The sequence below is a fragment of the Trachypithecus francoisi genome, unplaced genomic scaffold, assembly GCF_009764315.1.
Source record: "Trachypithecus francoisi isolate TF-2019V2 unplaced genomic scaffold, Tfra_2.0 Lachesis_group4, whole genome shotgun sequence".
Taxonomy (NCBI): Eukaryota; Metazoa; Chordata; class Mammalia; order Primates; family Cercopithecidae; genus Trachypithecus; species Trachypithecus francoisi.
The window spans coordinates 78,147,426-78,284,120 of record NW_022681469.1 but is presented as its reverse complement, the minus strand read 5'-3'; the positions used below and the strand labels follow the sequence as shown (position 1 = coordinate 78,284,120).

Here is a 136,695-nt window from a genome sequence, read left to right as displayed (position 1 = left end):
AAATGGCATAGAGATTGCATATAACCCATGTACATCCTCCTGTACATTTTAAATAATCTCTATATTACTTATAATACCTAATGCAATGTAAATGCTATGTAAATAATCATAATACTATATTTACGTTATTCTTATTGTACTGCTATTTTGTACTTTTTCCTTAATATTTTAAAACATGGTTGGTTGAATTCATGGATGTGGAACCCACAGATACAGAAGATATTAAGAAATTCTTAATGGCATTTGTACTACTCATTGGAATCTCAGTTTTCACCAGGGATGATCCAAATGCCCAAGGGGACTAAAAAATAATACTGAGTATGATTAAAGGAGAGGAGATAAACTCCTTGCGATGATAACAGGAGTTTGTGAAGAATCTCCGTGCAGGCTTGATGGAGAATCCAGTAGGTTCTGTGAGCCCCATGTGAACCAGAATTGAGGGTGTGAACTGCTGCCTGGGATAGTAATTATCCATGACATAGAAGCCATGAGGAGCAGTTGTCAGAATACTCACTGCCATAGCCAATCTCCAGGTCCAAAGAAGAGGGAAGCAGTGGTCTATGATATATGTGGACAACCCAACCTCTTCCTACTCAAAAGAACCAGCATGATGTACTTCAAAAAGGCCTTTCCAACTGATTCCCACTGATTCCAAGAATATGATTCTTTGTAAATTTGACTGTAAGGTTGAGGAAGATGCTCACAATTGGTTATTAGCATGTACTTAAATGTGTGGTTAGCCTTTCAGTTGTTTTTAGAAAAGCATTTGTAAACTTGTAAACTAGCTACAGGCCAGACCAATGTGGAAAGTCATTGAGGTACCCTACTTGCATCAGTAGGAGAACAGTTGTAATTTTATTAAGGTGATTTGGGCTTATGTTGTCAAGCTACAAGACATTTTTAATCAAAGGAAATTTTTAAGCAAACAGCCTTCTTTTGGATAATGGTAATATGTCCTGGGTTCAGAGTCACTGACTGCTTTAATAGATGTAGCTGAAACATTTCCTGTAAGAGTTGATAACATAATTGGATACAGAAGAAAAATGAAAGACTTTTGATAAAGAAAGATAAAAATGTGTATGATTTGTCATTGTTGTCATTGAGCCTACCATCTGGGCAGGTAAAGCAGCTCAGAGAGGCAGCATCTTTAATGGCCCACAATGCAAACTGCAAAACCTTCTCAGCAGAAAACAATTAGCTCATGTCAAAATAAAAAGGTACAATCAATTTAGTTAAAGATCTTAACTGAGATATTTATTGGCTTAACTTGCTTTATTTGCAATTCTAGAATAGGATGACACTTCATTCCATAAAATAAGTATTCCATTGAGATGTGCAGAAGGGTTTGGTTTTACAGACAGAAAAGGATGAAGAAAACAGAAAGAACAAAATGCAGTCATTTTAAAGTCAGTTTTCTTATAAGGCAGGAATAGGGAGACAGAAAAATAGAAATATAACTGACTGACATCAGATTACTGCAAGTGAATTTTTTTTTTTTTGAGACAGTCTCGCTTTGTCACCCAGGCTGGAGTACAGTGGCGCAATCTTGGCTCACTGCAAGCTCTGCCTCCTGGGTTCATGCCATTTGCTGCCTCAGTGTCCTGAGTAGCTGGGACTACAGGTGCCTGCCAGCACGCCCAGCTAATTTTTTTTGTATTTTTAGTAGAGATGGTGTTTCACTGTGTTAGCCAGGATGGTCTTGATCTCCTGACCTTGTGATCCACCTGCCTCAGCCTCCTAAAGTGCTGGGATTACAGGCATGAGCCACTGCACCTGGCTGCAGGTGACTTTTTGTTGTGAAGATCAAAACAGAGGGAACGTTGGGAAAACATTGAAGATGGCCAAATAGGAACAGCCCCAGTCTGCAGTTCCCAGCGTGATCGTCACAGAAGATGGGTAATTTCTGCATTTCCAACTGAGGTACATGGTTCATCTCATTGGGACTGGTTGGACAGTGGGTGCAACCCACGGAGGGTGAGCCAAAGCAGGGCGGAGCATCACCTCACCTGGGAAGCTCAAGGGGTTGGGGGATTTCCCTTTCCTACCAACGGAAGACACGACAGACTCTACCACGAAAATCGGATACTGCCACCCAAATACTGCACTTTTCCAATGGTCTTAGCAAACGAAATGGCACACCGGGAGATTATATCCTATGCCTGGCTCAGTGGGTTCCACACCCACAGAGCCTTGCTCACTGCTAGCGCAGCAGTCTGAGATCAAACTGCGAGGCAGCAGCTTGACTGGGGGAGGGGCAGCCACCATTGCTGAGGCTTGAATAGGTGAACAAAATGGCTGGGAAGCTCGAACTGGGTGGGCCCCCCCGGCAGCTCAACGAGGCCTGCCTGCCTCTGTAGACTCCACCTCTGGAACAGGGCATAGCTGAGAAAAAAACAGCAGAAACTTCTGCAGATTTAAACATCCCTGTCTGACAGCTCTGAAGAGAACAGTGGTTCTCCCAGCACAGAGCTCTCTTGAGCTCTGAGAATGGACAGACTGCGTCCTCAAGTGGGTCCCTGACCCCCATGTAGCCTAACTTGGAGACACCTCCCAGTAGGGGCTGACTGACACCTCATACAGCTGGGTGCCCCTCTGAGATGAAGCTTCCAGAGGAAGGATCAGGCAGCAATATTTGCTGTTCTGCAATATTTGCTGTTCTGCGACCTCTGCTGGTGATACCCAGGCAAACAGGGTCTGGAGTGGACCTCCAGCATACTCCAACAGACCTGCAGCTGAGGGACCTGACTGTCAGAAGGAAAACTAACAAACAGAAAGGAATAGCATCAACATCAACAAAAAGGACATCCGCAACAAAACCCCATCTGTAGGACACCATCATCAAAGACCGAAGGTAGATAAAACCACAAAGATAGAGAGAAACCAGAGCAGAAAAGCTGAAAATTCTAAAAACCAGAGCACCTCTTCTTCTCCAAAGGATTGTAGCTCCTCACCAGCAACAGAACAAAGCTTGATGGAGAATGACTTTGATGAGTTGACAGAAGTAGGTTTCAGAAGGTCGGTAATAACAAACTTCTCCAAGCTAAAGGAGGATGCTCGAACCCATCGCAAGGAAGCTAAAAAACTTGAAAAAAGATTAGAAGAATGGCTAACTAGAATAAACAGTGTAGAGAAGACCTTAAACGACCTGATGGAGCTGAAAACGATGACATGAGAACTACGCGATGCATGCACAAGCTTCAGTAGTCAATTCGATCAAGTGGAAGAAAGGGTATCAGTGATTGCAGATCAAATTAATGAAATGAAGTGAGAAGAGAAGTTTAGAGAAAAAAGAGTAAAAAGAAATGAACAAAGTCTCCAAGAAATATGGGACTATGTGAAAAGACCAAATCGACATTTGACTGATGTACCTGAAAGTAATGGGGAGAATGGAACCAAGCTGGAAAACACTCTTCAGGGTAGTATCAAGAACTTCCCCAACCTAGCAAGGCAGGCCAATATTCAAATACAGGAAATACAAAGAACACCAGAAAGATACTTCTCTAGAAGAGCAACCCCAAGACACATAATTGTCAGATTCACCAAGGTTGAAATGAAGGAAAAAATGTTAAAGACAGCCAGAGAAAGGTCGGGTTACCCACAAAGGGAAGCCCATCAAACTAACAGTAGATCTCTCAGCAAAAACTCTACAAGCCAGAAAAGAGTAGGGGACAATATTCAACATACTTAAAGCAAACAATTGTCAACCCAGAATTTCATATCCAGCCAAACGAAGCTTCATAAGTGAAGGAGAAATAAAATCCTTTACATACAAGCAAATGCTGAAGATTTTGTCACCACCAGGCCTGTCTTACAAGAACTCCTGAAGGAAGCACTAAATATGGAAAGGAACAACCAGTACCAACCACTGCAAAAACATGCCAAATTGTAAAGACGATCAATGCTAGGAAGAAACTGCGCTAACTAATGGGCAAAATAACCAGCTAACATTATAATGACAGGATGAAATTGGCACATAACAATATTAACCTTAAATGTAAATGGGCTAAATGCCCCAATTAAAAGACACAGGCTGGCAAATTGGATAAAGAGTCAAGACCCATCAGTGTGCTGTATTCAGGAGACCCATTCCACGTGCAGAGACACACATAGGCTGAAAATAAAGGGATAGAGAAAGATCTACCAAGCAAATGGAAAGCAAAAAAAGGCAGGGGTTGCCATCCTAGTCTCTGATGAAACAGATTTTGAACCTTCAAAGATCAAAAGAGACAAAGAAGGCCATTACATAATGGTAAAGGGATCAATTCAACAAAAAGAACTAACTATCCTAAATATATATGCACTCAATACAGGAGCAGCCAGATTCATAAAGCAAGTCCTTAGAGACCTACAAAGAGACTTAGACTCCCACACAATAATAATGGGAGACTTTAACACCCCACTGTCGATATTAGGCAGATCAATGAGACAGAAAGTTAACAAGGATATCCAGGAATTGAACTCAGCTCTGCACCAAGCGGACCTAACTACAGAACTCTCCACCCTAAATCAACAAAATATACATTCTTCTCAGCACCACATCGCACTTATTCCAAAATTGACCACATAGTTGGAAGTAAACCACTCCTCAGCAAATGTAAAAGAACAGAAATCACAACAAACTGTCTCTCAGACCACAATGCAATCAAATTAGAACTCAGGATTAAGAAACTCACTCAAAACCACACAACTACATGGAAACTGAACAACCTGCTCCTGAATGACTACTGGGTACATAACGAAATGAAGGCAGAAATAAAGATGTTCTTTGAAACCAACGGGAAAAAAGACACAACATACCAGAATCTCTGGGACACATTTAAAGCAGTGTGTACAGGGAAATTTACAGCATTAAATGCCCACAAGAGAAAGCAGGAAAGATCTAAAATCAACACCCAAACATCACAATTAAAAGAACTAGAGAAGCAAGAGCAAACAAATTCAAAAGCTAGCAGAAGTCAAAAATTAGGTAAGATCGGAGCAGAACTGAAGGAGACAGAGACAAAAAAAAACCTTCAAAAAATCAATGAATCCAGGAGCTGGTTTTTTGAAAAGATCAACAAAATTGATAGACCACTAGCAAGAATAATAAAGAAGAAAAGAGAGAAGAATCAAATAGGTGCAATAAAAAGTGATGAAGGGGATATCACCACCGATATCACAGAAATACAAACAACCGTCAGAGAATATGATAAACACGTCTACACAAATAAACTAGAAAATCTAGAAGAAATGGATAAATTCCTGGACACATACACCCACCCAAGACTAAACCAGGAAGATGTTGAATCCCTGAATAGACCAATAACAGACTCTGAAATTGAGGCAATAATTAGTAGCCTAACAACCAAAAAAAGTCCAGGACCAGATGGATTCACAGCCAAATTCTACCAGAGGTACAAAGAGGAGCTGGTACCATTCCTTCTGAAACTATTCCAATCAATAGAAAAAGAGGGAATCCTCCCTTATTTTATGAGGCCAGCATCATCCTGATACCAAAGCCTGGCAGAGACACAACAAAGAAAGAGAATTTTAGACCAATATCCCTGATGAACATTGATGTGAAAATCCTCAATAAAATACTGGCAGACTGAATTCAGCAGTACATCAAAAAGCTTATCCACCAAGATCAAGTTGGCTTCATTCCTGGGATGCAAGGCTGGTTCAGCATATGCAAATCAATAAAAATAATCCATCACATAAACAGAACCAAAGATGAAAACCACATGATTATCTCAATAGATGCAGAAAAGGCCTTCCACAAAATTCAACAACTCTTCATACTAAAAACTCTCAATAAACTAGGTATTCATGGAACATATTTCAAAATAATAAGAGCTATTTATGACAAACCCATAGGCAATATAATAGTGAATGGGCAAAATCTAGAAGCATTCCCTTTGAAAACTGGCACAAGACAGGGATGCCCTCTCTCACCACTCCTATTCAACATAATGTTGGAAGTTCTGCCAGGGCAATCAGGCAAGAGAAAGGAATAAAGGGTATTCACTTAGAAAAAGAGGAAATCAAATTGTCCCTGTTTGCAAATGACATTGATTGTATATTTAGAAAACCTCATTGTCTCAGCCCAAATCTGCTTAAGCTGATAAGCAACTTCAGCAAAGTCTCAGGATACAAAATCAGTGTGCAAAAATCACAAGCATTCCTATACACCAATAACAGACAAACAGAGAGCCAAATCATGAGTGAACTCCCATTCACAGTTGCTAGAAAGAGAATAAAATACCTAGGAATCCAACTTGCAAGGGATGGGAAGGACCTCTTCAAGGAGAACTAGAAACCTCTGCTCAACGAAATAAAAGAGGACAAAAAAAAAATGGAAGAGCATTCCATGCTCATGGATATGAAAAATCAATATTGTGAAAATGGCTATGCTGTCCAAGGTAATTTATAGATTCAATGGCATCCCCATCAAGCTACCAATGACTTTCTTCACAGAATTGGAAAAAAACTTCTTTAAAGTTCATATGGAATAAAAAAAGAGCCTGTATTGCCAAGACAATCCTAAGTCAAAAGAACAAAACTGGAGACATCATGCTACCTGACTTCAAACTATACTACGAGGCTACAGTAACCAAAACAGCATGGTACTGGTACCAAAACAGAGATACAGACCAAGGGAACGGAACAGAGGCCTCAGAAGTAACAGCACACATCTACAACTATCTGATCTTTGACAAACCTGACAAAAACAAGAAATGGGGAGCAGATTCCCTATTTAATAAATGGTGCTGGGAAAACTGGCTAGCCATATGTAGAAAGCTGAAATTGGATCCCTTCCTTACACCTTATACAAAAATTAATTCAGGATGGATTAAAGACTTAAATGTTAGACCTAAAACCATAAAAACCCTGAAAACCTAGGCAATACCATTCAGGACATAGGCATGGGCAACGACTTCATGACTAAAACACCAAAAGCAATGGCAACAAAAGTCAAAATAGACAAATGGGATCTAATTAAACTAAAGAGCTTCTGCACAGCAAAAGAAACTACCATCAGAGTGAACAAGCAACCTACAGAATGGGAGAAAATTTTTGCAATCTACCCATCTGACAAAGGGCTATTATCCAGAATCTACAAAGAACATAAACAAATTTACAAGAAAAAATCAACCCCATCAAAAAGTGAGCAAAGGATATTAACAGACACTTTTCAAAAGAAGACACTTATGCAGCCAACAGACACATGAAAAAATGCTCATCATCACTGGTCATCAGAGAAATGCAAATCCAAACCACAATGAGATACCATCTCACAGCAGTTAGAATGGTGATCATTAAAAAGTCGGGAAACAACAGGTGCTGGAGAGGATGTGGAGAAATAGGAACTCTTTTACACTGTTGGTGGGACTGTAAACTAGTCCAACCATTGTGAACTAGTGGAAGACTAGTTGTGGCGATTGTGGAAGACAGTGTGGGGATTGCTCAAGGATCTAGAACTGGAAATACCATTTGACCCAGTGATTCCATTACTGGGTATATACCCAAAGGATTATAAATCATGCTACTATAAAGACACATGCACACGTATGTTTATTGCGGCACTATTCACAATAGCAAAGACTTGGAACCAATGCAAATGTCCATCAATGATAGACTGTATTAAGAAAATGCAGCACATATACACCATGGAATACTATGCAGCCATAAAAAAGGATGAGTTCATGTCCTTTGTAGGTACATGGATGAAGATGGAAACCACCATTCTGAGCAAACTATCACAAGGACAGAAAACCAAACACTGCATGTTCTCACTCATAGATGGGAATTGAACAATGAAAACACTTGGACACAGGCAGGGAACATCACACACCAGGGCCTGTTGTGGGGTGGAGGCAGGGGGAGGGACAGCATTAGGAGAAATACCTAATGTAAATGACGAGTTAATGGGTGTAGCAAACCAACATGGCACATTTATACATATGTTGTGCACATGTACCCTAGAACTTAAAGTACAATAGTAAAACAAACAAACAAAAACAGAGGGAATGTCACTATCATGCCTGTTAAGATTAAAACTGACCTGTTTGGACAGATGGCTGTCATCTCTCTATCCTGATTTCTCTCAAAGTCACGTAACAATCTAGTTTTGTTTTGGTAGTGTGGAACTTTAGCACAGTTGACTCCATTTTGATTTTTGGTCTGGTCTATTAGACCCTAGTGCAGGGGCTGAGTCCAAAACAATGACCTGCTATGATTTTTATTTAATACCTGTGAAGAGTAGTAAAAGAGAGAGTCAGACACTAGGCGTCGGCATCCAGGAAATCCTTTGTTCACTACTGCTATTTAGCAGTTTCTCTAGTAATAGCTACCAAATTAGTTGTTTCCTAGAAATGAAGGGCTTGGGCTTCATTCAATTATTTGATCCTGAATACAGCCATGCATTACTTAATGATGGGGATCCATTCTGAGAAATGCATCGTTAGGTGATTTCATCATTGTGTAAACATCATTGAGTGTACTTTCGCGAATCTAGATGACATAGCCTAGTACACACTTAGGTTGAATGGTATAGCCTATTGCTCCTAGGCTACACTGTATAGCATGTTACTATACTAAATGCTGTATGCCAATGTAGCACAATGTTAAGTATTTGTGTATGTAAACACAGAAAATGTAATGTGTTGCAGTATAACATTATGATGGCTGCAACATCAACAATGTGACTAGGTGATACGAATACTGCAGCTCAATTATGACTTTCTGGGACCACCCAAGTGTATGCGGTCCATCCTTGAGGGAAACATTGTTATGCAGCACAGGACTATACAGTGTTGTACCAATAGTACTGCAATTTATAATGAGCAACAAGGAATTTGTGGATCTGAAATCAGTGATCTATTTATCAGGCAACATATCTTATGAGTATCTTATCAAGCACCATCATGACCATCTGAGTTTGTGACAGCTCATTAATTACCAGTATCATTGCAGTATCCTATTTGCACCCTCTTTTTCTACCTCTCTCATTGCATCACCTATGTTCCTACTCCTCACCTGATCAGTCATCTCCATCCCTGCTCCTTCTGTGCTATTCTTCAAACATGCTAAGACCACTCCCATCTCATGACATGACTGGCTACATAATATTTGGGACCCAGTGCAAAATGACCTGGGGCTTCTTGCTCAAAAATTACTAGGAATTTTAAGACAGTGACTGCTGAGCATTGAAGAAAGCACAGAGTCCTTCTGAGAGTGGGGACCCATGTGAGTGTACAGATCACAAACCCTGCCTCATGACCTTTCTACTTGGCATGTCCTCTACCTTGGATCCTGGATGTTCTCTCCCCAGACACCTGCAAGACTCTCTCACTGTATTCGGGTCTCTGCTCCCCAGGAAGCCTTCCCTGAACACCTTACCTAAGAGATTCATAACCTCTTCCCTCCTTTCTTTACCCTGAATTATCTTTCTTCATAGGGCCCAAAAACTTCTCATAAGTCTTTCTGCTTAATGCCTGTTTCCCTCCACTAGAATGCAAGGCTCAAGAGAGTGGGAACTTTGTCATGTTTATTGCTATCTCCCCAGTGTCTAGAATAGTGCCTGGCACATAGGGTATGTTTCACAAATATTTGCTGAATGCATGATTAAATGAATCCCATCATTTTAGTCAATGAAAGTCAAGTAGCCTTGTATATTATCTTCCCTTTAAAAACATGCTCTTACACTTCCTATACCTAAAATAAATATTGCCTCTTATGCCTCTTTTCCACAAAATGCTTATAGTGCTGCATCATTTAGAGTCTACAGAACTGCATAAGGAACATGCAAAATGAAAAAGGAACACCATAAACACCTGATAGAGTCTTCTTTAGTCTTATAGAGCCTTATAAAGCCAGTTCTTTGAGAAAAGTCCTCTTTTGAAAAACCTACATAGTTTTATAATCTTCTACTTCAATTTGTATTTATAATTTAAAGCCGAAACAAAGTGTCCAATATCTACATGGAAAACAAGCCTTTTTTGGTTGTTGTTATATGTGATAGAAACAAGAAAGCAGTAGCCTCAGAAGCTTGCACCCATCTCCTCCTCATCACCACTGCTGCCACTCAAATTCTTCTCCTTCCCACTTCCTTTACTATCCTGAGGGAGGGACAAAGGGAAAGGCATAGGAGAAGGGGAAGCCACAGTAGCTTGAGGGATGATGACTGAAATGTAATTTAAGATGCATCTTTTTTTATTTCTCTAGAAGTTATTTGCTAATTTTCTAATAAAGGTTTCACATATGTGCCAAAAAACGTTATTTGACAACCCTAGTGATCATGTCTGTGACTTTTCTCTCATCAGATATCAATCATAGCCTTATTCAACTTATCTAGCATGGTTTCCTTTTAGTAAAACTTGTGTCAATAGGTTTCATGCCTTTCATCACTTGGTGTTTACATATTGATTTCTTTATAGTGTTCTTGAACCTTAATTTGAAAACTGGTATTAGCTTTTTAGCATGCTGGAATTTTCTTTCTTTTCCTTTCTTGCAAAGTTCAATCATTTTCTGTGTTTTGCTCATTGGATAGTCTTCTTGACTCTTGAGATCTATAATGCTTAACGATCTTATTATAGCTAGCCTTTATTTTCTTCCTGCAGTAGCCCTTAAAACGTTTTTGATGTAATCTTCCTCTTCAAAAGGTTAGCAAAACATTGTTGATAAAGAGAAAGTTGCTCAATGTTCAAAGTTCTTTTGACTTTCTAATGAAGAGTTTCAATTGTTTTTCTTTTTCCAATTTAGGTTTCTTTGTATTAAAAAATAAACATTTCTGAAGGGAATTTTATCATGCACCATGTAAATGACTTACATCTGATTTCAATTTTTACTTTTAAGCACTGTTTTGCCATTTCATTTTTTAATTTCTTGTCTGTGTGATTAATGGTAAACATTCACTGAGCATTCATTATGTTTGAAGAACTAAGATAAACACTTTACTTGCCCTATCTCAGTTGAGCCTCACCACAGCCCTATGAGATAAGCTCTATTCTTAGACTTATTTTGCAGATGAGAAAACAGACTCAGAGAGCATTCCACCCAAGATAGTATTTGGCAGCGCTGAAATTCAAACTAAAAGAGACTACACTCTTAACCAGTATACTAAAATGCTTCTAAGTGATTCATGCCTTGGACAATTGTCCTTTTACAAGTCCATTATTTCTGCAATTTTCAATCCTGTCTTCACTACAGTTGTTTACTCTTTTGCTAAGGCAGCAAAGCCTTCAGGGCACAGGCTCTGGAGACAGATAAAGTAGATCTATATGCAGGACCACTGCACACAAGGTATATAATCTTAGGCAAATTATAGCCAGAGTTGTACTACTTAAATAAATCAAAACATCTGATATGGTTTGGCTGTGTCCCTACCCAAATCTCATCTTGAACTGTAGTTTCCATAATCCCCATGTGTCATGGGAGGGACCCGGTGGGAGGTAATTGAACTATGAAGGTTGTTACCTCCATGCTGTTCTCACGATAGTGAGTGAGTTGTCACAAGATCTGATGGTTTTATAAGGGACTTTTCCGCTTTTGCTGCACTTATCTCTCCTGCTGCCATGTGAAGAATGACGTGTTTGCTTCCCTTTCTGCCATGATTGTAAGTTTCCTGAGGTCTCCCCAGCCATGTGAAACTGTGAGTCAATTAAAGTTCTCTTCTTTATAAATTACCTAGTCTTGGGTATGTCTTTATTAGCATCATGAGAACAGCCAAATACAATATCTAAAGTATTTAGAATAGTCTCTGGTATATGAGAATGCCCAATAAATACCTAATTGTATTATTTATTAATTCAACAAATGTAATTACCAAATACTTTATGTTGTTACTAAGTGCCAAGTATCACATTCAATCCTGATGATTAAGATAGAGTCTTACCCTTCGGGTGTTAAAGTCTAGTGGTGGGCCATAAGGGTATGAGTATTATAAGGAAGATACCTGTACTTAGAATGGCAGTCCAGATATTGGGTTATCAATCTTAGTTCACTACAGTTAGAAAGCAAGTCTTTAATGAGTGGTTAAGTGAGAGTCTGTAACTGAGTTGTAGATATCTCAAATTAGTGCTTTCCCACTAAGGTAGTTCATTTCTCAAGATAGCCTCCATAATCATTGTCATACTGTTTGCCCTTTAGCAATGTGACTTTTCTAATCTTCTCATCAACAGGTAGTATCTGTTTCCTGTACACTGAATTTGGACTAGCCCCATGACTTGCTTTCACCAATAGAATGTGGTGAAAATGATGCAATGTGACTTGCTGGCCTAGACCTTAAGAGGGCTTGCAGATTTCTTTAGACTCTTGGGATCCAGCCTCCATGTACTGAAGCTAGGGCTAGATTATGGGATGATGAGAGATTTGGTGAAAAGAGAGAAACTCAGCCAATCTCTGGCTATTTTCATCACCCTGGCTAGAGTGTGAATTCACATATGGCCCAACATGTGAATGAAGCCCTGGAACACACAATTGTCTACTTTGCACTTGAGTCCCTACTAAAACTGTACACTTTACTAGTAGAGCACGTGTAACATCTTGTTTTTAAATCAGCTTCTATCAATCAGACTGGGTGCTTTTTAATCTTGCATTCATCCTGTGTCCCCAACACTTAGCCTGGACTGGTCCTTAATGAGAAAAGTGCTGCAGGAAAGAAGTGAGGGTCAGTAGGGATCAGATCAAATTGTCAAGGGCCTTGGAGGCCATGCTAATATAATCTAAGTGTCTGCCACCTGGATGTCCTCAAGTTGCACCATCCTTCTAGGGCCACCCTTTCTTCTAATATTTGAAGTTACAAAGTCTCCAGCTCCTATTCCATATCCTGTGGAAAGCCCAACATCCTCTTCCTCATCCTAAACCTCTCCCCCTAAGTATTTCTGGAACTTCAAGGAAGGGGGAGTTGAGTCAGGGACTCCTAATTCCCTTGATTCCCTCATGTTCACATTTCCTGCTTATCCTGACATTGTCATTCTTTCCTTGACTACTGTCCTCTATGTTGCTTCCCTCTTGATGGATTCTATCCTACTCTTTTGTTCTCCCAAAACAGCTTGAACACAAGGCTGTGATGGCTGGAAGACGTTTTTCTTTTTCAATTGCTTTCAACGTTTTGAATATATAATATATTCTCATAGTTCAAAAATCAAATAATATAAAAGTATGCATAGTAAAAATTCTTACTCCCACCTCTGCCCTCACCTGCCTTATCCCCCAAAGTACTTACTTGATTAGCTTCTTTGATATCCCTCTAGGGTTTACTTATGCAAATGTAATACAATAAAAATATAGATTTTTTTTTCTTTCTGTTGAACACTGTTGGCAAAAGCTATGCTGCCTGGTTCCACTTTCAAATCTGTGCTGTCATCTGCTCTCTATGGGGCCTTCCCTGCAGCACAGAAAAATCTTTCTTTCCAATTTTTCCACAGGGATGATTTCACAATGACAGTATTTTTTGAAGACAAAATTGGGACACAAGGTCTAGGAAGTGGACATTTTGTAGAATGTGGGACCAGATGATAGCCTTACCCCAGAGAACGTAGGACTAAAGTCTCTGCAGCTATTCTAAACTTCCCTGACCCTGAAGGTCAGACTTTTACTCAGGGATAGCAGACTTTTTGTATTGTTTAGACTAACAGACACTACGAAAGCTCATGAAAGAACTGACAATGATTTAAACTTGAACATTAGACATGACTGTCTTGACATGGGGGATGTATCACTGTCCACCCTTCTCTCAAGGGCTCCTCCCTGGTGCCATCTGACTGGGCCTCCTGCCCTCTGTTGAGACCCTCTCCTCCATCTTTTTACTTCCCTTCCAAGTCCTGGCATTCTCTTACTGCAGTCTCCTTGCTTCCAGACTGCCTTGGAAACTCTTGAGTTCCTTTTTGTTTTATATGTGGAACAATTTAGCTTTTTGGGGGGATGTCACATATGAGCCACTACTTTGGGAATTTCCAGAAGAAATAGGGATCTCTTGAGCAGCATTTAATTTTAGTAATTGAGCCATACTATAATTTTCACACGGATAGAAAGGCACCAGAATGCCCCCTTGTTAATTACGATTAATACGATCAGATTCTCACTGAACTTACTATCATCTAGCAAACATCTTATTATTTGAGTTAATGTGTTTTACACATTTATTCCCTGTATTGTTTTTATGGAAAAGACAATTAGTATTTCCAAAATTTTCCAGCTGTTTTTCTATATTACTCAGTTGCAGTTAGGTTGGGGGCCATGTGACTTGTTCTGGCCGGTGAACTATGAACAGAAGTAGTGGTATGTCTCTTCTGGACTGAGGCAATTGAGAGCCTCAGTGCCTTATTCTATCCCTTTCTTCCCCTGCAGCGGAGTCCAAATGTTCTAGATAGCATAGTTACAAACTACAGAAGGGCCATCTGACCCACCCTGGACTGTGATGTGAGCAAAAAATAAATATTTATTGTGATAAGTAATTGAGATGTTTTGGGTATTTGCATTAATATTTAATTGCATATCTGTGTTACTTGAGCCAATATTTTTGGAAATTGAATCTAAAATCTCTAAAACAATAACGTGTGTGTGCATATTTTGATCAGAACATGCATATGTGTCTTCACTTCTGCATGAATTACAGTTTGAAAATCTTTATGATTATTTATGCATTTGGACATCCCATGGATGTATAAGAGAATCCCATTATACTTATTCTAGTATCTTAGCACTCCTATTCTCAAAGCCAGCAAGACATTAAATATTAAATATAAGCTTGTACTGTATTGTCCTTTCATTTACCCCTAGTTCTGTACATTCAGATACAGGTATAATATCCTGTTTTGAGTCACTTTCAAATTTCTGTAGGCCTTCTCAGAAACAATTATGCAAAATTCTAGTTTGAGATTTATTTTCTTAAAGTTTTTCAAGGCAAACTTTCTCAAGTTTTTCCAAGTAATCTTTCTCTGTTATAAGGAAAGTAGAATTAATTTAGAAGCTTTCTACTTCACAGCCTGTCCAAAGTTTTTAGTGACCAACCCAATGTTGTCATTGAACAGGGACAATAGCAGGCCCTACTTTGGCTGCTCCAGTACCTTTTCTTCCCTCAGAGCTCAGGTGCTCCCTCACACAAGCCGATTTCAACCGTGAAGTCTCCATCATATTTCTATGGCTGTCACAGAGTAGTTTATTAGTTTTCTAGGACTGCCTTAACAAAGTACCAACACAAAGTGGCTTATAAAGCAGTACCAACAAAGTACCAACACAAAGTGGCTTGTATGACTATAAGAGCCACTTCAAGCTGGAGGCTTGAAGTCTGAGATCAAGGTGTCTGCAGGGCCATCCTCCCTCAGAAGGCACAAACAAAGGATCTGCCCTGAGCCTCTCTCCTAGCTTCTGGTCGTTCCTTGGTTTGTTGCAGCATAACTCAGTCTTCACGTGGCTTTCTCCCTGTGTGTCTGATATTTTCCTTTTTGTAAGGACACTGGTCACATTGGATTGGGGTCCACCCTACTCCATTACAACTTCATTGTAACTTAGCAAATTACATCTGCAATAACCCTATTTCCAAGTAAGGTCACATTCTGAAGTATTAGAGGTCAGGACTTCAATGTATAAATTTTGGGGTACATAATTCAACCCGTAACAATAATCAGTATTTGTGATATCAATCATATAAACATGATGGTTAGCAGCAAAGGACTTAGTGGCCGACTCATTTGTATTGGAATCCCATTTGCTGCCATTTGTACCTCTGTTTCCAAAATGGAGTCATTGATTTTTATTTTATACGGTTGTGGAGATCATTACATAATATATGAGTAACATGATATTAGAGTAGAGCTCCTTCTATCTCAATTTTGGCCGTAGCCTCAAAGACCAAAAACAAAATAATTAATTGCAAAGTATTCACATTCTAAAGTGAGTTGCTAGACTACCTATGCAAGACGTGCTTAGAGAATATCAAACTATTGGGGCTGGTATATGCAACCACTCAGCTCTGTTGAAAAAGGAATCAAGGCTGATAAGGCCAGTAGGGGGAAATTGTTTCTTAGAGAGAATTGTTCTTCCTGCTCCCAACACTTCCCCCTCACCTCAGGTCAGGTGACAGCGGGCTTGAGGCCAAATGACATCCAGACCAGTTTAGAGGCTCTTCCCCTTTCCCAGTTTTACCTCTTCCCAATGGTATTTCCACATGAGAGGATCCCAAGTGGGAGAGAAAGATATGAGAAAGAGAAGGGGAAGAGAAAGGAGAAGGGAAATGGAGAGGCATCTTACAGAAAAATTGAGCAAAAGCCAACCATGTCCTCCTCCAGCCCCAAGGAATCTCAAGATGGGGGTGTATGTAAGTGGACAAGAAGCTCATTGGGTTATGTAATATTAACCCCAGATCGGACATTTTACTAACTAAAATGAGATCATTTTGGGGACTGACATGAATTGGAGAACTTTTGATGATCTGAGAGTGACTGATTTTATGATCTGAGACCTGCCTCATTTCATTCATGCAGTAGGGGACAATCTACCCATACAGTTTAAGTAGCATAGGAAAAATAATAAAGGGGCTCTGTTTGCATCTTACTGCATTTATCCTAGCAGAAAGTCAGTACCCTGAAACTGTTGCTGTTAATCTGATGATGCTGGTAATCATTTTAGTTATAGTTTTGACTGAAGAAAAACATACCAATTTTCATGGTGATGTCAATGTATAGTTCCAGAGAAACAGAAATCACTCCAGCAATTTCATGTAGAAAGAGATGTAATAAGGGTAACTATGTGCTTGTCAAATCACTGGAGAACTGGAGGAGCAGTCTCTAAACTGAACCTCCAGAAATAACTCCCAGGAGATAACCATCAAGCTGATTTGCTAGGGGAGCTATATCCTCTGTCCCAGTCCTAAATGTGTGAAATCAGGAGTATGCCATGGAAACGTTCGGATTCTTGAACACATTGCTATAGTTGCAATCTGAGGATGGTGAAGCCACTGTCATCCTTGCAGCTACTAACTCATAACACTCATAGAGCTGGGCATTGGATATTGGAATGCTATTGCAGAAAAACCCATCGCCTACATGGTCCTTCTTACCAAGCAACAACAAACATCATAGCAGGCAGGTGGCCCTAGTCTCACTCAAAGCTATTTAATCAGAAGTATGTCACTTACAATCAGAAAGCTAGCTACTAAGGAGTCAGAGAAATCTAATTTTGAGCTTTTCAGCCTCTGCAATACAGGAAAGTAGTATAGAAGGTGTTTGGAATGGTTGCTAAAAGCTAGTGTTTTCTATCCATCACTATGGTCCCAAGCATATAAAAAGACACATTATGCCATTGGCCCCAGCCTCTGTCAAAGACCAAATACTAGATTCAGCTGGGCTTCTCAAAAATCAACTATATTGAGGTATAATATGCATATGATAAAATGCACCTATCTTAAGTGTACAATTCAGTGAGTTTGACAGACATGATGTAAAAGTAATCACCACTATAATCAGGATGTGAAATCTTTCCATCATTTCAAAAAGTTCCTTTGTGTTCCTCTGCAGGCAATCTCCTCATTTCTCCCACTCCAAGAAACCAGAGATCTGATTTATGTCACTATTGACTAGTTTTTTCTGTTCCAGAATTTCATATAAATGAAAGCCTACAGTAATATACAGCTGTTTTTAATATTTGAAAATAGTTTCTTCTCTCTAGCCAAGAATCCAGCATGGCATAGTGGATTAAGGAGGGTCTTTGAAATAAGGCAAACTCAGAGCTGAATCCCAGTTTTCTACCTACAAACTTTGTCCTTGTACAAGTTGCATGTGCTGAGCCCAGATTTCTTATGTGTAAAATGGTCATTTAAAACAAAAACATCTGTGAAGATTAGAACTAATGTATGAAAAGCACACAATTGGCACTACATAAACAGTAACTATCATTATTCTTCTTGATGACAACCTATCATTTTCTGTTTATGCTAGTTTTCCAGTCACATTCACAAAAACTACAGTGCTTCTAAGAGCATTTTATTTCTGACTTACATGCATTACTGCCACAGCAGTAATTAGAAGTTATTCTCTGGAATATCAGATTACCTAGGTTCACATGTGGATTCTACCACTTGCTATTTGATCTCATGCAAATTCTGAATCTTTCTGTGCCTGTTTTCTCTTCTGTAAAATGGGAATAATAATAATAATAGCTAGTATTGGTGTGGGAATTAAATGAGATAACACATATTTCCTTAGTGAGTGCTCCATAAAGGTTAACTATTATTAATATCATTATTATTGCACATTGACATTTCACTAAGATCCCACAGAGTGCATTGTGCTTCTTTACCTTCACTCAAGCTCCTTTCCCTAGGAGAAGTATCTCTCTCTATTTGACCAACTAAAGTCTCTCATTTCAGCCTCTGGGGACTTCTCTCTCCTATTAAATACACGTGTATCCTCTCACTTGGCGCTTATCCCACACTTTCTATTATCATTGAACCACAGAATGTTTGAGATGGAAAAAAATGATTCACTCAAAGCCGTCATTTTACAGCTGGTGTAACAGAGGTCCCATTAGGATCAATTATTTCTCAAAGCCATATCTTTAAAACATAGACCAGGTCAGAACTTGGTCTCCTAACTCTCAGTCCCTATGTCTACAACATGGCTTAAAGTACTTAACAGAATTCCTGCACATAATTCTCAGTCGTTTACTGGCTTCTTGCATGAATTCTTAAAATATGCTGTGCTCAGTTAGTAATTTTTAGAGCAAAATCCAAGAACTTTGCTTGTCATAGTGCCTAAGCTCTTGTCATTCTCCAAAATTAAAGAAATGATACTCAGACCTGTCAAAATACAATCACGAAGCTTATCAGGAAAATCATCTGAAAATAAGTCATGCATATTGTACGATGTGAGAAGGATATACTATATGGCAGGAGATGCTGCATAGATTTCATGTGGTAGACATAAATGCCTGCTACAGTGTCAGTTCTTTTAGAGATTAGTCATAAATATCAGAAGGCTGCTATGTAATTGCAAGGAAAATACTTGTTACCATTAGTTTAGTCTTTGGGTAAACACTTTAAAAATAAATTTCAATATCTGTAGCCCAATAAGATAAAAGTCTTTATACTATACCCATACAAAGTAAACACAACTAGATAAAAAGTAAAATACAGGCAAAAACAATCTTGTATTTGTATGCAAGATAGCAGTTATATAGCTTTTCCAGGGCTGAGGAACTGAAGGTGTTGTCTCTGAGAGTTATGTTTATGTCCACAAGCCACTGTGGACTTTGGTAGGGAATAAATAAGAAAGCCCAGCATGCATATTCTGGGAAAGAAGAAGAAAAGAGGAAGAACAAGGGAAAGGTATGAGAGAAACCTCCTTTTGTAAGAAGAAAGTAGAAGAGCAATCTCATTTCTCCCAACTTTTCTCTCACAATTTTTAAAATGCTGTGTGTCATGGGTTCCCAAGACCACCCCTCATTTCCAACGATTTGGTAAAAGGACTCAAATAATTTAGCATATATTTGTACTGTGGCTGATATTATTACCATGAAAAGATAGAAAGCCAAATAAAAAAAGGGAAAAGGCACATAAGACAAAGTCAGGAGAAAACCAGGCACAAGCTTCCAAGAGTCCTTTCATAGTGGCGATGAGTTGCGACAACACATGCAAAGTTCTTTCTACTGGGCCAGCTCAGGAGAGACTTGGTGTCCAAGGATTCCTTTATTGAAGGCTTGTCAAATAGGAACCCTCTTCCTACCATATATCAAAATTCCAGGCTCCCCTCCCACGCAGGTGTTCACCATAAACAGATTGTTTACACAAACAATATAGCCATAGTGAGTCACCTTTGTTATTTAGGCAAATTTTAAAATGTGTGCAGGAAACTTTTTACCAGCCAAATTCCCAGATGCCAGCTAAGGGCTGATCTTATAAATGGGCCTTTCTAAGGATAGCAGGCTCAGGCCTGCTGTGTTAACTATTCTGCTCACACTATTTTCTTCATTCCAGCATTCATAGAGACATAAGAATGACAACTGACGTAATCTCATTTGAGATAATTCATCTGTAGCACAGGCAGACTGACTAGCTTGTTTAAAGTCATATCTAGTTAGTTGGCTAGGATAGTTCACCTGGGACCATAGGTCTGAACCCTTCATTCTGGCTGGCTGTTGGATTCCTTGGTTCTTCTCTACTTCATGTTCACTGAGGTAGGCAAGATGCTGCCAGACAACTTCTTCTCACATGTCTGATGCCTTGGTTGGGATGGCTGGAATAGCTAGGCCTAGTGCCATGTCTATGCAGATTTACCAGGGGGATATCTTGGGCTTCCTTATACATGGTGGTTACAGAGACCTGGAGTTCTTACATAATGGTTAGCTTCCCCTAGAGCAAGCATTCTAAGATCCCAGAGGATCACTTGTCACATTCTATTAGTAAAGCAAAGTACTAAGACTTGCTCCAGATTCAAAGTGAGGAGAATTAAACTCAATAGCAGGAATAGCAAATAATTTGCAAATCTTTAATATATTGCAATAAATAATTTATCAAATAGCTTCACATATATCCATTTCTATTATTCTAGTTATGCACTTTGCATGTTTTATTTCTCTTACTGGGTCGTACATTCCTTAAGACTAGGAAGCCAGTCTGCCTCAGTGTCCATTTCCCAACAATGTTTAGCAGTACTTTGCTCAAAGCACACATTGAATAATTATTTGGTGAATAACTGAATATTATTAAATGTTACTTCATGCCAAGCACTATACTAAGCTCTTTAATATCTTCTTTAATCCTTACAACCTTGAGAGGTAGGTATTGTTATTATTCCCATTTTCATGTGAGAAACTGAGGCATAAAGTGGTTATTTGCCCAAGGGCACACAGGTAGTGTCAGGATTTGAATTCAGACTGCCTCTAGAGCATATGCTAAATCATCAGACTCTCCTGCTGTCATCACGGCTGAACTTTGCACAAAGAGAAATCTTGAAGAATTCAAATAATGGTATTGATCTATGCAAAAATTGGAGAGGTCTTAGGTCCTTTATTTAGTTTACTTAGTTCCGTTTTCTATTTACTTTTTGGAGAAGTGGAGTGTAAGTATGAAGAGAATGACAAAGAATGGTAATAGGCCTAAAAGGCATTCTAATGGGTAAAGCCATGTTACATAATCTTAAATATTATGTAATTTTGAGGCATTTGTAATCTTGAAAAGCTGTTTTTTTTTTAAAAAAAAAGTTGTGAAATGAACACAAAAGATGACATTTTTAAAAAGTACCTGAAAAAATAAGGAAATACTATATCATGTTATATGGGCTTTGGATTATGTTTGATCCTGAACAACTGATCATTTTTATTTTTAAAATTATATGTGGTAAGATATAGAGTCTAAGGGTTACATGTCTGACTTCTGATATATCTGTCATTGGAAAAATAATTAGGATTATAAACTTTTTTCTTTGATGGCTGGGCATGGTGGCTCATGTGTGTAATCCCAGCACTTTGGCAGGCTGAGGCAGGTGGATCACTTGAGGGCAGGAGTTTGAGACCAACCCGACCAACATGGTGAAACACTGTCTCTACTAAAAATACAAAAATTAGCTGGCATGGTGGCAGGCACCTGTAATCCCAGCTACTCGGGAGGCTGAAGCAGAAGAATCGCTTGAACCTGGGAGGCAGAGGTTGCAGTGAGCCGAGATGGTGCCACTGCATTCCAGCCTGGGTTACAAAGCTAGGTGCTATCTCAAAAAGACAAACAACAACAACAAAACTCTTTCCTTTGAAATAGTAATGGTAAGTGATTAAGTCCCCACCAAGGCAGCAATGTTACAGAAGACCCTTCCCTGGGAGAGTAGATATTTCTGATTGGAAGCATTGAATGGGGAATGCAGAGTATCTGAAAGTAGAGGAGGAAGGGGCAAGAGAAAATCCTAAACTAAAGAGGAGGACAAGTATGAGGAGTGGGGAGGTTAAATCATAAAAGTTTTCCATGGGAAGTTTTCCCTGCTATAGTGACTGGGGCCAACAGGACTATCGGATAGGTTCTGCTGTGAATAACAGAAAACATAGGATGATAAAGGCTGGCACACATTGGAAATTTATTTTTCAATTTGGACACAACAACCTGTCTGGAGGAGAGCAGTCCAGAGCTTCATGGTGGCTCCATGGCTTTTAGGAGACCTATCTTTTTCTATCCCACGCTCTATACTATGGACTGACACAAGCCCGTTTGGTCCCATACAACTCTTAGGGTGTTTTTGGTAGAAAATACTAGATTTGAGATGAAAGTATCAGTTGCTTCTTCAACCTTGCTATCAGGTTGTATGGAAAGCAAGTCGCAGAACAAATTCTGCCACAAAAGCAATCATTTATTTAAAAAAAATTAATTATAAGCAAGCATAAGAATAGTTTATCTTGTCTTTTCTTTCAATTGAAGGTAGTCTTGGCTCTCCTTCCTCCAATCTCTAATCTCACCTGACATGAAAAATTGAGCCAAGGCAGGTATGACAACATTCCAGAAGCAGGAATCTGTTATCTGTGTAGTCAGCATCAGGTAGCTAAAAAGCCCTTAAAACCAAATACTGAACCTAGGATCATTTAGAGATTAAGCCACGGGCATTATTCCTAAAGGTACAGACCACAGGTCACAGGTCACACTGGATTCTTTTTTTTTTTCTGAGACGGAGCCTCAGTTTGCTACCCAGGCTGGAGTGCAGTGGTACACTCTCTACTCACTGCAAGCTCTGCCTCCCGGGTTCACGCCATTCTCCTGCCTCAGCCTCCTGAGTAGCAGGGACTACAGGCGCCCGCTACCACGCCTGGCTAATTTTTTTCTATTTTTAGTGGAGACGGGTTTTCACCGTGTTAGCCAGGATGGTCACAATCTCCTGACCTCGTGATCTGCCCACCTCGGCCTCCTAAAGTGCTGGGATTACAGGCGTGAGCCACCGCGCCTTGACCACACTGGATTCTTTTATTCTACTCGTTCAAAGGTGGGGAGTGTCTCTAAAATATTTTAGCTAACCTTATACCTTAAATATCATTAATTTAGCCAATGACAATTCCTTTCTAGCATTCACTAGTAGGCTGTCAATTTTATTCACCCTTAAAAGCCCATTTCTGAAATTCACTGAGAATATTAACAAACACCCAGATATGAATGACAGAAACAGTCACTTCTATGATACAGGCTTTTTAATTAGAACATTAATGCCACCTCCGGAGTGCAAATTTTCAACTGAAATTTTGACTGACTGCCTTTGGGTTGTAACTTAACCTGCATTGGACAAACAAAATATATTAATTAAATATAATTGGCCGGGCGCGGTGGCTCAAGCCTGTAATCCCAGCACTTTGGGAGGCCGAGACAGGTGGATCATGAGGTCAGGAGATCGAGACCATCCTGGCGAACACGGTGAAACCCCGTCTCTACTAAAAAATACAAAAAACTAGCCGGGCGAGGTGGCTGGCGCCTGTAGTCCCGGCTACTCGGGAGGCTGAGGCAGGAGAATGGCGTGAACCCGGGAGGCGGAGCTTGCAGTGAGTGGAGATCCAGCCACTGCACTCCAGCCTGGGTGACAGAGCCAGACTCCGACTCAAAAAAAAAAAAAAAATATATATATATATATAATTGCCATCCTCAAAACATGGCTTGTACACATGCTTCTGCTTAGATCCCATTGGCAGGAACTTGGTAACGGCCACATCCAGCTTCAAAGGAGGCTGGGAAATGCAACCTTTATTCTAGGAAGCCATGTGCCCAGATATGATAGGTATTATTGCCAACAGAGAAGAAATGAACAGATATTTTGTGAACCTTGGAAGGTTTCCTCTGCAGAGGGACTCACCATAGTTGCTCAACGCTTTCACTTGCATTGCAAAAATTAAATCCTACTCCACCCTCAGACTATGGGAAACTTTCCAGGTATGAAAAATACTCTTATGTCTTCCCAGAAATGGGTTAGAGCTGGCGTAATTGCTTAATGGTAGAGATAGATGTATTAAGGCAAAAATTTCCATTAATTATTATCCTATATTCTAGGTTAAAATGCCAACTCTGCATTTTAACAAGATTGCCAGATGATTACTAAGTGCAGAAAAATTTGAGAAGCACTGTTTTTGAATGCTTCCCTCTCTTTTCTCAACATATATATACTTGAACATCCTGTGGTTGAGGCCAAATCGTTTCCCCCAGCAGGGCAACTTTAATCTAGAACACAAAAGTAAGTCTGGGAGAATCCATGAACAAGTGGTACATTGTAATTTAGATAATCAATTACTCAACATTTCATGCAGATTAGATTATCTTATGAAAAAAGCAATTAGTGTATTTTTGGGACTGTAATAAGGAAATAATAAAAAGAATATATTAAAAGCAGATCTAGCTGGAGAACAAAACTCTAGATAATTTCTTTTTCTAAATTTGTCACACTTTTCAAAAATTTTCTTTTATGAACAAACTATTTTAAAGTGGAAAAAATTGTTGTTTGAAAATGTTATGAAAACATATTTGTTTTAGCTTTAACAATCAGTTAGACAGTTGAATAAGAAATAAATCTCTCACTGGTTTGGAAGTTAACAGCTATGGAGTGGGATATTATGAATCCACCCAAGACAAGCTTCTGCCATTGCCAAAGTAAACTGCTTATTCACAGGAGATGAGACATGCTTATTTTGGAGTACTTTTCTTAATTGCCGACTTTTGCAACTCAAAAATTTTAATGTCATTTCCAAACATTGTTTTAAAAGTATTTTCAAATTGAAACTTGGGACAGGAGTTTAATAAAATTTTCTTCTGGTAATTGAAATGATTCAATTCAACCACATTTATTGGACAGCTGAAAGTTGCGTAACTCTGAATCTTTTTTTATTTTTTCACTTTGGAGGGAACATACAAAGGAATTAAAAGACCTGGTTCCTACATTTGGGAACTCACTTTGGAGGACTTTTGTAAAATTATTTTGTAACCCTCTTTCAAAATTAAGATTTAAGTGTGTTTAAATAATTTTCTCCTAGTTGGATATTTTTATAATTCTATATATTCTTTTAAAAACCTATAATAGGCCGGGCGCGGTGGCTCAAGCCTGTAATCCCAGCACTTTGGGAGGCCGAGACGGGTGGATCACGAGGTCAGGAGATCGAGACCATCCTGGTCTACACGGTGAAACCCCGTCTCTACTAAAAAATACAAAAAAACTAGCCGGGCGAGGTGGCGGGCGCCTGTAGTCCCAGCTACTCGGGAGGCTGAGGCAGGAGAATGGCGTGAACCCGGGAGGCGGAGCTTGCAGTGAGCCGAGATCGCGCCACTGCACTCCAGCCCGGGCGACAGAGCGAGACTCCGTCTCAAAAAAAAAAAAAAAAAACCTATAATATATCTGACTGATCTGATGTAAAAACAAGAAGAAATTCTAGCTTCAAAGGTCAAAATGATTATAAAGGTCATAATTTCACAATAGCAACTATAGAAACACATTGAAGGCATTGGGTCTTTCTCCTGTTGCTTCTGGAGAAAGATGAGGAAGGACAAATGAAGGGAACAGATGGAGCATGGCATTTCCCTAATCCATTTTTGGTAGCAACTCTGACAGGTGAACTTGCAATGGAAAATTTGTGCCTGATCCTTGATTCTTGAAACAAATTTCCCCAAAAGAAATTTTTACTGTAGTGATGGGATTAAACTCAGTAAAAACAGTCAAGGATTAGTGAGGAAGATTCCATATTCTATTGGAGGATTTGTAAAAAATTCTAATTCTTTGACACTTTAATTTGTGGAATGGGCCAGGTGCGGTGGCTCATGCCTGGAATCCTAACACTTTGGGAGGCAGAGGCTGAGGTTAGGAATTTGAGACCAGCCTGGCCAACATGGTGAAACCCCGTCTCTACTAAAAATACAAAAATTAGCTGGGTATGGTGGCATGCATCTGTAATCCCAGCTACTCAGGGAGGCTGAGGCAGGAAAAGCACTTGAACCTGGGAAGTGGAGGTTGCAGTGAGCCAAGATTGTGCCACTGCACTCCAGCCTGGGCAAGAGGGCAAGACTCTGTCTCAAAAAAAAAAAAAAAATTGTGGAATGATTAGTATAGATGTTAATTTTTATGCACAGTTTTGTTAATAAAGAATTCTTTCTCTTTTGAAAAACGAAAACCAGGAAATTATAAAATTAAAAGTTGAAAGGTTTTTTTTGGTTGGAAAGAATTAGAAGCTCACTCAAACTAGCTTAGAAAAGAAGATTAATTTCAGTTTTACAGATACATCACAGAACTGTGTGAAACTGGGCCTCATACAAACTAGAAAGCTGTTTAGAACCAATATTAATTCTCTCCCAGTTAATCTCAGTTTCTTTTTCCACAACTATACCACTTTCATCTCTCTAAAAATCAGTTTCGTTTGCTTACTTAGCATCTTGCAAATGGCTTCCTCCACCACTAAGCTGACATGACTTTGCCACTCCAATGTCCACCCCCAACTCGTAAGAGTCTCTATATTTTATAGTTTAAAATAATGATGGAGGGAATCTGATTGGTGCAGATCATCTGTTCTAGTCAAGCCATACCCATCAGAGGTCTCTGATAAGCCAACAGATTGGCTGCCCATTTGGAGCAGATACCTAACCTAATCATCCATGGCTGGGGGAAGAAGAGGTAGCATGTAATGTGTTGGACTGCTTATTCTTCTGGGCATATATTTACTTCAGGTAAAAGAAAGGAATAAATAATGTACTTGACGTTGGGCTTAGCAAACCTAATATCTATGAGGTGAAGCTATAGAAGACAATGCACATGAAAGAATTATGTAAGTTGACTAAATGGTCCAATTAATAATAATATGACAAAAAGTACCAAAGGGTGAGAATCCAATATGATCCATAGTGATACCATATTATGACAATATGGAATATTGAAAAGCTGAAGGATTATCAGATATGCCAAAAAAGAAAAAAAAAGCATGAGTTCATAAATAGTGATTAACCAGTTACAGATAAAAGTTAACATTAAATTATCTAAAGAATTCTGATTCAAGATGGCTGATGAAGCACATGCTTAGGAATAAAATTATATAAAGAATAAGAACAAAATTAAAATATATAAAGAATAAAAACAAAAATAAGATTATAAATAATAATAAAAGTAAAGTATATAGAGAATAAAAACAAAAATAGCACAATAAGAAGAATGAGGGAATAATTGGTAGACAAGATATTGCAATACATTTCTGGAAGTTTTCTCAAGATTGATGAAGCTGAGTAGAGACAGCCATAGCGGAGGGAGCACTATGAAGCTGACTGTCCTGGCAGACACCCAGAAAGGCTGTAGTGGATAGAGTGGGAAATGGGTTTGAGAAATTGAACTAGAAGGATTTGTAGGCAGCCATTTACCCCAAACCAAAAATTAGAGGGTTTAAATAATCTTAAGAAATTGCCCCGAAAAAAATATGGCAGATGGCAAGGGAAAGCACTCTCAGAGTAAATACCTCTTAAGTCTGGCATTTAAGGTTTCACAGAGTTACAGCTGGCTTCATGCCTGCACATACACACACTATTGAAGCCTGTCATTAACCAGTCCTGACTATGCCAACAAAGCTCCCAGAAAATCTTTATATGGGCCATATTATTTTTAAAAGGCTTCATTTTGGCATAATTTTAGATTTATAGAAAAGCTGGAAGAAAAGTACAAAGAATTCCCATATACAGTATATCTAAGTTTCTGAAATATTGACATTTTAACACATGTACTTTATCCTTTTCTCTCTCTCCACAGATATATAGCTAGATAGATGGATGAATAGATGGATATGAAATTTATTTTTGTGGAACCATTTCAGAGTTGTAGACATGATGCCCCTTTATGCTTAGATATTCCAGTGCTTATTTCTTAAAAACATTCTCTTGCATAATTAGAGGAAGAATATAAAATGCAGGAAATTAACATTGATAGAATACTATTAGCTAATTATAGACCTTATTCAGATTTTGCTGATCATTTAAAAAGTCCTTTTTAGGAAAAGAAATTTCTAGATCATGTTGCATTCAGTTGTCTTATGTCTTTAATCGCCTTTAATGGGGACCAATCTCCTAGTCTTTGTGCTTCATGGTATTGATATTTGAGATGACAAGTCAATTATTTTGTAGAATGTTCCTTAGTTTGAGTTTGTCTAATGTTTCCTCATGATTAAATTCAGGTCATACACTTTTGGCAGGAATACCACCAAAGTCAGTGTTTTCCTCAGTGCATATCTTGTGATAAGGCATGTGATGTAAATTTACCCCATTATTGTCTCATTCTTAGTGTGAGCAGTAACCAAAGATTAATAAACATCAGATGAAAGTCTCTAACATGAAAAGGAAAATCCAAGATAAATCAACGAGAAAAAAGTGACATCAAAGGAAAGAGTTCAGAGAACAGAAGTATACTTTAAAATAGGACAGACTTTCCAACTAGTGACTTCTGAGATTTGAAAAGCTATTACATACACAAAACAAGAAAAATACATGCTATGAAAAAGAAATAACTCTTAGAAAATGAAATTATAATTGCAGAATTTTTTTTAAAAAAGGAAAGTTTTAAAGATGAAATCAAGGCACTCACCTGGAAAATACAAAGAGAGAGGGATCAAAAGGTAACAGATAAAATACACAACAGATCACTGTGAGAATTCTGTATTAGGAATGGATTTGACTGCATACAATAGAAAAATCACAAAATGATAGAAGATTGAAAAAACATAAGTTTTTTCACTCACATAAAAGAAATTTTGAGGTGGATTGGTGACTTCAGTGAGTCATTAGGATCAGCAGGCTCTTACCTATTCTATCATCTACCAAATGGTTTGTTTCATTCTTGTTTGTAAGACAGGGTTTTGTTTTGTTGCCCAGGCTGGAATGCAGTAGTGTGACTATAGCTCACTGTAGTTTTGATCTCCTTGGCTCAAGCAATCCTCCCACCTCAGCCTCCTGAGTAGCCGGAACTACAGGCACAAGTCACCACATCCAGGTAACATTTTTATTTTTTGTAGAGACAGGGTCTCACTATGTTACCCAGGCTGGTCTCAAACTCCTGGGCTCAAGTGATACTCCCACCTCGGCCTCTCAGAGTGCTGGGAATACAGGCTGAGCTACCACTCCCCACCCTAAGTGGTTTCCATGTGCATGGCAACCTCATGGTTCAAGATGGCTGCTGGAACTGCATCCTTTAAGTCTAAATCCAGACGAGAAAAAGAAGTGAAGTTGGGGTGGTGTGGGGAAAGACCCTTCTAAGCTGTGGGAACTAACTTAAAGCAGCTTTTCAATAATTCCGTTTATATCTCACTGGCCAAACCTAGCTTCAAGGCAAGTTGGGAAATGTAGTTCTTTATTCTGGGCAGCAATATGATATTAAAAAGATCAAGATGTGCTTATTAAGGAGGGAAGTGTTGATATTCAGCTAGACAGCCAGCAGATTCTGCCACAGGGTTTACTATGCAAAATAATTTTCAGAGCAGGAGATACAAACCATTAAATTAAAAGTGTTTAACAAATACCGAACAGGACATATTTTTTATATGTATAGTCATAGTATAACTATTAATAGTTTGAAATTTTAGAAATATAAGGACCTTTACAAAATGGTGTAATTCCAAACAAAACAGAATATGTTTAATAAATATATAAAGGATGCTCAACCTTGTTAAAAAAGCAGAGGCCTGGCCTGCAAATGAAATCAAAAGTGAAATATTTTTCAGGATCAGCTTGGAAAAATTAAGATATTGAAAATATCCCTTGTCAGTGAAGGTTTTGAGGAAGAGTTTTCTCATCACCTGTTGGTATAAGTATAAATAAATTTAGCTTTGGGGGATGACATTTTGGCAGCATTTATTTTAAAAAAATGGTTTTCTATTGCTACTGTAGCAAATTACCACAAATGTGGTGGCTTAAAACAACACATATTTAAAGACACACACAAATTTATGAATTTAAGATCGGTAAGTCAGAAGTCTGGTATGAGTCTCACTGGATTAAAATCAAAGGGTCATCAGGGCTGTGTTCTTTTCTGGAAACTCTATGATCTGTACCTAGGATCTAGGGTTTCTAGGCTCTAGAATCCATTTCCAGTTTATTCTGGTTGCTAGCAGAATTCAGTTCCTTGCAGATAATATGTAAATTCAAATTGCCTGTTGTCCTGCTGGCAATCAGCTGAGGGCAGCTCTGTCATTTAGAAACTGCCTGTACTTTTGGCTCATGGTTATCGTGCTTTCTCTTCAAAGCCAGCAATGGCAGCTCCAGTCCCTCTCATGATTCAAATCTCCTCCTCCTTCTGTTTCAACTTTGATCCAGACAGTAAAGTTGTCCACTTTGAAGGACTTGTGTGATTACATTGAGTGCACTCAGGCAATCCAGTCTAATCTCCCCATCTCAAGGTTGGTAACCTTAATTATGCCTGTCAAATCTCTTTTGCTGTGTAAGATAGCAAACTCACAGGTTCTGGGAATTAGGACATGGACATCTTTGAGGGGGATGAGGAGGAGGAACATTATTCTGCCCACGACAGTGAAATATACACATTCCCTTTTATCTAGCAATTATACACATAAACACAACTCATATACTCTAAAACCTGAGATGAGAGAGAGGAGAACAGAAGACTTAATTACCAGCATCCAACTTCTTATCAGCATCATGAAACGCTAAGAAAAATATGGAGCAAGGCTTTCAAAGTTCTGGGGAAAATTTAAAATACAGGTTACAAAGCTATTGTTTTACATAGTAATTATATAGTAATTTAAAATACAGGTTGTTATGCTATGCTATTGTTTGGCTAACCAAACAAGAGGAGGAAAAAGGCATTTCAAATATTTAAGCATTAGAAATTTTATCTCCAATATACCCTTTAAAAAAATGTTCCTTGAGGATGGATTTCAGCAATGACAGAATAATTTAAGAAAGAGAAAGGTGGGGGATGCCGAAGTAGTCGCTCCAACCCAGGGGAGCAGGGCATTGAGGCCTCAGGACATTTGCTGGCAGCAGCATGAAGAGCAATAGCTTACATTGGAGTAGAAGGATTGAGGACTCCAGATGGGAGCTGTTTGGGCAAAGACTGAGGTGGATTGGCCTGGTTTATCATCAAGAGCTTGAAAAACTTTAGGATATAAGAAAGGTACAGAATATGTGGTACAAAATGAAAAGTCATGTCCTGTTTAAAACAATTGGTGAGGGGTAAAAGAAAGAAACGAAAAGCCCCCCAATTTTTGAGCTGGAACAAGGAATAGTCTCTTCTGAGCAATACTGCAGTCATGGCACTGACCCTGTAAAGAACAATTCATCCACATAAGCCTGGTCCCAACCTGGACATGTCTGTACGTAATGACTTAATGTGACGAAAGATCTTGAAGGGTGTGTACTGTGATGTTAACAGATGGGATTCTGAGTGATTTTATTCTTTCTGTTTATCTGTATTTTCTAAGTTTTTGAAAGTAATCCTATAATTTATTATTTTGCTATTAGATTGTATCATTGTCTTTTAAAACAATGTAAAGAAAATAGTAATATTATTATGGGGGGGAACCATGGGCTTTAGAGATAAAAGATGCCTTCAAGTCCTGACTGTAGTACTTATGAGCAGATCACACTATATTCTTTTAAGACCTTGCAGGACCAGCTAAGAGGCCAAAAGCATTAAAAGGAACCTCAGGCATACATTCATATTTGCTGGGCCCTAATGTGTGAAGAACTTGCTAGGCATGGGAGACTGAGACAGGAACAAGATATAGTCCCTATCCTGAAGATACTTCAAGTCAGAATGGGAGCTAACCAGGAAATCTTTAGTCACTTCACAGTAGCAATGGCTGTGCTTAGTGTAAACTTGGAGTGCCCTGGTACTGCAGCAAAGCCCTCCTCAAACTAGGCAGGGTCCAGTGTGGTTTCTCATAAGAGATGACCTACAACAAATGTTTTCTGAAAGACAACTAGTAATAAGCCGGATGGAGGACCTGGGAACAGGCATACCCACAGGGCAAAAGGCATTAGCTGGCTTCCATTATTCCTCTTTATCAGGGCTGGTTCTGGCATTGAAACCTCACTACAAATATTTGTTCTTCTCCTTTGCCACTGCCGTGTATGTGTGTTACTTGGGCCAGTATTTGCTTTGGTTAATGGTGTGTATTGTGTAGATGGCCCGAAAGATTATGGATTACTTGAGTTTTCCTGTTTCCTTTTGAACCTTGGAAAACATTGAGATAATTCTCTTCTGCTCTTATACATTTTCTTCATGTACTGAACAACTTGAGTCTGTAAAAATAACTCAAATGATGCAATATCTCATTTCTAATTTCTTGGCAATAACCAAGGAGAATCTTTCTGATTATTAGTGTGGGAAGGGGGAAGCACAGCATGTTGTGTACCAAAATAAAATTGGGTCTGGGGCTATATTTTGAGGTGACCTCTGGTGTTTTTTAATTATAGAAACAGCTACTGTTTCTGTGGTTACAGAGATCCTGGTTAGACTACTCAAAGTGATGAGGGTCTCACGAGTAACTACAAAATGAAAGTTTATTGTTTGTGAATTAATATGTTAAAAATTAGTAACAGATTTGTTTTCCTTCACAGTTTTCACACAATTTGAGAATAAAAGCTAATTGTAGCTTATGTTTCCTTATTTGGTTTATATACTCACTCTTTGGTCCTAAGAATCCTGAAGACAAGTTTTGCACTTGCAGGCTTTGCTTTATGTTATGGCAAAACTCTCTGGAGTGCTGGAGGGAAGGAAGTTGTCTCTCTTCCGGCTTAAGCCCAGTGAAGGGGCAGAGGAAGGATCTTCCGCAGGGATGAGCCCCACGTGCAAAACCAGCAGGGCTTGGTTTGTTCAAGGAACGGCAAGTGATTGGATGACTGGCTTGCAACTGGATGGAGTTGGGTGAGGGTTGAGGCTGAAGAGATGGGTTGGTAGTCATGCAACCGAAGTGCAGGTTCAATCATTTGCCACTTGCAGAGTCCAATTAATAAGAACAAGGTCTGGTATAAAGAAAGTGACTTTTTATTCCAAAGCTAGCTTAGGGGAAGAAGTACAGGCTTCCATCCTTAAGTGTGCTGCTTCACCTTTGGAGCAGAAAGTGGGCACTTTTAAAAGGCAAAGGAGGACACAAGCAGGTGAGGGGTTTGTGTGCTAACTTGGTGCCTTGTCTGTCAGGCAGTCAAGTTGGTGTCTTCATGGGCGGAAATGAGTTGTAATGGTGGCCAAAAACTCTAGCGGGCATACTTTGGGTTGTAAATTGACTGTTATCTCTCGGGGCAACCTCCTGGTGGGTAAGAGTTCCATTCTGGAGCTTCTAAGGACACCGTTAGACGAACTTGCCCTGTAAGGAGTATCTGCTGAAGAGGAGATAAAGGCTATAATTGCATTTCCAAAGAGCTAAGTAGGAAGTGGGAAAAAGGAAAAAGAGAAGAGACAGAAAAAATAATTAAACTATCTCTTAGAAAAATGGGAGTAGTCGGCGGAGCAAGATGGCCGAATAGGAACAGCTCCAGTCTCCAACTCCCAGCGCGAGTAACACAGAAGACGGGTGATTTCTGCATTTTCAACTGAGGTACTGGGGTCATCTCTCTAGGGAGTGCCGGACAATCGGTGCTGGTCAGATACTGCAGCCTGACCAGCGTGAGCTGAAGCAGGGCGAGGCATCGCCTCACCTGGAAGCGCAAGGGGGAAGGAAATCCGTTTTCCTAGCCAGGGGAACTGAGACACATAACACCTGGAAAATCGCGTAACTCCCACCCCAATACTGCGCTTTAAGGAAACAGGCACACCAGGAGAATATATCCCACACCTGGCCGGGAGGGTCCCACGCCCACGGAGCCTCCCTCACTGCTAACACAGCCGTCTGCGGTGATCTATCCGCAAGGCAGCAGCGAGGCTGGGGGAGGGGCGCCAGCCATTGCTGAGGCTTAAGTAGGTAAACAAAGCCGCTGGGAAGCTCGAACTGGGTGGAGCTCACAGCAGCTCAAGGAAACCTGCCTGTCTCTGTAGACTCCACCTCTGGGGACAGCCCACAGCTGAGGTCCAATAGGGAAAGCAGCGGGGGCGGTGCAGAGGCGAACGACTCTGTCTGACAGCATTGGGGAGAGCCGTGGATCTCCCAACGCGGAGGTTGAGATCCGAGAACGGACAGACTGCCTGCTCAGGTGGGTCCCTGACCCCTGAGTAGCCTAGCTGGGAGACATCCCCCACTAGGGGCAGTCTGACACCCCACACCTCACAGGGTGGAGTCATCCCTGAGAGGAAACTTCCAAAGGAAGAATCAGACAGGTACACTCGCTGCTCAGCAATATTCTATCTTTGGCAAACTCTGCTGCTGATACCCAGGCAAACAGGGTCTGGAGTGGACCTCAAGCAATCTCCAACAGACCAACAGACAGTCCTTCTGACTGTCAGACGGAAAACTATCAAACAGGAAGGACACCTATACCAAAACCCCATCAGTACGTCACCATCATCAAAGACCAGAGACAGATAAAACCACAAAGATGGGGAAAAAGCAGGGCAGAAAAGCTGGAAATTCAAAAAATAAGAGCGCATCTCCCCCTGCAAAGGAGCGCAGCCCATCGCCAGCAACGGATCAAAGCTGGTCAGAGAATGACTTTGACGAGATGAGAGAAGAAGGCTTCAGTCCATCAAACTTCTCAGAGCTAAAGGAGGAATTACGTACCCAGCGCAAAGAAACTAAAAATCTTGAAAAAAAAGTGGAAGAATTGACAGCTAGACTAATTAATGCAGAGAAGATCATAAACGAAATGACAGAGATGAAAACCATGACACGAGAAATACGTGACAAATGCACAAGCTTCAGTAACCGACTCGATCAACTGGAAGAAAGAGTATCAGCGATTGAGGATCAAATGAATGAAATGAAGCGAGAAGAGAAACCAAAAGAAAAAAGAAGAAAAAGAAATGAACAAAGCCTGCAAGAAGTATGGGATTATGTAAAAAGACCAAATCTACGTCTGATTGGGGTGCCTGAAAGTGAGGGGGAAAATGGAACCAAGTTGGAAAACACTCTTCAGGATATCATCCAGGAGAACTTCCCCAACCTAGTAGGGCAGGCCAACATTCAAATTCAGGAAATACAGAGAACGCCACAAAGATACTCCTCCAGAAGAGCAACTCCAAGACACATAATTGCCAGATTCACCAAAGTTGAAATGAAGGAAAAAATCTTAAGGGCAGCCAGAGAGAAAGGTCGGGTTACCCACAAAGGGAAGCCCATCAGACTAACAGCAGATCTCTCGGCAGAAACTCTACAAGCCAGAAGAGAGTGGGGGCCAATATTCAACGTTCTTAAAGAAAAGAATTTTCAACCCAGAATTTCATATCCAGCCAAACTAAGTTTCATCAGTGAAGGAGAAATAAAATCCTTTACAGATAAGCAAATGCTTAGAGATTTTGTCACCACCAGGCCTGCCTTACAAGAGACCCTGAAGGAAGCCCTAAACATGGAAAGGAACAACCGGTACCAGCCATTGCAAAAACATGCCAAAATGTAAAGACCATCGAGGCTAGGAAGAAACTGCATCAACTAATGAGCAAAATAACCAGTTAATATCATAATGACAGGATCAAGTTCACACATAACAATATTAACCTTAAATGTAAATGGACTAAATGCTCCAATTAAAAGACACAGACTGGCAAACTGGATAAAGAGTCAAGACCCATCAGTCTGCTGTATTCAGGAGACCCATCTCACATGCAGAGACATACATAGGCTCAAAATAAAGGGATGGAGAAGATCTACCAAGCAAATGGAGAACAAAAAAAAGCAGGGGTTGCAATCCTAGTCTCTGATAAAACAGACTTTAAACCATCAAAGATCAAAAGAGACAAAGAAGGCCATTACATAATGGTAAAGGGATCAATTCAACAGGAAGAGCTAACTCTCCTAAATATATATGCACCCAATACAGGAGCACCCAGATTCATAAAGCAAGTCCTTAGAGACCTACAAAGAGACTTAGACTCCCATACAATAATAATGGGAGATTTCAACACTCCACTGTCAACATTAGACAGATCAACGAGACAGAAAGTTAACAAGGATATCCAGGAATTGAACTCATCTCTGCACCAAGCGGACCTAATAGACATCTATAGAACTCTCCACCCCAAATCAACAGAATATACATTCTTCTCAGCACCACATCGCACTTATTCCAAAATTGACCACATAATTGGAAGTAAAGCACTCCTCAGCAAATGTACAAGAACAGAAATTATAACAAACTGTCTCTCAGACCACAGTGCAATCAAACTAGAACTCAGGACTAAGAAACTCAATCCAAACCGCTCAACTACATGGAAACTGAATAACCTGCTCCTGAATGACTACTGGGTACATAACGAAATGAAAGCAGAAATAAAGATGTTCTTTGAAACCAATGAGAACAAAGATACAACATACCAGAATCTCTGGGACACATTTAAAGCAGTGTGTAGAGGGAAATTTATAGCACTAAATGCCCACAAGAGAAAGCAGGAAAGATCTAAAATTGACACTTTAACATCACAATTAAAAGAACTAGAGAGGCAAGAGCAAACACATTCAAAAGCTAGCAGAAGGCAAGAAATAACTAAGATCAGAGCAGAACTGAAGGAGATAGAGTCACAAAAAACCCTCCAAAAAATCAATGAATCCAGGAGTTGGTTTTTTGAAAAGATCAACAAAATTGACAGACCACTAGCTAGACTAATAAAGAAGAAAAGAGAGAGGAATCAAATAGACGCAATAAAAAATGATAAAGGGGATATCACCACCGACCCCACAGAAATACAAACAACCATCAGAGAATACTATAAATGCCTCTACGCAAATCGACTAGAAAATCTAGAAGAAATGGATAATTTCCTGGACACTTACACTCTCCCAAGACTGAACCAGAAGAAGTTGAATCCCTGAATAGACCAATAACAGGCTCTGAAATTGAGGCAACAATTAATAGCCTACCCACCAAAAAAAGTCCAGGACCAGATGGATTCACAGCTGAATTCTACCAGAGGTACAAGGAGGAGCTGGTACCATTCCTTCTGAAACTATTCCAATCAATAGAAAAAGAGGGAATCCTCCCTAACTCATTTTATGAGGCCAACATCATCCTGATACCAAAGCCTGGCAGAGACACAACAAAAAAAGAGAATTTTAGACCAATATCCCTGATGAACATCGATGCAAAAATTCTCAATAAAATACTGGCAAACCGGATTCAGCAGCACATCAAAAAGCTTATCCACCATGATCAAGTGGGCTTCATCCCTGGGATGCAAGGCTGGTTCAACATTCGCAAATCAATAAACGTAATCCAGCATATAAACAGAACCAAAGACAAGAACCACATGATTATCTCAATAGATGCAGAAAAGGCTTTTGACAAAATTCAACAGCCCTTTATGCTAAAAACGCTCAATAAATTCGGTATTGATGGAACGTACCTCAAAATAATAAGAGCTATTTACGACAAACCCACAGCTAATATCATACTGAATGGGCAAAAACTGGAAAAATTCCCTTTGAAAACTGGCACAAGACAGGGATGCCCTCTCTCACCACTCCTATTCAACATAGTGTTGGAAGTTCTGGCTAGGGCAATCAGGCAAGAGAAAGAAATCAAGGGTATCCAGTTAGGAAAAGAAGAAGTCAAATTGTCCCTGTTTGCAGATGACATGATTGTATATTTAGAAAACCCCATCGTCTCAGCCCAAAATCTCCTTAAGCTGATAAGCAACTTCAGCAAAGTCTCAGGATACAAAATTAATGTGCAAAAATCACAAGCATTCTTATACACCAGTAACAGACAAGCAGAGAGCCAAGTCAGGAATGAACTTCCATTCACAATTGCTTCAAAGAGAATAAAATACCTAGGAATCCAGCTTACAAGGGATGTAAAGGACCTCTTCAAGGAGAACTACAAACCACTGCTCAGTGAAATCAAAGAGGACACAAACAAATGGAAGAACATACCATGCTCATGGATAGGAAGAATCAATATCGTGAAAATGGCCATACTGCCCAAGGTGATTTATAGATTCAATGCCATCCCCATCAAGCTACCAATGAGTTTCTTCACAGAATTGGAAAAAACTGCTTTAAAGTTCATATGGAACCAAAAAGAGCCCGCATTGCCAAGACAATCCTAGGTCAAAAGGACAAAGCTGGAGGCGTCACGCTACCTGACTTCAAACTATACTACAAGGCTACAGTAACCAAAACAGCATGGTACTGGTACCACAACAGAGAAATAGACCAGTGGAACAGAACAGAGTCCTCAGAAATAATACCACACATCTACAGCCATCTGATCTTTGACAAACCTGACAAAAACAAGAAATGGGGAAAGGATTCCCTATTTAATAAATGGTGCTGGGAAAATTGGCTAGCCACAAGTAGAAAGCTGAAACTGGATCCTTTCCTTACCCCTTATACGAAAATTAATTCAAGATGGATTAGAGACTTCAATGTTAGACCTAATACCATAAAAACCCTAGAAGAAAATCTAGGTAGTACCATTCAGGACATAGGCATGGGCAAGGACTTCATGTCTAAAACACCAAAAGCAACGGCAGCAAAAGCCAAAATTGACAAATGGGATCTCATTAAACTAAAGAGCTTTTGCACAGCAAAAGAAACTACCATCAGAGTGAACAGGCAACCTACAGAATGGGAGAAAATTTTTGCAACCTACTCATCTGACAAAGGCTAATATCCAGAATCTACAAAGAACTCAAACAAATATACAAGAAAAAAACAAACAACCCCATCAAAAAGTGGGCAAAGGATATGAACAGACATTTCTCAAAAGAAGACATCCATACAGCCAACAGACACATGAAAAAATGCTCATCATCACTCGCCATCAGAGAAATGCAAATCAAAACCACAATGAGATACCATCTCACACCAGTTAGAATGGCAATCATTAAGAAGTCAGGGAACAATAGATGTTGGAGAGGATGTGGAGAAATAGGAACACTTTTACACTGTTGGTGGGATTGTAAACTAGTTCAACCATTATGGAAAACAGTATGGCGATTCCTCAAGGATCTAGAACTAGATGTACCATATGACCCAGCCATCCCACTACTGGGTATATACCCAAAGGATTATAAATTACTCTACTACAAAGACACATGCACACGTATGTTTATTGCGGCACTATTCACAATAGCAAAGACTTGGAATCAACCCAAATGTCCATCTGTGACAGACTGGATTAAGAAAATGTGGCACATATACACCATGGAATATTATGCAGCCATCAAAAAGGATGAGTTTGCGTCCTTTGTAGGGACATGGATGCAGCTGGAAACCATCATTCTTAGCAAACTATCACAAGAAGAGAAAACCAAACACCGCATGTTCTCACTCATAGGTGGGAACTGAACAATGAGATCACTTGGACTCGGGAAGGGGAACATCACACACTGGGGCCTATCATGGGGAGGGGGGAGGAGGGAGGGATTGCATTGGGGAGTTATACATGATATAAACGTTATGCACATGTACCCTAGAACTTAAAGTATAATAAAAAATAAAAAAAGAAAAAAAAAAAAAAAAGACTTCTACAGTGGAAATTATAAAACATTGATGAAGGAAATTAAAGACACAGATATATGAAAACAAAAAAAAAACAAAAAAAAAAAAAAAAAAAAAGAAAAATGGGAGTATTCAGTGACAGTCTGGGGCAGTTCACAAAGGGTCCGATATTCTCCTTGTAGGCTACCCTACCCAACCCCTAGGCTCTTCTTCCTCCACTGTCTCCTGTATATTGATCTTCCCAGAGGGTAGATCTGATCATTTTGTTTTCCACTTCAAACAAAATAGAACAAAACACTTCACTAGCTCCTTGTTGCCCAATGAATAAGGACCAAATTCTTTAGACAAGTTTTGAAACTTTTCTCCTACTTTCTTCTACCAACCTTATTCTTTGCCTAATTTAGTCATTTTCCAAATGCTCCTTATTTTTTCAAACCTCTATGCTTTTGCTTTTGTGCCATTCCACCATTCCTTTTTTTCTAGAATGCTCATTCCCTGTCTCTACCGAGGAAGACTTGCCCATCTTTGAGGGCCTAATGCAAATGTGATTTCTTACTGGGTGAACTCTGAGGGTGAGGTGGCTCCTGCCTTTAATCCCTGTGCTTTGGGGAGGATCACTGGAGCCCAGGAGTTCGATGTTCCAGTGAGCTATGAATATACCACTGCATTCCAGCCTGGGCAACAGAGCCAGACCCTGTCTCAAAGAAAAAAAGAAAAAAAGAAAAAAAAAGAAAAGAAATGTGATTTCCTTCATCCAGTTATACTGTCATTCCAGGTAGAAGTGACTTTTATCTATACTTGACTAAGCTTAATTTAAAAAAATTTTAAGTTACATGTACTTCCTTACATACTTACCTAAATGTAAGTATACAGGTTGAAGAAGTTTCACAAACTGAACACACTGGAATAATCAAGAATCAGAACACTACTAGCACCCCAGAAACCCTTTCTCCAGTCACTACTCCTACCTAAGGGTAACTACAATTCACACTTCGGGATATAGATTAATTCTGAACTTTATAAAAGTGGAATTATAACATGTGCACTCTCTTGCATCTAGCTTCTTTCTCCTAACATTATGTTTATGAAATTCATATTGTTATAGTTATTTGTGAATGATTCATTCTTGTGATGGTATAGTATTCCATTGTATGAATACTATCACAATCTAATTATGCATCTTTTGATGGGCTTTTTGCTACATTTAACATTCTGATGTATGTCTTTTGGTGAAAGTATGTATGCACTTTTGTTGTGTATAGAGGTAAGAATAGAGTTGTTGGACCATAAGGTATGCATATGTAGATACTGCCACACAGTTTTCCCAAGTGATAACATCAATTTACATGCCCACCATTAATGTACAAGAATTGCTGTTGCTCAACATCCTCACTATTACTTGAAATCTCTAAACTGGCTGGATGTAGTGGCTTACACCTATAATTCTAGCACTTTGGGAGGCTGTGGTGGGAGAATTGCTTGAGGCCACGAGTTTGAGACTATCCTGGGCAACACTGTGAGACCCTGTTTCTACATTAAAATGTTTAAAAATAAAAAGAATTTAAAAATTAGAAAAATATTTAATCTATTTTATTTTTCTGATTCTGTTGGCATTGCATTGTGGTTTTAATTTGCATTTCTTTGGTTATGACCTAGAGTCCTAGTTTTTAAAAAACATTCATGTACCCTTTATTACTCTATAATGTCTTCTATTATGTATATGTACATGTCTGAGAGCAGAGATTAAATCTTGAATATATTTGTACACTTCAGGTCATCTAACTTTTGTATGGTTAGTAATTGATAAGTATTTATTGAGTAAATATGTAATCATTATTACCACCCATTGAGTATTTATTTTGTGCCAGGTACTATAATTAGTATTTTGTATACATCATTATATTTGACACCCAAATGCTTTTAGATAGCTAAAAGTATTCCCCTTTTCCAGATAAGGAAATTAAAGCTCAGTTAGTTTAAGTGATTCAGTTTTTCTACTAGATTTTCAACTAGTGAATGAAGGAGCTGAAGTTTTATCTCTTTTACTCCACATTCTATGCTCTTAATTACCATGCAAAAAGGGAGCATGAAAAAAAAATTTCATTTTTTTTTAAAGTGTCTGGTTGCAAGAAACAGAAACCAATCTGAAATGGCCTAAACGAAGAAGGGAGAATTTATTACAAGAATGTAAGGACCATATGAAGAGGCCAGTAGTTGGGAAACAAGGAAGGAAGAGGATCAGTTTTGGAAAGCCATTAGGAATCTGGGATATATTCTCTTTCCATCTTTGATCTCTCCATTTCTGCCTTATGTCCATGTTAGTATTTTCCTCTTGCTTTAGCTTTCTCTGCTGATCTGCCCTTATGACAGAATACAGCATCTTCACAACTCCCAAGCATGCAAATTGTACCTACAGCCATGAAAACAGACTGGCTGGCTTTCTTTTGGTCTGGATTCCACATTCCTGAGAAGAAAAATGATTAGCTCAAACTGGGTCAAATTTTCCAGTTAACTATATCCAGATGAGTAGGGAGTTACAGACTACCAATATGATTCCTAGAAGTCCAAGCTATTAATTGGGGAGCCATTCCCTTTTCTGGGAAATGGGTTCAGTAGACCCTTCTAAAAGCATCTATCCCAGAGTTCCCATCCAGGCAATGCACAGGCCCAAATCAATGTATAAAGGAGGGTTGTCTTTCTTCCTGTGAACCCCCAAAATTTGAGACAAGTGTCAGTTAATTTAAAAGTTTATTTTGTCAAGGTTGAGGATGTCCCCATGACACAGCCTCAGGAGGTCCTGACAACATGTGCCCAAGGTGGTTGGGGTACAGCTTAGTTTTATACACTTTAGGGAGACATGAGACATCAATCAATCAATATATGTAAGAAGTACAGTCAATATATGTAAAAAGATAGGTGAGACAGGAAGGGTTGCATTATTCTGAGTTTCTGCTTAGTCTTTCCAAAGGAGGCAATCAGATATGCATCTCAGTGAGCAGAGGGGTGCCTTTGAATAGAATGGGAGGCAGGTTTGCCCTAAGCAGTTCCCTACTTGACTTTTTCCCTTTAACTTAGTGATTTGGGGGCCTCAAGATTTGTTTTCCTTTCACATTAAGCATTTAACTAGAAAATAAGTCTCTGGTCTCAAGTTTCACCTGATCTTTCACGGCTAGGATGGTTTATTCCTAGACAGGTAGGTCCTGAAGGCTCATTTTTAGCAGGTTGTGAAATCTCATGTCCTGTGAAGAGCAAATAGTGGAAGAGGAAGTGAGAAAGAACAACAAACAAAAGAACACTCCTGGAAAATCAATATAGGCCCCACTACTCTGAAGTCTATACATCAGTAGCAGGTATGAAAGTGGCTTCTGTATGTAAATAGGTGGCTGTTATTTTCTTCCGAACTTTAAGTTGTCTAGTTTCAGTTTGCAGGGCTTTAAGAAAGCACAGCTTGGTTTTCAGTGACTCCCAATAAGGAAAAAATAGAAGAAAAAAAAGAAGGAAAAAAAAGAAAAAAAATTGAAAACATTATTTTGAAGACTTGTAGTCAAGAGAAAATGGGAATTTAGCCCAAACTGTAGAAATAATAAAAATTGAAAAACATTAGGCAAGATTAGAATCTAACAACAGGTATACAATTGTTTTTGAAACATAATTTTTCTCTCTCCAGTTTGCCATTTTTGCTATGGACAAATCATGGTAGGACTGATTTGCTTTAATTTACTTGGCCTAATTACTTATATACAGTGCAGAAAAAAATTATTATTTTTTACATAGGCTTTATATTGGCTTTGATGGAACGTTGTTCCATAGAAGGAATCCCAGATAAGATTTTTTTAAAGCAGAGCCCAGCCATGGATTTGTGCCATCAAATATCTATGAGTTGGGTAAATTTTCTCTTCTCTTGAGGTTCTAAGATAAACCAGGGGCTTCTGTGCCTGTTAGAAGTGACATTCTTTACTTACCACAGGTCAGAAACCATGTACAGGGACTGTGTACACAAAATATGAGGTCAATTTTTTCAAGGGCTCCATAAGTCAAGTTTGATTCCTTAAATGAAAGCACACCATTCCAGTCAAAGCCTTGGTAAAATAATCAGTTTCTCCAATTGTGGTCTGTTATTAATGAAAACAGATTCTTATTGCACTTATGCAAATAACTGTATTGCCATAAGTTAAGAAGACTTACAAATAGTTTCCAAATTCTGGAGAAATCAATACAGAGAAACAAATATGCTCCCAATTTTGTTTATGGGAGTATACTAAATTGTTAAAAGCTGCCGATAGCTCAAAAGAAAAGTTAAAAGAAAAGTTTTAAGACTGCAAAACAAAACAAAGGATCAGCAACATTTTAAGCAAAAAGTCAAAAAGATCATTTCAGTCCATGCAGTTAATTCCTGTTCTGCTTGATACTCATGAATATTTTATAGCTCTCCATGAGTCCTGGAAGTTTTTCCTCTATTCTGATGTCACAATCTCCAAAATTATCAGAAACCTGCATTCAAGAGCACCTGCTAGTTTTATAGCCGAGTATAAAACCACCTTCTAAAGAGGACCAAAACAAGACAACTATTGTCCACGGATGACAAAAAGTTTTAGGACAGCCATAGTCAAAAACACAATTGAAAAGGACATTTGTTACCTCTGTGGCACACAATAATTTTAATATAACAATTATGATTATTACTGATAATGTACACTGAGTTATATAGAGTTATAGTAATTTCCCATAATTTTGGAACACATACTAATAACATATTTTACAAATACAGTCCTCCAAAAAACCAACACCATTTCATATTTAACAATGCTTCCTGTATAATTTTTGTACCAAATAAGCCAAATTATGTTATTTTCTGGACTTTACAGAACCTAATATGTTAAAGCTTTAATTAGGTCAGAAAAAAACATAATTTATAATTTGATTTTGGAAAGTTTGTCAAATATCAAAGGTTTTTGTCAAATATCAAAGGTTTTTGTCAAATATCAAAGGTTTTAAACACTTGATATCACGAAATTGGATCACAGATTATTGTAAAATAAGTCATTCATTTAACCAAAGTGATAACTTCCGGACTTTAAAAAAAGGCAAGAACCTTTATTCTTTGAGAGGAGACTTAATTTTCCAAACAATAAACCCTAATAAAACCAGCATGAAGCCAATTAAATTTGTTTTTCAAAATTTTATAAACAGTCTATAACATTTTTAATCTTGACTATAAGATACAGCTTCCATAGCACTTTATAATCTTTATGACCTTTACTAAGGAGTTGGTTAATGCTTCAAGAAAACCTTGTTAATCTGACATAGGGACCCATATGCTGGTCTTGCATCAGTGTGCCTTTGACATTAATGATTGATTTATAAAGAAACTCAACTTATTTTATCTTTCAAAATTGGCCCTTACAATATTGCGTGCCCATCTCTTCTGTGATAGTCCCTGGGCCTTGAGGAGTTGAAATACCTTTAATTTCTTGCCCTGTGTCACAGAAATGTAGTTTATTTTGACTGGCATCTTCTACAGGGCCTGAAGATGAGGCTTTAATTGCTGTCGGTGTTTAAGATTTAACAGGACTTTGTGTCCTTTTTAGATGCAGGAGTCAAAGCCCTGTAACTCAATGTCACAAGGACTTTAAAAGTACATACAGAACAATACATGGATGTAATAACCTTAATTAAAACAAATTTTTTTAATCTCAGTTTTTTCCCCTAAGCAAACCAAAACTTAATAATAATACTGGGACTTTTTGATTTGTCCTGAACATCCCTCCTTTTTAAACAACCAGTCATTTTATTTTGGGACTAAAGTTTACCATATAAGATTCTTTCTCATATAAAATTATTTCTCTTTAAGCTTTCTTTCCACACACACACAAAAATACCTCTTTATTTTTATGACCTTACATCTCTTTTTATTTCAAGGTTCCTTTTACCTTGTTTTATATATAACCTTTAAATCAGCTTTGAATTAGATAAAAATTTTTAACCTTTTTTTTGCAAGAATATTTTCCTACAATATGTATTTATTGAAAAATACCCAAATAATGAAATATATATTATTTAATTTGATATAACTTTATATTCTAAATTATGAAATTATGACCAGTTGGTCTACAAGTATTTATCCCATTACATTTATCTATTTTATTTTAATTGTCTACCTAGATTATTTATGAAAACCGTGATCATCATGAATTTAAAGTTATGAAACTGCCATTGCAAAATTATATATAACTGAGACAGTGAATAAGGTTTGGCCGAATTGACTACAACCTGCTCTTAACCTCCAAACTGTCCTTGTTCATTCCTAGGCGTAGGCCAAACTAACTTTGGGAGCAACTTAGTTTATAGCTTTGAAACAAAAGTGGTAACAGCCCTTTCCGAAAACAAACTTCCTTATTGCCTGTGGTCTAGACTGCCTAAAGCCACAGGATTAGAAGTTATGGTAATCTTACTAAATTCAAGATGCAGCTATTTTCATTAAACCCATATCAACGTCTTATTAAAAATTACACAACCAAAAATCATTCTGTTGTGGACTGAGTTTATAGTTTCATAATCCCATGCCAAATTTTGACACGTTATAGCATTTGGCAGGGGTAAGTATGGAAACGCTTGATTAATAAATGCAAAACAAAAACTATGTGCTGGCAATTCTTAAGACATTTCTAATATTACTTTACCAATAATTTAAAAGCTAGCTTATATGTTAAAGATTTTATTTAAGTTACATAAACTTGAAAAAGCGTTTGACTAGTCTTTTTTTTTTTAGTATCTGATTTAAGAGCTTTTATTTTCCTGTAAGCCAATTAATTAGAGTTCTTTTATATATTTTGAGTAGTGAAACATTTTGTACACAACACATAAATACATACAAAGATGTATTAGGCATGCCGATGGAAATACATTTTACAGATTTATAGAGACCCTGCTCTTTTTTTTTTCCTGTCTTAGACTTTCAGATTCTTGACAGCCTGTTTCACAACCCTAGGCAGTTGTCAGCTAAAGAGCCTTAAATTTGCACACTAAAGGAAACAACTCAGGTGAAAATCCAATAGCAAAATTTACATCATAACGTACAGAGAGAAAGAGAAAGTGTGGTGGTGCTGGAGGGAGATGTTTTTTATTGTATTTTGAGCCAAATGAAACCTAAATTAAACTACACTCTTTCTTAAAAACCCAAGAGTAGCCTCTGTTGCAATAACTATTTTAGTTTAAAAAAAAAGAAAGAAAGAAAAAAAATCAGGTGAAAACAGAATTCAGTCAACTGAGAAGAAAAAGAAAAAAAAAGACAAGGTCTTAGGAGAGAAAAACAAAAAGCAAAAACTTGAAGGCCTTTCAAATACAAAGATGCATATCTGCACACATACACACACACATCTTGGATGGCCTTTTAATTAAGTTGATTTTTAACGTTGAGCTCCTTTAAAAAATTTTTTTAAATCTTATTATCATATTTCAACTAGGACAAAATGCTGCTAAACTAACAATGATCACACAAAAATATACTATTTCTGAGTGCTCTAAGTGTTAAGAAGAAATTAACACCAGCTGGTTGTTAAATGCTAACTTTAGTCATTTAAAAGGAGTTTGCAAGATAGAATCCCAAACCAGTTTTCTACCTAGTGATGGGTCTCAGGCTGTAGACTGCTCTCTACCATCCTAGAAACAGGAAAAAACAACAACAACAACAACAAAAACCAAGCTCATCTTCTCTGTTTTAAGCGAGCTCAAACTCCATAAAGGAATTACCTGCCTTCCAACATCATGGAAGCAGGAAAACTTGCCTTCCTTGTGTTGAGAGCAAGTAAAACTCAAAATAAAAAGAGGAGTTGTACAGCAAAATAAAGTTGGATCATGACCAATTTTTGGGAAGTCAGGGATTCTCTGGAGGGGGTGCTCTCAGACCTTAGCAAATTGTTCTTTTGGTTCGAGCCATAAAGTTAGCTCCTGCTGGTATCAAGCACCAACTCCTGTTGTCAAAGGTCAGGGCCATCTCCACTCAGAATCCCTCCATGGTTATCAAAATGTGAACCCTGAAAATTTGAGTAGAAAGTTTATTTTGCCAAGGTTGAGGATGTGCCTGTGACATAGCTTCAGGAAGTCCTGACCATGTGCCTAAGGTGATGCAGTACAGCTTAGTTTTACACATTTTAGGAGACATGAGGCTTCAGTCAATATATTTAAGAAGTACATTGGTTCAGTCTGGAAAGGCAGGACAACTTGAAGCGAAGGCAGGAAGACTTGAAGCAGGGAGGGGGCTCCCAGGTCGCAGATAGGTGAAAAAGTGAGGGTTACACTCTTTTGAGTTTCTTTTGAGTCTTTCCAAAGGAGGCACTCAGATGTGCATCTATCTCAGTGAGCAGAGGAGTGACTTTGAACAGAATGGAAGGCAAATTTGCCCTAAGCAGTTCCCAGTTTGACTTTTCTCTTTAGCTTAGTGATGTGGGGACCCCAACTTTTATTTTGCTTTCACATCCCCAGCCCTTCTACTTCGTGGTTTCTATTTGTTTGTTTTTGTTTTAAACACACAAATTGAGAAATATATTTTTTTCTGATTTTAAAAATTGAGAGAGCATAGGAAACCTTCTTAGGTACTAGAAATAGTCTATATTTTAATCAGTGTGATGGTTACATGAGTGCATGTACATGCAAAAATTTTTAAAAATTAAGGGAGCATCAACAAATTAGGATCAAATTGTGATCCCTGATTCCAGTCCTATCCCAACAATCAGTGTGAAAAAGAAACTTACTTGAAGATATTTTCACAGTAAATTTTTGCCAGGCTGGAGACTAGATTAGTGAATTGAATGTATCCCAATCTGGAGGTTCTCAGAGAAGTAAACTTATTATTTGCAACACGGGGCCTATTTTTCTGCATTAATCATCACTCTAGGTTTACTTGATAGGAAAGAGGCCTTCCTGAGGGAAGATAAATGAGTGTGTGTTTCTTTCAAAGGCAAGACTCTGAATGAAGGGGTGATATTGGTGAGTCCTTTTTAATTTCCTTCAAATACCATGTTCGTGCTTTATTTAATCCACTTTTGTTTTGTTTTGTTTTGCTTTTTGAGACAGGTTCTGGCTCTGTCGCCCAGTGGCACAATCAGCTGACAGGAGTCTGGACCTCCTGGAGCTCAAGCGATCTTCTCACCTCAGTCCCCCAAGTAGCTGGGACTACAGGCTCACACCACTGCATCTGGCTATTCAATTGTCATTTTGGGGGGCATGTTGAAGCCTAGAAGCTGGGCATGGTGGCGTGTGCCTGTGGTCCCAGCTCGGGAGGCTGAGGTGGGAGGATCACTTGAGCCCAGGAGGTCGAAGCCGCAGTGAGCTGTGATCGCACCACTGCACTCCAACCTGGGAGACAAAGCCACCAGATGGTGGGGAAAAAAAAAAGGCCAGGCGCGGTGGCTCACGCTGTAATCCTAGCACTTTGGGAGGCTGAGGCGGACAGATTGCCTGAGCTCAGGACTTCTAGACAGCCTGGGCAATACGGTGAAACCCCATCTCTACTAAAATACAAAAAATTAACCGAGTGTGGTGGTGCATGCCTGTAATCCCAGCTACTCGGGGGGCTGAGGTAGGAGAATTGCTTGAACCCAGGGGGCGAAGGTTGCAGTGAGCAGAGATGGCGCCACTGCACTCCAGCTTGGGGGACAGAGCGAGACTCCGTCTCCGAAAAAAATAAATACACAAATAAAAATAAAATAAAATAAATAAAAGGCAAAGTCTAATAAAAGTGTAAGATTTTAGAAATGCAATGGATCTACAAGTTTCTTAAAATGTACGTTGTCGTTGCTATCATTTGTTTCAAAGCAATACTGCCACCTATTGGTATAAAAAGACAGCTTTATCTCAGTGTTTTTTCTGAAAGTCCTGTTGCCGGAATGAGGCCCAGGTAACCACGGGCGAAAATTAAACTGATGTTAATTCAACATTGACACCCTGCCTGTCCCTCGCAAACTTCCCCTAAAGACATAGCTCACAGGAGTCTTAAAATTATGCCATAAAATAAAACAGACGAAAGAGTATTACCAGTACCTTAGAAAGCTGGAATGGTTGACTTCTGTATTTGCTTGAGAGAAACTTCCACTTTCATTGTCTCATTGTTCACTTTCATTCCACCTAAGATTTTAAGATCAAAAAATACTTTTTCAGCTGGGCGAGACGGCTCACTCCCGTAATCCAGCACTTTGGGAGGCAGTCGGATGGCTTGAGCCCAGGACTTCTAGACCAGCCAGGGCAACATGGTGAAACCCCATCTCTACAAACAATACAAAAGAAAAATTAGCAGGGCATGGTGGTGCCTGACTGTGATCCCAGCTACTCAGGAGGCAGAGGCGGGAGGATCGCTTGAACCGGGGGCCTGCAGTGAGCCATGATTGTGCCACTGCATTCCAGCCTAAGCTACAAAGCAAGATCTTGTCTCAAAAATAATAATAACAATAACAAATATAAAGAAATAATTTCAAAAACAAAAAACCCTAATTTTTTCATTTTCATGGTAGAAAATTGTCCTAGTCAATCTTTCACTTAATAAAAGAAATGTGTATCATTATGTTTTGTATATTTATTTGGCAAATCCTGCCTTATTCATTGACTTCCATCATTCAGCTTTATATTTTTTATTGCTGAATGTAATAAAGTTTTATTTTACCATGCAAATAAATGCTTTACAAAATAACAATTAAGGCTGGTCTGAAGGTATGAGTTATCTCCATTGATTGTTCATAGTTACAGATTGAACTTGTTGTTTCACTCTTCCCTGCCTTCTCGCTACTGCACTTGACTAGTCTAAGTTTTTTCTTAATTTAAAAAATAACAAGAGAAAATACTTTTTTTCTGATAAAATACCAAAATTCTATGTTAACTATAACACTAATTATGTAACAGAGACTATAAGTAAAAATAACACTAGGAAATGTGTTCTGTGGACATATGACAATTTTGTTTTTTAGTGCATTTTTCTCTTATTTGTTTGCTTATTAATTTGCCCAGCATTTAATAGGAACCTACTATATGCCAGCACTATGCTAGAAGCTGGGATTACAAAGATTAATGAGACACAGTCCATGCTCATTGACATGTCACATTGTAGGTGGGTAAGACAGATACCAAGACAGATCATTATAATACTTTGTAGAAAGCATAGTTATAAAAATATTCTGAAGACATGGGAGAGGTATCCCAATCCTGAGAGGAGGGAAGCTTGGTTTCAGGGAAGCTGAGTCTTAAATTATGTGTAGGTGTTCGCTTAGCGAAGGGTAGAGGTTGGGGGTGATGGGAGGGCTGGTGTGGACTTTGAAGTGTTTGTAAGATTTCCAGCTATAGCGGGAATTGCAAATGGAAGTCAGAAACAAAAGCATAGGTAACAGTGTGAGATATAGACTTAGGACGTCACTCAGAAAGACTGTGTAGTAAGAGAAGACTCATGGGCTGGGGATGAACACCTGAGTAGGCAGAGGGAGGTTGGCTTACAAAGAACCACCAGCAGCAAAAACCAAATATTCCCAAAGAAAACCAAGAAAATTCAGTCATGGAATCCAGGGGGGACTCATCCACAGCCTTTAGACAAAGTTGGCCCAAAGTTTCATTTTGTTTTCCTCACCAGTGTTTACGATATTAAAAAAAAAAAAAAAATAGTTGCCAACAGTTAAGAATTGAGAGGTATCTCAAAAAATCTGCATTTCTAGCTTCATTGGAAACACTGGAAATTTTGTTTTTAAGGCTGGAAGGCAGTCCCTCATAGGGGCCAAGGGGCTGCCCTATTGCTATGGGGTACATGCTCTCCAGTTCCCTGCAGGCTTTAGTATGTTAAGCCAATGTTCTTGTCTTAATGTGACTTTCTTCATTAATTGGCACAGCTTTCCTGGTTTCTCTTGGAGTTTGAATTTGAGTTCTTTCCCTAGAGTTTCAAGAAGGGTGTGATTTGTAAAACTTTATTTACAAAGATAGGCTTCTTGTGGGCCATAGTTTGCCAAACCCCAGATGAGGTATATTTGTACAAGGGATAAAATGTTAGGTTGAGAGGAACATGAGCAGGTCTGTAGATACTAGAGGAGGACTCAGTGGAAAAGGTGAAGTTGAAGTTAAAGGAAAACAAGAAAAAGATTGATGAAGCCAATTCCAGAGGGAGCAGGAGAGAGTAGGTCCCCAGTGCTGGTGAGGGCAGGAAGAACTTGCCCTCTGAGACTTGGGCAGAGGAGGTAGGCAACTTTGTAGTGTGTATGAAGAGGATGATGTAGGACGTTGTGCTGACACTGCCAATTTTGTGAATAAAGTATGAGATGGGGTGGTCAACTGAGAGCCATTGAGAAGTGGGATGAAAAACCTGGTCAAAGACAAATAGGAAGGTTAACAAATTGCTCAGGGCTAGGCTGAGATTGAAAAGAACAAATGAATTGTATAGCAACTTTGTGCCAGTGTGCACTTGCAGCAGGAACACCAGAGTTTAGAATCAGAGAAGATAGGTTGTAACATTGATCACAGGTTTTGATCTTTCTGGTGAGGTAGTAATTTGGAATGAAGGGGTCTGGGCAGTGTAATGGAAGAAGAGAGGCTAGGAAGATCCTGTTAGACCTTAATGAAAGAACAAGTCAAGGAATTAGGAGTCTCTGTGAATAGACGGTTTGAAGGTAGAGACAGCAGAAAGGACAGGGGATGATCTGACACTAGACAATTGGAGTTAGGATTTCTGAATTGGGGCATTTGGAGGATATTAAGATCCAAGATCAGCTCCTTGGATTAGGAGGCTGAAATGCAATGCAGCAAAGGAGATTCAGGAATTACAAAGCAATATTGCTCACTGGCTATCTAAATAGAGGTTGAAATCTCTCAGGATTTGTGGTGGAGATTTCTACGCAATGATGGACAGTAATCTGAAGGCAATAGATGACTGCAATGAAGAGGAGTAAAAGGGCAGTATACTTAGATGACATGAGCATTAACAAGAAGAGGGCAGGGACACCAACACTCACTGCAGGCTTGCAGATGCCTGCCTGGTAGTCCTGCTGAGCATGCATGCCTCCGTTGCCAAGGAGACCCATTCATCACTATCTCCACATACAAGGCAAGCTGGGGCCTGCTGTTCAAGATACTGAGGAGTCTGCTGTTTATCTCTAACCCTCCTCTTAATCCACACAAGCCCTGCTGTGAGCTCTCCTGTGACATAGTCCTGTTCATAGAGAATGTCAGCTTTCGCTGCCTGCCCATGGGCTACCTGCTTCTTTTGCCTGTCTCTGACTCTGTTCAAATTGCAGCTCTAGCCACTAATGGACTGTCCTATCTCCTCTTTCTTCTGCCAGCAAAGTGATTGCAATGCCTGTTCAAATGTGTCTCTGGACAAGAGCCAGGTGTCTTAAATGACACTGCCACAGTCTGAAGGGTCTGTAAGAACTGGGCTGTGGCAAAATCCATTTGGAATCTCATGTTAGGGATGGTGCAAGCTGTGACCAGTTAGTGACCACTCTCCTCCCAGCTCTGCCCTGAGACAGGCCTCAAACCAAGACTGTCCAAAGGGAGGATCACTATCAACGGAGTGATCGAAGACAACCGTAATAATGAGGTCTAATGAAAGAAGCCAAATACACTATGTGTAGTTTATTTAAATTGTATATGGTATGCAATTTTCACAGTATTGTTTGCCATTTTTGTTAAATGCAATAAACCCTCCTTTCTCCTCAAAATTGAAGCTTTACTTTTGGCACAACATATAAGCAGGCACTTACGGTCTAAGGAGAGGGACAAATGGCAAACAGGAGTTAAAATTGAAGATACCAGCACCCCAGGGCTGTGCTATGCCCTTATCGCTTGAGCCTTGGAAACAGAAGTGAGTCAGCACTATTTCTCCGTTGCCTGTAGCAAGGGAGCTTTCCCATCAGCTGTTTAAAGACAAATAGCTGAGAAAGGAAGCCTGCATTCCCTTGGGCTCCCTCTGCATATTTTAGGCATGAGTCAGCTCCCAGGGCTGGCATTTGTCCCTCCATTAACAGCTAAGTTCCCTGTGTCTTCAGACAGACAGCTCTCAAAATAGCCAATGCCTGGGCAAATGACCTGCAAGTGGGAAGGGACAGTCAGAGAATGCCAGTTCTTCTTGATCCTATGGGGTGGGAGTGGGGACAGACAGCTTTCAGCCTTCAGTTGAGACAGGAAGTGGAGGAGAACATTCTCCCCTGGTTCTCACTTTAGAGGGAAGAATCAATCCTCACGGCATTAACATTTTCGATTTTTTGGTTTTTAACATGTCTCAAAGCTTTCCACCCAATATATCTCATTTTACTCCAGGGAAATTTTTAACATGTCATCTCAGCCAACCTACATTCACCTAGCAATATTTAGATAAATCTTATGGTATACACAGACAAGAATATAGAACACAAAGCTAAGATGTTTCGTTTTCATTTAGTAACATCTATTCCCTGCAATATGGAAAAAATTGCACCAGTTAGCTTTTCAGCCTTAAGCAGTGATTTGAAAACTTTGGGTAAGAATCAGCTGGAAATTTTTTAAAAGTTCTAATGCCAGGCCTCCCCAAGCCAATCATGTTAAAATCTATGGGGGTAGGCATCAATATTTTTAGATTTCCCCAGGTATTTCCCATGAACAGCCAAGGCAGAGAAACACTAATGAGTATCGTTTACCCAAGTAATGACAGGTGTCTTCATTGAATTCATGCTGTATTCATTGCCATTATCAGTTAGCCCTCTGTGAGGGTTGATTTGATTATCATGATGGTATTTATGGAGCCTAATACAATCACAATCGTTGTGAAGCAAGCTGGGACAAGAGTCAGATGGGAGGCAGAGGTTTCATGAAACAGAGGAGAACGTCTATCAGTCGCCAAACCTGAAGGAGCCCAAAGCATTGATCAAAGTCAGAGGTACTCCGCCCTGCATTCAGAGAAATGGAGGATGGAAGCAAAAGTAGTGGATCTGGTATAAGTGGGGAGTATGCCAGGGAAATTTTCTAGAATCATTTATCTCTGCAACTAGATCTTGTGGGTCAGATGCAATAGGATACTTGGGAGGGCCTGCTGTGTTTAAACACAGAGGAACAACAGTAAATCGACCTCCAAAATCTTTTAGTCCCCGAGGCGATGATTTTTAGAATGACTTTTTGTAGTCAAGAGATTATTACCATTTTGTCAACAGAATAATGACATTCATTCATCAAATGTGTTGAGTGCTTTTTCTGTGTTAGGTATATCACTAGTTGCTAAGGATAGAGAGACTGAACAAGAGACAGTCTTATACCTGTCAGAATCCATAACCTAGATGTGGAAAGGGATGCATGAATTAAAATCTTTTAAATGAAATGTGGCAAAAAACTTTGCCAGATCAAAGTTCCATGCATATAGTATTAACTTTAATGACATTCACCTTCATTGATTTCATTTTTCTTCTTCCATTTTCTACACTCTGGACTTTGTGTTTTTTGCATATGATGTAAACTAATACTCTGTGGGTTTGCCTTGTTTTTGTCATTTGGGAGATGCACAGAGTGAGCCATAGGAAAGCGATGAAGGGGCTTGAAACTCACACCGTTATGATCAATCGGTGCAGTTTCAAAAAGCCCTGTCTTGAACACGCTTAGCTGGCTTGTCTTCTTAGCTCTTATATAATCTTTAAGTCACTTAACTTCCTGAAGAGGAATTGAGTGTTCGTGTCGACCTATAAATATAGCAAAATTTATGACTTCATTGCAGAAAACTCCAGACTCTATCTGACATTTGAAAGACTTATTTTTCCTACACTTATAAATCAAGATTACCTGCTCTGAATTTTGTAGCCTTAGTATTCTAACAGGGTTCTTGTACAATTTTTGCTAAATAAAGCTTTCGGACTCCATGACTGTTCAAAGCCATCTTTGATGGTATATGTACAGCTTTGCCAAATATTAACCCATAAATATCGTCTCATTTTGTTTAACAAGAGAGAATAACCCATCTTCCTAAGTTTTGAACTCATTAATTCCCCAGGCACTCTATCTAAAAAGGACACTTATTTTATTCTTTGATAAGTCACATGCTTGTGTCTGTCAGTTCAATAATTTATACACAGGGAGTTTTATGCATGGTTATTTCACTGTTGATGATCATCAATAAATTCATCACATTGTGGGAGGATTTTCATAAAATTGCTTACATCTTGTCTTATTTCTTACTTTGTGACTCAGTGATTGGGAACCAGCTGTGAAAGCTGATCACACAAATTGGGTCGTTCTTGTTATACTCAACTAAATCAGAGTTGAGGAGCCAGGGGTAAAATGCACTCAGGGCATATCATATTGCTCCAAGAATGTAATTCTCTGCAAACCTGGCTGCTGAAACTGCCTGTTTTAACGTGAACCAGTTTTAGTCTAATAGCTACAGAAACAGCCTGCTGTAACTCTACAACTAGTTTTAGGCACCACCATCATTCACCAGTCAGAGCTTGCCAGCTATTCAAAACCTTACTAGTGCCAATGAAATTACTTTCAAAATAATATGTAACATTTGTCCTTTTTATAAAAGTCTCCAACCTTCTCTTTGTGCTTCAGACATACTAAAGGCCACCCAGTCTGTGGGTGTGTGCTCAATCCAATCTTTGCTTCCCAAATAAAATGTTTTAAATTTAGAGACTAGTCTCTATATTTTATTTGACTTCAACACAACTATGGGCTGATCTGTAGAACTCGATATAGAAATCTACTGTCCTGGTCAGGGTTGGTAGAAATACTCTCTTTACAAATCATATCTGTGTTAATTTTGAATCTGCAAGTGAGTAAAATAGGAATTTGCTCTCTCATCTCTTGGAAAATTGATCCAAATCTATAGACATTGTGGTCAGAGAACAGTGAATGCATGAAAAGAATGGTCCCATAAAGTCGAGATCGAGGAGCCATTTTTTGCCCCGAGCTTTAGAGTGAGAAAAACTTGTCTTTAAAGAGAGGCTGAAGAGTACAACAGACAATACAGAGGTGAGGAGAGGAGAGGCTGTGTGACTCCGGAGAAATGAAGGGGAAAGACCTCCTTGAACCTCACTCTAGTTTTCCGTCTTGTGAAGCCAGGGTGGGCTTTTGGCTCTGTGCAATTCCTCTGTATCTTCTCAATAAACCCTTTGTATTCATGTTTACTCATTGGGGATTCTGTTCCATTCACTTAATATAATAAACTTAAAAGCTGAAATTAAACCTGTTGTTGCATTGCATCTGCTTCATTCATATCTCATATTCTTTGCAGTTTTTCGTTTTTTGTTTTTCCAGACACCGTTCTCCTATGGCCTTTTCCTATGGTTTCTCTCTCCTTTCCTTGGACAAAGTAGTTTCAGTTGCAGTTTTGACATAATAGAAGGACAGAAGGCCTTCCAGTCTATTCTGGAGGCATCTGGCACTGCTAGCTCACCTGGGGCCAGGCAGGGCTGCTGCCAGCCCATGATGTGCCTTTGTGTGTACTTTTAAAAGGTACCCCTTCCTCTAGGTGGACTAAGGCCCACACAGAGCATAGGGCTTTCAGGCAAAGCACAGGCTGAATTCAGTCACTCTTCTTCCTTGACTGGGCACCCTTGACAGGTGTAATCTTCACAATCTTATGTGGTAGCCCAGAATCATGGACCCATACATATCCTCCAGGCCGTTGAGAAAGAAAAAAATCATCCGCAAATTAGAGAAAGTGACCACAGCAGAGTCAATATAGTTGCAAATGTCAGGCTAACAGGAAACAGCAAAAGCAACATACATCCTCCTTCTTTTCTAAGTGCTCTGGCTGGTGGCCTTAAAAATATAGATTTTCTTTCTTTTCCAATAAAGAAAAATTAAGGCCGGGAACAGTGGCTCACGCCTGTAATCCCAGCACTTTGGGAGGTTGAGGTGGGCAGATCACAAGGTCAGGAGTTCGAGACCAGCCTGGCCAAAATGGTGAAACCCTGTCTCTACTAAAAATACAAAAATTAGCTAGGCATGGTGGTGTGCACCTGTAATCTCAACTATTCAGGAGACTGAGGCAGGAGAATTGCTTGAACCTGGGAGGTGGAGTCTGCAATGAGCTGAGATCACACCACTGCACTCCAGCCTGAACAACAGAGTGAGACCGTCTCAAAAAAAAAAAAAAAAAAAAAGAAAAAGAAAAAGAAAAAGAAAAAATAAAATACAAAAAGAAGAAAATAATTACCTGCAGCTCCATCACCTATGAACAATTTAAATACAGCTGTTATATGTGACTCTTTATTGCCTATCAAAAAAGCTCCGAATTCCTTAGTGTGGGAAAGATACTCATTATAATCTGATCCCCACTCCGCTCTCCCACATCAGTCTCTCTCCAGTCACTCTCTCTTTGGAGACTCTTCAGTGCTGTTTTGTTTCATAGTGAGGCTTTCATTTTTCAGCTCCTTTTTCTCACTCAAATTTACCTTTTGTGCCCGTGTACATTTTTTGCTGTCTGCCTGTTTATAGGCAGAAGTTTTATAACACCTGTTGTAGTTTTAGGAGATTGTAATGAATAATTTCCTGTTTCCTCATTTGAGTTAAAAATCACTGTAAGATATATGTAGAGATCAGGCGTACAGAAAGCAGAATATTACCTGAATTGGAAGAGATCTCCAACTTCAGGCCGTGTAGGCTAGGCAGGACTTGCTCTCTGGGTCTAAGGGAAGTCCACTCCAGAAGGAGTTGAGTTACAGGACTGATACATTTATGCAGATTCACTACTTTACATCCACTGAGAAAGAGAGGGGAATCTTCTTACTGTTTACAGGCTTAAAAAAAATGAGCATCATGTGTTAGTCTACTTTGCATTGCTATAAAGGAATGCCCGAGGCTGGGTAATTTACAAAGAAAAGATGTTTATTTGGCTCATAGTTCTGTATAAGAAGCATGATACCAGCATCTGATTCAGTAGCACCTCAGGAAGCTTCCATTCATAGTGGAAGGCAGAGCGGAAGTGGACTTATCATATGGCAGGAGAGAGGGAGCAAGAGAGGGAGGAGGAGGTCCCAGTCTCCTTTAAACAACCAGCTCTCATGTGAACTGCCAGAATGAGAGCTCACTCATTATCACTGGGATGGCACCAAGCCATTGATGAAAGATCTGCCCCCATGACCCAAACCCCTCTCACTAGGCTCATCTCCAACATTGGAGGTCACATTTAAACATGAGATCTGGAGGAGACACACACCCAAATTATATCACATCAGTAGGTGGCAATGAGATCTGACTCAAGGACATGTATAAACAAAGCTGGGGCTTTCCTGGATATTTGTGGAGAGAAAAGCTAGGATGTGGGGGCATACTGCTAGTTTTTGAGGTAGAATCTCAGAGTCATTGTAATTAGGGTGTTAAAGGAAATGTGGTAAGCAGAAGAGAGATGGTCTATGAGATAAACTTACTATTATATAAACATTCATATCTTAAACATATGTTAAAATTATGGCAAGATATAAAACATAAACCAGCACATAGACAAACTATATAAACAGACTGTTTCATAAAAACATCTCCAGGAATGTTTTTGATTATTTTACTGTATATTTTTAAGGCATTTTTGTTTTGATATATTACAAACAAATAAATTATAGAGAATAATATAAAGGACTCCCATATACTTATTACACAGCTTGATTGAAGCTCCTGTGTAAAATTTTAAAACTATAGTTTAAATATAAAATGCAACTTTAAAAAAAATTCCCAAATACATCAACAATTCATGTTCCTCCAAATACCCTTTGGGGATTATGAGCATTGGGCTATGTGGCCAGCAGCCTCTACGAGGGCTCCCTGTGATCCCTGCTGCCTGGCATTTACACCTTTGCATAACCTCCCCACCTTCAGTGTGGGCTGAGGCTTTTGAAAGTGAAGTCTTATTGGAACACAGCTACATGCATTTGTTTACATGTTGCCACTGCTACAATGGCAAAGTTGAGTTGTTTCGACAGAGACATACATGACCAGCAGAGTCTAATATATTTATTCTCTGGCCCTTTGCAGAAAAGGTTTTGTTGACCCTTTTAACTCACTATTCCTAATGGCTAGCCATGGCTTCTCAGGAGCCCATTAAGCTATTAAAACGCCATTGCATCTGTATATTCTACAAGCTTAACTGTCGTGTGAATGAATATGGCTCAACTATAAATTTTCAAATATACGTTGTCATAAACAAAATACAAATTAATTTCAAAGCATTAGAGGATTTATGGTAGCGTTTAATCTTTATGTGTTTTTTTCAGCTAGGGGATAAATCAAAATACAATTTATATAATTTACATCGCATGGAGTCCTGTGAAATGTTTTTGCGTTATGGGCTTCATTTTTTTTTTTTCCTTTAATGATTGTAAACCATTGATCTAGTTAGACTCTATGAGCCAAGATTACCTTAATGAAACATAGAAATTTAAATATTCGAGATTAGTTATACCATGTATGTGGTCATTGATTGCCAGGGCCAAATTCTATTTTACAATAAATATGTTGGGTGAAAGATAATAGCTTGACACCATTAAGATGCAATAATAATAATAATTTCCTGAACACTTAGCTTGTGCCAGACACTGTCCTAAGTGTTTTTCATGAATTTACTCCTTTAATCATCATAACATCATGTGGAGTTGTCAGGACATAAAGCCACATGTTAGATTCAGGTTTAGAAACTGTTATTAATGCTTTAATTTTGCAATTTAAAATATTATAGACTGGGCACAGCGGTTCACACCTGTAATCCTAGCACTTTGGGAGGCTGAGGTGGGTGGATCACTTGAGCCCAGGAGTTCCAGACCAGCCTGGACAACATGGTGAGACCCTGTCTCTACAAAAAATAAAAAATTAGCCAGGTGTGCTGATGTGCACCTATAGTCCCAGCTACTCAGGAGGCTGAGGCAGGAGGATCCCTTGAGCCTGGGAAGTCAAGGCTGCAGTGAGCAGTAATACTGTCATTGCACTCCAGCCTGGGTGATAGAGTGAGACCCTGTCTCTAAAAAATAATTTTGTTTAAAAATTAAAAATAATTTGTCTTATTAGCTTATATAAAAGGGACCATATTAATCTTAGTCGTTATCTCAAAAAAACAAAATTGTTTTCTCTTGTGATGGCATTTTGGAGAACAAAGAAAGAAGAGAAAAAAAAATCATGCCTTAACTGACATACATTTCATTAATATGATTTAGCAAAGTTCAACAACAGAAGAGTCCTCATTTTTTTTTATAGTGAAAAGAAGGAAATCACAGAAGAGGAAAACTGCCATGATTTATACAGAGGAGTTACATAGTTAAATGTATTCGTACCATATTAGGTTTGTTTATTGTTGTTTTTGTTTTTGAGACAGGGTCTCACTCTGTCACCCATGCCGGAGTACAGTGGTGCAATCTCAGCTCACTGCAGCCTCGACTTCTCAGCTCACACAATCTTCCCACTGCAGCCTCCCAAGCAGCTGGGACCACAGGTGCACACCACCACACCTGGCTAATTTTTGTATTTTTTGTATAAATAGGGTTTTGCCATGTAGCCCAGGCTGGTCTGGAACTCCTGGGCTCAGATGATCTACCCACCTCGGCCTCTCAAAGGGCTTAGATTACAGGCATGAGCCACCATGCCCGGCCAGTTTTGCCTTTACTTAATCAAGTTTTAGTACCACTTCCATTTCGTCACCTGCTCAAAATAAGACATTTACATCAACTGTTTATCAATAAAGTATCTGTAGTTTCTACTTCACTCTTTTGCCTTCAAGTTTCCTTAGCTGATTCCTTTTTAACCAAGAATGGACAAAATCAAACAAACAAAAAACAAACAAAAAAACCCCAGAAATATAATTTTTTAGCTCCTCTTTTTTTTTTTTCTGTAAGAAAAGGAAGGTGTGTTTTAAAATTCCATAATAGTTACTGATATTTTCTTAATTTTTCCAGCAGTGAGAAGCTGAGGCAAGAGGAGGCCAAGTAACTTGTACAAAGTTCTATGATCACCAAGAAGCAGAAATCAGAGTAGGCTCTTAACCTTTACTGCCTCTTATCGTGTAGAGGAAGATTTTATCCCGAACCCTTAAAGATATAGCCAAGAGATTTTTTAATGTTACCATTGAGACTTCACTGTCAGGGTTGGGGATGAAGTCAAGAAGAGATATTTCATAATAAATGGTACAATTGAAATCAAATTGCAGTTGCATCCTGCAGTAAAATTAGGGTACATGAATTATTTTCCATTCTGTTTTTAGCCGCTTATCCTTTTGTCATTCTTTCCAGGGCCGTTCTGTGTAGGTTAGGCTTCCTCAGTGAAAGTAGAGGGTCATGGTGGGGAAAACAGGCTCCATATTCAGATCGACTTGGGGTAGGTGGGAGTCCTGGATCCACACTTAATACTTCTGTATCATTTACAAGTGATTCATTTGGCATCTGTTTCTTTCATTTGTTATGCAGAGAGATACCTATTTCTGAAAGTTGTTTGAAATTTAAATGGGATTGTGGTCCTGACTGTTAATAAATACTTATTTCCCTTCCTTTAGTGCTGTGCTTCAGAGTCACCCATGCTTATTAAGTACATTGATGCTTGGGTGTACATTATGTTGTATGAGTCTGTCATGAGGAGTATTTTTTCTTCCTCGACTACAGGAGTCTTTTGAGAACTACTTGCTTAGGGCATAGAAATTGAGGGCTGGAAGTATCAGCTTGAATCATATGAAATAGCTGATTTGTGACCATTTTTGAACCAAACAAATCCCATTTTCATTTGGGCCAGTATTATACCTTAGGAAAACACAAAAGAGGGTAAAATGTCATACTACTAGCTAATTATAAAACTGCACATAAAACTTGGTAGTCTTGGCTTCTGGCTAATATACATATAGATTTTATTTAAGACTGGTCTTATTGCCAGTCAAGTACCAATAAGGTGTTGCATTGAATATTTGCAAACCTGCTTAGTGCTTGGCTCTTGTGCTGGGTGTCAGTTATAAAAAGGTGAAGAAGAGCTTGTAGCTGTTTGTGAGCCACAGATCTGAGCACAGCCACAATATTCCAAGGCCAAGATGTCAGCTCTATTGGATGTTCTAAGTGCTAATCACCAGGAAGGAGTGATTAGTTTCCCTAGGAACAAACGGGAAGGACTGGTTCATTCTATTAATACTTTACATGTGATGAGTCTTGCTCTAGCTAAGTCCTCTTGTCATTCAGCAGATATTCATGGAGCACCATCTATATGACAAACATTTTGAAATGTTGGTAGTGGGATAATAAAAATGAACATTTATAAAATATTTAGACTATGCCAGGTACCATTCTATGGACTTCACAGGTATTAATTAATTTAGTTTCCACAATAACCCTAAGGAAGTAGTACCATATTGTCATCATATCATTTTTATAGATGAGGAACTGTTAAGTAACATGGCCAAAATTATACAGCTGGTAAATAGGGAAGGCAGCATGTGAACCAGGAAGCCTGCCTCTATAGCATATACTTATAACTGTGCTATGTGACCTACTTACTTAAAAAGGTAAATAATGTCATTCTCAAAGTATATAGAGCTAAGGAGAGAGGTATGATGAAAGGGAGATAATAATCATTATGATGAATCTTTTCATTAAAAAGTCAAAGTGAAGACACCTCTCTTTTCATAAAACATTAAAGTAACTTCTCAAAAACCTGACCTGGAGTGTGGCCCTTTCAAGAGACAGCCTGGGGAGTCAGAGAGCCAGGGAGCTTTAAAAGTCCTTCCGGGGAGCTTTAAAGTGTGTAGATGCTTAAACTCCTCAAAAAGTTAAATGTAGAGTTCCCACATGACCCAGAAATTATTTTCCTAGGTATGTAGCCAAGAAAAACAAAATATGCATTCACACAAAACTTACACATAAATGTTCATAGTAGTATTATTCATAATCATCAAAAAGTAGCATATGCCTGTCAATAGATAAATGGATAAGCAAAATTAGCATCTACATACAATGAAATATCATTTAGTCTAAAAAAGGAATGAGGGGGCTGGCAAGATAGCCAAATAGGAACAGCTCTGGTCTGCAGCTCCACATGCGATCAATGCAGATGACAGGTGATTTCTGCATTTCCAACTGAGGTACCCAGCTCACCTCATTGGGACTAGTTAGACAGTGGGTGCAGCCCATGGAGGGTAAGCAGAAGCAGGGTGGGCCATCACCTCACCTGGGAAGTACAAGGGGTCCAGGAACTCCCTCCCCTATCCAAGGGCAGCCATGAGGGACTATGCCATGTGGAACGGTGCATTCAGGCCCAGATACTATGCTTTTTACACTGTCTTCACAACCCGCAGACCAGGAGATTCCCTCAGGTGCCTGCCTATGCCACAAGGACCCTGGGTTTCAAGCACAAAACTGGGCGGTCCTTTGGGCAGACACCGAGCTAGCTGCAGGAGTTTCTTTCATACCCCAGTGGGGCCTGGAACACCAGTGAGACAGAACCATTCACTTCCCTGGAAAAAGGGTAGAAGCCAGGGAGCCAAGTGGTTTAGCTCAGCAGATCCCACCCGCATGGAGCCCAGCAAGCTAAGATCCACTGGCTTGAAATTCTCGCTGGCAGCACAGCAGTCTGCAGTTGACCTGGGATGCTCCAGCTTGGTGCAGGAAGGGGTGTCTGTCATTACTGAGGCTTGAGTAGGTGGTTTTCCTCTCACAGTGTAAACAAAACTGCTGGGAAGTTCAAACTGGGTGGAGCCTACTGCGGCTTGGCAAAGCGGCTGTAGTCAGAATACCTCTCCAGATTCCTCCTTTCTGGGCATGGCATCACTGAAAGAAAGGCAGCAGCCCCAGTCAAAGGCTTATAGATAAAACTCCCATCTCCCTGGGACAGAGCACCTGAGGGAAGGGACTGCTGTGGGTGCAGCTGCAGCAGACTTAAACATTCCTGCCCACTGGCTCTGAAGAGAGCAGTGCATCTCCCAGTGCAGTGCTCAAATTCTGCTGAGGGACAGATGGCCTCCTCAAATGGGTCCCTGACCCTCATGCCTCCTGAATGGGAGACATCTCCCTACAGGAGTCGACAGACACCTCATACAGGAGAGCTCTGGCTGGCATCTGGCAGGTGCCCTCTGGGACGAAGCTTCCAGAGGAAGGAACAGACAGCAATATTTGCTGTTCTGCAGCCTCTGCTGGTGATACCCAGGCAAAGAGTGTGTGGAGGGGACCTCCAGCAAACTCTAGCAGACCTGCAGCAGAGGGGCCTGACTGTTAGAAGGAAAACTAAGAGAAAGGAATAGCATCAACATCAACAAGAACTTGGACACAAAAACCCCATCCAAAGGTCACTAGCATCAAAGACCAATGGTAGATAAATCCATGAGATGAGGAAAAATCAGTGTAAAACGCTGAATATTCCCAAAACCAGAATGCCTCTTCTCCTCCAAAGGATCACAACTCCTTGCCAGCAAGGGAAGTAAACTGGATGGAGAATGAGTTTGATGAATTGACAGAAGTATGCTTCAGAAGCTGGGTAATAACAAACTCCTCTGAGCTAAAGGGGCATGTTCTAACCTATGCAAGGAAGCTAAAATCTTGAAAAAAGGATGGAAGAATTGCTAACTAGAATAACCAGTTTGGAGAAGAACATAAATGACCTGATGGAGCTGAAAAACACAGCATGAGAACTTCATGAAGCATAAACAAGTATCAATAGCTGAATCAATCAAGTAAAAGAAAGGATACCAGACATTGAAGATCAACTTAATGAAATAAAGCATGAAGACAAGATTAGAAAGAAAAAAAATGAAAAGGAATGAACAAAGCGTCCAAGAAATATGGGACTGTATGAAAAGACCAAACCTACATTTGATTGGTGTACCTGAAAGTGATTGGGAGAACAGAACCAAGTTGGAAAACACTCTTCAGGATATTATCCAGAACTTCCCCAACCCAGCAAGACAGGCCAACATTCAAGTTCAGGAAATACAGAGGACACCACCAAGTATCTCAAGGATACTTCTTGAGAAGAGCAACCCCAAGCCACATAATCCTCAGATTCATCAAGGTTGAAATGAAGGAAAAAATGTTAAGGGCAGCCAGACAGAAAGGTCGTGTTACCCACAAAGGGAAGCCCATCAGACTAACAGCAGATCTCTCTGCAGAAACCCTACAAGCCAGAAGAGAGTGGGGACCAATATTCAACATTCTTAAAGAAAATAATTTTCAACCAAGAATTTCATATCCAGCCAAACTAAGCTTCATAAGTGAAGCAGAAATAAAATCCTTTACAAACAAGCAAATGCTGAGAGATGTTGTCACCACCAGGCCTGCCTCACAAGAGCTCCTGAAGGAAACAGTAAACATGGAAAGGAAAAACCAGTACCAGCCGCTGCAAAAACATACCAAATTGTAAGGACCATTGACACTATGAAGAAGCTGCATCAACTAACAGGCAAAATAACCAGCTAGCATCATAATGAAAAGATCAAATTCACACATAACAATATTAACCTTAAATGTAAATGGGCTAAATGCCCCAATTAAAAGGCACAGACCGGAAAATTGGATAACAAGTCAAGACCCATCAGTGTGCTATATTCAGGAGACCCATCTCATGTGCAAGGACACACATGGCCTGAAAATAAAGGGTTGGAGGAATATTTACAAAGCAAATGGAAGGGGAAAAAGGCAGGGATTGCGATCCTAGTCTCTGATAAAACAGACTTTAAAACAACAAAGATCAAAAAAGATAAAGAAGGGCATTACATAGTAGTAAAGGGATCAATGCAACAAGAAGAGCTAACTATACTAAATATATATGCACTCAATACAGGAGCACCCAGATTCACAAAGCAAGTTCTCTACAAAACTCTCCACCCCAAATCAACAGAATATACATTCTTCTCAGTACCACATTGCACTTATGCTAAAATTGACCACATAGTTGGAAGTAAAAGATGCCTCAGCAAACACAAAAGAATGGAAATCATAACAGTCTCTCAGACCACAGTGCAATCAAATTAGAACTCAGGATTAAGAAACTCACTCAAAACCACACAACTACATGGAAACTGAACAACCTGCTCCTGAATGACTACTGGATAAATAATGAAATTAAGGTGGAAATAAATAAGTTCTTTGACACCAATGAGAACAAAGACACAACATACCAGAATATCTGGGACACAGATAAAGCAGTGTTTAGAGGAAAATTTATAGCACTAAATGCCCACAGGAGAAAGTGGGAAAGATCTAAAATCAACACCCTAGCATAACAATTAAAACAACAAATTTTGTTCTTTTGCAAAGAGCAAGCAAATTCAAAAGCTAGCAGAAGACCAAAAATAACTAAGATCAGAGCAGCACTGAAGAAGATAGAGACATGAAAAATCCTTAAAAAATCAGTGAATCCAGGAGCTGGTTGTTTGAAAAGATCAACAAAATTGATAGACCGCTAGCAAAGCTAATGAAGAAGAAAAGAGAGAAGAATCAAATAGACACAATAAAAAATAATAAAAGGGATCTCACCACTGATCCCACAGAAATACAAACTACCATCAGAGAATACTATAAACACCTTTACACAAATAAAGTAGAAAATCTAGAGGAAATGGACATATACATATAACAGACATATACATATAAATCTAGAGGAAACTGCACATATACACCCTCTCAAGACTAAACAAGGAAGAAGTCAAATCTCTGAATAGACCAATAACAAGTTCTGATATTGAGGCAGTGATTAATAGCCCACCAACAAAAAAAGCTCAGGACCAGACAGATTCACAGACAGATTCTACCAGAGATACAGAGAGGAGCTAGTACCATTCCTTCTGAAACTATTCCAAACAACAGAAAAAGAGGGACTGCTTCCTAACTCATTCTATGAGGCCAGCATCATCCTGATACCCAAACCTGGCAGAGACACAACAAAAAAAAAAGAATTTCAGGCCAATATCCCTGATGAACATTGATGTGAAAATCCTCAATAAAATACTGGCAAACTGAATCCAGCAGCACATCAGAAAGCTTACCCACCATGATCAAGTTGGCTTCATCCCTAGGATGCAAGGCTAGTTCAACATACACAAATAAATAAATGTAATCCATCACATAAGCAGAACCAATGACAAAAGCCACATGATTATCTCAATAGATACAGAAAAGGTTTTTGATAAAATTCAACACACTTCATGCTAAAAACTCTCAATACGCTAGGTATTGATGGAATGTATCTCAAAATAATGTTACTTATGACAAAACCACAGCCAATATCATACTGAATGGGCAAAAGCTGGAAGCATTCCTATTGAAAACCGGCACAAGACAAGGATGTCTCACTACTCCTATTGAACATACTATTGGAAGTGCTGGCCAGGGCAATCAGGCAAGAGAAAGAAATAAAGCGTATTCAAATAGGAAGACAGGAAGTCAAATTGTCTCTGTTTGCAGACAACATGATAGTATATTTAGAAAATCCAATCATCTCAGCCCCAAACCTCCTTAAGCTGATAAGCAATTTCAGCAAACTCTCAAGATATAAAAATTAAAGTGCAAAAATCACAAGCATTCCTATACACCGCTAATAGACAAACAGAGGGGCAAATCATGAGTGAACTCCCCTTCACAATTGCTACAAAGAGAATAAAATACTGAGAAATCCAACTTACAAGGGATGTGAAGGACTTCTTCAAGGAGAACTACAAACCACTGCTCAGCGAAATAAGAGGGGACACAAACAAATGGAAAAACATTACATGCTCATGGATAGGAAGAATCATTATCGTGAAAATGGTCATACTGTCCAAAGTAATTTATAGATTCAGTGCTATCCCCATCAAGCTATCATTGACTTTCTTCACAGAATTGGAAAAAACTGCTTTAAAGTTCATATGCAACCAAAACAGAGCCTGTATAGCCAAGACAATCCTAAGGAAAAAGAACAAAGCTGGAGACATCATGCTACCTGACTTCAAACTATGCTATAAGACTACAGTAACCAAAACAGCATGGTACTGGTACCGAAACAGATATATAGACCAATGGAACAGAACTGAGGCCTCAGAAATAATGCCACATATCTACAACCATCAGATCTTTGACAAACCTGACAAAAACAAGCAATGGGGAAAGGATATCCTATTTAATAAATGCTGCTGGGAAAACTGGCTAGCCATATGCAGAAAACTGAAACTGGACTCCTTCTTTACACCTTACACAAAAATTAACTCAAGATGGATTAAAGACTTAAACATAAGACCTAAAACCATAAAGACCCTAGAAGAATACCTAGACAGTACCATTCAGGACATAGGCATGGGCAAAGTCTTCATGTCTGAAACACCAAAAGCAATGGCAACAAAAGCCAGAATTGACAAATAGGATCTAATCAAACTAAAGAGCTTCTGCACAGCAAAAGAAACTATTATCAGAGTGAATAGGCAACCTACACAATGGGAGAAAAATTTTGCAACCTATCCATCTGACAAAGGGCTAATATCCAGAATCTACAGGAACTTAAACAAATTTACAAGAAAAAAACAACCCTATCCAAAAGTGGGTGAATGATATGAACAGACACTTCTCAAAAGAAGACATTTATGTGGCCAAAAAAACATATGAAGAAAAGCTCATCATCACTGGTCATTAGAGAAATGCAAATTAAAACCACAATGAGATACCATCACATACCAGTTAGGATCATGACCATTAAAAAGTCAGGAAACAACAGATGCTGGAGAGGATATGGAGAAATAGGAATGCTTTTACAGTGTTGGTGGAGTGTAAATTAGTTCAACCATCATGGAAGAGTGTGGCGATTTCTCAAGGATCTAGAACCAGAAATACCATTTGACCCAGCAATTCCATTACTGGGTATATACCCAAAGGATTATAAATCATTCTAGTATAAAGACACATGCACATGTATGTTTACTGCAGCACTGTTCACAATAGCAAAGATTTGGAACCAACCCAAATGGCCATCAGTGATGGACTGGATAAAGAAAATGTGGCACATATACACCATGGAATACTATGCAGCCATAAAAAAGGATGAGTTCATGTCCTTTGCAGGGACATGGATGAAACTGGAAACCATTCTCAGCAAACTAACACAGGAACAGAAAACCAAATACCACGTGTTCTCACTCATAAGTGGGAGTTAAACAACGAGAACACATGGACACAGGGAGGGGAACATCACACACCAGGGCCTGTCTGGCAGTGGGGGTCTAGGGGTGGGACAGCATTAGGAGAAATACCTAATGTAGATGAAAGGTTGATGGGTGCAGCACACCACCATGGTATGTGTATACCTATGTAACAAATCTGCACATTCTGCACATGTATCCCAGAACTTAAAGTATATTTTTTAAAAAGGAATGAAAGACTGACACATGCTACAACATGGTTGAAACTTCAAAATATTATGTCAAATGAAAAAACCAGTCACAAAAGGTTACATATTGTATTGTTCTATCTATATGAAGTGTCCAGAATAGGCCAATTCAAAGATACAGAAAGTAGGTTAAAATGTCCAGAAAGTGAGTCACTCTAAAGAGACATAAAGTAGGTTGCCTGGGACTGTGGTTCAGGTGTGAGACTGGAGAATGAGGAGTGACTCTTAAAGTGTATTGGTTTCTTTTTCAGAGTACTGAAAATGTGTTAAAATTTAATCGTGGTGATGGTTGCAAAGTTCTGTGAATATACTAAAAACTGTCAATTTGTACACTTTGAATGAATAAATTGTACAGTATGTAAATTATATGTCAATAAAGCTGTTAAAAAAGCAATGGCAGCCAGGCATGGTGGCTCATGCCTGTAATCTCAGCACTTTGGGAGGCTGAGGCAGGAGGATCACTTGAGACCAGGAGTTTCAGATCAGCCTGGGCCACATGTCAACATTCAGTTTCCACAAAAAGTTTAAGAATTAGCTGGGTGTGGTAGCATGTGCCTATAGTCATAGCTACTCAAGAGGCTGAGGTGAGAAGATCTCTGGAGTCCAGGAGATTTAGGCTGCAGTGAGCCATGAACATGCCACTGCAGTCCAGTCTGGGTAACAGAACAAGAGTCTTCTCCAAAAGAAAAAAAGAAAAAAGAAGGAAAAGAAAGAAAGAAAGAAAGAAAGAAGAGAGAGAGAGAGAGAGAGGGAGGGAGGGAGGGAGGGAGGGAAAGAGAGAGAGAGGGAGAGAGAGAGGAAGGAAGGAAGGAAGGAAGGAAGGAGGGAGGGAGGGAGGGAGGGAGGGAGGGAGGGAAGGGAAGGGAAAGGAAAGGAAAGGAAAAGAAAATAAAGAAAAGGAAAGGAAAGGAAAGAAAAGAGAAAGAAAGAAAGAGAGAGGAAGGAAACACGGAAGGAAACAACAACAAACAAACAAAACAACAATGGCAAGCTGGGCATGATGGTGCATACCTGTGGTCCCAGCTACTTCAGAGACAGAGGCAAGAGGATCACTTGAGTTCAGGAGTTTGAGACTATCCTGAGCAACATAGTGAGACCCTATTCTTAAAAAATTCAATCAATTAAGTTTTTAAAAAATCAATGACAGAAATAAACACACACACACACACATACACACACACACACTTGTACATAGACCCACTATCAGATGCCTGGGCCACACTGCAGAGCTGCAGATTCCTAATATATAGAGATATTTTTAACAATCATTGCAAAGGATGAGAACCAAGATAGCATTTAAAATTTTTATTCATGGAGTTTTGATGGGAAGGTCCATTTCCTTGCACTAGCCCCACCTAAAAATGATTAAGTATTCATATTTTTGTGTGATAAATAAAGCAACAGAAAGAAATAATTTAAAATATTTATAAGTATTTTCATATAAATTTAAATCTCATCCCACCTCAAGCCCTGTGAAGTTAGAATGGTGGGAGACCTCTGTGGGGGAGGAGGGAGACATCTGACTCTGCTCTTCACCTCTGGAGACATGGGCCCAGGTGCTAAGACCTCAGGTGCTGAGTGCCAAATAATTATATTTTTCAGTCCATGGCACATTATCATTATATGTCCATGCGATGTGGGGAGGCCTCTCTTGTTTTGTCCATTCCTGTTTATTTACAAAGCTCCATATATAACCATTCTCAAATGTTTAACATCTTTTTGTTTGTATTCTTGCATGATGTGTACCATTTTGTGTGCTAAATTTCTAATACGTAGAAATTTATGTAAACATTTCTAAGTTATGTATCTCATCGTATCATTTATGCCTGGTTTACTACTTTGGAAGGAATGAGACGCTATCAGAGCCCTGCAATGAACATTCATTTATTACATTTTTAATGAAATGGCTACTATGTGCACCTCTATAATAAGGAGGAAGGCAGTATGACAATGTGGCAAGGAGCTGTGGCTCTGGGTTCTGAATGCCAGGGTTCAAATGATCGCTTCTCCATTTACTAGCTGCTTGGGCTTGGACAGGTTACTTGGACCTCTTTGCTTTTCAGTTTAATCACCAGTAAAGTGTGGATACTTTCTTTCTTTTTTCCTTTTTTTTTTTTTTCTGAGACGAAGTCTCACTCTGTCACCAGGCTGGAGTGCAGTGGCGCGATCTTGACTCACTGCAACCTCTACCTCCAGGTTCAAGCAATTCTCCTGCCTCAGCCTCCCGAGTAGCTGGCACTACAGGCACGCACCACCACGCCCAGTTAATTTTTGTATTTTAGTAGAGATGGGGTTTCACCACGTTGGCCAGGCTGGTCTCAAAGTCCTGACCTCAGGTGATCTGCCCACCTTGGCCTCTCAAAGTACTGGGATTACAGGCATAAGCCACTGCGCCCAGCTAAGTGTAAATTCTTTAGCACACATCTCAGAGGTGGTTATAAGGATTAAATATCCAGGGGGGAGAGGATGATATTAATCCCAGTATCGTAGGGGGTTTAAAATACCTTTCTTCTGTGTGTTCTGATCTCCTTGCTCGTAGGCTCTCACGTGGAATCTTTGGGGGAGCTGTTCTTCATATTTTCCAGCCCCAGTGCCCTTTTAACAAAATTGGGTAGCTGTAAATACATTGATACTTGGGCACAGAGTTGGCACTCAATAAGTAGGTGTTAAGTAAATGAATCAAAATAAGTGCAAGATACAAGATACATGGTCCCTTCTGTCAAAGAGTTTATAAATCGAGTATGAATGATATACCTGAAATCACTTAAAAAATCTATGTAAAGGGCCGGGCATGGTGGCTCATGCCTGTAATCCCAGCACGTTGGGAGGTCCAGGCAGGTGGATAATCTGAGGTCAGGAATTCAGGACCAGCCTGGCCAACATGGTGAAACCCCATCTCTACTAAAAATACAAAAATTAGCTGGGCGTGGTGGTGCACACCTGTAAAAACAGCTACTCAGGAAGCTGAGGCAGGGTAATCACTTGCACCCAGAAGGCGAAAGTTACAGTGAGCTGAGATCGTGCCACGGCACTCCAGCCTGGACGACAGAATGAAGAAACTCTGTCACAAAAAACAAAACACAAAGCAAAAAACCTATGTAAACACCATTATATGTGACATGTCAGGATAAGAGGAACAACTAACAAATTTTGTAGACATTCAGTAAATGGAGAGAAAGGTTTTTGGAGATGAGGGGCTTGAGCTAGACCTTGTATGTGTGCTATTAGAAGCTTCCTTGGTTGGACACATATAAAAACTTTGGTTTTTGATGCTAATAGTATTAAAATTCTGTCTCCTTGGAAGCAGACTGCCTATTGCTTTAGCTTTAAAAGAGATTTAGATCCAAGCATTCCATTATGCAAGCCATAGAAAGACCATTTTATGTGAAGATGCACTTTGATTTCATTTTCCTCTATCCACGTTTTATTGTAGTTAGTTGTTTAGAGCTGTTCTGTGTAGAGTGTGAGGTCCTTGAGGTCCTTAAGGGAAGGGACCTTGCTTGCCCTCTTTATCCCCTGCATACTTTGCATAAAGGAGGCACTCCATAAATGTTTATTGAATAAATGCTACAGTCCTAATGGGTAAGAATGTGTCATATTATTCTTTGTTTTCTTATGTGCACTGAAACAAATTGTTTCTTGAGTTTGGTTGTTAGAATATTTATTAAGTTTTCACTGATTCTTTTGCTACAGGTTAGCTAATCATGCAGCAGCTGCTTGAGTTTCACCTTTCTCTAGTCCAGCAGAATTATATTTTGATGACCTCCATTTTGATGCTTGTATACCAGCTCTAATCCAAAGATTGATCTTTAGGAAACAGATGGAGACTGATAAGGATAACTTCCGTGAAGACAAACCCATGCACGCATTCTGTTGTCTGAATAATGTTTAAATTAATCCTTCTGCTCCCAAGCCATCAACTTGCCCCTTAACATACATCTTTCTAGAGCCCAAATCTGAGCTCCTTGTAGAAGATCTTTGCCCTCTTCACTCTCCAGGCCTTCCTAATTAATGTCTTCTCAGAGTTTACCTTCTCTCTCTCGACATTAGTTAAAAGAAAACGTGGCTGCTGTAGCATGTGGGGATACATTACCACATCCCATTTCCTTCTCTATGACCAGGATTTCCAATTTCCAAGCCCGATGGGCTCTCCCAGCTGGAACAGGATCTGTAGGTCTTTGACCTGGAAACTAAGACTAGAGAAGTCTTAAAGAGATGACTGCTCAGGTGAGGAAGGCAGAATCAATCAGATGGAATTAGCAGTGAAGTAAAGTTCAACTGTTGAGCCAAGTTGTAGCTGCTTTGGCACTCAGAATGAAGAGTTCTGTGTGTGTGTCCCAGCATGGAGAGTTATTTCCTTTTTCCTTCAGTTAGGTTGACCCTTTCCTTTTGTTTAGGACCTGTGCACATGTTGTACTGGGCCCCCAGCCAAGTTGGTTATCTAAAATTCTTTCAAACTATTTCCCTATTATCTCCTTAACTGTTGTCTTCTTACTCTGCTGAATGTGTCTGCTCTTTTACCTCACTGCTCCTGTTCATGCCCCTACTTCTGCTGTTGAGATTTTGTGCCTGTTTTTCAGAGTAAATAAACTTTTCTTGTCCTTGTAGATATTACATTGTTTAGTTTTCTCATCTGAGTTTTCTTTTCCTAAGCACAGGGTACAGATTACATTTGTATTTTATATTTATATATTGTATCAGATGGAGAGACCAGAGAAGAGAACAAGCTGTCGATTCCTAAGGAGAAAATTTCAGAAGAAGTACATTCATACAAAGTGATAGTAGGAAGACTCAAACACAGTATTACCTAAGTTAGAGACTAGAGAAGTGTATAAGTCTGAGGACAGATCAGAAGGGCTTCAGGAAATTCTAAGGAAATTTCTTTACCTGGAAAGTTTAGGCAAATAGCAATCAGCAAAGAAACCTTCACCAGTGAGAAGAACAATGAATGTAATAAACCGGAAAAAAGCTTCAGTCTGGACTCTACTAATGATGCAGATCAGAAAGTTCTTAGAATACAGAATACTGATGATAATGATAAGAATGACATGAGCTCCAACCAGAATTCAGCCTCTGGTAAACATGAACACATAAATCGAACACAGGATTTTCAGAGCAGTAAATGTAAGGAAAGCTTAATGGATCTCTCCCTCCTCAATAAATGGGACAGCATCCTTAACACTGAGAAATCCTGTAAATGTGATGTATGTGAGAAAGTTTTCCATCAGAGCTCAGCCCTTACTAGACATCAGAGAATCCCTACTAGAGAGAAGCTCTACAAATGTAAAGAATGTGAAAAGTCTTCCAGTTAGAGCTCAAGTCTTAGTCAACATAAAAGAATACACACTAGAGAAAAACCTTACAAATGTGAAGCACCTGGTAAATCCTGTGACGCATCTGACAAATCCTGTAGTCCAAGCTCAGGCATAATTCAACACAAGAAAATTCACACCAGAGCCAAAGCTTACAAATGTAGCCGTTGTGAAAGAGTCTTCAGTCATAGTGTCCGCCTTACTCAACATCAGAAAATTCACAAAGAGATGCCCTGTAAGTGTACTATATGTGGCAGTGACTTCTGCCATACTTCATACCTGTTTGAACATCAGAGGGTCCACCACGAAGGGAAATCCTATAAGTATGATGAATATGGGTTGGCCTACATTAAACAAGGAATTCATTTCAGAGAAAAACCCTGTACATATAATGAATGTGGAAAAAACTTCAGATTGAATTCACATTTAATTCAGCATCAAAGAATTCACACAGGAATGAAACTGCATGAATGTTATGAATATGGAAAAGCTTTCAGTCAAACCTCATGCCTTATTCACCATCAAATAATGCATAGGAAAGAGAAATCATATGAATGCAATGAGTATGAGGGCAGTTTCAGTCATCGCTCAGAACTTATCCTGCAACAAGAAGTCGTCACCAGACAGAAAGTCTTTGATTGTGATGTACGGGAAAAGAACTCCAGTCAGAGAGCACACTTCGTTCAATATCAGAGCGTTCATACCAAAGAGGACTCATGAATATAATGAGGGTGAAAAGACATTTAGTCTAGTCAAATTCAGGCTTCATTCAACATCCGAGGTTCACACCAGGGAGAAATCATGTACATACTGCATGTGGTAAAGCCTTCAGTCACAGCTCAACCGTTACTCAGCATCAGATAATTCAATTTTCATGCTATTAATATTTTCATGCCTTAGTCACATTTGGAGAATTCATGTGGGAATAAAGTTCCATTACTGCAATGAATGTAAAAAAGCCATCAGTCAAAGAAACTACCTTGTTTAGTATCAAATTCATGCCATGCAAAAAGATGATAAATGTAATAAAAGTGCACGTGCATGAGGAGATTCAGTCATAACCCAACGCTCATTCAACATCAAAGAATCTATATCTAAGAGAAGTTATTTGATTGTAGTAAATGGCAAATCTTTCAATGGGAGTTTAACTAGTCTTTGCCATATCAGAATATCCATATTAGACCAGAATTTGATGTAATGCAAATGGAAAACTTGACACCATGTTTCAGGCTTTACCCAGCCTCAAAATAATGGAAAGAAAATTATTGATTATTTAGTTGCAAAATTGTTAATACATAGTCCCAATCTTTATCATTGCACAAGAATCTAGGGGTGGCTTGGTAAATGCAGTGCCATTTTCTCATGGCATTCCTTTATTTAATGTGTGTTCTAAGTAGATATGTTCATTTTTACTTTTTTATTATAATCATTTTGATACTAAAAAGAACAGAGATGGGGTCTCACTTTGTTGCCCAGGCTGGTCTTGAACTCCTGGCCTCAAGCTGTCTTCTCACCTTGTCCTCCCAAAGTGCTGGGGTTACAGGTGTGAGTCACTGTGCCAGGCCTATTTTATTTATAGAACTCATTTAAGCTGTTTTTATTTTAATATGCCCTATAAATATTTTTATTTTTCTTGAAATTGGTTCTTAGTGTTCACAATTTCCCTAAGATACTGCTAATGCACCAGTATTAAAACACCTCAGTGTAATAGCTCATTTAGCTTTTTCTGATGTTCTTGGCCCAAGTTCTCTCCAAATCCAACTCTTACGCTTATTCTTTTCTAGGGACGCTATGTTATTGCTTTACAGCCACAACACTTGGATGCCTGTTTATTGATTTCTCCATTCCCTTAAGCACCTTTAGAAGATTTAGAAGATTCCTAGTTTTAAGCGTTTCACCAGCAAGTATTCCACATCTAGTTGATGTTGCTGCTCGAATGTCTTATTTCCTAAAGTGAAGCATCTTTTTAAAAAAAGAATTGGATTTAAAATATATCCAGTCCAATATAAGTGTGAATATAAGTAAGCGTTTTCTATCCTGAGTTTGTAGCAGGCAGCCAAACATTTTCAAATGATGCCCAAGATTTTGGTTGCCTTGTATGCATCCACAGCCTGCAAAGAGAGATGATAAGACATCAGGGAGCCAACAAGACTCCTGGTAACCTCCCTACATACATTCAGTGCCTTTTCTGCATGCCTAAGCTTAGAGTTCTTTTACATACCTCTAAGGCCAGCAAAATGCTCAGGTCTCCTTTGGTAGGGTAAACATAAGAACATACACAGGCTGGATGCGGTGGCTCACATCTGTAATCCCAGCACTTTGGCAGGCCGAGACGGTTGGATCACGAGGTCAGGAGATGGAGACCATTCTGGCCAACATGGTGAAACCTCATCTCTACTAAAAATACAAAAATTAGCCGGGTGTGGTGGCACGTGCCTGTAGTCTCAGCTACTCAGGAGGCTGAGGCAGGAGAATCGCTTGATTCCTGCAGGTGGAGGTTGCAGTGAGCAGAGATCGCCACTGCACTCCAGCCTGGCCAAGGCTCCATCTCAAAACAAAACAACACAACACAACGCAACACAAAAACATACAAAAAACCCCCAGCGTCGTAAGGGAATGTAGCCTTTCAACAGAGATGATGCTGTTCTTACGTTAATCTCAGAGACAATATTTCAAGAGAGTGGCAGGTCTGTTCCTGGTAAAATTTTAACCTTTAGAATTGCAGATAAATGTTTGAATTCTCCCCCACCCCCCAACACCAACCAGTCTTCCCTCATCAATCCAGGACAGTATTTGAAGTATGAAGGTTTTGTGTTAGTGGTTTATCCATTATCACATTTTCGTATTTTAATAGTCTACAGGCCATATAAAAGAACACGGCTTTTTGATTGATAAAAGGGATTATAGATGTTGACTCAAGTTCAGGGCCACCATCATATACCTAACAGGAGCTCATGCTTCTTTAGGTAATATCAAAGCATTTTGTATTTTTCCATCTTAAGATTTATAACATTTTGTGAATAAGACAAGTGTTATTTAAAATTCTAGTTGTCAATCCAGGCTTTCGTAGTTCAGATGTTATAATATTCGCTAGGGACCATCAACAAATATATAAAAATACATTGTTCACTCTATAATCGTCCTTTACAAAAGGTGTCACAGAGGGTGTCCACCCACGGTGATATTAGGGGCAATATCATCATCTCCTTTGTATGTTACAAATAATGTCACAGAGGTGGCATACTGTCACATAATGTCCACCCATGGGGATATTTGTGGCGATATAATTATCTCTCATGAATATTATGAATAATGTCACAAAGGGTGACCACCCACGCTGATATTAGGGGCAATGTCATCATCCGCCATGGATATTACGAATAATGTCACTAAGGGTGTACACCCCCTGTGATATTAGGAATAATTTCATCTTCTTTTTTGGATATTACGAATAATGGTAGCACTGAAAATGCACACCTTGTGTGACATTAGAAGGAATATAATCTCTTTCCTTGGATGTTATGAACAATAGTATCACCGAGGGTGTACATTCCATGGGATATTACAAGTAACATCATCTACTCCCTTGGATATTATGAACAATAGCATCACAGAGGGTGTACCCATACAATATTAGGAGTAACATTATCTCCTCCCTTGGATATTGCAAATAATAGCATCACAGAGGGTGTACACCCCATGTGATATTAGAAGTAACATGATTTCCTCCTATGGATATTACAAATAATAGCATCACAAAGGGTGTACGTACCATGCGATATTAGGAATAACATTATATCTTTCCTTGTATATTACAAATAATAGTATCACAGAGAATGTACACCCTGTTCAATATTAGGAGCAACATCATTTTTTCTAAATATTTTTCTAAATATTTTCTAAATATATGAATATTTTATAAACATTATGAATAATAGTAACAATATTCTTTTTACTTTTCTAAATATTATGAATAATAGTATCACAAAGGGTGTACACCCTCTGCGATATTAGCAGTAACATCATCTCCTTTCTGAGATATTACAAATAATAGTATCACGAAGGGTGTACACCCTGTGCTATATTAGGAGTAACATCATCTCCTCCCTTAAATATTAGGAATAATAGTATTACAGAGGGTGTACACCCCATGTGATATTAGAAATAACATAATCTCTTCCCTTAAATATTACAAATAATAGTATCACAGAGGGTGTACCCATACAATATTAGGAGTAACATTATCTCCTCCCTTGGATATTGCAAATAATAGCATCACAGAGGGTGTACACCCCATGTGATATTAGAAGTAACATGATTTCCTCCTATGGATATTACAAATAATAGCATCACAAAGGTGTACGTACCATGCGATATTAGGAATAACATTATATCTTTCCTTGTATATTACAAATAATAGTATCACAGAGAATGTACACCCTGTTCAATATTAGGAGCAACATCATTTTTTCTAAATATTTTCTAAATATTTTCTAAATATATGAATATTTTATAAACATTATGAATAATAGTAACAATATTCTTTTTACTTTTCTAAATATTATGAATAATAGTATCACAAAGGGTGTACACCCTCTGCGATATTAGCAGTAACATCATCTCCTTTCTGAGATATTACAAATAATAGTATCACGAAGGGTGTACACCCTGTGCTATATTAGGAGTAACATCATCTCCTCCCTTAAATATTAGGAATAATAGTATTACAGAGGGTGTACACCCCATGTGATATTAGAAATAACATAATCTCTTCCCTTAAATATTACAAATAATAGTATCACAGAGGGTGTACACCCTGTGCGACATTAGAAGTAACATCATCACCTCCCTTGGATATTATGAAGAATAGTATCACCGAGAGTGTAAACCCCTTGTGATATTAGAGGTAATATCATCTCCTCCGTTGCATATTACAAATAGTATCACAGAGGGTGTACACTCCCTGTGTTATTAGGAGTAATTCCTCTCCTCCATTGGATGTTATGAATATTATCACAGAGGGTGTACACCCACTATGATATAAGGAGTGTATTATCTCCTCTTTTGGATATTACAAAGAGTATCACAGAAAGTGTACACCCCCTGCAATATTGGGAGCATTATCATTTCCTCCCTTGGATATTATGAATAATATTACAGAGGCTGTACATACAAAGTGTGTATGATATTAGCAGTAATATCATCTCCCTTGGATATTATGAATAATATCACAAAAAGTGTACACCCACTACTGTATTAGGAGTAATGTCTCCTTCCTTGAATATTATGAATAATATCACAAAGGGTGTACAGCCACTGAGACATTAGGAGTAATATCATCTCCTCCCTTGGATATTACAAATATGATCACAGAGGGTGTACACACAGGGTGTGTAGGATATTAGGAGTAATATCACCTCCTTCCTTGCATATTACAAATAATATCACAGAGGGTGTACATCCACTGTGATATTAGAAGTAATATCATCTCCTTTTTTGGATATTATGAATAATGTCACAGAGGGTGTACACCCACTGTGACGTCAGGAGTAATGTCATCTCCTTCCTTGGACATCATTACAAATAATATCATAGACGTTTTACACTCACTGCAGTATTAGGAGTAATGTCATCTCCTCCCTTAGACTTTATTACGAATAATATCACAGAGGGTGTACTCCCATTGCGATATTAGGAGTAATGTCATCTCCTCCCTTGGACATTACTACCAATAATATTGCAGAGGGTGTACGCCCATTAGGGGTAATGTCCTCTCCTCTCTTGGACTTTATTACGAATAATATCACAGAAGGTGTATGCCTATTGCGATATTAGGAGTAAGGTCATCTCCTCCCTTGGACATTTTTACGAATAATATCACAGAGGGTGTACGTCCACTGCGATACTAGGAGTAATGTCATCTCCTCCCTTAGACATCATTACTAATAATATCAGAGAGGGTTTAAGCCTACTGTGATATTAAGAGAAATGTCATCTACTTTTTGAACATCATTGCGAATAATATCACGGAGGGTGTATGCCCACTGCGATATTATAAGCCTACTGAGATATTGGGAGTAATGTAATCTCCTGCCTTGGACATGATTATGAATTATATCACGAAGGGTATATGCACACTGAGGCATTAGGAGTAATGTCTTCTCCTCCCTTGGACATCATTACGAATAATATCGCAAGGGGTGTACATTCACTGCAATGTTAGAAGTAATGTCATCTCCTTTCTTGAAAATCATTACGAAAAATATCACTGAGGATGTATGCCCACTGTGATATTAGAAGAAATATCATCTTTTTTGTTGGACATCATTGCGAATTATATCACGGAGGGTCTACACCCACTGTGATAGCAGTAATAATATCATCTTTCCCCTTGGATGTTATGAATTATATCACAGAGGGTGTACACACAGGGTGTTTACGATATTAGTAGTAATATCATTTCCCCCGTTGGATATTACGAATAATATCACAGAGGATGTACACCCCTTGCGATATTAGGAGTAACATCATCTCCCTCCTTAATTGTTATGAATAATATCACAGAGGGTGTACACCCCTGAGATATTAGAAGTAATATAATCACCTGCCTTGGATATTATGAAGAATATCACAGAGGGTGTACACAGGGTGTTTACATTATTATAAGTAATACCATCTCCCCCTGAGATATTGCAAATAATATCACAGAGGGTGTACACTACCTGCGACATTATTAGGAGTAGTATCATGTCCCTTCTGGGATATTACGAAGAATCTCACAGAGGGGGTACACACCCGGCGATATTAGTAGGAGTAATATCGTCTCCTCCCCGCTGGGATATTATGAAGAATCTTGCAGAGGGGGTACACCCCTGTGTTATTATTATGAGCAATGTCATCTCTCCCCTGGGATACTGCGAAGAATCTCACAGAGAGAGTACACCCCTGTGATATTGTTAAGAGTAATATTATCTCCCCCGTTGGAAATTACAAAGAAACTCATAAAGGGGGTAAACCCCCTGCAACATTATTAGGAATAATATCATTTCCTCCCACCTGGGATATTACAAAGACTCTCACAGAGGGGGTACACTCCCTGAGATATTGTTAGGAGTAATATCATTTCCTCCCTGGGATATTACAAAGAATATCACAGAAGGTGTACACCCCCTGAGATATTAGAAGTAATATCATCTCCCCCTGGGATGTTACAAAGAATATCACAGAGGTGTACATCTCTAGCGATATTAGGAGTAACATTATCTCCCCTATATAAATATCACACAGAGTGTACACTGTGCGATATAAGGAGTAACATAATTTCTTCCCTGGGATATTATGAAGAATATCACGGAAGGTGTATATCCCCTGCGATATTAGGAGTAACATCATCTCCCCCCTTGGATATTATGAAGAATATCACACAGGGAGTACATTTCCTGTGATATTAGGAGTAACATAATCTCCCCCCTTGAATATGATGAAAAATGTCACAGAGGGTGTACACCCCTGTAAAATTCGGAGTAACATCATCTCTCCCCTTGGATATTTCGAAGAATATCACAGAAGGTGTACACTCCCTGCGATATTAGGAGTAACATCATTTCCCTCTGCCCCAGATATTACGAAGAATATCACAGAGGGTGTAAATTCCCTGCGATATTAGGAGTATCATCATCTCCAATTTTGGATATTATGAAGAATAACACAGAGGGTGTACACCCCGTGCGATATTAAGAGTAACATCATCTCCCCCTTTGGATATTTTGAAGAATATCACAGAGGGGGTGTCCATTTCCTGCGATATTAGAAGTAGCTTCATCCCCCACCTTGGATATTACGAAGAATATCACAGAGGGTGTACACACAAGGTGTTTACAATATTATAAGTAATATCTGCGAAGTAATGTCATCTTCCCCCTTGGTTATTACGAATAATATCACGGAGCATGTACACACCCTGCGAAGTAATATTCTCTCCCCCATTGAATATTACGAATAATCTCACAAAAGGTGTACACCCTCTGTGAATATATTACTTATATAAGTAAATATTATATTATAAGTAACATATATCACTTACATATGTTATATTGTAAACACCCTGTGTATAAGTAATATATTATTATAATCCAATATAAGTAATTGGATTTTAAGAATAATATCACAGTGGGTGTACATTCCCTGCGATGTTATTAGAAGTAATATCATCTCCCTTCTGGGATATTACGAAGAATCTCACAGAGAAGGTACATCCCCAGCAATATTATAAGAAGTAATGTCATCTCCCCATCGGGATACTACGAAGAATCTCGCAGAGAGGGTACAGCCCCTGCTGATTTATTAGGAGTAATATCACCTTCTCCCTGGGATATTACAAAGAATCTCACAGAGGGTACCCCTCTGTGATATTATTAGTAGTTATATCATCTTTCTCCTGGCATATGACGAAGAATATCACAGAGGGTGTACACTCCCTGAGATATTAGAAGTAATATAATCTCCCCACTGGGATGTTACAAAGAATATCACAGAGGGTGTACACTGCCAGCGATATTAGAAGTAATGTCATCTCCCCACTGGGATATTAGCAAGAATATTACAGAGGGTGTACACTCCCTGCGATATTAGGAGCAACATGATCTCTTCCTGGGATATTAGGAAGAATATCACAGAGATGGTACAGCACTTGCGATATTATTAATAGTAATATCATCTCCTCCCCCCTGGGATATTACGAAAAATCTCGCAGAGGGATACACCCCCTGCGATATTATTAGGAGTAATGTCATCTTCCCCGTGGGATATTATGAAGAATATCGCAGAGGGAGTACATATCCCGCAATATTATTATGAGTAACATCATTTTTCTCCTGGGATATTATGAAGAATCTCGCAGAGGTGTACACTCCCTGAGATATTAGAAGTAAAATTATCTCCCCGCTGGGAAGTTACAAAGAATATCACAGAGGATGTACACCCCCAGTGATATTAGAAGTAATATCATCTCCCCCCTGGGATATTACCAAGAATATTACAGAGGGTGTACACCCCCTGTGATATTAGGAGTAACGTCATCTCTTCCTGGGATATTAGGAAGAATATCACAGAGGGTGCACACACTCTACGATATTAGGAGTAACATTCTCTCCCCCCTTGGATATTACAAAGAATATCACAGAAGGTGTACACCCCCTGCAATATTAAAAGTAACATCATTGCCCCCTGGGGTATTGCGAAAAGTATCACGGAGAGTGTACATCTTATGCAATATAAGGAGTAACATCATTTCTTCCCTGGGATATTGCAAAGAATATCACAGAGGGTGTACACCCCCTGCGATATTAGGAGTAACATCGTCTACCCTCTTGGATATTTATGAAAAATATCACAGGGAATGTACACTTCCTGCGAAATTAATCATTTTTCCCCTTGGATATTACTAAGAATATCACAGAGGGTGTACACTTTCTGCTATATTAGTAGTAACATCATCTTCTCCCTTGGATATTACAAAGAATGTCACAGAGGGTGTACACTCCCTGCGATATTAGGAGTAACATGATCTCGCCGCTCGGATCATACGAAGAATTTCACAGAGGGTGTACACCCCTGCTATAGTAGGATTAACATCATCTCCCGCCTTGGATATTAGGAAGAATATCACCGAAGTTTTAACCCCCTGCGATATTAGGAGTAACATTATCTCCACTTTTGGATATCACGAAGAATATCACGGAGGGTGTACACCCCCTGCGTTATTAAGAGTAACATCATCTCCCTTCTTGGATATTTTGAAGAATATCACAGAGGGTGTACACACAGGGTGTTTACAAATGTTATAAGTAATATCATCTCCCCACTGGGATATTAAGAATAATATCATCTTCCTTCTGGGATATTATGAAGAATCTCACAGTGAAGGTAAACCCCCCTGGGATATTATAAGGAGTAATGTCATCTCCCCCCATGATATTATGAAAAATCTCACAGTGGGGGTACACGCCCTACGATATTATTAAGAGTAATATCATCCCCTCCCTCTGGGATATTACAAACAATCTCGAAGAGGGGGTATGCCCCGCGATACTTTTAGGAGTAATATAATCTCCTCCCCATTGGGATATTACAAAGAATCTCATAGAGGGGGTACACCCCTTGCGATATTATTACAAGTAATGTCATCTCTTCCCCCCAGCGATATTATGAAGAATCTCACAGAGGCGCTGCACACCTGCGATATTATTAGGATTAATATTATCTCTTCCCCGCTTTGATACTATGTAGAATCTCACAGAGGGTTTACATCCCTAGCGATATTAGAAGTAATATCATCTCCCCTCGAGATATTACAAAGAATATCACAGAGGGTGTACACCCACTGCAATATTAGGAGTAACATTATCTCTCCTGGGATATTAAAAAGAATATCCCAGAGGGTGCACACACCCTGCAATGTTAAGTGTAAAATTATCTCCCCGCTGGGATATTACAAAGAATATCACAGAAGGGTACACCCCCTGCGATATTAGGAGTAACATCATCTCCCCCCTAGGATATTAGGAAAAATATCACAGAGAGGGTTACACTTTGTGCGATTTTAGGAATAACACCATTTCTTTCCTGTGATATTACGAAAACTATCACAGAGGGTGTACACCCCCTGCGATATTAGAAGTAACATTATCTACCCCCTTGGATATTACGAAAAGTATCACAGAGGGTGTACACCCCCTGGGAAATTAAGAGCCACATCACATACTCCCTTTGATATTATGAAGAATATCACAGCGGGTGTACAGTTCCTGTGATATTAGGAGTAACATCATCTTCCCTCTTGGATACTGCGAAGAATTTCACAAAGGGCGTACATGCCTTGCGATATTAGGAGTAACATAATCTCCCCACTTGGATATTGCAAATAATTTCACAGAAGGTGTACACCTTCTGTGATACTAGGAATAACATCATCTCTTCCCTTGGATATTTCAAAGAATCTCACAGGGGGTGTACCCCCTGTAATATTAGGTGTAACATCATCTCCCACCTTGGATATTATGAAGAATATTACAGAAGGTGTACACGCTGGGTGTTTACGATATTAGAATTAACAACATCTCTCCCCTTGGATGTTACGAAGACTATCACAGAGTGTGTGCACACAGTGTGTTTACGATATTAGGAGTAATACCATCTACCGCCTTGGATATTATGAAGAATATAAAAGGGGTGTACACACAGGGTATTTATGATATTAGGAGTGATATAATCTCTCCCCTTGGATATTAAGAATAATATCACGGAAGGTGTACACTCACTGCGACATTAGGAGTAATATCTTCCCTCCCTTTTTCTATTACGTAAATATCACTGAGGGTGTTCACCCACTGCTACATTAGGAGTAATATCGTCTTTTCCCTTGGATATTGCAAATAATATTATGGAAGGCATACACCCACTGCGATATTAGGAGTAACATCATCTCCCCCCTTGGATTTTATGAATAATATCACAGAGCCTTTGCAAAATAATATCATTTTCAATCTTGGATATTGCGAATAATATCACAGAGGGTGTATACCCCCTGTGATATTAGGAGTATTATTATCTCCCCCTGGATATTACAAAATATATCACAGAGGGTGTACACCCCCTGCAAAGTAATATCATCTCCCATGTTGGATATTATGAATAATATCACAGAGGGTGTACACCCCCTCCGATATTAGGAGTAATATCATCTTCTTCCTTAGATATTAGGAATAATAACACAGAGGGTGTACACCCCCTGCGAAGTAATACCTCCCCACTTGGATATTACAAATAATATCACAGAAGTCGTACACCTCCTGCGATATTAGGAGTAATAAAATCTTTCTCCTTGGATGTTACAAATAATATCACAGAGAGTGTAAATACGCTGCAAAGTAATATCATCTCCCCACTTGGATAATACAAATAATATGACTGAGGGTGTACACATTCTAAAAAGTAATATCATCTCTTCCCGTGGATATTACAAATAATATCACAGAGGGTGTACACCCACTGCAACATTAGGAGTGATATCATCTCCCCCTTTGGATATTACGAATAATATTGCAAAGGGTATATACCTTCTGCGAAGTAATGTCATCTTCCCCCTTGGTTATTACGAATAATATCACGGAGCTGGTACACACCCTGCGAAGTAATATTCTCTCCCTCCTTGAATATTACGAATAATCTCACAAAAGTTGTACACCTTCTGCGAAGTAACATTATGTCTCCTCTTGGATATTACACGTAATATCACGGAAGGTGTACACCCCTTGCAAAGTAATATAATGTTTCTCCTTAAATATTACGAACAATACCACAAAGGGTGTACACCTCCTACGATATCAGAAGCAATATTGCGTCCCGTTTTGCATATTACGAATAATACCACGGAGGGTAAACACGCCCTGCAATATTATAAGTAATATCATGCCCCCCTTGGATATTTCAAATAACACCATGGAGGGTGTACACCTTCTGCAACATTAGGAGTAATATCATGTCCCCCCTTAGATATTACGAATAATACCATGAAGGATGCACACTCCCTGCGCTATTGGAAGTAATATCATGTCCTCCCTTGAATATTACAAATGTCATGGAGAATGTGCACACCATGTGAAGTAATATTACCTCTCCCCTTAGATATTACAAATAATATCATGGAGAGTGGACACCCTCCACAAAGGAATATTATGTTTCCTCTTGGATATTACAAATAATACCACGAAGGGTGTACAACCCCTGCGATATCAGGTGTAATATCATGTTCCCCCTTGGATATTATGAATAATACCACAGAGAATGTACCCCCTGCGATATTAGGAGTAATATAACCTTGGATATTACGAATAATATCACAGAGAGTGTAAACCCCCTGCGAGATCAGAAGTAATATCATGTCCCCCCACTGGATATTAGAAATAATACCAAAAAGCGTGTACACCCCTTGCGATATAAGGAATAATATTATCTCTCCCCTTGGTTATTATGAATAACAATACAGAGGGTGTACATTCCCTGCGATATTCAGAGTAATAGTATATTCCCTTTTTGTTACTATGAATAAAATTACAGAGGGTGTACACCGCCTGTAATATTAAAGGTAATATCATCCTCTCCAACCCCGGATATTACAAACAATAACACAGGGTGGTGTATATTCCCTATAATATTGGGTGTAATATCATCTTCTATTTTCCTGTATATTATGAACTATAACACAGGGGGTGTACACAATCTGTGATATTGAAGGTAATATCATTGTCTCCCCCCTCCCTGAATATTATGAACAATATCACAGAGGATTGCACACCTCCTGCGATATTGAGGGTAATATCATCCTCTCTTTTCCAAAATATCATGAGCAACATCACAGGGGATTGTACGCCCCACGGGATATTGGAGGTAATATAATCCCCTACCCCCCTGGATATTGCAAACAATATCACAGGGGATTGTACATCCCCTTCGATATTGGGGGTAATATCATCCTCTCCCCCCCGAATATTACAAACAGTATCCCAGGGGGGTGTACACCCCCTGCAATATTGAGGATAATATCATCCTCTCTACCCCTGGATATTATGAACAATATAAAAGAAGAGTGTACACCCCATGCGATATAGTGAGTAATGTCATCCTCTCCTCCACTAAATATTACAAACAATATCACAGGGGCCTGTACACCCCTGCAGCATTGTGGGTAATATAATCCTCTCCACCCTGTATATTAGGAACAATATCACAGGGGGTGTACACTCTCTGCCATATTGGGGGTAATATCATCCTCTCTCCCCCAGATATTATGAACAATATCACAACGGGCTGTACACTTCCTGCCATATTGGGAGTAATATTATCCTCTCCCTCCCCGGATATTATGAAAAATATCCCAGAGGGTGTGTACAATGCCTGCGATATTGGGGGTAATATCATCCTCTTTTTTTGGATCTTATGAATGATATTGCAGTGTATACCCCCTGTGATATTGGGGGTAATATCATCCTCTCCCTTTCTGGATTTTACAAACAACATCACAGGAAGGTGAACATCCACGGTGATATTGGGGGTAACATTATACTCCCCCCCAGATATTATGAGCATTATCACAGGAAGTGTATGCTTTCTGCGATATTGGGGGTAATATCATCCCTTTCCCCCCTGGATATTACAAATAATATCACAGGGGGTGTGCACCTCCTGCGATAGTGGGGGTAATATCTTCCTCTTCCCCCTAGGAAATTATGAACAATATCACACGGGATGTATACCTCTTGTGATATTAAGAGTAATATCATCCTCTCCCCACTTGGATATTACAAAATAATGTAACAGAGGGTGTACACACAGGATGTTTACAATACTGGAAGTAATATCATCTCCCCCCTTGGATATTATGAAAAATGTCACAGAGGGAGTACACCCTTTCCGATATTGGGAGTAATATCATCTCCTACTTTAGATATCATAAACAGTATCATAGAGGGGGTACACTTCCTGTGATATTCGAAGTAACTTTATCTCCCCCCTTAAATATTATGAACAATATCACAGAGTGGGTGCACCCCCTGCGATATTGAGAGTAACATAGTCTCCCTCCTGAATATTACAAACGATATCACAGAGGGGGTACATATTGGGAGTAACATCATCTTCCCCCTTAGATATTACGAAAAATATAACAGAGGGGCTACCCCCACCCCTGCAATATGGAGAGTAACATCATCAGCTGCATTGGATCTTACCAATAATATCCAATTATTGTAGTACACCCTCACTGTTATATTGGGGGAAACACTATCTCCACCCTTGAATTTTATGAACAATATTACAGAGGGGGTATACTGCCTGCGATATTGGGAGTAACATCATCTCCTTATTTGGATATTATGAACATTTTCACAGAGTGGGTACACCCTCTGTGATACTGGGCATAACCTCATCTCCCTCCTTAGATATTACAAACAATATAACAGAGGGTGTACACCCCTCTGCGATATTGGTAGTAACATCATATCTTCTTTTGAATATTATGAACAATATCACAGAGGATTCTAACCCCTGCAATATTGGGGGTAATATCATTTCCCGCTTGGATATTATGAACAATATTACAGAGAGGATACACCCTCTACAATATTAGGAGTAACAAAATTTCCTCCCTTGGATATTACGAACAATAACACAGAGAGGGTACACCTTTGCTATATTGGGAGCAACATCATGTCTTCTTTTGGATTTTACTAACAATATCACAGAGGGTGTACACCCCCTGTGATATTGGTAGTAACACCATCTCCCCCTTGGATATTATGAACAAAATCATAGATGGGGTACACCCCCTTTGATATTGGGTGTAACATCATCTCCCTTCTTGAATATTATGAACAATATGACAGAGGAAGTCCACCCCCTGAAATGTTGGGAGAAACATCATCTTCCCCCCTGCATATTATGAACAATATCACAGAAGGGGTCCACCTTGTGCAATATTGGGTGAACGTCATTTCCCCCCTTGGATATTACGAACCATATCACAGAATGTGTACACTTCCTTAGATATTGGGAGTAACGTCATCTCCTCTATTGGATATTACGAACCATATCACAGAGGGGATACATAACCTGCAATATTTGGAGTAACGTTATTCCCCTTCTTGGATATTATTAACCATATCACAGAGGGTGTACACCTTCTGCAATATTGGGAGTAACATCATCTCCCTCCTTGCATATTACGAACTGTATCACAGAGGGAGCACACCCTTTGCGATATTGGGAGTAACCTCATCTCCTTTCTCGGATATTACGAACTGTATCACAGAGGGGGTGCACCACCTACAATACTGGGAGTAACGTCTTCTCCCCCCTTTTATATTATGAAACATACCACAGAGGGGGTACACCCGCTGCGATATTGGAAGTACCGTCATCTCCCCTCTTGTATGTTATGAACCATATAGCAGAGGGGTACATCCTCTCTACACCTCCTGCGAATATTGTATTGGATGCACAGCCACTGCGATACTTTGAGTAATGTCATCCTCTACACACTGGCTATTAGGAAAAACACAAGTGGTGTACACCGTCGTAATATCCGGGGACATGGACACTCCCTGCGAGGTGGGGAGTAATATCACACTCTTCTCCCCACCTGAATATTACGATCCACGGTGGTCCCACAGCGTGTTTATGATACTTTGAGTAATAGCATCTCCCCCTCTCGCAATTGGGAACTATTTCCAGACGGGTATACACCCTCTGCGGCATTCGGAAAAATACATCCTCTCCCCACCCTTCATGTTAAGAACAATATCACAGGATTGTACATACTCTCTGTCATATTGTGTGTCATATCATCCTCTCCCATGTTGAAATTTGGAACAATATCCCTGCCTGCGGTTACACCTTCCGTGTTATGAAAAGTAATATCATCCTCTACTCTCCTGGATGATGGGAACAATATCACTGGGGGTTGCACACTTTCTGCAATATTGGGAGTAGTATCATCCCCTCTGCCTTTGAATATTAAGGACAATCTCACAGGTGGGTGTACATGCCCTGCCATGTTGGGAATACTATTATCCTCTTCCCCCCTACATATTAGGAAAAATAACACAGAGTGGATGTACACCCCCTGTAATACGGGGAGCAATATCCTCTTCTCCCCTTCCGGATATTAGGAACAATATCACAGGAGGGTTTACACTTTCTTCGATATCTGGAGTTATGTCCTCCTCTCCTCCTTGAAGGTTAACAACAGTATCGCAGGGGAGATGTACATTGAGAGTAATATCAACCTCTCCCCAACCCCTCTTGATATTAGGAACAATATTCCAGCGTGAGTGTACACCTCCTACTATATGGTGAGTAATATCATTCTCTCCCTTAGTGGATAGTAGGAACAATATCACAGGCTGGGTGTACACAGCCTGCAACATTGAAAGTAATATCATCCTCTACCACTCCTGATATTAGGAACAATATGATGGAAGGGTTGTACACTATGTGCCATATTGAGAGTAATATCATTTTCTCCTTCCCTGAATATGATGAGTAATATTCCCGGGTGGATGTACACTCGCTGTTATATTGGGAGTACTGTCACACTCTACCCCCGGGATATTAGGAGCAATATCACAGAGTGGGTGTACACCCATGGCAAGATTGGTAGTAATATCATGCTCTCCCTCCCTGGATATTAGGAACAATGTCACAGGTGAGTGCACACCTCCTGCAGTATAAGGAGTAATATTATCTTCTTTCCCTTTAGCTATTAAGAACAATATCCCATGGTAGGTGGACAACCCCTGCACTTTTCGGAGTAATATCATTCTCTCTTATTCTGGATAGCAGGAATAATATCACAGGTGGGGTGTGCACTTCCCTATGATATTGGGAGTAATATCATCCTCTCCCAATGTGGATGTTAGGAACAGTATCTCAGGGGGCGTGTACACTTCTTCAATATTGGTAGTAATATCATCCTCTCCCCTCTGGATATAAGGATCAACATAACAGGCGGGGTGGGCACCCCTCGCGATATGGGGGCAGAAAATAATATTACTCCCAAACCACCCCCATGATATTATTTCTCATATCCAGGTGAGGGGAGCATTACATTACTCTCAATATCACAAGTGATGTACACACCTTCTTTGATATTTTTCCATCACCCAGGCTGGAGGGAGTGCAGTGGCGAGATTTTGGCTCACTTCAAGCTCCACCTCCTGCGTTCATGCCATTCTCCTGCCTCAGCCTCCCGAGTAGCTGGGACTACAGGCGCCTGCTACCACGCCCAGTTAATGTTTTGTATTTTTAGTAGAGACAGGGTTTCACCATGCTAGCCAGGATGGTCTCGATCTCCTTACCTCCTGCGACAGAGCGAGGTCACCTGGGCGACAGAGCAAGACTCCGTCTCAAAAAAAAAAAAAAAAGAAAAGAAAAAAGAACAATATAAACCAAATTCACTCAAAAGAAATAAAAACAAGATGACAAGTCAATGGCACTGAAAACAGAAAATCAACAGAAGAACTCAATAGAACAATCGCTGTTTCTTCATAAAGATCAACAAAATTGGTAACTATCAAGCCAGGCTAACAAAGAAAAAAAGAAATCACACAAATTACTATAAGGTGAGTACAAAAGTAATGTCAGTTTTTGCATTCTTGGAATTTGCTGTTTGATACTGGAATACTCTCTTAAATAAATGTGGTTATGGTATACATCATTTCAATGGGAATTTCTTGCCTTTTTTTTTTTTTTTGCTAATGACTTATTACTTTTTTATTTTAGACTACGGAAATGATGTCAGACAAAAAGCAAATTCAAGCGACTTTCTTATTCAAGTTCAAAATGGGTCCTAAAGCAGGGGAGACAACTCACAGCATCAACACATTTGGTCCAGGAACTGCTAATTAACGTACAGCACAGTGGTTTAAGAAGTTTTGCAAAGGAGGCGAGAGCCTTGAAGATGAGGAGCATAGTGGGCAGCCACCGGAAGTTGATAACAACCAATTGAGAGCAACCACTGAATTCGATCCTCTTACAGCTACACAAGAAGTTGGCGAAGAACTGAATGTCGACCATTCTACGGTCATCCGGCATTTGAAGCCTATTGGAAAGCTGAAAAAGCTTGATAAGTGGGTGCCGCATGAGCTGACCAAATATTTTAAAAATCATTCTTTTGAAGTGTCATCTTCTCTTATTCTATGAAACAACAATGAACCATTTCTTGATCAGATTGTGACATGCCACGAAAAATTGAATTTCACACAACAGCCAGCTCAGTAATTGGACTGAGAAGAAGCTCCAAACCACTTCCCAAAGTGAAACTTGCACCAAAAAAAGGTCATGGTCACTGTTTGGTGGTCAGCTGCCAGTCTTCTGATCCACTACAGTTTTTGAATCCTGGTGAAATCATTACTTCTGAGAAGTATGCCAAGCTAATTGATGAGATGCATGGAAAACTGCACCACCTGGAGCCGGCACTGGTCAACAGGAAGGGCCCAGTTCTCCACAATGTCTGACGACATGTCATACAACCAGGGCTTCAAAAGTTGAATAGACTGGGCTATGAAGTTTTGCCTCATCTGCCATATTCATCTGACCTCTCGCCAACCAACTACCCCTTCTTTAAGCATCTTGAAAACTTTTTGCAGGGAAAACACACAACCAGCAGGATGCAGAAAATGCTTTCCAAGAGTTCATCGAACCCTGGAAGCATGGAATAAACAAGTTTATTTCTCATTGGCAAAAATGTGTTCATTGTAATGGTTTCTTTTTTTATATATATATATAAAGTCTCACTCTGTCGCCCAGGCCAGAGTGCAAAGGTGCAATCTCAGCTCACTGCAACTTCTGCCTCCTGGGTTCAAGAGATTCTCCTGCCTCAGCCTCTTGAGTAGCTGGGATTACAGGCACATGCCACCATGCCCAGCTGACTTTTGTATTTTTAGTAGAGACTGGATTTCACCACGTTGGTCAGGCTGGTCTCAAACTCCTGACCTCCTGATCCGTCCGCCTCAGCCTCCCAAAGTGCTGGGATTACAGGTGTGAGCCACTGCGCCCAGCCCATTGTAATGGGTTCTAGTTTGATTAATAAAGATGTGTTGCAGCCTAGTTATAAAAATTTAAAATTCATGGTCCAAAACCACAATTACTTTTGCACTAACCTAATAATATAAGAATTAAAAGAGGCCTTTATATCAGAAAGCCCATGGATGAGAAAATAATAAAGAATATTACAATCTCCATAACCCACAAACTTGGTAACTTAGACCAACTGGATGAATTAAAAGACACAATCTATTAATACTGAAACACAGGAGAAATAGGTAATCTAAATATATTTATATCTATTAATAAAATGGAATTGATACCTAATAACCTTACAGAAAACTTCTATATTCCAAAAATCTGACATTCTCTCATGTTATTCTAACTGGTGGGATTCGGGGATTTCCATTTTGATAAGAACATACGTGAGTCGCACACACTTAAGTTTAGTGCTCATTGGTCAGGAAACGTATGTCCACTATAGGATACTGCAGAGTGATGCGTTATGGAGAATTTAGGCAAGATAATATGATTTTCAGAGTTAAAGGAGGACAACCTGTTTTATGTACAATAATTCCTCATAATATCATAGGGGATATCATATTTAAACTTCGGGGTATCCCCAGGTATAATTCTTATTTGAGCCACATGTGAATTTCAGACACGAAGGCTTCCCAACTTTGGTGGCTTTCAACAAATGTTGAAGTTAATTCACAGCCTATTTTGTGGAGGCATAAAATTCAATGAGCACTCATTTAACCTTTAATTTTAAATATTATTTTTGTAAACTTTGCATTTCCAATTAGGCGAAATTTTAAACCTGTTTCAGTTCTTATCCACTTTTTTTTTTCTTTTTTTTTTTTCCTGAGATGGAGTCTTGCCCTGTCACCCAGGCTGTAGTGCAGTGGCATGGTCTCGAATCACTGCAACCTCTGCCTCCCAGGTTCAAGCGATTCTCCTGCCTCAGCCTCCCAAGTAGCTGGGATTACAGGTGCCCGCCACCACACCCTGCTAATTTCCGTATTTTTAGTAGAGATGTGATTTCCCCATGTTGGTCAGGCTGTCTTGAACCCCTGACCTGGTGATCTGCCCACCTCGGCCTCCCAAAGTGTTTGGATTACAGGCCTGAGCCACCGCACCTGGCCTCTCCACTCTTTTTAGGCAGAGGGGAGTAAGGGTTGCTTTAAGTTAGGAGGGAATCCCGTGTACTCAACCCATTTGCGTAAATTTCTTCCTTCAGAGTTCTTCAAATCAGCATCACCATTGTTAAAGGCCTCCCACATGGTAATAATTGTGCTACAGGGTTTTACAAACATGAAGTTTATGTTTGGCTGAATTAACTTCCTTGCTGTGGCACAAGGGGGCCACAGGTGTTTTCACCAATTATGAAGCGGGTTCACTGTGCAATGGCTACCAACTTTTCTGAGTACAATGAGACCAAACACATTCATACATAAATTCCATGAAGTGAATTTATTACTTACAAATAGCAAACAAAAGACAACAGAAGTCTAAGATTCAATATGAACTGCTACCACAAGATCAGGAAAGCTACCCAGAGCAGATGGATGGAGTTTTGACTGTAAATGTTTCACTTGCACTACAACTGAGGGACCCCAGAAAGCAGCCCACCTTGGGTTTTCTCCCAGGATGTGGTTTGCTGGACACAAGCGTTAAAGGCCATTCTGTTTCGAGCAGGGACTATAACAGAGCCTGCACTGTTCTGACCAATGTCACCTGATTATCAGGATATTGCATTCCCAGCACATCATACAGTTATCTTGAGAACTACCAGTAAGAAAGGGAGGAAAATGGCCCTGCACCCTTAAAAATGAAGGATCAGGATATTTGTTGTGCCAGAGGCACAGACAGTAGCGACAGAGTGTTCTTGTGAGCCATCTACTAGTTCTCTTGACTGGAGCGTGGCACCTGACTGCTTTTCTCTTTCCTTTCAACGGAAACTGTTTCAGAATATTTTGAATATTTTGAGTTTCTACATCTATAGAGTTGCGGCGCATGATCACTGGCAGTGTAGACTCTCTGCATGGTTAAAGGAAAGAGTTCAGAAGCCCATCAACCCACATTGGAGGAGACCACCTAGTCCTCCAGAGAGTGCCACTCCATCTTCCTGGGGTTGGCTCCACATGCAGTAAGGCCATTATGTCTAAAGAAGTCAAGCTTTGCAGTCCGAAGATTAGACTTTTGACATGCCGATAAGCAGCAGTGATAAGAAAAGCCCACACACTGGCTAGGAATTTTTCAATGAAAGCAGCTGAGCTGTTTCTTCATATGCTTTGGTAGGGGCTAATATCAAACTCCTTCTTCCCATTTTCTTTACTCATCAGTGCCTGAACCATGAGGCACCATAGATGTACACCTCATCAGGAGAGTGTATGGGACAGCAGTAAGGGGAGCAGCAGCAGAAGAAACAAACAAGGCCATTACTCCTGCCTACATAATAACTATTGTCTTTATAATTAATAATGTTCACATGGCTGCCCTAAGCATACAGAGATGGTGACCAGAGTAGATGCAGGGACTGCAGAGATACAGCTTGATTCTTGCTAATTAGGACTTAAGTGTTGGCTTATGTGCTGTGCTTTTGTGCATTAATAAGCCAAGACCTCAAAATTGCCTGCTAAGCACAGGCCAGATGTCATGCTGGGGTGCAATTAAACATTCATGTCTAGGAGATGAGAGCATTTTAGTGTGGGAGAAGATGACAACACCTGAAGACCACAAAACACTGTGCAGACCAAAGGGAAGGCCCATTGTCAGCTCACGGTTCTAACCCAGGTGACTGCTGATGTATTACAGAACCGTCAGCCGACAGCAGGTAGGTCAAGATGAGCAGGTGTTCTGCATGAGGGCTGGTCCATTCCATTTGTGTTGCCAATCATTTCAATAGCGTCTCATACACCCCACTGGTGAGGAAGGAATGAGTACCCTACGTTTAACGGCACCGTTAAACATAACATCTATTACTAAACAGATAAGCCAGACATCAGTTATTAATTACATATAGGAGGATGGTGTAAGCTCCCACAGGTCCAAACAGGAATTAACTTGGGAGCAGAGAGTGGTATAGCATTAAAAAAGTGAGGATATTCCTTTTTTTGAGACAGAATCTCACTCTGTCACCCTTGCTGGAGTGCAGTGGTGTGATCTCGGCTCACTGCAAGCTCCGTCTCCCGGGTTCACGCCATTCTCCTGCCTCAGCTTCCCTAGAAGCTGGGACTACAGGCACCCACCACCACGCCCAGCTAATTTTTTGTATTTTTAGTAGAGACAGGGTTTCATCGTGTTAGCCAGGATGGTCTCGATCTCCTGACCTCGTGATCCGCCCGCCTCGGCCTCCCTAAGTGCTGGGATTACAGGTGTGAGCCACCGCGCCCGGCCGAGGATGTTCCTTTGCTCCTACAGGGGTATGTGATTGGTTTGTCTGTTGGCTGGTAGGGAACTGAATCATGTGACACTGACTGGTAAGACTGTAATATTGTAAAATACAATATATAAACTATCATACCATAATGGTGTAATACTATCTACTACAATACCAAAGGCTTCGATGAAAAGCCCAACGCTATCATACGTGACTGAGAGACTGAATGCTTCCTCCCTCAGATTGGTTACAACATATTGTCCTATCACAGTTCTCTCTCTTTCATTCAAAGTGAACGATCCAAATAACAGACAGAAATAATGAAGAATAAAGTAAAACAAATGCAAAGAACTCATGAGATGATACTCTATGGTAAACTTTATGTATTTAGGAATTAACAGCAACTCATTAGCAAAAAATAAACATCTTTACATCAAGAGTCATTTTTCCTTTAATAAAAAAAGGTGCAATGTGTATAATGGACAAGGGATAATCAAAATTTGCCAAATGAGGCTAGTAAGACAATCCCAACAATTCACAATCATTATTCACTGGTCCATTAATCACAGGACAATACATACAAATGGAACTTACCTGGCCAGGTGCAGTGGCTCATGCCTGTAATCCTAGCACTTTGGGAGGCCAAGGCGGGCAAATCATGAGGTCAGAAGTTCAAGACCAGCCAACATGGCAAAACCCTATCTCTACTAAAAATACAAACATTTAGTTGGACGTAGTGGTGGGCACCTGTAGTCCCAACTACTCGGGAGGCTGAGGCAGGAGAATCACTTAAACCCAGGAGGCAGAGGTTGCAGTGAGCTGAGATCACACCACTGCACTCCAGCCTGGGCAACAGAGTGAGACTCCATCTCAAAAAAAAAAATAATGAAATAAAAAAATTAAACTTACCTGCATATTAAAAAAAATCAAAATTCAACCATGAATCCAGCACATTAACAGATGAATAGACAAAAATTCTACCAACAAACTTAAGAAAATATCATCATCTATGAAATTCAAGTACTACTGCTTAAAGAGCATTTACAGAACTCTCATCTCAAGGTTTCCCTGCAAAACAAGGTGAAATGCATATTCAAGACTCTTTAAGAATGAGCCACTGATACAAACAATATACTTGTAACTTGTGTAACATTTCATACATTTTTTTCAAGCACTGCACAATAACTAATTTGCATCAGGCTTTCCAAATTAGAAAAGCTTCACTTATAGAACTTCTTTCCAGTGGGAGTTTTCACAAGACTTTTCAAGTAAATGTTAAAACTGAAAATATTCTTGCAGTTTCTAAACTATTAGAGTTTTAATCCTGTGTACGTTCTTGTATTTACAAGGTCCAGCCAGCTACAGTGTGCATTTTCATATGTCCTTGAGTGGGTATGACAGAAATGAAACATTCCCACATTCTGGACATTCATAGGGTTTTTCTCAGGAATGAGCTGATGTCTTCAAATGGAACTAACACAACCGAAGGCCTTACCACAATTTAAATTTAAAAGGCTTTTCACCACTCTGAGTCCTCCCAAATCTTCAAAAACAGGAAAATCTGAAGGCTTGACCACATTTCCTACATTCTTAAGGTTTCTCTGCAGTGTGAGCTCTTTCATGTTTATGAGGGAATGGGAAAGAGTAAATGTTTTACCACATTTCTTACATTCAAGGGGCTTTATTTATTTATTTATTTTTTGAGATGGAGTCTCACTCTGTTGCCAGGCTGGAGTGCAGTGGCACAATCTCGGCTCACTGCAACCTCCGCCTCCTGGGTTCAAGTGATTCTCCTGCCTCGGCCTCCTGAGTAGCTGGGATTACAAGCATATGCTACCACATCCAGCTAATTTTTGTATTTTTAGTAGAGACGAGGTTTCACCAAGTTGGCCAGGACGGTCTCGATCTCCTGACCTTGTGATCCGCACGCACAGGGCTTCCCCTCAACCCCCGTGGCTTTTTATGTCCTTGAAAAAGAACTAAGACAACTGAAATGTGCCACCATGCCCAGCTAATTATTTTCTTTCTTTTTTTTTGAGACAGAGTCTTGCTCTGTCGCCCAGGCTGGAGTGCAGTGGTGCGATCTCGGCTCACTGCAAGCTCCGCCTCCTGGGTTCACGCCATTCTCCTGCCTCAGCCTCCCAAGTAGCTGGCGTGAGCCACCACACCTGGCATTATTTTATTTTTTGTAGAGACAGGGTTTCACCATGTTGCCCAGGTTGTTTCACATTGTTTTAATCCAGGCTGGTTACGAACTCCTGGGCTCAAGCAATACACACACCTTGGCCTCCCAAAGTGCTGGGATTAAGAGGCTGAGTCACCACACCCAGCCTCTATATCACAACTTCTTTCATGGCGAGTAAGGTGACCGGAACTAGTGTAGGCTTTTCCGCATCTCTTACATTCATAGGGTTTTTCTCCAGTATAAATTCCTTCCTGGAGGTGAAGGGAACTGAGGCGACTGAAGGCTTGGTCACATTGTTCACATTCATAGGGTTTCTCTCCAGTATGAGTAGTTCTATGGTTACAAAGGGAACTCAACTGACTAAAGGCTTTGCCACATTGTTTACATTCATAGGGTCTCTCTCCAGTATGAATGCTTCCATGGTCACGAAGGGAAGTGGAACAGTTGAAGGCTTTATCACATGTGGTACATTTATAGGGTCTTTTTCCAGTGAGTCCTTTCATGCGTCTTAAAAGAACAAGACAATCTGAATGTTTTCCCACATTCCTTACATTCGTAGGGTTTCTCTCCAGTGTGAGTTCGTTCATGTATTAGACAAGAACCGGAAACAGTGAACACTTTACCACATTGTTTACATTTACAGGGTTTTTCTCCTGTGTGAGTTCTCTGATGTCTTTCAACTGAATTGAGAAAATAAAAAGCTTTCCCACGTATCGTACATTTATAAGCTCTATTTCCACTGTGCATTATCATGTGTCTTCTAGCACAGGAACAGAAATGAAGAATTTCCCACACTGTTCACATTTATAGTGCTTCTCTCCATATGATTTGTATCCTGAGTGAGCTAGGATGTGCCTGTTAAGGAGGGAATGACGTACAAAGACTTTTCCACAAATACTGCATTCACATTGTTTTAATCCAGTAGAAATGTTCTCATTCAGATCAAGATTTGGAATTTGGCTGACAACTTGTCCATACTGACTATCTTCTTTGCTTTCACACAGTCTCTGTACCACATGATTTCTGTAAAAAAATGACAAGCACGTTATTATTGGTTGCTTTAATAACTTTCTACTTATTAATAGGTCTTGGACTTACACCGCCACCAATACCACGGAAAATGCATTTTTTTTTTTTTTTTGCCATGACTGAATTATTTTAAAGTAAATGGGTTACTACTGAAAACACAGCTACCACCTACATGGCTATGACCAAAATAGGAACATTCATATACACAATTTTGTAGTACTATTTTCAAGTAAACTGTTTTCCAAACACTGACTGCTACACTGAAGTACGCTACATTTTGGGTGAAATTTTTCTAAAAAGAAATAAATTTCAAGCAACTCTTATTTGTTTTGATTGCTTGTTTTTAAGTTCATGACATGCTAAGATTCCTTCAGAGGACTTTATTCCTTCAGAGGACTTTATTTCCTCTTCTCAGTGCAAATTATCTTATACCTTTCCCAGGTTTTTCGAAGTGATCTTCAATATTCTGGTCTTTCCATTTGTTTCCTAAAATGCAGACCCACAAAATTATCATGAATTATTACAAACTATAGAAACATTACTAGATTTAATGTTCATTGTACACAGTGCCCATGCCTGATTTATTCACCAAATCATTCCCTTGCCACATTCCAAATCACAAATAGCACTGATGATAGGGAAATACTTCTGTAATTAAGTGAAATGTGTTGTCATTCTTACCTACAGAAGCCAGGTTCCTGCAGGTTTCCTGCATCACTTCTCTGTAGAGATTCTTCTGAGAAGAATCTAGCAAAGCCCATTCCTCCTAGGTAAAGTTCACAGCCACATCCTCAAACGCCACAGAGTTCTAGAACATTCCACATATGTGGATAGAAGGATGGGTGAGACTGACAGCACTGGGAATCTGTACTCAATTCATAAGCTGTTTACGTGATTCTAAAATTTCCAAGCATTTATTCTATGACTTGATTGTCACAACACTTACTCTGTTCACACATACTCCCTCACATACAGCAGTACTAATGCTAGAATTGAACTATTCAAAAAGGCAACAGCAAAGTAGAAACACCCATCTCATTAGAGAATCCAGGGAGTAAGATGTGCTGCTAGGAGTTACCTTTAAACTCCACTTTGTACATCTCTAGCATCTGTCATAATAAAGTCCTACCTGATGTGCATAAGTGAATTATTATTATCAGTCCTGAGACTACCTATTCTTAAAAATGCCTGCTTGCAAAGTTCAATCTTTGTTTGTATTAGTAACTTACATTTTGAAAGGGATTCCACCAACCCAAGTAATAAGAATGACTCACTGCACCTAAATGGCTTATGCAATATATTTGTCAAAACTTTTTCTGCTGAAGGTCTATTATTTTGTGTCACTGCAGTGGTGCTTATGGAACCAGACACCAAAACACAGTCTGAACACTAATTGTTCAATGAGTTTCCCTGGTAGACAATATTTTACATGTGCTGTCACTTGTTAACTGGGGAGTTGAACCCATTCCATGTGATTACATCAAGAGAGAATAGGCTTATTAAATTTAATTGAGTAGCAAATAAAACCAGTAATTGATACTTAACAATACTAATAAAACAATTTTTAAAATTTCTATTGCACAATGTCAAGGCAGAAAGGAATAAGAGGAAATATTACACATGTTTTTTAAAATGACATTAATGTCACCACTTCCAGATGCTATTCCTATGAAATCACATAAATTCCCAAATCAGGTTTTTTTTAGGCAAGAAAAACTACTTTTTCATACATAGTAAAAATGACAAATGTCTAATGATTTTTAGTCATCTAAAAAAAGAGTGATGGCTTGTCTAACACATTTCTAAGATTTTCAAACGAAAATATTCAGGACAGCACAGTATTAGCAGAGAGATGAGCAAGCAGACCAAGGGGAAAAAAAGTCTTAATGACCGCGCATTTATATTATATGAAAAGTTGATGAATGATAGAGTAGGCACTGTAGAATAGAAAATCACATGCACTTCAAAATATGAGGCAAACCAGGCTGGCATCTACTTGGGAAAATGCATTGCATTCTTCTCTATTCCGTGAACAATAATCAACTTATTATATATTCAAATATGAAAGATAAAACCAGAACACTTTCAGAAGTCACAGGAAGATTTTTTGTTTTTTTTTTTACGAAGTATTAGGCAGAATTTTTTTTATGTAAGAAAAAAGTGATAAAGGAACAGACAAACTCAAACATGTTAAAATTTAGGAATAAAAAGAAAATAGAGTGGCCGGGCGTGGTGGCTCACGCCTGTAATCCCAGCACCTTGGGAGGCTGAGGCGGGTGATCACCTGAGGTCAGGAGGTTGAGACCAGCCTGGCCAACATGGCAAAACCCCATCTTTTTGTTGTTTGTTTTTTGAGACAGTCTCGCATTGTTGCTTGGGCTGGGGTACAGTGGCAAGATCTTGGCTCACTGCAACCTCCACCTCCCGGGTTCAACCAGTTCTCTTGCCTCCGCCTCCCGAGTAGCTGGGATTACAGGTGCCTGCCACCACGCTCAGCTAATTTTTTTGTATTTTTAGTAGAGACAGGGTTTCACCATGTTGGCCAGGCTGGTCTGGAACTCTTTATCTCGTGATCCGCCCACCTTGGCCTCCCAAAGTGCTGGGATTACAGGCATGGGCCACCGTGCCAGGCCTAAAACCCCGTTTACTAAAAATACAAAAATTAGCTGGGTGTGGTGGTGGGTGCCTATAATCCCAGTTACTCAGGAGGCTGACACAGGAGAATCACTTGAATCCGGGAGGCGGAGGTTGCAGTAAGCAGAGATGGTGCCACTGCACTCCAGCTGGGCTACAGAGTAAGACAGCGTCTCCAAAAAAAAAAACAAACAAAAAAAAAACAAAAAACAACAAAAAAACCCGTCAGATATCCAGATAAGAGGATGCAGACGTGTCCACTGTCATAAATTCTTCACCATGCTACAAGAGGGGAACTGACATTTTGGTGAATCTTTGTAAATCATCAATTTATCTATCACACTTTTATTTCACCAGTAGCATTTACAAAGCTAAGTCCTACAATTCCATTTGAAATTACCCTTAAAAAGAACAGACCTTTAAAACTTACTACACTCACTCTGGGTAAGAAATAAATACGAATTTTTAGCAAATAAAATACATCATTTTACCTTGCCTCTTTGGAAATAGTATTTTTATCTTTCAAGCTGTACTGACAAAATGTATTTTACAGTCAATGAAAAACTGAAACTCAAATAAGCGGACAAACTTTTTCAAGGTAACAAACTCAGGGAGAGGCAGTGCTGACTCCAACACGGACCTTTCTAAGTGTCATGGCAGGCCATTCTATCCCTCAGGACACCCATCCTGTTCAGTAAAGTACTCAGTGACCACCTAGGAGGCACTGGCACTGCTCTTTGTCCTCCTGTGTGCCTTAAGGGCATTTTAATATTCAGGTTCTTGCACATCCTCTCTGGGGTGGGTTTTCCTTGTCCTTTGGGACAGTTTTTCTCTCTTCACAAGTCTGAGACAATCTAGAGAGCAGAAATCATTTCTGCCTTTTCCTGTCAATATCGGCATCCAATTGGCAGACCATCAATGTGTCTCTGAGGAATAAAAACTCGGGCTGGAGGAACAATTTTAATGACCTAACTTTAATGACATTACATAGTATTGTCCATTCATTTTAATGTCCTAAAATTTTAAAGACCCTAAGGGGTCACCATTTTAGATGAAACTATACCAGGAGATTCCTCTAAGGCCAAGAGCATCCAGCTGCTCCCCTGAGAGACTCTACCCCCTACCTCAGGCTGCCCTTGGGGATGAGATGACTCCGGGGCTGATACTCACTAGACCCTCCAATAGACATGGCCACTGTGGGTATCCTGTGTCATCCCCAGACAGTTCTAAAATGCCAGGACTAGGAAAAGACAGGAGGGTGGCTGAGGACACAACACCCTGTAAAGTTTTCACGGGGGGACCTCAACCTAAAGACATGTTGGTAATATGTACACTTAGGAAAGATGAAAAGAAGACAGGCATAAATTTTTTTTTACAGTAGAGTGTCAGATGATTTATTCTCCACTTTCCTCTCATGTAAAATGTTTGGAAACAGAAAAATATTTTGGCCAAGGTGGTTCACGCCTGTAATCCCAGCGCTTAAGGAGGCCGAGGCGGGCGATCAATTAAGGTCAGGAGTTCGAGACCAACCTGGCCAACATGGCGAAACCCTGTCTCTACTAAAAATACAAAAATTAGCTGGACGTGGTGGTGGGCGCCTATAAGCCCAGCTACTTGGGAGGCTGAGGCAGGAGAATCGCTAGAACCCAGGAGTCAGAGGTTGCAGTGAGCTGAGACTGCACCACTGCACTCCAGCCTGGCGACAGGGAGAGACTCTGTCTCAAAAAAAAAAAAAGGTTTCCTTCCTCATTACCCTTATCAAAGCCTCTCATTTACGCCCCTCCTGTGGACCAAAAACCACAAACCATGACTGCGGTACCCGGTTTATAAATCGCCGTTTGCTCAAACACACCGTTTAATGTTTTAACAAAGCCTCAGGTTAATTTTAGGGGGAGAAAGGTGGGACTGTAAGCCCCATGAACCACAGCTCCTCCCACGCTGGAACCCCGCACACCGAGTCGGGGCTCTCCCGGATCACCCTCCCGTGGTCACCGCACTACCTGGGTCGGGGAGGCGCGGGGCTCCCGAGAGGGCTCCGGCCGGCGGAAGTGGCGCCCACAGGTACAGACAGGACGCAGGGGTCCCGCTGCCCGCCCCGCCCGGCCCTGTACAGAAGGGGACTGAGGCCCGGCTGCGCTGCAGCGTCTCGGTCCGCAGGTTCCGCAGCCGATGGCTGGTTCCAGCAGGTTTCAGCCAGCCCTTTTCCCCACTTCGGGAAGCTAGGCACAGTCGACTCACCATTCCTCGGCTTCCGGGTGATCTGGCGTCAGCTAGGGATGTCCCAATACCGGCAGGTCACAGGTGGCAGAGGCTGCTGCAGAGCCACCTGGGCCTTGCAGAGCCAAGAAGTAGCAGCGGAGACTAACAGGAAGAGACTACTGTGGCGAAGGCGAGACAAAGCGCTCGCCAGCCAGATCCCGGAAGCCGTCCTCTTCTTTCCGGCGGCGCGCCTGATTGAAGGGTCCCCACCCCAGCGCCCCTGATTGTATGGGGCTTCAGGCCCCGCCCCCTCAGGCCCTGAGTGACAAGAGATTGCCATCACGTGAGGCTGGATGAGGGCAGAATGCCCGTTTTGGCCTAGCGGTTTGTAGCGGTTGCGTCCTTCCTGCGCTGAGATCTGACCATGCAAGGAGGACATTCACATTTAACCTTGTATACAAGGTTATAGCTATTTGTGCATTATATAGATATAAAATTGCAAGCAATATAATGACAATTCTGTAACTGCCCAGCGGGTTCACCTTGCCCCCTACCTAGACACAGCCGATTTCTCAAGACGGGGGAAGAGCAATAGAGAAAGAGTAATTCACGCTGAGTCGGCTGTGCCGGAGACCGGAGTTTTTAATTTAATTTAATTTAATTTTTCTGAAACAGAGTCTTGCTCTGTCGCCCAGGCTGGAGTGCTGCCTCAGAGTTTAATGATTATTCAAATCAGTCTCCCTGAGAATTTGGGGATAAGAGTATTTAGAAAGCTTATTTTGCCAAGGTTGGGGATGCTTGTGCATGACACAGCCTCAGGATGTCCTGATGACAGTTGCCCAAGTGGTCAGAGCACAGCTTGGTTTTGTTGGAGATAAATGCTCGGTGCCGCATAGTGAAACCAGCACTCAAGTGAAAGTTTTCTCAGCAACGCAATTTACTTCTGCAGAAGCCTGCTGCTCTCATGAATCATAATCGCAAGAGCACACAGAACAAAGGAAAGCAGGGGTTTTTATTCCTAACGGCAATCCCTACCTCTGGCATGGGCTGGGGCCAGACCTCAAGCTCTAAACTGACCCGGTTGGCTATTTGTCAATATTTTCCCAAATAAGTTAGGCGGAAGGGGGATGTGGGTTACAACCATGGGACGTGTGGTTTCGAAGGGAGAAATGGGTGCAGAGCAGGTAACCAAGGGAACAGATGTGAGTTATTGATTAGAACCGACAGGAAGGTTGTTTACGGTAACTAAGGGCAAGGAGGCATGGAGAACAAGAAAGTTGAGTTCCAGAACAAAAAACAAGACCGTTAACATGCCAAACCTTGGAAGAGAAACTGAGTGTATCTGACAGTTTTATACATTTTAGGGAGACAGGAGACATCAATCAACATACGTAAGATGAACACTGGTTTGATCCGTACAACCTGAATCAAAAGTGGGTCAACTCGAAGCCAGGATGGGGGGCTTCCAGGTCACAGGTAGGTGAGAGATTGAACTGTTGCATTCTTCTGAGTTTCCGATGAGCCTTTCCAAAGGAAGCAATAAGATATGCATTCTTCTCAGTGAGCAGGGGATGACTTTGAATAGAATGGGAGGCAGGTTTGCCCTAAGCAGTTCCCAAATTGACTTTTCCCTTTATCTTAGTGATTTGGGGGGCCCAAAATATTTCCTTTCCAATTTTCCCCTTTTGTTTTAAAAATATTTTGGAGAAAGCATTTTAGAAGAAAATCAGTCTCTGGTGCCAGGTTTTGTCTGATTTCTCATGGAGTAGCTGGGATTACAGGTGCACGACACCACACCTGGCTAAATTTTTTTTTTTTTTTTTTTTTGGTAGAAACGGGGGTCTCCCTTGTTTGCCCAGGCTGGTCTCTGGTGCCCAACACGGGGCTCCGGTAATCTTTGCAAATAATCCAGTGAAGGAACACCAGAGTGTGGAAAGTGGAGGACGACCAAAAAAGGACTCCCAAGTAGGTTTTCACTTCAAGCTCTAGGGTAAGTAGGGTGCTCGGAGAATTCCAGGGAAACCTGGGGAAAATATGGGTCAGGCTGAAAGTAAGTTCGCTAATTACTTAAGCCTTGTGCAGCAGTTACTGCACCACGGAGGGGTAATTGTGAGTACCCAAAATCTCACATCTTTTTTCCATCTGGTAGACAAGTATTCTCCTTGGTTCCCGGAATATGGAACCATGAATGTGAAAGATCCGACAAAGTCGGATCAGACTTAAAACGAGCACAACAAGAGGGCCACGATATTCCCGTCTCTGCTTAGTCTGTGTAATCGGCAATTAAAACAGCACTGGAGCCCTTCCACACTGAGGAGGAGAAGGAGGAGTTTCAGGATGACATAGGAAAGTTGAATAATCAGGAGTCTAATTATCAGCAAAGTGAACCATGACAGTTTAGTTTTAAAAAGGGCGAGAAACGGGAGGGTATGTATGCTAATCTCCAAAAACTTATAAAAGGAACAGTGCCACCTACTGCGCCTTTAGGGGAAGGTCTGGAATGACCACCCCCAGGCCAGTCTTAGGAATTTTTGGAGTGGGAGACTGAGATGCGCCTTGCGGCTCCCTTTGTGGCAGTCCCCGCCGGTAACTATGGTGAAGGGAAGCTTCAGGCTTGTCCAAAAGCCAATTACGATGAGGGAATGATCCAGGCTTGCCCACCTGTTAATTATGGTAAAGGAATGCTGCGAGCCTGTCCAAATACAAATTATGGCACAGGCACAATCCAGGCATCCATTCGCCAGGTACAAGAAATGGGGGATTTGAATGCTTGGCAGTTTCTGGTAATTACTTCGCCAGCTGAGGAGCCCAGAGAACTTGCTCAAGCATGCTGGGAGCCATTTCCTTTTAAAATATTAAAAGACTTAAAGCAAGCAATTGGACAAGATGGGCCAAATTCTCCTTATGTTCATTCCTTGTTACAATGTATGACTTATAACAGACGTTGAATACCTATGGATTGGGAGGCATTAGCCCGATCCGCCCTGTCCTCCTCTGAATTTCTCCAATTGAAAACCTGGTGGACGGATGAAGCAACAAATCAGGCACGCAGAAATGCTCAAGCCCAACGTCCCATTAATATCACATCTGATCAATTGCTTGGAATCGGACAGGCATGGGGTACTCTAAATCAACAGATGGTAATAGGTGATGAGGCTGTTGATCAGCTCAGAACTACATGCCTAAGAGCCTAGGAAAAAATTCACGACCCTGCTACTGCTTATCCTTCTTTTCACACAGTTCAACAGGGTCCAAGGGAGCCTTTTCCAGATTCTATCGCCCGTTTGCAGGATGCAGCTTAAAAGGCTATTTCCGATTCTCATGCCAAGAAAGTGATCGTTCAGCTGCTTGCTCATGAAAATGCTAATACAGAATGTCAGGCAGCAATTAGACCTATTAAGGGAAAGGCAGATCTAAATGAGGAAAAAACTTTAAGTGAATACATTAAAGCCTGTGATGGCATTGGGGGGCACTTACATAGGGCCAGCCTCCTTCTATAAGGCCAGGGGGAGAGAGGGGGATGCTATTACTCCCCATATCGCGGGGGATGCCTCACCCCCTTGCGATGTGGATCCTAACAGCGAGGGGGAGAGAGGGGGTTGCTATTACTCCCCATTATGATGTGGATCACAATAATTACTCCACCCTGCAATGCGTGTCCATTATTAGTCTCTTTTGTTCAGGATGTTAGGAACAATTTCACAGGTTGTGTGTACACAGCCTGCGGTAGGAGAACGAATACCATCCTCTGCACCTCCGGCTATAAGGAACCATGGTGTACACCATGGATGTACACTTTTTGGGAGATTTGAGCTAATGTCGTCCTGTGTTTCCCTGAATATTCGGAGACATATCACAGGGCGGCTGTACACCCACTACTCTCTTGGCAGGAACATCATACTTTACCTACTGGAAACTAGGAGCAATATCACAGACTGGGTGTCAAACCACTGTCATATTGGAAGTAATATCATGCTCTCCCCCACAAGTTATGAGGAACAATATCACAGGGGAGTGTGTACCTTCACCGGTAGTGAGAGTAGTATCATCATCTCTTCCTTTAGATGACAGGAACAATATCACAGGGTGGGTGTACACCCCATGTATTTTTGGAAGCAATGTCATTCTCTCTTCTTCTAGGTTTTACGATTCATATCACAGGCGGGGTGTACACCCCTTGTTATATTGGATGGAATCTCATCCTCTTTCAACCTGTATCTTTAGAACAATATCCCATGGGGGCTGTGCATCCCTTCAATATTGGTAGTAATGCCATCTGCTCCTTTCCTGGATATCAGAAACAATATCACAGGAGGGGTGTACACCCCTTGCAATATTGGTAGTAATATAACCTCTCCTCTGTGGTTATTAAGGACAAAATCCCAGGGTGGCTTTATGGTTCCTACTTTATTGGGAGTAATCATCCACTCACCCCCTGAATATCAGGAACCATATCACAGAAGAGGTGTCCACCCCCTTCGATATTGTCAGCTATGTCATATTGTTCCCGCCTGGATATTAGGAACGATACCCCGGGTTGGGGGTGGTGTACACCCACTGCGATATCAAAAGTAAAATCAGCCTCTTTCCCGCTGGATATTAAGAACTATATCACAGGTGTGTGTGCACCCTCTGGGATATTGGGAGTACTATCAGCCTCCACCCTGCTGCATATTAGGAACAATAGATGGGGGGCAGGGTGGTTACACCCCCTGCGTTATTGAGAGCAATATTCTTCTCTTTTCCCTGTACAGTAGGAACTACATCACAGGGGTCTGTACACCTTCTGCAATATTGGGATTAATGTTATCCTCTCCCCCACTGAATGTCAAAAGCAATATCACAGAAGGGTGTACAGCCCCTGCGATATGGCCAGTAATATCATCGTCTCTACCTTTGGATACTAGGAACAACATCACAGAAGATGTGTACACTCCCCTGCGATATTGGGCATAATGTCATCCTCTCTTCCCCTGGATATTAGGAACGATATCCCTGGTGGTGGGAGGTGGAGTACATTAAGAACAATTTCACCCGGTGGGTGTACATCCCCTGCGATATTGGGTGTAGTATCATCCTGTCTTCCCTAGGATATTAAGAACAGTGTCACAGGAGGGGTGTACAGCCACAGCCCCTGTGTTATTGGGAGGAATAGCATCTTCTCCCCATCTCGATATAAGGAACAATATCTCAGGGTCTGTTTACATCCCCTGCGATATTGGGCGTAATGTCATCGTCTCCAAACGTGGATATTGGGCATAGTGTCATGGGGGGGGTGTACACCTTCTTTGATATTGGGAGTAATATCATCCTCTCCCCTCAGGATTGTAGGCAAAATATCGAAGGGGTTTTACAACTCGTGCGATATGGGCAGTAATATCATCCTCTCCCCACCTAGATGTTAGGAACTGTATCATAGGCGGCTGTACACTTGCTATATTGGGAGTCATATCATCCTCTCCCATCATGGATATTAAGAACAATATTACAAAGGAGGTGTACACCCCCTGTGATATTGAGAGTAATATTATGCTCTCCCCTTCAAGATATTAGGAACAATATTGCAGGAGGTGTATACAACCCCTGCGATTTTGGGAGTAATATCATCCTCTCCCCCTGAATATAAGAAACAATATCACAGGAGGATGTACACCCCCTGTGACACTGGGAGTCATATCATTTTCTTCCCCTCTGGATATTCGTAACAATATCACAGTGGGTGTGTACACCCTCTGCGATATTGCCACTAGTATCATCATCTCCCTCCCAGGATATAAGGAACAATATCACAAGGGGGTATATACCCTCTGCGATATTGGGAGTAATATCTTCCTCTCCCCCGCTGGCTATTAGGAACAATGTCACAGAAGGCGTGTACACCCCCTGCTCTATTGGAAGTGATATTGTCCTCTCCGTCCCTGGATATTAGGAACAATATCACTAGGGAGTGTACACCTCCTGCAATATTGAGACTAATATCCTCTCGCCCCCTGGATATTAGAAACCATATCACAGAGGTGGTGGACACCCCCTGCAAAATTGGAAGAAATATCATCCTCTCCACCTTTGGATGTTAGGGACAATATCACGGGGGAGGTCTACACCCCCTGAGATATTGGGAATCATATCATCCTCTCTCACTCAGGATACAAGGAACAAGATGACTGAAGGGATGTACACCCACTGCAATAGTTTCAATAATGTCATTTTCTACCCCCTGGCTATTAGGAATAACATTATGGAGGGGTGCACACTTTCTGAGATATTGGAAGTAATATCCTCTCCACTCCGGATATCAGGAACAAGTCTAATAATTATTAATATTAATAATATAATAAAAATTAATTGTAATCATTCATATTAGTAATCAGAATAAAGATAGTAAAAATTAATACTGGTTAAAAATGCTAATGATTAGTATTAATAATTAATAGTAATATCACTATTAATAAAATAATGATATCAGCAATTAATGTTACTTAAATCAATACTAAGTGATGTTGGTAATAAAATAATAATTAATATTAAGAACTAACAATATTGTTAAATGACGTTAATATTAATAATTAATTTTAAGCGTGCATAATCATATTTAAAATAATTATCCATAATTGATAATGGTATCCTATTAATAGTGTCATTGATAATTATTAAAATCGATCCTTGATGTTTAATAATTAATCATATTATTACTCATAATGCCACAGGGGGTATACACCTACCTGTGATGTTGTTCCTATTATCCAGGGACGGAGAGCACGATTTTAGTTTTAATATCACAGTAGGTGTACACTCACCCTGTGACACTGATGCTAATATCTCGGGGAGTAGAATATGACATGACCCCCAACATAGCAATGAATGGACAGCCACCCGGTGATATTGCTTCTAATATTCACGGTAGAAGCGTATGATATTACTCCCAATATCGCAGGGAGGGTACAGTGTACAGTTCTTCTGCGATATTGTTCCTAGTATCCAGAGGGGAGAGGATGATAATAATTCCAGTATTGCAGGCTGTGTTCACCCGCCCTGTGATATTGTTATTAATATCCTGGAAGGGAGAGGATGATATTACTCCCCATAGGGCAGGAGGCTTACACCCAGCCTGGGATATTATTCCTAATATCCATGGAGGGGAGAGGCTGATATTACTCCCAATATGGCAGGGGGTGTACGTCCACCCTGTGATGTTCTTCTTAATATTCCAAGGCCAAGATGTTGATATTACTCCCAGTATGGCAGACACTGTACACCCCCGTGTGATACTATTCCTGATATCCGGAAGGGGAGAGGATGGTATTAATCCGCATATCGCAGGAGGTGAACACCCACTCTGTGATATCTTTGCTAATATGCAGGGGGAGAGAGGATAATATTATCCCCAATATTGCAGAAGATGTACACGCCCCCCCCCATGATATTGTCCTTAATATTCCAAGGCACAGAAGGTGATGTTACTCCCAATATCACAGAAAGTGTACACCCCCCAGTGATGTTGTCCCCATGATCCAGGAGGGAAGAGGATGATATTCCTTTCAATATCGCAGGGGGTGTCCACGTCCCGGTGATCCTGTTCCTAATGTCCACCTGGGAGAGGATGATATTACTCCCAATATCGCAGGGGTTATAAACACTCCTTTGATATTATTCCTAATATCCAGGCGGGGAGAGGATGATATTCCTCCCTATATTGCAGAGTGTGTACACCTGTCTTTGATACTGTTCGTAGTAAGTATCTCAACAACTCACAATCATTATTCACTGGTCCATTAATCACAGAACAATATATACAAAGCAATATCACCCCCCCTCCCCCCATGGATATTACGACCCACCTCGCAGTTGGGTGGACACCCCCCGCGAGGAGTGGAGTAATATCACCCCCCTCTCCCACCCTGGATATTACGACCCACCTGGCAGTGGGGTGGACACCCCCCGCGAGGAGTGGAGTAATATCACCACCCTCTCCCCCGCCTGGATATTGCGATCCCCGGTGGTCCCACAGCGTGTTTACGATACTTTGAGTAATAGCATCTCCCCCTCTCGCAATTGGGAACTATTTCCAGACGGGTGTACACCCTCTGCAGCATTCACACTAATATCATCCTTTCCCCACCCTTCATGTTAAGAACAGTATCACAGGATTGTTCATACTCTCCGTCATATTGTATCATCCTCTCCCACGTTGAAATTTGGCACGGTATCACTGCCTGCGGTTATACCTTCTGTGATGTGGAAAGTAATATCATCCTCTACTCTCCTGGATGATGGGAACAATATCACTGGGGGTTGCACACTTTCTGCGATATTGGGCGTAGTATCATCCCCTCTGCCTTTGAATATTAAGGACAATCTTACAGGTGGGTGTACATGCCCTGCCATGTTGGGAATACTATTATCCTCCTCCTCCCTGCATATTAGGAAAAATAACACAGAGTGGATGTACACCCCCTGTAATACGGGGAGTAATATCCTCTTCTCCCCTTCCGGATATTAGGAACAATATCACAGGAGGGTTTACTCTTTCTTCAATATCTGGAGTTATGTCCTCCTCTCCTCCTTTGAAGGTTAACAACAGTATTGCAGGGGAGATGTATATCCTCTGCGATATTGAGAGTAATATCAACCTCTCCCCAACTCCCCTTGATATTAGGAACAATATTCCAGCGTGGGTGCACACCTCCTACTATATGGTGAGTAATATCATTCTCTCCCTTCGTGGATATTAGGAACAATATCATAGGCTGGGTGTACACAGCCTGCAATGTTGAAAGTAATATCATCCTCTACCACTCCTGATATTAGGAACAATATGATGGAAGGGTTGTACACTCTGTACCATATTGGGAGTAATATCATTTTCCTCTTCCCTGAATATGATGAGTAATATTCCCGGGTGGATGTACACCCACTGTTATATTGGGAGTACTGTCATACTCTACCCCCTGGATATTAGGCGCAATATCACAGGGTGAGTGTACACCCATGGCAAGATTGGGAGTAATATCATGCTCTCCCTCCCTGGATATTAGGAACAATGTCACAGGTGAGTGCACACCCCCTGCAGTATAAGGAGTAATATTATCTTCTTTCCCTTTAGCTATTAAGAACAATATCCCATGGTAGGTGGACAACCCCTGCACTTTTGGGAGTAATATCATTCTCTCTTATTCTGGATAGCAGGAATAATATCACAGGTGGGGTGTGCACTTCCCTATGATATTGGGAGTAATATCATCCTCTCCCAATGTGGACATTAGGAACAATATCTCAGGGGGCGTGTACACTTCTTCAATATTGGTAGTAATATCATCCTCTCCCCTCTGGATATAAGAAACAATATGATAGGCAGGGTGGGCACCCCTCGCGATATGGGGAGCAACATCACCCCTCTCTCTCTCCCTGCCTATTACGATCCACAGTGGACACACCGCGTGTTTACGATATTGTAATACCATCTCTCCGTCTAGAAATTAACAAACAATATCAAAGACGGGTGTACACCCTCCACGATATAGAGAGTAATATCATCCTGTCCCCCCAACCCGGATATTAGTTACAATATCAAGGGAGTGTTTATAATCTCTGCGATACTGGGAGTAATAACATCCTCTCCCACGCTGAAATTAGGAACAGTATCACTGGGGGCGTGTACACCCCCTGCGATATTGAAAGCAATATCCTCTTGCCTCCTGGATCATGGGAACAATATCACGAGGGCATTGTACACTTTCTGTGATATTGGGAGGAATGTGATCCTCTCACCCTCCCTGCATGTTAGAAAATATTACTATATATAATAGATATAACATTATATATTTCATATATCTTAATATATTTTATATATTTCGTATATATCTAAATATTTTTATATATTTACCTATATATAAAATATCACATCATATATTAAGGACAATATTGCAGGGGGACCATACTCTGAGAACCTGTGGTCTAAGGTGAGTTACAGATCTCTAATATCACCAAGTACAGGGCAGGCCAGCTGGAATAGCAGCTCTAGAGAAGTGCCAGGTACAGCAGAAGGAAAGAAAGAAGGGATTTGATTTGTCTGCAACAAAAGGTAAGGCTTGGGAGGTTTGTCATATATGTGATGAGAGTCTTCAATTGTTCTGGCTCTTCCAACTTGCCTCATTATTCACTAATTCAATACAATCAATTTATGGTGTAGAAATGCTAATTTTGGACTACATAGGATTTTGTATTTGAAAATAACTAACAGTTTAAGGGAGCAGGAGGAAATAAGATACAGAAGTGAACAATGCAACAATTTGATATTTTTCCCCAAATGAGGCGTAAATGATTACAGAAGTCCCCTGATTTATAGTGGCAAAAAACTGGCAACCATCACATAACTAGGGATGGGAACTGTTAGGAAAAACTCAAACTGTGTTTTTTCCTCTGCTCTCATACCACACATCAATAATCATCAACACAGAAGCCTTCTGTGACCCTAAATTATGTGGATATTTCTCCCCTCTAGCAAGCAAGCAATCAATTCTGCAGCAGACACCAGCTGGGTGTCTTTCAATTCAATTCCAATACTATCCACCTGGAGATCATGTCAGATCCCACAGGTGAAGAGCTCAGTCCTCAACATTGCTCCCCCCTCTCAGGTACCAGTTGCAAGTCCAGGCCTCTAGAACTTCTGACCGACTGGCTTCAAGTTGGGGTTCTCACAATCCCCTCTTTGGGTTTAATTAATTTGCTAGAGTGGCTCACCAGACTCAGGAAACACTTACTTATGTTTATTGGTTTATTTTAAAAGATTTTCCTTTTTTTTTTTAAGACAGGATCTTGCACATGTGCCCAGGCTGGAGTGTAGCAGTATGATCATAACTCACTGTAACCTTAAACTCCTGGGCTCAAGTGATCCTCCTGCCTCAGCCTTCCAAATAGCTAAGACTACAGGATCATGCCACCATGCCTGGATAATTTCCTTTATTTTTCATAGAGACAGAGTCTTACTGTGTTGGCTGGGCTGGTCTTGAACTCTTGGGCTCATATGACCCTCCCACCTTGGCCTCTCAAAGCGTTACTGGGATTATAGGTGGAAGCCACAACACCTGGCCTATTTTAAAAGATACAAATAAGCAGCCAGAGAAGAGGTACATAGGGTGAGGTCTGCAAGGGTCCCAAGCACAGGAGTTTCTGCCCCTGTGGAGTTGGGGTGTTCCATCTTCCTGGCACATGAATAAATTCTTGTTCACCTTCCTGTTAGCCTGCATGTGTTCAGCTCTCTGAACTCTGCCCTTTTGGGTTTTTATGGAGGCTTCATTACATAGGCATGATTGATTAAACTGTTGGCCACTGGTGATCAACTTGACCTTCAGCCTCTCTCCCCTGCCTGGAAGGTTGGGGAGTGGGGCTGAAAGTCCCAACCCTCTGATCATGCCTTTGTCTTTTTAGTGGCCAGTCCCACCCTGAGTCTATCAGTCAACAATTGCATACCAAAAAAACAAACAAAAAACACTTTGGAGATTCAAAGTATTTTATAAGTTGTATGCCAGGAAAGGGGACGGATACCAAATATATATTTCACAGTATTGCAGGGGCTCTTTGTCTCTCTGAAAAACAGATCCCTTTGACCTTCATCATCCAGAATTACATTTCTTTCCTGGCTCAAAAGTACACACAGCATTAACACCTCATCCTCCTCTCTTATGTCTCCTCCCCTACTCCCCAGCTTCTAGCCTAAACTAGAATCTGCCCAACAACATTGGAGTCTGTATCCCTTTTCATAAGTCCTTGTAACAAACGATGAAATGTCTAGTCTGCATTCAAATTGCCAGACAAGCAGGGCATGAGAAGGCAGAGAAAAAGTGGAGGAGAAAGCTGTAGCTGGAAGCTTCCTCTGTCTCTCCTGTTCTTTGGGACCACACTCTGCTCCAGTAATTTGCAGAACCCCCAAAACATCGGACTCTGCCCTTCTGGCAAGTGTACATCACCACTGTGCCCCCACATCTGGTCAGAGGAGGATTCTTGGCTGTGCGCTGGGACTAATCAGAGTAGCACGAGGTGGAGGAAAGCCAGCACTTATTTTCTCGCTTCCTCATAGCTTCTGTCCCTCTTCCCTTTTGCCACACTTCTAGACATGCAAGCAAATGTTTCTTCCTAGAAAATGGACGACACCGACAAATGAGAGCACAGAGAAGTGTAATTCACAGGATTTTCACAATTGCACAAAACAACATTGTAAGTGTACAAATTGCAATGTTAGAGGAAAAAAGCAACTCAGAATCCCACCATTTTAATGTTTCCCATAAGCCACAGACATTTTTCAAGAAACGGGGCTTCCAGTCCTTATATTTGCACACATATTTGTGAACAGAATATTGATCGAAGTTCCTTGCCCTGGCTGCCCATTTGAATCACTAAGAAACATAGATGTCCAGGTGTTGAGGCTAAGGTATATGTACCTCTATTTTGGTTAAATTCTTATTGAAATAAACATATATCATAAATGTGAAGCTAGATAAATTTTCACAAACTGAACAAAACTGAGTAACTATCTTCTAGATCCAGAAACAGATTCTCACCAGCAGGTCAAGAGAGCCATTAGGGCCGCTTTCTAGCTACTACAGCCCAGTGAAAGTTGTCAACATCCTAACTTCTAACATCATGGGTTAGTTTTGTTTGTTTTAGAAACAAAAAACAAATTAAAATAATATATACTCCTGTGCTAGCTTCCTTCCCTCAGTGTTGTATGAGATTCACTCATATTTGTTGTAAGTAGTTGTGATTTGTTCATTTTCATTGCTTTATAGTATTTCATTGATTGAATAAACCACAATTGATTTATCCATTTAACTGTTAATGGGCATCTATGTAGTTAACGATTGATAAGTTGGAGTATATTAAATTTAGGGAACAACAACAAAAATTTTTTTTATTATACTTTAAGTTCTAGGGTACATGTGCACAACATGCAGATTTGTTACATATGTATACTTGTGCCATGTTGGTGTGCTGCACCCAGCAACTCGTCAGCACCCATCAACTCGTCATTTACATCAGGTATAACTCCCAATGCCATCCCTCCCCCTTCCCCTCCCCCCTCCCCATAATAGGCCCCGGAGTGTGAGGGAACAACAAAATTTAACAAAAGTCACCATTGAAGAGAGTGATATGTGAAGAAAAATATTCTCAATACACACATAAAAAATAAAAGACTTATACCCTAGTGAGAGGGAATGAATATGTAGACAGGAATCCTATGTATTAACCAGTAAAACACAGCTCAATTTTTAAAATACTTGGCACACCTGAGAGCAAATATGCAAATACTCAATAAATATATGCTCAACTTCATTTATGGCTCAGGAAATAAAAATTAAATTACCCACTGGAGTGGTTAAAATTAAAAAGATGTAAAATACCAAGCAATCGTATTGAATATGGAAAAATGGGGATTCTCATATTCATTGGTGTGAGTGTTAATTTGTACAACCATTTTGGAAAACTCTTTAGTGATATCAATGAAAGCTAATTACATGCATATCCTGATTTAGCAATTCTATTCTCAGATATACACTTCACAGAGATGCATACATATGTGCCCCAAAAGATAGGTACTGTATAAGATGTTCTTAGTACTACATTTGTAATGGCCCCAAACAGCTATCTTTATATTTAAGAGGCTCTACAGGTGATTCTCAGGACCAATAAGGGCTGGAAACTATGACAATAAATATACTTTTAACAGAATTTTGAGTTAAAATTGCATTTTATGTGCTGACTTAATAGGGAAATTATAAGCCTTTACCTTTCTCCTTTGTAAGAGACAAAGCCTTAATAATAGCTATGGCTAAAATTTATTTATCAATAAAATACTAAGGTTTTTGTTATTTGTTGAAATGCTAAATGTTTTCAAGATCATTTCTCTTTTTTTATGTGGTAGAATCTTAAGTATTTGGCTTTGATGATAGGACCTAATATGGGAAAAGATTAAAGTCAGGAAAAAGTAATAACAATTCCTTAGTAATAAATCTGTACAGTAGTACGATATAACTTGGTCCTCAGCTGCATCCTGAAATTTTAAAAAAGAGACTGAAAATGATTTCCCTTCCCAGTGAAGCCATCAGTTTCAGGCAGCACTACCAGGTCATCAAAAGAGGATGGGTTAGTTTCTCACTAGAGAGGTCTTGGGTGGGATTCAGTTTCTCCGCTAGGTGTCTAATTCTTTAATTGTCCCAACACTTGAAATGGCCCTGGGAGGTGGTTCTTTTACTTCCATTTGACAGGTAAAGGAGTTGAGGCTTAGGGAGGCAAAGCCACCTGGTCACACAGCTTGCAGGTGATAGAGCCAGATACTCCCTAGGAGATGGGTATTTCTGGTGCTGAAAACAGAGGAACAGGCAAAAGGTGTTTATTTAGGGCTATTTGCTGGGCTCTGGGCTAAGCACTGGCTTGTGACAAGGGGTTCCAAAAGGAATGGAGACCAAGGAGTTGGTATAAGGCAAGATTTTCATTTTGAGAGATGAGGCTATTTTTTGGAGGCTGGCAGTCATGGTGTCTTTTGAATATAAGAAGAAAGGGCAAGAGCTGATTCACTCTGGTTATTGTTGGGAGCTTGACAGGAGAAGATATTCAATGACAGTTTGAATAGTTGTATTAGTCCATTTTCATATTGCTCTAAAGAACTACCCAAGACTGAGTAGTTTATAAAGGAAAGAGGTGTAATTGACTCACAGTTCAGCATTGCTGGGGAAGCCTCAGGAAACACAATCACAGCAGAAAGTGAAGGGAAAGCAAGACACCTTCTTCATAAGGTGGCAGGAAGAAGTGTTGAGCAAAGGGGGAAGAGCCCCATCAGATTTCGTGAGAACTCACACAGCATCAGGAGAACAGCACTGGGGGAACTGCCCCCCATGATTCAATTACCTTTACCTGGTCTCTCCCTTGACATATGGGGATTTGGGGGATTACAATTCAAGATGAGATTTGGGTGGCATAAGTATATCAATGGTACTCTGCAAAATAGGGATACACACTGAGATTGAGGTTATAAACTAGGTGGTGGGTAGTCTGAGAAAACAGAAAATCTCTTTGATCTCTAACAGATAGCTAGTACTGTTTGGCAGGAAGTGTATTTCGGATTAATGTGGCAAATGAGGTTGAAGATGATTCTTGAAATGCAACTGTAGTCAGATTGTCCAGGGGCATTTGAGATAAAGTGTAGTGTGGCAGACCTTGGCTGACTAGGCTTATTCTTATCCAGAAGATGGGTGTCAAGGGTAGTGTTGAGTTGAAGAGACTAGGTCAGGGCTACAAACTGAAAGCAGTGGCTCTTGATATTTTATTGCTGTTAGCTGTCAGTGGCTCCAGGAAAAGTGGGGACCAGGGAGCTGTTATAACAGGAACTTATTGGGGGGAAATATGCCTTTTTGCATAGGATAGGTTAGTGTGTTGCACCAGCCATATCCGAGTACTGCTGGTTGAGAGCCCTCCATTCATTTCTTTCAGCTGAGGGCTTTTCTTGCCCAATGTTACACTCCTTAACTAATGACTGGTTGATGCAGAGTCATAATGCCAACTTGGGACAACTTTAAGGGCTCTTCCAGCTTCAAAGCTCCAATAGGGTTGGATGACATGTTCAATGACACATTATAATCCAGCCTCTCCCTGCTCTATCCTGGCCCTTTCCCTTCCATAGGTGTTGATCTAAAGAGTACTCCCAAATAAAACTCCTTTATGTTAATTGCTTTCTCAAAGTCTGCTTCTGGGAGAATGCAATCTGCAACAAAGGCAGTGATTGCCACAGGAAAATGCCATTTGGCTTGGGTAGGTGTGAAAGCTATGATGTCTTAGCAGGTATACAAAAAGAGTCCCTTCTGTCTGAGTAGTTCGGGCATTGCAAAGCAGGGCTACTTGGAATAATGTCCTCCTACCTGGAATAAGCATGTGAATTGAAGATTGGAATGCAGACAGCTGGACAGTACATAAATACAAAAATGTTCTTTGATAAATAAGATTGTAATAGATGGCCTTGCTTTTAGGAAGAACTTTCAGGACACAATATAGGTTAAAGGTGGCAGGAAATGTGTCTAAAATAAAGACCAACTGGGCACAGTGGTTCAGGGCTGTAATCCCAGCACTTTGGGACGTGAAGGCAGGACAATTACTTGAGAACAGAGGTCAAGACCAGCCTTTGCAACATAGGAGGACCCTGCCACTACAAAAAAATTTAAAAATTAGCTGAGTGTGATGGTATATCTCTGTAGTCCTAGTTACTTGGGAAGCTGTTGGGGGAGGGTCACTTGAGTCCAGGGTTTGAGGCTACAGTGAGCCATGATCCCACCACTGTACTCCAGCCTAGGCAACAGAGTAAGATCCTATGTCTAATAAAATAAAATAAAATAAAAGCCATAGTCAGGTTTTTCCAAAGACATTTTAGATTGGAAGGCTAAAGTAGACCCTTTGGCCACCTAGGCTTGTCCTTTCCCTGTAGGTAGATGTCAAAGTCAATATCCAGCTAGAGAGACTAATTGGGAATATCTGTGTCACCAAAGTTCCCTGCAGACTTGGTTCAGATATCCAATGGACAGTGCTATGGTTTGAACTTGTCCCACCAAAATGCGTGTGTAGGAAACTTAATCCCCAATACAACAGTATTGGGAAGTGGAGGCTAATGGGAAGTGTTTGATCAAAAGGGTTCTACCCCTATGAATGGATTAATGTCACCATAAAAAGGGCTTATGGGAGTGGGCTCTCTGTCTCTCTGTCTCACTCTCTGTCTTTCCCTTTCCTCTGCTCTTTTCATGTGAAGACATGGTGTCCCTTTCCTCTGGAGGATATAGTGTTCAAGGTGCCATCTTGGAAGCAGATAAACCAGGCCATAACCTACTGGTACCTTGATCTTAAACTTCCTAGCCTCTAGAAATGTGAGAAAATAAATTTCCATTCTTTATAACTTACCCAGTCTCAGGTGTTCTGTTACAGCAGCACAAAATAGACTAAGACTGATACTATTTTTGGTAGATTGAATTATTAGCTTCAATTCTCCACTTCTCTCTTTATCCACACATTTTCTTATGGAAAGAGTGAAATTCCTCAGCCCTTAACATTGGGCTTGGCCATGTGACTTGCTTTGAGCAATAGAATGTTAGCACTTTTGTCCACTTGAAATATCCTTGTAAAGTGGGGTTAATCATCTTGCATCTCTGTTATCATTTTGAGGGACATGCCATGGTGAGCCTACTGATCAAAGAGGATAAAAGTTACATAGAGGGCTGGCCATGGAGTCTCACACCTGTAATCCCAGCACTATAAGAGGCTGAGGCAGGGGAATCGCTTGAGCCCAGGAGTTCAAGACCAGCCTGGGCAACAAGGCAAAACCCTGTCTCCACAAAATCTACAAAAATTAGCCAGTCATGGTGGTGCATGCCTGTAGTGCCAGCTACTTGGAGTGGCTGAGGTAGGAGGGTTGCTTGCATGGTGGTGAATGCCTGTTGTCCCAACTACTCAGGGTGGCTGAGGTAGGATTGCTTGAGCCTGCATGTTGAGGCTACAATGAGCTGTGATTGCATCACTGCATTTCAGCTTGGGTGACAGACTGAGACCCTGAAAAAAAAAAAAAAGCCCTATACAGCTGACTGAGACCTGCAGTCTAAAGCAGAGTCACCTCCATTGACCCAAAAACTCTTGAGTAGAACAAATATGTTGTTGCATAAAATTTTGCAACTGTTTATTCCATAGCAAAAATCAACCAACACAGTAGGGTCTGCTGGGTAAGCATCTCCATTTTGCTGCTTCCTGTTCTTTTACTTGTTTTGATAAAACTCTCAGCCCTCCTAATACCTAGAATTCCCTCTAGATGTTCTCCACAGAAAAAATGTCTTTCTGCTTTTTCCATGAGGACCAGGTAGTGGTAAAGTTCTTAGTTGAAAGATATCTGGGTTAATACCAACCTTTTCACCTGGTGCCTGCATTTCCAGATTGGGCATCTTTCAGATAGTGTCGGCCACTGGGCACTTAGCAAATGGAGAAGTACATGTACTTGAAATGACGAATTACAGTAGATTTATTAAATGCTAACATTTATTGTTATTTCTGCATCTGCTGAAATTCCAAAATCAAGATGTTGGCAGGAATGCTTTTCTTTTCAGAAGCTTTAGGAGAGAATCTGTATCTCTGTCTTTTGAAACTTCTAGAAGTTACCCAAGTTACCCACATTACTCGGCCCCCTTTCATCTTGAAGGCCAGCAGAGTGTCATCTTCGAATCTCTCTTCTCACCTGACCTCTACCTCCATCTTAAAAGACCCTTGTCATTACATTGGGCACACCTGGATAATCCGGGACACTCTTCTAATCTTAAAGTCAGTTGATTGGCAACCTTAATTTTATCATCAATCTTAATTTTCCTTGCTGTGTAACATAACATATTCACAAATTCTAGGAATTTAGATGAACATCTTTGGGTGGGCCATTATTCGACATTCTACATAGACTTATAGGCAGCCATGATTGCTAATAATTCTCGATTCTAGTTCCCTGGGAAGTAGGTGCAGAGGTGGGCCATTGGCACCCAGATACTCTTGGGACACATGAGGTTTTCTGTGATTTTGCAAGCCTAGGTTTTGAAGTCTAGTGCTAGTCCTGTTCTGTTTGTGTTAGTCAGAATTGTGCATAGGTAAATCTGTCTTCAGCTTCTATAGGCTAAACTCATGGCTGGAGATTAAGCAAACATCTTTCTCTTCTCACAAGCATTTTTGTTTCAGTTATTAGGGCAGGAAAGTGCTCAATTCTTCTGCTCCTTCCATTGCTTTATCTACTTCAACTCATTGAGACCACATTTTCTTCCATTCCTCTATATGCTTCCATTCTATTAATTATTTATTTTTCCTTAACCTTTCTGGTCTAAACTTATATTCTGTGACATCAGTGATACTCATCCCAAACCTTTCTTTTTTTCCTTGTTCTTTTTTACTTCTATAATTGCTCTAATCAATCCCAATTCTGGATCAACCAATCTTTTGCTTGTTGTGTGTTGTATTGTGAAAAAAGACCCTAGCCTCAGAATTTTAAATAAAACATTTTTGTACATGAAAACCATATTGCAAGATGGAAGGAGGATAATGGCCACAAACCAGCAAGAGGCTAAAGAAAATATCACTCCTAGTTCCTTAACACCTCAAAATGATGGGTTTTCATAGTATATATTCTGTAACCTAATTACCTTTTGGAAGTGCTCTGTAGTCAGCCAGTAAGAACGGCTATTTCCATCACTGTGGACTAATGTTGGCAACTTTTGTGAACTAGAAAAAGGCACCCCTTCCTCAAGACACTATACTGCCATATGCCAAAAAATTGTTATAGTTTTACATCATAGATCAGTATAAGTTTGTGTAAATCTGTACAAATTTATGATTATGATGTGATGAGCAACCTCTAACATGCTGCTTCAACTCACTCAACTAATAGAGACCACATTAGCCTCCATTTTTCCATATTCTTCCCATTACTTACATTGTTGTTTCCTTTTCTTTCTTTTTTAACTTATATAGGCATTTGTGGTCTATCACAACATGTACTATAAATGGAAATCTTGGGGCTTGTGACACATTGGGATTTTGTGATATGTGGGAATGGGTCAGATTGCTGAAGGTCACACCTGTGGTCTTAAGTTGGCAAATTCAAGGAAGAGTGTTTAAAGGCGACTACCTGCATTTGAAAGAAGTTATATTAATTATCTAATAAAATATTTAAGATTTAGAGAGAATTCACAGTATTTGCCTAGGAAAGTAAAACACTAACACACAATGCAGGAGTCATAGTGTTTATTCCGAAAAACAGTAGAGCAAGGAAACCTTGAGCTTTTACATTTTAGGATATATGACAAGAAGTTCTGTTTATTATGGAAACTGCTTTTCTTCTTCATCACCTTCCCCTCCCTTGTAGATTTTAACCCAAATATCTATACATATATATTTATGGGTCTTTCTAGGGGGTGTAATGATTGACTACCACTTTCAGTGACACTTGCGGGAGACATACGTGATTAGAAGCAGAGAAAAAGGATCCTTCCACTGGGGTATAGGCTCAGTGGTTTACCAGTACATACCCAGGTCCTAATGTTATTTGTCTGAGTCTCCTTGAGGATCTTAGAGGTACCTTGAGATCGTCATTCAGTTTGGCGGAGATACCACAAGGCACACTATCTTTGTTCTTTAAGCTAAAGATGTCACATATTTTTAGATATGTGGGAGGATGTCATGGTTACAAAACCCGAGGAGCTGAAATTTCCCACAATCCCCGGTATTATAACTCAATCTTTTGGAGTAATGATATTATTTAGATATAATTCATAATCCATAAAATCCACCTATTAAAGTCAATTCAGTGCTTTTTACTTGATTCATAGAGTTGTGCAACCGTCACTACAGACAATCTTAGAATATTTTCATCACATTAAAAAGAAATTCTGAACCTTTTAAGTAACTACTTCCTAATCCCACCCCAGCCCACCATCACCACCAACCCTAGGCAATCACTAGTCTCTTTTCTGTCTCTATTGATTTGCCTATTCTAAGCATTATAGCTCCATTTAATAAAAAAAATTATAAACCAATGATTCTTAAACTTTTAAAAATCTTAGGACTTCTTTAGAGCCTGAGAAAATTATTTAGATCCCCAAAGAGCTTTTGTTTACATGAATGATACTGATCAATATTTACAATACAAGAAATTAGAAAAGAGAAATTTTAAAAATATTTATTCATCTATTCTTTTTAAATTAATGATATATGCTCCACTGGACTCAGGCTCCATACCTGAACCCCAGATGCAGGATCCAGGCCCAACCCTACAGATCTGGTTTCCAGGCCTGCCCCAGTAGACCCCAGCACCAGGGCTGGCACCTGCACACACACACTCATAAACCCAGTCCCACACTTATAAACCCAGGTTCAGGACATCCCCACCAGACCTCAGACACTAGGACTGCCCCAGGGCTATACAAGCCCTTGTGTATTCAAGATCAAGAATTCCTCCCAACATTAGGTTAGCCCCCATGGACCCAGGCTTCTGAAATACCCCTGTGGTTCCAGTTTCCAGACCCACATAAGTGGACCCCAGCACCAGAGCAACCACTGTAAACTCAAGATCCAGCCTTGCACTTACAGACCTAGATTCCAAAATTAACTTGATGGATCTGGGTACCAGGATCATCTACCCACCGACCAAATACTAGAACAGCTTGACCAAGTCTGTAGAACTCCCTAGAGCTTCTTAAAAATGATTATTTTGAATTCTTCTTTAGACAGTTTATAGATCTTCATTTTTGTTGTTGTTCCCTTGGTGGTGTTATGTTTCCCCAAATATTTATAATCCTGTGGCCTTGCATTGGTATTTGCACAACTGAAGAAGTAGGCAACTCTTTCAGTCTTTATAAACTGGCTTTGGCAGGGAAAGTCCTTCACCAGTCAGCCTGTCCAAAGATTCTGGACAGGCCATCTACTGAGTTCTACAAGTATATGAAAATTAAACAACATGCTACTTAGCAACGAATGCATCAAAGAAGAAATTGAAAGAAAAATTTTTTTAAAAACTTGAGAAAAATGAAAATGGACAGCAGCATACCAAACTTATATAAATCAGCAAAAGCAGTTCCAAGAGAGAAGTTTATACCAATAAACACCTATATCAAAAAAGAAAAAAGATTTCAAATAAATAGCTTTCTGTTATACCTCAAGGAATTAGAAAAAGAAAAGCAAACTAAGGCCAAAGTTAGTAGAAGGAAGGAAATAACAGAGATGAGAGTAGACTAAATGAAATAGAGACCAGAAAAGCAACAGAAAAGATCAATGCAACTAAGAGCAGGTTTTCTGAAAAGATAAACAAAATCAACAATCTTTTAACTAGAGTAAGAAGAAAAAGGGAAAAGACTCAAATAAAACCAGAAATGAAAGACAAATTACATCAGGTGCCATGAAAATATAGTGTTATAAGAGACTGCTATGAACAATTATACACCAACAAATCAAAGAACCTAGAATAAATAAATAAACAGCCACCAAGACTGTGTCATGAATAAATAGAAAATTTGAACAGACCAATAAGGAGGGAAAAGATTGAATCAGTAATAAAAAGAAAAGCCTAGAACCTGATGGCTTCACTGGTGAATTCTACCAAATACTTAAAGAATTAATGTCAATCCTTCTCAAATTTTTCCAAAAAATTGAAGTGGAGGGAACACTTTCAAACTCATGTTATGAAGCCAGTATACTAATACTAAAGTCAGATCAGAAAGCAACAAGAAAATAAAATACAAGCCAATATCCCTGATGAACATAGATGCAGCAATCCTCAAGAAAATACTAGCAAACCAAATTCATCAGGACATTAAAAGGATCATTCACCATGATTAAGTGGAATTTGTCCCTGGGGTGCAGACTTTTAAATATAAATAAATTAACAAGTGTAATATACCACATTCACAGAATAAAGGACAAAAACCATGTGATCATCTCAATAGATTTAAAAAAAAAAGCATGTGATAAAATTGAACACTCTTTCATGATAAAAACACCCAATAAAGTAGGAAGAGAGAGAAACTACCTAAACATAACAAAGGTCATATATGACAAATTCACAGATAACATAATACTCAAGAGTGACAAATTGAAAGCTTTTCCTTTAAGATTAGGAACAAGACAAGATTGCCCAGTCTCCCCTCTTCCATTCAATATAGTCCTAAGCTGAACATGGTGGTGCACCCCTATAGTTCCAGCTACTTGGGAGGCAGAGATGGAAGAATCACTTGAGCCCAGGAGTTTGAGTCCAGCCTGTGCAACATAGCAAGACTCCACTCCATATAAACAAACAAACAATATATGTAGTACTGGAAGTCCTAGCCACAACAATTAGACAAGATAAAGAAATAAAATCATCCAAATCAAAAAGAAAGAAGTAAAATTTTCTTTGTTTGCAGATAACATGATTTTATACACAGAAAAATCCTAAAGACACCATCAAAAAACTGTTAGAACCAATAAACTCAATAAAACTGCAGGACACAAAATCAACATACAACATTCAGTAGCATTTCTGTATGCTAACAATGAACTATCCAAAATAGAAATCAAGAAAGCAATTTCAATGACAATAGCTGCCAAAAAACACATAAGAATAAATTTAACCAAGGAGGCAAAAGATCTGTACATTGAAAACTATAAAACATTGATGAAAAAAAAATTGAAGGAGATACAAATAAATGGAAAGACATCCTGTGTTCATGGATTGGAAGAATTAATATTATCAAAATGTCTATACTACCCAAAGCAATGTACAGATTCAATATCTGCCAAAATTCTAATGATATTGTCCACAGAAATAGGGAAAAAAATCCTAAAATTAGCATGGAAGCCCAAAAGGCCCTGAGTAGCCGAAGTAATCTTGAATAAAAGGAACAAAGCCGGGAGATAAATGGAAGATGGACAGGGGACAGGGCTGATGTGCAGTACCCACTTGGACAGACACAAGAATGGCCATAATTTAAAAATTTAAAAATAACAGATGTTGGTGTGGATGTGGAGATTCCTTAAATAACTAAAAGTAGAACTAGTTTGATCCAGGAATCCCAATATTGGGTATCTACCAGAAGAAAAGAAGTCATTATGTGAAAAAGACACTTACACACACATTTATAGCAGCACAATTCACAATTGCAAAAATGTGGAACCAGCCAAATGCCCATCAACCAAGTGAATAAAGAAAATATGGTATACATACACCACAGAATACTACTCAGCCATAAAAAGGAATGAAATAATGGCATTTGCAGCAACTTGGATGCAATTGGAGACCATTATTCCAAGCGAAGTAACTCAGGAATGGAAAATCACACATTATATCTTCTCATTTATAAGTGAGAGCTAAGCTATGAGGATGCATAGGCATAAAAATGATATAATGGACTTTGGGGACTTACGGGGAAGGCTAGAAAGGGGGTGAGGGATAAAAGACTATACATTGAGTACACTGTACATTGCTCAGGTGATGGGGGCACCAAAATCTCAGAAATCATCAGCAAAGAACTTTTTTGTGCAGCCAAACACCATCTGTTCCCCCAATACTATTGAAATAAAAATTAAAAATTTTAAAAAACTTTTGAAAGATGAAAGAAATAGAACAAAGCTGGAGGCATCACACTACCTGAGAAAACAGGATTCCACGTTCAAAAAATGAAATTGGACCCTTATCATATACCATATGCAAAAAGAAACAAAAAATGGATTACAAATTTGAATGCATGTCTGAACCTGTAAAACTACTAGACAAAATATAGGGCAAAAAGTGTTTTGACATTGGCCTGGGAAATGATTTTTTGGCTATGACCCCAAAAGCATGAGCAACAACAGGAAAGACAGACAAATGGGACTGCATCAAACTAAAAACTTTCTGCACAGCAAAGAAAACAGTGAACAGAGTGAAAAGATTAGGAGAAATTATTTGCAAACCATACATTTGATGAGGTGTTGATATCCAAAATATATAGAAACTCCAACAACTAATAACAAGAAAAAAAAATTTTCAAAAGGGCAAAAGGCTTGATAGATATTTCTAAAAAGAAGACATGTCAGTAGTCAGCAGGGGTATAATATAAAAGTGCCAAAAATCACTAATCATCAGGAAAATGCAAATCAACGCCACACTGAGATATCACCTCATATCTGTTAGAATAATTAGTATCAAGAAAAGAAGGATAACAAATGTTGATGAGGATGAAGAGAAAAAAGAAAACCCTTGCACACTGTTGGTGGATACATAATATGGTATAGCCATAATGGAAAACAGTGTAGAGGTTCCTCAAAAAAATTAAAAATGGAACTACTATATGATGAAGCAGTCAAACTTCTGGCATATATTGAAAGAAAATCAGTATGTCAAAGAGACATCTGCACTCCCATGTTTATTGCAGCATTATTTACATTAGTCAAGATATAGAATCAATCTAAGTGTCAATGTGTTGGGGTCCCCATGTTTCCTAAACAAGGAATGAACACACAAGACAACACAAGACAAGACAAATATGGCAGCCACCCCAAACGACATGCTCCGCTTTATTTTATACAGTGGTTTGTGGAATGTTACCAAGTCACAAGACACATTGTTGTTTTTCTGACCTTTCCCTGACTTTCTGGACTTTCAAGATGTTTACACATAAACAAGCCCCCAGGGTCTGCTGTTTGCAGCTGGCTCCTATCAGGAACGCCCTGTTTCATTTGCAAGAGCAGGACTTATCGGGAACGCCCTGCTTCGTTTGCAAGAGCAGGACTTATCGGGAATGTCTCGTTTGTGAGCAGGTAGTCCTCTACATTTTCCCTTTCTTTATTTACAAGTTTCAATTTCTTTTAAAACCATCATTACATGTTGGGCTCGCTGGGATTTGGTGTTTGCCCTTTGGCACTGTCTCCAGCAGACTGTGAAAATGACAAAGGCAAGAACAACAATCAATACATTGCTAGAAACAGAGGTCAGCAAAGTTTTTACAGGGCTCATAGGGTTCAAAGAAGTCAGACTTTGTGCAATACCAGTCATCAAATCTGCATCAGTCAGCTATGATAACTGATTGTGAAATGTTTCAGAAATGTTCTGTGTTAATTCTTGTATTTCTAGGGAAAGATTATTATGACCAATTAAAAGTCTCTTTATCTCAGTCCAATTATGTACAATGCTGTTAAAAGGAACAGGAGTAATACAAAATTGGGTAGTATTCCAATCACATTTCAACAAAGCTTGGGTATTCAACACTGTTAGCTGATCTCCCAACCAAGAAACCACTTGCTCCAGATTATCCACTCGTTCAGTCAAATGAGCATCTATGTCTTGTTGCTGCTGCCACAACAAATGTGATTGTTTATGCCATTGTTGCACAAATTCTGCATTTTGTATACTCTGGTGTAGAGCTAATCCAGCAACAGCAGCGGTGGAAGCAATTGCTACAAGTCCTATAACCGTGGTCACGACGATTCCAACCATCCTCCGACTGCGGTGGACAAGATCTTGCATAACCTTGTAAATTTGACTAACCCCAGCAGATTCATTCCAAGTACGTGTTAAATTTACAGGTAGCCAGGTTTCTTTTCTGGCTCTTAGTATATATAAATCGGAATGAGACTCATTCCAATTATTATTCCACCAAGTAGTATTTATACAACTTAAGAATGTACAATTGTTTGTACAGTTAACTACCCCTGTATTATTATCCCATTTAAAAATTCCTGTCAACAACAAGTAAGGCTTTCTTACACATGCAATAACATATCTAGAACTATTTTGATGCAAAGATATATGGAAAGGGTTAGCAATATTAGTAAGATTTAAGGACATGTTTCCCGTTTACCAGCAGCTAGCAACTTCCAGATATGACTTTGTATTTGTGAAGTGTTAGCCAAATGTGGCATAGGGGGTGATAGACCACCATCATGCCAAATAATAGTTTCATTGCCATCCGCAGAAATGCTGTGATTACCTTTATGCCAACGCAGGTTGAAATGGCTGAATTTAGTTTGAAAATCTCCATGTACACTCCAATCTGTAACAAGGTATTTACGACTCTTCCCTTTTACTTCTAACAACAATTATGGCCCACTACCTCTACATCTAGTCCACTCTAGTTGGGAAACACCTCCGGACACATCAGGGATAAGGCATAAAGATAATGTAGTGGGCACAGTTTCTTTTAGTAATGCAGTATGATTATACTTAAAACTTTGAGCAACAATAATCATAGTAAAGGCAGCAATGTGACTATAATTATAGCGAACAGCCCAAGCCTCATGAGAAGGATGCAGACAATGTGGAATACTCCCAAGAGAGTAACATTGTGGTACTAGAGGCTAGGGGATGAGGCAAAGGGAAGGATGTTGGTCAGCATGTTCAAAGTTTAGTTATGCAGAATGAAAGTTCCAGAGATCTAATGGACAGCATGGTGACTATAGTTAATAATACTATATTGTATACTTGAAATTTGCTAAGAGAGTAGATTTTAAATATTCTTCCTACACACACACATACACAAAATGCTAACTATGTGAGAGGATGGATATGCTAACTAGCTTGACTGTAGTAATTATTTCACAATGTGAATATATATGAAAACATTACATAGTGCACCATAAATATATACAATTTTTATTTGTTAATTATACTTCAATAAAGCTGGAAGAAAGTAAAAAAAGAATAATAATAAACCCTTTACATTTTAACATAAATAAGGATTTTTACAAGAAATAATTATGTTTTCCCAAACATAAAAATTAGTTATGAGTGATATGGTCTACAAATTTTGTAATCTCTTTTATGTTTGGCCCAGAAGATAGCTGGATTCTCACATCTGTTTATTTCCAATCTGCTGTGATATACTGTGTTAGATAAATACATGAAGATAATTTGGCCTCATGCAGATGTATAGCTGAAAAAGGGAGGAGTATTTTAATGGCCTTTTTAGATAATTGTGAGTATTTTTTGATATGACATCAAACTGTTTAAGTACTAGTTTACTAAAGGTTTGCTATAATGTGGAAACAGAAATGGTGTCAATGAACTTTTGGTACTCTGTACATTTGGGTGTATGAAAGTGAAAAATTCAAGTCATGTCTTATATTATGAAAATAGCTTTGACATCATGGACTTTCTGAAAGGATCTATTTGAGAACCATAATTGCTACTATAGACCAAAAATAATAATAGTTTTACATGCACCTAGCAGGAGTAGGACATCCTCTTAAATTTTGGTCTGAGGAAGACTCATGAAAATTGATTGAGATGAGGCATCATTTAACAAGACCTGCAATCTTAAAGGGTCATATACGAAGATTGTAAGAAATGGGAAGGGTAACTAGGCAGACAGATTTAGCTTTATAATTCCTCCAGAAACCAAAGTCTTTCTGAACAGAAACCAACTCAAGGATAAAGCTTACCCACAGCATCCCTATGCAGAAGAGGGGATTTAAGGAAAAACCTAAAGTAAGGAATCAAAGGATCCTACCCTGAGCTCACAAAGTCCCTGCCCTGCAGTTCACCTCTGTCATTCTCAAGATTTTTGTTGTTTCACAACAAAACAAACAAAACCTGCACCAAACTGTTGTGTAAATTGAGACTCAGACCCAGGATTTACCATAAGACTCTGTTGCTTATGAAAATTGTACCATAGGGGCCGGGCGCGGTGGCTCAAGCCTGTAATCCCAGCACTTTGGGAGGCCGAGATGGGCGGATCACGAGGTCAGGAGATCGAGACCATCCTGGCTAATGCGGTGAAACCCCGTCTCTACTAAAAATACAAAAAACTAGCCGGGCGACCTGGCGGGCGCCTGTAGTCCCAGCTACTCGGGAGGCTGAGGCAGGAGAATGGCGTGAACCCGGGAGGCGGAGCTTGCAGTGAGCTGAAATCCGGCCATTGCACTCCAGCCTGGGCGGCAGAGGGAGACTCCGTCTCAAAAAAAAAAAAAAAAAAAGAAAATTGTACCATAGAAAGGAAGGAGGAGTACACATTAGTCAGAGACTGAGGATCACCCTAATGAACCATTTTAGGCTAATCAAGAGAAAACTATAGTTGCTGAAAAAGCTTGAGCTGAGTTATAATGAAAGCTATCCTTGGACCACATTCTGCCATGTATATAAGAAGCCATGAAATAGTTTATTTGACATTTGCTATTAGCTTGATGAAGCCCAAGCTCTCCATTCTTTAAGGTGCTCTGAACACCACCTTGCATGAAAGATTCTTTCAGGATAAATGCAAAAATATTTCAGAGTCATGATGTGGTGCCCTTAGACAAAACATCAGTCATTCAGAACCTGAAACCAATGGCTGATCCCAGGACTGTTTAGAGATCGGACTTAGGTGCTGTCCCTATGGGTACAAGCTGGAAGGCTCACGAGATTCACAGTTTTATTGAAATGGTTTTTGTCCAGTCGCCAACAAATTCCTCATTTTCTAGTCCAATGATAAAATTTTAGTTTTATTCTTTCTTGGTCCCAGTTTGATGCTATTGACCTATCCTAAAACTATTGAAACACTTTCCTCCATTGCTTCTAGTTCACCACTCTATGGGAATGTACTCTGGCTCCTGCGCTTACACTTTCATGGTATGTTTGGTTGATCATTCTTTCCTTACTTATCATTCTCTCCTTACTCCTAAAATACTGTCATCTCCAAGGCCTGCCCTTTAATTTCTACTTCTTTTGCTCTTGCAGAATGATTGTTTTTACTCTTTAAATATGCTGATGACTCTGAAAATCTGCCATTTCTGCACAATTATTATGTGCCAGGAACTGTTTATCTCTTTATACATTTTATTTATTTAAAATTTTACAACAACCTAATGGTTATTTTTAGCATCCCTGTTTTGCATGAGGACCAAAAAAGTGGCCTGTCTTGTTCAAGTCACAACTTGGAAGAGCTGGGATTTTATCTTAGATCTAACTACAAAATGGTTGCCTTAAACTTGGCATATGCCACTCAACATATTGCCTACCCAGATTTCCATCTTGAGCCTGAGACCAGGTCTTCACACAATTGGAGCACATTAGAGACATCAGTAAAAATGCTTTTAAATACAGTCTTTGTCCATCCTGATTCTCAGATGATAAAAATCTTGGCGGATGGTTTGATGCATGGATCTTTATATTCAGCTTTCTATTAGAACATCACCAGGATGCTTCCCAGGAACTTTGATTTTAACCTGAACAAAACCAAATCTACATTCTCCCAAATCTCCCCTTGTAGTTCTTATATTGTTAGTATATCATAATTCACACAGAGATAGACATTTAGGAGTCATCCAAGAGCCCTTCTCCTCTCTCACTTTTCTTATCCTTTTGGCTCCAACTCCTATAAAATTCATCCCAGAGATATCTGGACATCCCCACTGGTACTGCCATCATCTGTCACCTCCTAACCAGCCTCCTTATTTCTAGTCTCTCCGTACTCTAAGTGTGTCCTGCATCTTGCTGCTAAGGCCATTTTAGTTTTTCTAAGAAGTGTCTTTGGGTGACCATGTTAATAATTCTTTTATTATTTTCCATAAGGAAAATGAGGCAGAAAGAGGTTCAATATCTGGTCAAAATATCATCAAGTGAAAGCATCATGGCAGTTTAGTGGCACATTGGCCATTCTTGAATTTTACCTCTGCTGTTTAGCCTTTTGAACTATAGTTCGGATTTGAGTAGATACAGGTGATACTTCAGGAAATCATGAGAGAACACGGATAGGGAAATGGAGGGATAAATAAATGATTTCTGTTTTTCTCATTTTGAATTTTAATGTTTGAAAATAGAATTCCTAGAGTAATGTTCTGAAATGAAGAGAAACAAGGGATTAGTCATCTGGACTACATGTTAATTTAAAAATAAATTTTAAATAGTGGGCTTCACTACAAAAGCATAAACATTTGGGGATACATACACATTAATTGGTAATCTAGTTGTGTTTTTCAACTTGCGAGGCATAGATCCCGAATGGTTTAGGAATTATATAGCAAGGAGTTGGTGAATCTGAATGTTGCTGTCTCATTGTCTATAAATTGGAAAAAAGGTAACTGATACATCTGTGAAAATGATTTTTCAGATG

The 136,695-nt window shown here is 39.8% G+C and overlaps 1 long non-coding RNA gene and 2 pseudogenes across 1 annotated transcript; 1 reads left to right on the top strand and 2 right to left on the bottom strand.

The window, feature by feature from the left end:
• Positions 1-42,276: 42,276 nt before the first annotated feature.
• On the bottom strand, positions 42,277-49,693 carry LOC117073077. Its single transcript, XR_004433097.1, has 3 exons — positions 49,525-49,693; positions 43,449-43,533; positions 42,277-42,725 (listed from the first exon to the last, which is right to left on the bottom strand). It is a non-coding gene; the product is annotated as an uncharacterized LOC117073077 (long non-coding RNA).
• Positions 49,694-73,343: 23,650 nt separating this feature from the next.
• On the top strand, positions 73,344-75,797 carry LOC117072152 (annotated as a pseudogene).
• A 24,525-nt stretch (positions 75,798-100,322) lies between these two features.
• LOC117072940 lies at positions 100,323-106,147 on the bottom strand (annotated as a pseudogene).
• Between the last annotated feature and the right edge of the window lie 30,548 nt (positions 106,148-136,695).